We start from the raw sequence: 144,179 nt of genomic DNA on the forward strand, positions 1-144,179 counted from the left end.
TGGAGGAACAAGAGATATTTATTTATTCATTTATTAATGTATAAATTTCTGGATTTTAGGAAGATGCATCTACACTACAGATCGTGAACTTTGATTTTGATGCAATAACTGGATGAGGGTTTGTTTTATCATACTTTGGGAGGGACTGAGTGGGTTCTCAATATGAGGAAAAGGATGACATGGATATCTGGTGGAAAAAATTCAGCTTGTGATAGAGTGCTAGCTGGCCTTTAAATTCATTCTGCCTTTTCACCTTGACAAATAGTTTACTACCTTTTCTGCATTCTCGTGCATTTAGGTGTTGCCATGTGGCTGAGGTTTAGCCAATGGAATATGAACAAAGTGATTGTGCAACTTTCAGGCTGTGACTGGAATGACCATGCTGGGTTATCTTGGAAGCCCACACATTTAAGACTGCAGAATAGACTGAGTCCTTCAACACCTTCATGGAACAGAGCACACACATCACAAGTAGTCCTCATCTTCCTAGATTTGGAATCTACTTAGACTACTATTAGCAGAAAATATGTGACTATTGTGTAGAGCTGTAATATTTGGTGGCTGTTTGTAAAAGCTGTTTAGCTCATATATAATAATAGAGCCTAAGTGTAATAATATATAAAATAATACAATAGTATAGGTTGAACTCAGAATCTCAGAAAATAATCTATATTTTCCCATTACACAGCATTCTATTTATCATAACTTTTAAAATGTAACAATTCCAACACAAATGTTATTATTGACTTGTGCTTTTCTCCATGATGGCATTTATCCCCAGCATGTAGATGAGTGTATATTTCTTGCTTTTTTTGACCCCAAAGAAGATTAATGGCATAACTGATTTCTATTAAACTCTGAGGCTTTGGAAAACAATAAAAAGCTGTTACCTTCAGGTAAGATCAGATGGTTGAAGGACCATATTGGTGAAGCTTAAGCCCAGTCTCCATTCATATGAAGACAGAACCTTCTCCATAATCACATGCTGTGCAAAGAATTTTAGTTATTCACAATATACACATATTACTAGATAGAATGAAAAATTAACTCCTAAATTTTGTCTTATTTAAATAATTTGGAAACTTCTTCAACTAACCAGGTGCTTTAGGGAACTCCACATATATTCTCCAATCCTCTTTTTCCTAATCTGTAAAACAAGGTTGGATTAATAATCAAGTTCCTAGGCATTCCATTGGCAAATGACATCAACATTTCTCATGACATTCAATATGCTGCATCTCTTATTATATGCATTTGTGTGTAGGTTTCTCCTAAATTCAATAAGCAAAGTGCCTATGTCTGTTTCATCTTTACATCTTTACATTTTCCACAGACTCCATTCTATACCTTCTGCAATTGCTTAGTGAGTACTTGTAGAATGAATAAAGAGCTTTCTCTGCTGTCCTTTGCTACAATTCTGAATAGAAATATAAATAAATCAGCATGGATCTAACAACTACCTTAGTTTTGTAACAAATGATGGTAGTGATGAGTTGCCTTTGAGAAACATATTATCTGTCTAGAATAGGTCAAGGCAATTCAGCTAGACTTTATATAAATACTTGCATGGGGCTCTTTCAGATGTACTTTCCTTACATCTTTTTAGTATCTACTTTTCAAGAGGACAATTCCTTTGACATAAGGTAACTGAATACAAATTGTATTTGCATTTTTACACAGAACAAGTAAAATATTCAAGAAGTCAGCTTTAATACAAAATGAAACACCCTTTTAAAAAGTCCTTTTCTATCTAGCCATTGACCCAATAGAGACTTGATTATTCCTAGTCTAGAGAAATGAATGTTTTTGCAGTTAACCTGACTTTTATGGAGTAAGGTTGAGGCTATCCCTAATTACATGTTAATTCAATACATGATGCAAACAAAGAAAGAGACAGTGATAATACTAGCTAACATTAATGAAACACATTCCAGAGATCCTTAGACAATTAAGCACAATAGGACATGAGGATGGTGGAGATTTTGCACAGCAGAGCATGGTAGGGAACGCTTATTCCAACTACCATTAACGTTCCCATTGGAAGTCCTGTCAAATGTTTGGGCTATAGGGCTTGGTAGCAGCCAATGACTTGAGTTTCATTTAGCAGGACATCTATCATTTGGGGTTCTTGTATTCAGAATTCCAATCTAGAACACTATTTACTAATGAAGGCAAGGCAGATTAAATTCAGGAGTGGTGACTAAAATCCAGAAAAAGGAAAAAAACTATGAACTTAATTTAGAAAAAATGTGGAACTATATTGTTATATTTGTTAGTGAAATCACTCACACCTGCAGCTCATTTATACAGCAATATACCCATCACAGAATCTATTGCCAAATTAGAAGTTAACGATTGGATTTTTTAACTCATTTGCCCCCTTTCTGAAAAACAAATTAAAAAAATAAGTCCTATATCCCCCCCTTTTTTTTTTACTAGTGGTGATATAATTGTTTACATTGCTGCCCAATGAAACCCACCTGTATTAAGTAACTATTTCAGTTTAAATTTTGAGTATGTTTAACCTAACTTTTATAAACAGATAGTCATTTTTCTTTACCAAGCTAGTTTACAGTCACAGGATGCAATTGGAAATATAACATTACACTTTGGATTTAAGAGACTTTGGTTCAAATCCAGCACAACAACTGTCTGTAATCTTATGCAAGTTAATTACCCTATTCAGAAACTTGAAGATGCTCTATTCTGTGGCCATATTAGAGAATATATGGCTAGTGCCAAACTTAATAACTAACTTAGAGTTAGCACTTAAACTATTATTAATTTGTATTAATAGTAAAGTTTTCATTCCACAGGCCTTGAACCATCTCTCTGTATGAAATTATGTTAAATACATTTGCTTTTATTTAAATTACCTGGGTTTTGCAAGTTCTGTTCCCCAGGAAGCCAACTTTGAGACAGAGAAGAATATGCTGTAAATTTATTAGGAATTTCTTCAGATCAACAGGTATGGAAAGAAGGGAAGGAAATGGGATTGGATAGAGGCATAAATTTGGCTTCAGTGCCTCAGTTGATCCCATGCAGAGCTCAAAACTGATATAGTCCTTCATAGTTGTTCCCCATTATAGTGAGGAGGCTGAGCACAACACTGGATACCAGTTGCATCTGGGAAGGTAGTATGACCTTGAGTGAAGCAGTTCTTTCAAGCCCAAAGCTTGGCTGGCAAAACCCTCCATAACTAGGGGAATAAATCCTATGTTCCAAAAGAGAAACGTGGCTGGTGTATAACATCAGTTCATTGGGAGATAATACATCATAGTAATTAAAAAGCAAAGATCTGACGTCAAAATATTTGGGTTTAAGTGATAATTCTGATATTTATTATGTACGTGATCTTGAACAAATTGTTAACTATATGCTGAAGAATCTATATAAAGGAAATTAATATTATCTGTCTCACTGGTTACTCTAAGAATTAAATTTTTAAAAATGTTCTCCATTTAGCAACATGCTTGTCAAATAATAAGTCAGTGATATCAGTTATTATATATATAATACACATGTATATAATATTATGATGTCATTTAAGCTTAACATCTTCTGCTTTGTATAATTAGATAATTATGCCTGGGGATTTTAAAAGATATCATTGAAAATTGTGTAACTGGAAAAAATTATAGTTAACTTGCCTCAGTGTAATAGACATACTGAATTTACAGCATCTCTTAGGAACTGAGAACAGACCTCGAAGGTCATATTTAATCGTGTTTTGATTTTCTGGGATGGAAACTTCTGAAAGAAATGCAAATAATCAGAGCCAGAAGCTAATTTCTGACCCCAAACTAGTAATCAATAATTGCTGGGGCCCTGGATTGTGAATGCCATTGTGATTGATGAGGTAATCTGAGTAATACAGGGTATATATGAAGAAGTATATCAGTAAATCAGTCAGCATTCAGTCAGGAAAATAGAAACTATATTTGGTTCTTCAACAGAGAGAATTAAATAAAAGCATTGGGAAAACAGGTGGTAAAGAACTAAAAAAGCAGAAAGGGAACAAGGAGGTAACACAGAGATAATGACTGCAGGAGGTTAGCTACAACCCCAAGGGCTTAGGGAAAAAAGGGGAGCAGTTAAGGGTATTAGAATCTAGACTCTTTGAGAAGAATTGGAACTTAGACCTCAGAGGAGGGTTTGCTGACAAGGAAGTGCTGGTTCCCTAGGAGCCTGGAGAAGGGACCCACAGAGCTGTGTTCCAGAACTCTGAGAAGGATGTAGCACCCAGCCTGGTGCCTGTCCTCAAGAACTCAGAGGGACATCATGGGGTTAAGGCCTGAACACTGCTGGACTGGTTCAGATACGTCCAAGGATGCATAATGAAGCTGCTGCTCAGAGAGCAAGAACAAGCACCCAACTGGAGACTGGAACCAGCTGCCACTGCAGGGATGAAGCATGATTGTTGGAGTCACGTAGACTGGAAGACAAGCAAAGAGAAACAGCAGCAAGTTCCCTTTTCCCCGCGCTCCAATATCCCCCAGTGCAGGGAGTGGCAAACCACAGCCCATGAGCCAATTCCCACCTGCCTCATGTTTTTGTAGTTTGTGAGTTAAGATTTTTTTTTAATTAAAAAAAATTTCGTGACAGGTAAAAATTATATACAATTCACATTTCAGTGTCCATAGAGTTTCACTGTAACAATCCATGCTAATTTGTTTACTTATTTTCTATAGTTACATTCTTGCTACAGAAATGGAGTTAAATAGATGCAACAGAAGGCAAATGGCCCACAAACCTTAAACTATTTACTATCCAGCCATTTCAAGTAAAATTGTGTTGACTCCTTTTCGATTACTCCCTATTGGCAAGGGAGAAATGTTGTTTGTAGAGTTCTGGCCTCAATACTACAAGGCAGGCTGTGAATGCGTGGCTTTGGGGCTGAGCAACAGTAGCTTAGTGCCTCGCAGAGTTGGTTCTCCACACACATTGGGTTTTAAAATAAATGAGTTTCTCTAATAAGTGTTAAAGTGTGTGGCTATGTACCAATAATATAAGACTGCTTCCCTGGTTCCTTTGGTCCCTGCTGTCCCAATTTCAGCCCCTCTCCCCTTTTCTTTCCAGTTCTCTTTCTTGATATTTTTCAAAGTCTAAAAATTTTTGTAGCCCACGCCAATCTTCTTTTTTTGGTCTTTTTATCTTATTCTGGTGTTTTTCTTCCTCTCATTCAAATATTTCCAGATCTCTCATACCTCGGGAACTCTGGAGCTTCTTATCTGACACTTTCTGAACACAAACCAAAACAGATTTTTCCCAAACAGCATGTACCTGAGAAGATATTATTAATAACACCAAGGTCATATTGCTCTCCACACCACCTTACTCTAGGTGGTTTGGCAGAAATCAGCACACAGTTGTAAAATGCCTTAATAGACCTCTGATGGATATTATGGGCCTTGCATATGATGTGGGAAGACTGGGAGTTTTCTGTCTAGTTTCCTCTTTGAATGACCTGTTTATGTGAACATAGAGCATGAAGTAAACAAGTCTTCCAATAATCTCTAAAATTTTAGTTATTAACTTTTTCCCTCTACACAAACTCTTTAAGAACTAATAGATACAGAAATACATTTTTAATATATTTCTCACCTTGACTGAAATTTGAAGCATTTATTAAGGAACACTGAAATAAAAAATAAAGGCTGTAAAGGAACAGAACTGAGTTGTGGGATAGAACGTGCCTGTCCTTGGGGGAGCATGTGAGGGTCAAGCACATGGGTAATGGGGATGGGTCAACCTCTGACAGTAGGAGAAAAAGGCTTGGATTCACTTAAAATGTATATTGGCAAATATGAAAAGGTATTGTCCTGCCCTTAAGGAACTTAAAATTGAATCCAGAAAAGAGAATGTACCAAACAGAACTGAGACTTAGAAATCAACACAGAACTATTTTAAATGAGAAAAAAAAAAAAAAGTGCCCAAACTGTGAGGTTTTCAGTGCTAAGAGAACATGAAAAGGCTATAGGGGCTTAGTTGCATTAATTAACAAATAACAAATCAATGGCTTTCTTAATTAGTAGGAATTATAGCTTTTTATATATTTCTATATATATTTATCTACTACCTTTTACATTTTGGCAGGAGGTGGAATTAATGATATGTTGCATTTATTTCCCTTGAGAATCCTGAGAAGTTCAGCAAAGACTACGTTGACCGATCTCATCAAGTCATGTGCCCAATACTTTCCTCTTAATGTCTATATGCTGGAGGAGAATTCAAATGGGAATTTTACTCTTCACAAAAACAGTTCTTCCTTGAACTCTTGCTCACCAAGCCCGGGACCAGTTGATGTTTTGTGTCAATCCAGTGGAGATTATGTGAGAAAGGAGATTTAAATCAGTCCTTCAGATATTCACTTCTAATGCCATTCAAAAGACTAATATCTAAGGGTCAGAACTTTGAATAAGGAGGATACACTGAATTGGAAACTAGTTTAGAATTCAAGGGAAATCTTTTGGCTTCTGGTTTATCTTTTTCCTTTCTAAGAAATTCACTGAAGTATTGTGTTTCTTAATGACATCAATAACACCTGCCACTTCCATCCCTGATGGAGTGGTTAACATCAGGAAAGACATTTTTATTTGTAGAACTAAACTATATTATAAATTTTAATATGCAACATACTTGTGTTTTTAATAATTTGATAGTTCTTTCATAAAATGTTCATACTTCTTTGTACCGTACTAGAGACTATTGTATTGTTGTTAGTATTCCTTTTTCATTTAGTAAAATTATTTGAGAAAAGTAATTAAAAATGTGGTGAATATTAGCATGTAAAAAGCACTCTTAAAATGAACATGAGCTATCTTAAATCTATCAGTATAAAAATGTACTTTATTAACCTTTCTTTGATTAATTAACTATTGTTTAGTCAAAAATTCAGGAGAGTTTTAAGGCAATGGGAAGTCCTAAACAAGGAGGAGAAGTAGAAAACACAGTCTCTACTCTTAGGGAGTCCAAATTCTAGCCAACTAATATCATAGTTCATAAAGAAATAGAATATAGGAATGTGATTACCTGGGTAAAAAAATTTACATAAGGAGGTTACAGAAGTTGGCCCAAAGACAAGATAAGGAAGTGGGTAGGAGTTAGTACCAAACACAGTCTGGTAGCAGGTAACTTAGTAAATTCAAACAGAACATTAAGAAAAAAAGAATGAATTCCAGTAGTATGCCAATAAGGTATTTAGTACTATAAGCAGGAATAGCAGCAGGATGATGGTGAAAATCTGAGATTCAATACTATTCTGCTGAAAATGCTGGTCCTATTTCTGCAAACTGTATTGCTCCTGTTTAAAGCATGGAAATTTCTGATAATTGATAAGGAGATAAAACAAACAAGAATAAGAGAACATTCTTGATATGTTTAGAATAGAAAGGGTTACATTATGAACATCTGGGTCTAGAGAAAGATGACCTAGCCAACAAAGGCAGTTAAGAAAAAATGGTTTTGCTGAAAAACGTAACAATTAAAATATACCAATATTTAATATTCTTTGTTGAATTTACCATATAGCGATGCTTTAAAAAGGAGTGATTTTGTATCACTAATAGGAAGAAAAAATAGATTTAGATATACTTTTCAGAATTTATGATAGAAAAATATTTTATATTAATATGTGATATTATAGATTATTACCTGCAAATAAGTCATCCCAAGTGGTCAGTGCAAGAGAGAGAAAAATGTAATAAGGACTAAATTAATTTTCTTTTAATTTTTGTCTCTTTTCTTGGCAAAGTATTGATAGATTGTTATCTATCTGCTAGGTTGAATTTAGAGTACCAACAATCACCAGTATATCTTTTGAATTACTTTGTTTGAAGTAATTTGTATATTTAATACTATTTTTTAAATGTTTACAATTGCTAGAAAAACACAATTTGCATTTACTGAATATTGGCCTCTAGAAAGAACTGCAGATTCTCATCATTGTGTCTCCCTTCCTTTATTTCATTTCTGGGTGAGAAATGGTATGTTTCATGGGTTCAAAGTGCTGGTAGTTGGCAGATATAAGAGGGGCATTCTAATCTCCTTTTTTTTCTCTGAAAACAGGAGATTAAAAACTCCCATGTGAAAGATGCCCTTCCTGTACCAGGAGAAAAAAACATTCGATGGTGTCAAAGCCAAGAGAATTCTGTACAAACAGACCTTGCTCAAATAATTCTTATCTTCCTTTAGCCACCTCACATAGTTTACTCTTCCACAATTGCCTCTCTTTAGTCAACCTAATATAAGAACAAGTAGGTTTTTCCATTTGTTTGGGTCTTCATTTCCTTATGAGAGCTCCCATGTCATGCAAAGCATATATAAATTTTTATGCTTTTCTCCTGTTAATATGTTTCATGGTCAGTTTAATTCTGAAACTCAGCCAAAAACCTAAGAGGGTAGAGATAAATGTTTACCTCTCCTATAACTTATATTTCAAATATTCTCCAGCTCAGATAACTAAGAGAATACACTAGGGTTAAGGCCAAAAGCTGTGACTAACAATGTATGGATGGTTCTTTCCAGTCCACTGGGCTTCTATCATAGATGAAGCACTAAGTGATAGTAAGCAGTCTGTAACAATTCAAGGGTGCTGGGTAGTCATATCTTTCTGTCTGCCTCCATCAGATATAGGACTTGATCGTAATATTGAATATTCAACATCTGACAACTCCATCAACTGGCCAGTACAGGATAGAAGATGAAGAATGATTAATTGACTCATTTCTGCATCAAATAGTTCTTTTAGTATCTGTTGCATATCCAGCACTTTTCTATATTTACTGAAAAAAAAATAGGAAGAGGGGACAAAAGTTTAAGGAATTATATTCTACTAAAGATAAATAACTAAAACACTCAAAGAACTGTATTAGCTTGTGCTTGTGAAGATAAGTTTAACAAATAGATATTGTAATGAGGGGCCATTCAGAGTGTGAAATTTTTTTCAAAGAAACAAAGTAGGATTATTAAATTAAGTGATTTTTATATCTTCATTATGTTTCTTATACTCTCTATATAGTATTTTTGTTTTAAGATATCATATTTTGTATTGTAATGACATCTAACAAGACTCAAATGTAACTTGAAAACTCATCAAAGTCCTATTAAAAAGGAGCAGTGCAAAGTTAATATAAGCAATTTAATTAGAATATAATTTTCTTTTGAGAAGAAAATGCATACTATATTTCTCTTATTACCCTCCAGGGTACCTAAAACATTATTCTGTTTATAGTGAGTAAGCTGACTGCCTCTTTAGTACAGAGTGTAACATTTATTTTTTTCTATTCCTAGGGCCTACCCTATATCTGACACAGAAAACATTTAATGATCATGTATAATATTAAGTAAATGAATGAATGAATGAATGGATAAATGAAAGTAAGGATGAATGAATAACTAAATGGGAGAAAAATATGTAACAGCCTTCAGAGTTATGGTTGATTATACCTCATCTAATCTCATCACTCAAAACAACCTAAGTATACACATACATATATATACACATTTATTTATGCATATATGTAGATATATAAATTTGGAGGTTGATATCTATATAAGAATGTTACAAGGTTATTGTGGCTCTAATCTGGCATTTCTTAAATAAAAATTAAGAATTTGCTAAACATTAATTCTGAATGGCTTACTTAACTAGGCTTAAGATAATTTTTTTGAGTTCTTTAAAATCTCTGAGAAGGTATAATTTCAAGTTTGGTTCTGGGAACTGATGATAATCAAGTCTACTCCTAGCATGTGAAATGTTTATCCATATGAAATTAAGCTAGTATTAATGCTAACTTTAAGCCATGTATAAACTGAAACCCAGGCTCTCATGTGATATTTTTGCTATTTGCTTTCAGTGATAGGGTGTCTGCAAGTTTTAAAATTGTTACTTTCATTGTGGCTCACATCTATGTCTCATCTTAGTTTGTAATACAACTCAATAATGAAATATCCTTTTAAGGACATATAGGTCTGTTTATTCCTAAATCCATGTAATTAATTAGTGTATTAAAATAAATCTTGATAATGCTTATATCTCATGATTTGAAGAACCATAATAAAGCTTCTTTGCAGAGTTGTTCCTTTGACTTTGTCAAGTTAAGAGGGAAGAGATATGGGAACACATGTATATGTATAACTGATTCACCTTGTTGTAAAGCAGAAATTAACACACCATTGTAAAGCAATTATACTCCAATAAAGATGTTTAAAAAAAAAGTTTAATGCTAATTCATCATTAGCATATTTAGGTGCCTTAGGGTATTTTCCATGAAGAAAGAATACCTTTTGGCACTTTCTCTTCTCCTTTCTCCAAAATCTCTGTACTGATTTTAGGGTCATGGGGTGAGGCCCATCTGTTTAAGGAGATTTCTGCCTGATAATGCAGGTAGACTGAAAAGTTGAAACTTACCTATACACTCCTTTAAGTATTGTGATTAGCCTCTTATATCTGCTCAGAAGCTAAGTAATGAGCACATTTTAAAATGCAGATAATAGCAGAATGTAAGTTTTGTTTGTTTAAGCTATTTCATAATCCTCACGGGTTGAGTGTCTTCCTTCAGCCAAATTGGATCAGGTTGGTTTAAAATGCCCTAATATATCACTAAAGGATATAAGCCAATTTATCTGCTTAGACGTCAGGAGCTATACTTGAGTCGAACAGAGTCATTGTTCAAAGCCAAACGTATATACATATTTTTTTTTCATTTTTTACTTAATTGTTCTTGTTCAGAGTGAAATGGACATTCTTCTTTAAGAGAAGACTCAAGTACAGTTTTGTTTGTTAATTTTTTTCTTCTTATGATTGTATGTGGTGTAGGGGCACTGCTACATGGATTTTGCCAAAGATAGGCCTTAAAGGGCCCATCTAAAGGCAACGTCTAAAGGCAATGACTGGGTAATATAAATATGAAAAATATTAGAGAATTGTATTTGGGCCTAGGTGGGGTGGGGTGGGAGGGAATAACAAAGAAACTTATATAATAATCCCTTTGAGTTAACATATAGCTTCCTAAGGAATTTTGGAGCAGAAAATCAAGTAAGATCCATGACTAATTAAAAAATATGGGTGGTTAAAATGGGTTGACTGAGAAGAGGGAACTTACTGATTCCTCTAGACCCATGTTGTCCAATGCTCTAGTTGCTAGCTACACGTGGCTATTTAAATTCAAATTGGTTAAAGTTACACTAAATTAAAAATTTAGTTCCTCAGTCACATAGCCAACATTTCAAGTACTCAACAACCACATGTGACTAGTGGCTAACATATTGCGCAGCCCATATGTAGAAAATTTTTAACATTGCAGAAAGTTCTATTGGATTGAACTTCTCCAGAGTATAGACACTAAAGGAAAATTTTCCCTACTGTTTTGTCTCAGTGGGTCACAAATCCAAATAGTAGCTGCCATCATTAAGCTGAAAATTCCTGCCCAGTTGCCCTGAAGCTACCCTTAAAGAAAGTGCTATATTAAAATCACCTTGCTTCATTTTCAAGACTCCTCAATACTGGCTAATCTTACCTTATTTATTTCCTACATCATCATCTAATATTATTTGTTTTAATTGCCCTTGATCATTGATTTTGATCTCATTTTAAAAATAACTAAAGTTAATCATAATGTCCTTTACTATTACTTCACTCATACTTATTTAATTTATCTGATTATTTCCTATCTGACTTTGACACTCCAAATTATTTTTCTCTCTAATGTTTTTCCTGGATTTGAACAGCATTCTTTTCATATTCTTCTGTTCTGAATATCCTCTATTTTAGACATTTTAAACTATTCTTTGATAACTTTTAATTTTGTATTATTATTAAGAAAAATATCAAAAGTATTTCAAAGTAGAGAATATAGTATAATGAGTTCTTATGGGTCCTTCACCCAGTTTTGATGATTACCAAGTCATGATTAAAATTTTCATTTATATCACCACTCACTTCCACCAACTCCCAAGTTTCTGTGAAGTAATTTAAAAACATGGTATTAAGTATGATTCCATTTATATAACATTCTCTAAAGGACAAACCTATAGAGATGGAAAAAAGATTAGTGGTTGCTATGGGAAAGGGTTGGCATGAAGGAGTTCTTTTGTGGTCACAGAACAGTTTAGAAAAGTTGATTGTTGAGGGGTTGCACAACTTATTACATGGAATAAAACTGCTTAGAATTATATACATACACACACATGAATGCAGGTTAAAAACTATGAAAATTGAATAAGGTCTATAGTCAGCAGTGATGTACCAACATCATTTTCTTGGTTTTGATATTGTACTGCAGCTATAATATATCACCATTAGAGGAAGCTTGACACTTGACACTATTTCCAAAATTTTCTGAGTCTATAATTAGTTCAAAATAAAAAGATTAAAAAATTAATTTTAATAAAATTAAGTACTAAAATACTCAAGAACATATTGAACAAAATAAGTGAAAGACCTGTACATGCAAAACTCTAAAATATTTCTGAGAAAAAAAAAAGATATAAATAATTGGAGTGATATACCATGACTATTGATTTGAAGAATCAATACTGTGAAAATGTTAATTCTCCAAAATTAGATTCAAAGTAATCAGAATCAAAACCACAGCAGAGAGCTTCCCTGGTGGTGCAGTGGTTGAGAATCCGCCTGCCAATGCAGGAGACACGGGTTCGTGCCCTGGTCCGGGGAGATCCCACATGCTGCAGAGCAACTAAGCCTGTGAGCCATGGCGGCTAGGCCTGCGCGTCCGGAGCCTGTGCCCCGCAACGGGAGAGGCCACAACAGTGAGAGGCCCGCATACCGCAAAAAAAAAAAAAAAAAAAAAAAACACAGCAGAATTTCTTATAAAAGTTGACATGTTGAATATACAATATATATGGAAATATGAAAACCTAAAAAAGCAAACTATTATAAAATAATAACAATAATGATATATAGTCATACTGGCATGATGATAGAAAAAAGTATCAAAGGCAAAGAATAGACAGTCCAGAAATAGACCCATACATATTTGGTCAATTATTTTTGACAAAGTTGCCAAGGCAATTCAAACAAGTAAGGCTTTTTATCTAATTATATTTAAAATATATCCATATATATTTCAAATATATATTCATATGTGAAAAAAAGAATATCTACCTCTACCTTACACCATGTACAAAATTTTATTTGGGATAGATGCATATCTAAATATAAAAAGCAAAACTATAAATCTTATAAAACATGGGAGAATATCTTCATGACTTGAGAAAAGACAAATATTTCTTACACAAGATACAAAAAAAATGCCTTAAAAATTTAAAGGAGTAAATTGAAAAATAAACATTGTTAAATTTTAAAATGCTGCTTGTCAAAGAACACTGTTAAAAAATCAATAAACAAATCACGACCTGGAAGAAATTGTTTGCAAAACATTTATCTTACAAAAAACAAAATCAAATATATAAAAATCTCCATGTGACAATAAAGTGACAAGCCAATAAATAAAAACGGACAAAAGACTTGAACAGACATGTCACAAAGGGAGATACAAAAACGGGTACAAAAATGCTAAGAAAGTAAACATTATTTGTCATCAAGGAAATTCAGGTTAAAATCACAATGAAATAACACTACAAAACTGTAAGTTTGGCTGAAATTTAAAAGTTTGAGAGCACTGAATGTTGTTAAATAGAGAGAATAACTGGAACACTTACACATTTGTGGTGGGTGTGTAGAACTGCACAATGGAAAATGCTTTGGCAATGTATTATAAAGGTAAACATACAGCTGTCCTAGGACACAGAGATTCCACTTCTAGGTATTTATCCAAGAGAAATGAAAATATATGCTTACAAAAAAATGTCTGTAAGAATGTTCATAGCCACTCTATTCACAATAACTAAACAGTAGAAATAACCCAAATACATATCAATAACAGAACTGATAAACAGATTAGTATATTTATACTTACTCATGAAAAGGAACAAACTACTGAAGCATGCAACAACATGCATGAATCTAGCAGACACTCTGCTGAAAGAAAGAATCCAGGCACAGAAAATTACTACTATACAATGCCATTTGCATGTAGTTTTAGAACAGATATTGATAGGTAAAACTAATATATGGTAAAAAAAAAAAAAAAAGCAAAGTGGTTGCTTTGGGCAGAGGGGTGTTGACTGGGAAGGGAACTTTCTGAGACTACGGTTATGTTCTATGTCTTGCTAAGGTCTGGTTACACAAGCGTACTCATTTTACAAAACTCTAACTGCACATAAGATTTTTACACTGCACTTCATGTATATTTAAACTAAAACAACTATAAAAATATTGAATTTTAGTTTGTTGGTTTCCATTTAACTACTTTAAAGAGAAACACACACTTTGTCATATACATGTGAACACAGAGAGAGAGAATGAATAATGAGTCACTGAAGCCATATTACTCACCAAAAATGACACACCAGATGAAACATACTTAATTTTGTATGGCACATTCTGGAAAGTCTTCCCTAATATAAGCCATTTGTATAAAGCTCTCCTGAAGATTAAGGAATGAGTCAAGCATTAACTTGAACAGAAGGGTATTCTAGATCTGAGGAAAAACCACTTTAAATAGGTGGTATGAAATGAAAAGCCTGATGTGCTAAAAGGTCAGGAAGAAGGTCAGCGTGGAAGGAATATAGTCAACAATAAGTTCACAATGTTAGTAGAGTGCAAAATATTATAAGACCTTGTAGGTCTTTGTAAGGATTATTTTTTTACTCTGAGGTGAATGGGGAGATTTTATGTAGTTTAAAGCAAAGGATTGATATGTGTTGTGAATAGACTGTAGAAAGGCAACAGTGGAAATAATAATCCGTATCAGAGATGATGATAACTTGGTACAGGATGATAACTAAACAGAGGTAGTAAAAGTGGTTGGATTTTAGATTTCAGAAATTTAGATTCATTGATTTTACTTCTATACACTAGATACATAATTTAGGTTTTAGATATTTAGATTTAGGTAGATCACTCACAGGATTTGCTCATTTAGTAGACATCAAATAACCCTATACTGGGGTTAGTATAGGCAGTGAGATGCAAAAATAAGAGACAGCATACAGAACTGGGTTCAGAGTTAAGATTGTGAAGGAGTTGTGGGTTGTAATAACAGGATCAGTAGAATGTCCATGGGATTTTGTGACCCAGTCAAAATGGAAGACAAGTTCATTGGAGGAGAGAAGCTTAAGGTTATCAGAAAGAACTTGCATAGAAATTTAAATTGCAATAATTATAACAGAAGTAGGGCTGGAGAGAAGACCACTAAGCAAGGAGCCAAAATAGGCAATGAGGGAAATGACCCTCTGCACACAAATGTAACTTTCTATTGTCCACATTTAAATAAAATACTTTTTTGTTTTTGCCTTTATTACATTTCTATTTTGGAAAGCTTATATATTTCTATGTTTTTCATTGGCATATTAGTAATTTTATTTTTATTGAAAATAAATTCATTTTCTTGGTAAATTATTTCACTAATATTACTAAACCATGACAAGATGTTTGAAACTACTAACATTCATAAATCAAAAAAATTTAAGGAATTTAAAAATTAAACCTATTTTTATAAGTACATTCTAATCCAATTTTTATAATAAGATGATGGAAATTATTAATTACCTAATTTATTAGTTCAATATTTTCCAGACTTTTAAAAAATGGGATACCAAATACAAGTTCCTCTCAAAGTTCTAAACCAAGAAATATGGAGACTGATCAAGAAAGTTTATGGAGCAAGATTAATTAGATTGCATTTAATTCCAGAAATCTGCATAAATTGTCAGGTAGGTGGTAGATTTTCCATTATGGATATTTGGTATAGAAAGAAATGCTCATTCTTTGTTTACTTCTTTTCTGAATGGTCTTAAAGATAAGAAGCCAGATCAGATAATGAACTGCCAGATCTGTGATCCTTCTGTCAAATAGTTAAGGAGTTATTTACCTTTCTTTCTTATGGCACAGGTCCTCCACATGCAATGTTTCAAGCAGTGTATTGCTTAAAATTGTGGAATTAAGAAGTTGCATTATCTATCGCAATGCAAATCTTATCAAACATGCAGATTTGTATATATAATGGAGCCAACCAATTTTATACCTCTTTAATAATGTATTATTAAAATTGGTTTTAAGTTAAGGACAGCATTTGCTTATTGATCATGATGCATTATCCACACCCTGGAAAGCACTTGGCAGTTTGCATCTTCTCAGTTAATTCTGAATAATTCAGGAGGTTATGTGAGTTGTGTTTATTTTCGTTAATATTTTTCCATATATACCTGACAATGACATATAATTAGCTACACCTAGTTATGAGCATGGTACCACTGTTTATCAGTTTACAAGGTTATCATGCCTTTAAGGCACAGCATATGTAATTTTCTTAGTACACACTTAGAATTCTCTACAGTATTTACATTGTACCTTTTATATCGTACCTTTTATTATATGGTTTGCTACAGAAATCTTTTATGATGAATGTCCTTTTTTACATAAACAATATAAAAATATGCTACTGGGTATAAACTCAACATAAAATAATTTCTGTATAAGTGGCAAAAGATGCATTTCTAGACAAATTAACTTTCCCCCCAATATATCGTATTGTTGTCACTGTTATTTTTAAGGTTTGGAATCAAATTTAAAAATTATCTTGGGACTTCCCTGGTGGTCCGGTGGGTGGGACTCCATGCTCCTAAAGCAGGGGGCCCAGGTTCCATCCCTGGTTGTGGAGCTAGATCCCCCACGCATGCCGCAGCTAAGAGTCCACACGCCACAACTGAGACCCAGCACAGCCAAAATAAATAAGTAAATAAATAAAATAATAATAATTTTAAAAAAAGACTTGTGCTTGCCCATGCTGTTGCCTGTTCATGCCTCTCCCTGGACTGTCTTCTCCCTTTGCCACTGTGTATCTGACCAATTCCTACTTCTCCCTAAAAAAAAAAAAAAAAAAAAAAAAAAAAATTATCTTGACTGAGATTTCAATTAAAAAGTTTTGAAATGAACAGAACTGGAGAGTATTTAAGCATAATTTTATGGAAATAGACAAGGAATGGTATTGTACTTTTTAAAGTAACACACAAAGCCCTAGGTTATTACCTTGGAATTAAGTAGACAAGCAAGGTTAACAAGCCCAAAGGAAAGCACAGATGACCCATTTATGTAGTCAGCAGATTCATACACAGAGTAAGAAAGTGATTGAATTCTGGGCCAAGTGAGTATTTCTTAATTTCTAAAATTAAACATGTATTCAATTCAACGTGGCAAAAATAAATGTTATATAATTCATACAATTTGAAGCTAAGTCTTCTCCAGATAATTCTTACTATACTAGAATAAAAATTACTTTGGTGAAACACACTAAAATAAAAATTTTTTAAAGCTAGCATTTTTGTCATGGTTTGAAATAAGCATATCTATTAATAAACATAAAATGCAGCATTAGGAGTAAGTTTATGTTGTAAACTTGTAATGAAAGAGAACTTTGATGAAGAGCTATATTTTTTATCTTGTATGTCTTCTTTTATTATTTTGGAACAACTTGGCAAAGGTAAAAAGAAAAGTACTGAAACATGTTAGAAATAAATTTGAATTATGATAATTCATATCTTGCTTTTTTATTTGAAGTGATATCTTGAGAGATATTATTTTACTCACTGCTAAATTGCATAAAGTCAAGAGCCTCATTTTTCATTTATTTTTTCTCAGCTAAACAATCAGTTAATATGCCATTGTATAACAATATACTTCAATCATTTTTCTAATTCTTCCATGAAGGGTTTCAAGTTATTTTAATCAAAATCAATTTGTTTTGAATCTGCTCTATGAAAACAAAGCAAAACAAAACAAAATGAAAAGACAAACATCTTCTATAAAATAAAATTGCAAGCTATAAGTTGGAATCATTCTTAAATTACTGTAAAAGACAAAGTATACTTTTATCTATAGACCTTTTCTACCTGCTTCCAACCTATTTATTAACTTCTTTTTTTTTTTTTTTTTTTTTGCAGTATGCGGGCCTCTCACTGCTGTGGCGTCTCCCGTTGCGGAGCACAGGTTCCGGACGCGCAGGCTCAGCGGCCATGGCTCACGGGCCCAGCTGCTCCGCGGCATGTGGGATCTTCCCGGACTGGGGCACGAACCTGCGTCCCCTGCATCGGCAAGCAGACTCCCAACCACTGTGCCACCAGGGAAGCCCTTAACTTCTTACTGTAGTATAGTGTGCACCCAAAATAATGTAAGAAGAAGTATTGAGAAAAATGATCTTTTTCATTATAGGCCTGAAAACTAGTACCTTTCAAGTTTTGTCTGCTAATCCATTAGATTTTTTCCCATGGGTAAAATATGATCTGAGTGATCTGGCTTGCTTGCTTTTGCTTACTTTTTTTTGATAGACTGATGAGCCTGAGACTTCTAGAGCCAAAATTGTAAGGAAACTTAGAATAATCCAAATGCATTAAAATCAACTGATTATTAATCTTTATTTAGATATATCGGATGATATATCTTCAAGTTTCAGATATTTTACATCAATAAATTTTAAGAAGCACTTTTACATATCTTTTGAAGGAGAAATCTTAACAAATTGGAAATAAAGATCAGTCAAAAATGTCTTACCACTATAAAACTTTTGGCTCATTTACATCCATAACTTCAAGATTTTTAGAGGCTTTGTTTCTACTTTTAATTTTAGAAACCTCCACATGGATAATACTTTATGTCTTCAATATATTATTAAGAGCAATGGAAGAAACAGCAATAAATAAAATTTCAGTTAATGACTTACAAATCCTGAGGTCATATTTGAGCCTGCCTTACATATCAGCAGCTTTACTGAAACAAAAACATGGAGAGGTAAAGTGATCTGCCTTAGCTCAGAAAGCTTGTAGATGGTTGAATCAAACTTAAACTGCTGAATTCAGTTTTCTACTGCTTTTTAAAAATCATAATTTTTAATTTAACAATGGATGTTTTGGGTTGTAGTGATATTATATAGTATTTGACAAATGTACAAAATGTTAAACTATACACTTTCTAAGTATAGATATTTAACTTGCAAATTATTTTCTGAATGATAATTAGGAATATTTCCAACTATCAAATAAAAGCTTTTAGAAAATATGAGAAGACTTTAATTACATATATCAAAAGGATACATATATATTTATGCATATTTAAATAAAAATATAACTGCAGGAAGATAAAGATCCTCTTAAAGTATACATGTACCTTGTCATCAAATTCATATACATTGTTATTAAAATGAATCAAAAGATTCTTAAACTATAATGAAAGCAAATCCTATGAAATCTTCTATCTAGCTGTTCATTCTGTTATTAAAAAAATAAAGGACTATTTCATAAGAACTTTACAAAATTAGTGATGGCATCAGTATGTCTATATTCTTATAGCTTGTTTAGACTATGAGTAATATGTATTACCAGCATATGGAAGAAATCAAAGGTAATGATTATTTCCTATTTTTTCTTATGGGAAATATATTATTGTTTTTATACTGCCATGCAGCCATTTATCATATATGTGTAAAATATCACAATAAAAAATTATTAACTTTAGCCCTCAACTATCCAAACTGAATGTTTTAACATGGTGAGATTCAAAATATACTTAGTATTTTTAAAGTAAATTTAAATATTTGTAAATAAAAATAGTTCAAAGAAGTGCTTACTGAGGTATTATTTCAAGCAAGCTTTACAAAATTATAACAGGGTAGTCATTTGGAAGTTCAGCATGGAACTTACTTCCCATTGAGGAGCTTAATTACCAGACATTTTTGCTCACATTGTCTGAAGGCTATAATTAGAACACATTTAAAAACCAGCAGATTCAGATCTAAGTGAACAACAAGGTACATAAGGTGAGGAAAGGTCTCCCATGAAAGCACAGGGCCATAGCCATCAAGTATCTTCTATGAGAGTAAAATCATTTAGAAATCAATGGAAAATCTTTTAGAGTCCATGTTCAGTAAAACACAAATAAAACTGCTCGGAAGGATGAGAGCTTCTGAATTTTGTATGAACTAGAAATTACGTGGAAAATCATAGGGAGGAAAACAACTTGAGTATCCAGACTTGTAACAAACATAGTTGTTTCAATGCTTCAAAGTTGTTAATGAGCATTGCCGCAAACACTATTATTTCTAATATTAAAATTTCAATTTTATGTTATAATAATGGTAATGGTTGCACTTATTGATGAATTGGTAGAAACTGTACAATGACTTTAATTACATATTTAAAAGAGAATATTTTAATTTTAAAGATAACATAGATAGATCTATAGAGATGAATATATCAATAGAACAGAGTCCAGAAATAGACATATACATATAAGAAAAAATGATTTTGAAAAAAGTGTGAAGGCAATTCAGTGGAGAAAGGATAGTCTTTCCAACAATTAGTGCTGGAATAATTGGACATCCATGCATAAATAAAATTTGATACATACCTTTCACTATATACAAATACTAATTTTAAATGGATCATAGATCCAAATGTAAAATCTAATGGTATAAAATTTCTAGAAGAAAACCTTTTGGCCTTGTCTTGGCCAAAGAATTCTTAGCTACGTAATCAAAAACATGACCCATATGAGAAAATTTGATAATTTGACTTCATGAAAATTAAAAATACTGCTCTTCAAAATAAAGATTGGGAAATTATCATTTATAATTATTTATCTTATCAGATAAATTTCTTATCAAACCTTGTATCAAAAATATACAGGGTACTCCCAAAACTCAATAAGAAGAAAACTCAAGTAAAAGTGGTCAAAATATTTGAACAATTTATGAAAGAGCATGTACAGATGGCAAATAAAGCTCAAACTATATTCAATATTGTTAGTCATTAGGAAAATATAAATGAAAATCACAATGGTTAATAGTAAATATCTACTAGATCATCTTTTAAAAGACTGACTATTGCAAGTGTTGGCAAGGCTGAGGAGCAACAGCAATTCTAATACATTGGAGTGGAAATATAAAAATGATACTACCACAGTGGAAAAATCTGGCAGTTTCTTAAATTTTAAACATATATCTCATGTAATCCATGTGATACCATATATAGGTAGTTCTCCAAGACAAATTAAAGCATATGTCTATACAAAGACTTGTACATGATTGTTCACTGCAATGTTACTTGCAATAGCCCCTAACCGGAAACAACCAAAATGCCAATCTATGTGCGATTGGATAATCTAATTGTGATATATCTATTTATCTATCTATCTATATAGATATCACAACAAATATAGCAAAAACTATGAATGAACTATTGATATATGAAACATGGATAAATCTCAAAATAATTATGCTGAGTCAAAGAAGCCAGGCCAAAAAAGAAAAAAGAAGGGACATACTATGTGATTCCATGTATATTAAACTCTAGAAAATGCACACTAATGTACAGTGACAGAAAGCAGATGGGTGGTCACGTAGGGCTGAAAAAGAGGGAGGATAGCAGGAAGGGTGAGAGGGAAAACAAAGGGATATGAGGAAACTTTGGGGAGTAATGGATGTGTTTACTATCTTGATTTGTATTGATGATTTCACAGTGTATACATATTTCAAAACATCAAATTTTACAAATAAAGTATGTGCAGAGAATTTTGTGTTAAATATTATAATCCAATAAAGCTGTTAAACAAAAAGCCACCATGCTCATTAGTTCTGTGAACACAATTTAAATGAAACAAGACACTGAAAAATGTAACAACAACAATAATAATAATGAAGAAAAGAAGAACATTCCACAGCTACTTTTATGCTGCTCCAAACAAGCATAACAAGTAAGCCACCAAATGTCTTAGCATAAAAGAGGTTTCGCCAACCATGAAATTATTTTCTCTGTATCTACTTCTCTACCTTCTGCCACAAATTTTTTTTTTTGGTCTGAGGGACCTAAAACTGTTGGTAAAGGTAGAACATGGGACAATCTGGAGGAACAAATCACTCCCAAGAATTATTTGGGAATGGCTCTTAAGTTACTTTATGTAAAATATCTAAAAGAATACACCCAGGAAGCCAGTGAAATAAATGGCTTTTGCAGAACTGGCTTCCTAGTTTTTCAAGCTTTATATCACATAGGCAACAAAATCTTGATGGAACAAAGTAAAATTAGATAAACTGTGGTTGCCACTTTTGGAGAATAAATATTTTGAATAAATTCACATAGAATTAATTACAATATTAATAATGTACAAACATAGACCACTTTCTCTAAACATCAGTAGACATGTGAAAAAAATAAAAGGTCAAAGGAAGTGTACTATGCTAAGAAAGCAAAGCAACAAATTCCTTCTTGAAACAGAAGGAAAATGTAAAGAAAAAGATAATATTAATTACAAGTTTTGTGATATATTTTCCCAAGTGATCTTGGATTAGAAATGTGCAGTTTCTGGTGAAAGACATAGTGTACAATGCAATAGACAGCAAGTGACACACTGGCTAATATTTGACAGACAAGTCAGTGTTAAAAATTATTTTAGAATTTTGAGGATGGAAAACCAGAAAAATATTAATATACTTAGCAAAGATAAAGCAGATATGGAATTATACAATCCAATATTCATGAAACAGCAATTCTGAGTGAGAAGAGAACAGCCAGAAAAGCAAAAATCAAAGCAATAGAAACAGGAGATTCCTATGCAGAATAAGCATGAGACTTCACAATGAAGGGAAGCAGCAGTACCACTGATATTAATTAAAATCAGAAACATTATTTTGTTAAAAGTTTTCACTTTCCAAAACTTAGATAAACTACAAGCATCCAGATGGAGTAAAAAACAGTTTCCAATGAACAGAAAACAAATACATAAAAAAAAAAATAGGTTAGAATTACAATAGACAAGACAATGCTTATTTGCTTATGAGAATGTGAAAATGAGTGAATTCATTTTCCAAGATGGCTCTCCAGTTCTTCTGTGATGAGATGGAAGTATAATGGGGGCATGAGGGGGGGAATCTGTGTATAAGATTACATAAAATGATTTAAGGTGGCCCATGTTGACTTTGTAAGGCTTCTAGGCTGGTAGTCCCAGATGTCAGATTATAAATAGTACTTAGGATACCATAAAATTATCAAACAATGTGTATAAAGTAGAAATTTTAATATTTTTCTCAAACATTGAAATTTTAATGTATATTTAATCCTTTAATCCATATTAATTTATTCCATTTATTTGGTGCCCATTCTACACCTAACTTGAATTCTTTTAAAATATTTAATAATAAAATTTTGTAGTAGATATTATTATCCCCATTCTAGATAAGGAAAGTGAGACTCTGATGGGTTAATTTGTGTAAAAAGACATTTATAATGCTAAAGCCTGAGCTCTGACACACTTCTAACTGGTCATCCTGCTACTAGTCATTACTCCCTGATGTTGTTTCCACACTGAAGCCTGAGTGATGGTCTCATTGCCTTCAAGATAAAGTCCAAGCTCCACTGTTAGCATGCTATGCCCTTTAGAACCTGGTCTTCCTCATTCTCACGGTATTCTATACCTCTCTCTCCCACAGGAATCCCAACCTCAGATTTCGGCAGCTTTGGATACACTTACACATAGTTCTATCTGCCTTGAAAGCTTGTCTTTTCTCTTATCCCCAGGCTAACTTCTACTCAGAATTCAGCATTTGCAAGGATCATTTCCTCTAAGAAGTGTTCTTACTCTCTCCAATTTCATGTAAATGTCCTGTGTGTTCCCATTTCCACTCTGTTCATATATGTCATCATAATTTTCACATTACTATTTCTACTACTACTTTACGTTTTACTACTATTCTCTATTTTCTCTTTGTTTTCTTTTTTCCATTAATAAATCATAAGATCCTTAAGGCTATGTTCTATCTCCAGTGTCTAGCACATTGCCTAACATAATAGACACTCAATATTAGCTGAATAAACAAATAAAAGCATAAGGAAAAGATTTAGATAAGTTGATAATGCTAGGAAGAAAATTATAAAAGAAATTGGAAAATGCAGAATTAAACTAATGCACCATTATGCAAATGCACATTGGAAACATTATGAAAATATTAAAAATTAAAGGAAAAAAATTAAAGAGAAAATACAAAAATATTTTCACAACTGGACAAATTAAAAATATTATTAGAAAGACATACAAATTGAAATTCTAACATAATAAAAAGAATAGCAAATTATATGAAGACAATCACAGTTAGGAAACTAAAATGGTTAGTAAACAGTATGTATAATATTCAGTTTCATTAAAAATCAGAAGACATAATTTTTATCAATGTAGCAAGTAGTAAAACAAATTTTGTTATAATGTTGCACAATAGCAAGCAGTTCTTTCCATGAACTTACAGAGGGGCTGTAAATAGGAATGGACTTGGTAAAAATACTATGATTATGCATGCAGAGCATAAAACTCCAACAATTTTGAGCCAGCAGTTTTAACTTCATTAATGAATAGTTCTTTTTGTTGTTGTTTTCAAGACATCTTTAACAAATTTTTTAAAAGATGGTATTTAGTTTTTATTTATTATTTTTATACATCTTTATTGGAGTATAATTGCTTCACAATGCTGTGTTCGTTTCTGTTGTACAAAGTGAATCAGCCATATGCATATATATATCCCCATATCCCCTGTCTATTGAGACTCCCTCCCACCCTCCCTATCCCACCCCTCTAGGTCAACACAAAGCACCGAGCTGATCTCCCTGTGCTATGCTGCCGCTTCCCACTAGCTATCTATTTTACATTTGGTAGTGTCTATATGTCAATGCTACTCTCACTTTGATCCAGTTTCCCTTCCACCCCCTGCCCCCATGTCCTCAAGTCCATTCTCTATGTCTGCCTCTTCATTCCTGCCCTGCCACTATGTTCATCAGTACCATTTTTTTTTAGATTTCACATATATGTGTTAGGATATGGTATTTTTCTCTTTCTGACTTACTTCACTCTGTATCACAGACTCTAGGTCCATCTACTTCACTACAAATAACTCAATTTTGTTTCTTTTTATGGCTGAATAACATTCCATTGTATATATGTGCTACATCTTCTTTATCCCTTCATCCGTTGATGGACATTTAGGTTGCTTTCATGACCTGGCTATTATAAATAGTGCTGCAATGAACATTGAGGTACATGTCACTTTTGGAATTACGGTTTTCTTTGGGTATATGCCCAGTAGTGGGATTGCTGGGTCATATATTAGTTCTATTTTTAGTTTTTTAAGGAATCCCCATACTGTTCTCCATAATGGCTGTATCAATTTACATTACCACCAACAGTGTAGGAGGGTTCCATTTTTTCCATACCCTCTCCAGCATTTATTACTTCTAGATTTTTTGATAATGGTCATTCTGACTGGTGTGAGGTGATACCTCATTGCAGTTTTGATTTGCATTTCTTTAATAATTAGTGATGAGCATCTTTTCATGTGCCTCTTGGCCATCTTTATGTCTTCTTTGGTGAAATGTCTGTCTAAGCCTTCCACCCATTTTTTAATTGGGTAGTTTGTTTTTTTGATATTGAGCTCCATGAGCTGTTTTTGTATTTTGGAGATTAATCCTTGTCCATTGTTTCATTTGCAAATATTTTCTCCCATTCTGAGGGTTGTCTTTTTGTCTTTTTTATGGTTTCCTTTGCTGTGCAAAATGTTTTAAGTTTAAAACTTTTTTTATTTTTATTTTCATTATTCTAGGAGGTTTGTCAAAAAAGATCTTGTTGTGGTTTATATAAAAGAGTGTTTTTCCTATGTTTTTCTCTAAGAGTTTTATACTGTCTGGCCTTACATTGAGGTCTTTAATCCATTTGGAGTTTATTTTTGTGTATGGTGTTATGTAGTGATCTCATTTCATTCTTTTACATATAGCTGTCCAGTTTTCCCAACACCACTTATTGAAGAGACTGTCTTTTCTCCATTGTATATTCTTGCCTTCTTTATCAAAGACAAGGTGATTATATGTGTGTGAGTTTATCTCTGGGCTTTCTATTCTGTACCATTGATCTATATTTCTGGTTTGTGCCAGTACCATTCTGTCTTGATTACTGTAGCTTTGTAGTATAGTTTGAAGTTGGGGAGCCTGATTCCTCCAGCTCCACTTTTCTTTCTCAAGATTGCTTTGGCTATTCGGGGTCTTTTGTGTTTCCATACAAATTGTAAACATTGTAAATTTTTTTTTACAAAAATTGTAAAATTTTTGTTCTAATTCTGTGAAGAATGCCATTGGTAGTTTGACAGGGATTGCACTGAATCTCTAGATTGCTTTGGGTAGTACAGTCATTTTCACAATATTGATTCTTCCAATCCAAGAACATGGTATATTTCTCTATCTGTTTATGTCATCTTTGACTTCCTTTATCAGTGTTTTATAGTTTTCTGGTCTTTCTCGCCTCCTTAGGTAGATTTATTCCTAGGTATCTTATTCTTTTTGTTGTGATGGTAAATGGGATTGTTTCCTTAATTTCTATTTCTGAATTTTTTGTTGTTAGTGTATAGGAATGTCAGAGATTTCTGTGCATTGATTTTGTATCCTGCAACCTTACCAAATTCATTGATTAGTTCTAGTAGTTTTCTGGTGGCATCTTTAGGATTTTCTATGTATACTGTCATGTTATCTGCAAACAGTGACATTATTCTTTTCCCATTTGTATTCCTTTTATTTCTTTTTCTTCTCTGATTGCCATGGCTAGGAATTCCAAAACTATATTGAGTAAGAGTGGTGAGAGTGGACATCCTTGTCTTGTTCCAGATCTTAGTGGAAATGCTTTCTGTTTTTCACCATTGAGTATGATGTTTGCTATGGGCTTGTCATATATGGCCTTTATTATGTTGAGGTAGGTTCCCTCTGTGCCCATTTTCTGGAGAGTTTTTATCATAAATGAGTGTTGAATTTTGTCAAAAGCTTTTTTCTGCATCTATTGAGATGATAACTGACACCACAGAAATACAAAGAATTAAAAGAGACTACTACAAACAAGTATATGCCAATAAAATGAACAACCATAAAGAAATGGACAAATTCTTGGAAAGAATTGTACAGTTTTCTAAGACTGAATCAGAAAGAATTAGAAAATATAAACAGACCTATCACAAGTAATGAAATTGAAACTGTAAATAAAAATCTTCCAACAACCAAAAGTCCAGGATCAGATGGCTTCACAGGTGAATTCTAGCAAACATTTAGAGAAGAGCTAACACTGATCCTTCTCGAACTCTTCCAAAAAATTGCAGAGGGAGGAACACTCCCAAATTCATTCTACGAAGCCACCATCAATCTTATACCAAAACCAGAAAAAGATATTACAAAAAAAGAAAATTACAGACCAATATCACTATTGAACATAGGTGCAAAAATCCTGAACAAAATACTAGCAAACAGAATCCAACAACATATTAAAAGGATCATACCATGATCAAGTGAGATTTATGCCAAGAATGCAAGGATTCTTCAATATATGCAAATCCATCAATGTGATACACCATATTAACAATCAAGGAATAAAAACCATATGATAATGAATTTTTTTTAAAGGCAAGCATGCATACCAAGATACAGGGACAAATATGATCATCACAGGCTTATTTATAATAAAATAATTACAAACCACTTATATATTTAATAATAGCAGAATTGCTAATAGATTATATGTATGTGATAAAGTACTGTAATACTGTAATTACTATTATACTAATATCTATATAATAATATGTGTTATATGAAAATATTTAATGACTTCATAAATTCTCTTGTTATGTAAAAACTGCACATATGAAATACATGGAAATTAAAAATATATATGCAAAAAAGGAATACTGAAGTAGTAAGAGGATTATGAATCTTAATTTTTGATTTCATTTTTTCATATTTTTCTTCATTAAGCATATTTAATGTTCAGAAAAACAATAAGCACATCACCTAATTAATATAAGGAGAATATAATTATTAACAGCAGCAAAAGTTAAATGGCATAAATTATGAAACGTCTTCACATTTTAAATACTAATTCATTGAACAAGTTCTATGCTTGCCACTCAGTGAAATATTCCAAATATAAAATCAAACCACTCAGAGCCACTAGTGTTCATGTTTTTAGCATCTAGTTGATTATACATGTTTAGGAGGGAGGAATTATAAGACCACTGAAATAATCAATCAACCTTAAATTCTTTCCAAATGGGTTAATAAAGTCATGTCCATTTTGAAAAAACAATTATAGCTATATCATTTAAATATAAAAACATACACATGAAAAGCTCAGTGATCAAATGAAATATCCACAAAAGTTAGTTATTACCAGCAAGAAAACACCAGGAAATGATTGATACACTCTGCTAATTAAGAGGAAAATATTATTCTAGGTTATGTAAGGTGATCCTACTGTTTGTTCCCAAAGAAGAAAATTCTTCATGGAATACTGTATTATTCTGACAATTGTTTAGCATTTTGATGTGCTCAAAATTTGTTCACATGGAAATGAAATATTAAAGCAGACAGCAATTCAATGTAATAGATGAAACTATTGAAAAAAATGTTTTTCTGTATTTTTAGATAATTGGTTGCCAAGGAATGCACTTAAGATAGTTTCTACCTTCTCTTGTTACTACAGAGGTAAGCATTTAACAAGAAACAGATTTATATACTCGGGCTAAAAGTGTACCTTGTTTGGATTTAGTCTATTAAAAATTAGGGCAAAACCAGGAGCTATGTTCCTGTTTAGTAAATGATGATAAAATATTATGTCTCAAGATTATTGGAGAGTGTTGAGATTCAATTTTCTCTTTTATATAGTGGAGATGAAAAACTGAAAGTATCATTCAACACATTTTGTCATTATTCAAAGAGAACTTATCCTGAAATTTGTAAGTTTCTACAAAACTTTTCCAATTTGTAACATTTCATGCTCTATTAATTGCTACTGGAATATTACTTTCAGTCCGCACTATTTGAAAACACCTGATCAGTCTTGATTATGCTCAAAATGTGATTTTTTAAAACTATTTTGCTGAAATAAAAATGTTACATTGAAGTGATGAAGATGAATGTTCTTAAAAGAAGGAAACCACGCAACATTAAAAGTAGATTACAAGCAGTTGAAATGTGTTTTAACTGAGCTTGGTCCTAATTGTGAGAAGGAAATACCAGCTTCCATTTGGGATATGTATTTGCTCTTTCAGTTCAGTCTATTTAGTAAATGAACTCTTCTGACACAGGAAATGTTACCACAGTGGCTCATAAATGTTAATGTATAGCCACAAATTGGAAGCCCCCCCACCCGATGTCACTTTGCTCCTATAATATCATGCTTAGAGCTCCACCATTCATTCACTTTCCAGGATATAAGAGTAGTTAACTATCTTCATCATGTTTTTTTAGTATAGGCACAAAGAGTTGTTTCCCTTTTATCATGCAAAAGAACTAGATGTGGGGATCTCTTGGGAGGCATACTGTAAAAATTTTGTAGGCAGAAGAATTTTTATTCTATAGTATTTCATTCAACAAACATCTCTGACTCAAACGTATATTACAAAAATGAATTATACTGTATTTGGTATTATTGTTTTCCTTTTTCTTTTGACCTTAATTCGATCCATTGACATTTGCTCATTTTTGAAAATATCTCATGCTGTCTAAAATATAGCAGACCAATGTCATCCCTGTATTTCCTGAGCCTCCGGCTATCTACAATTTGAAAAAGAAACCACAAGGAGATAGTGCAATCTATTCACTTTTGAAAAATGCATATTTTATAAGCTTATAAAATATTCTGCTGGCAAAGTAAAGTGAATAATGCTTATTAAGACTCACAATACAAAAGCTCACATATCAGTACAACCTGGAGCTACTGCTGTCTAATGGAAATACTGCTGAAAATAAGGAGCCCAATTTGCTGTGTAATGAACTGAAACAACCACCAAATACATGCATTTATAGGCAGAATTATTTTTGTTTATTAAAGAGCATATTTTATTTCCCAAGTTCAGTTCTAGAATTTAATTAATGTTAATATGCTCCTTCTGAAAGAGAATTTTAGTGTTTTTAAACTGTAAGATCCCTTATTCTCAGCAAATCTCAGATTAGGAAAAACAAAAACAAAAGAAAAAACTAACTTTAGCTAAGAGTTGTCAGGAAAATAGATCCTTACAAAGTAATTTGCAACCCAAAGAAAATTCTCAATTTTAAAGAGCATTTTTCATAATTTTAATTATACACAGCTTGTATAATTTCTAAAGAATTGGTGGTCATTGAAGTGTTCAAAAATGCATCTTATAATAAAACGATATATATGTGTTGTTTTGCAGTACACAGGGAGACAACATTCTGAAATTTGACCTAGTTTGAAATTCATACCCTCTTTTTCTGAAATATCAGTGGTGATTTTGTATATTTAATTAAAAATTGACATATTTTGTGGCTTTACATTCCATATGACTTTAAGCACCTCAGCAAGATTGCTGGTGTTCTAAAATAAAAATGTGGTATATGGGAAAACCACAAATTATTTATTATTCAAGATTTGAGGTAGACTGCTTGAAATACTATTAAGCTAGATTAAAAATATTGATTTTAAAGATCTGCAAACAACTACACAAAATGCATACATCATACATATTCACTTGGTTTAATTATGAGTGATAATCTAGGCATGCTTTCTTGTAAGTACAATAATTTGTGGTTTAATTTGAAATGCCTTCTCAGGCATTAATATAATTTTACATATACAAGATACATATTAGATTATTAAAACATTCATTATTATGGTCAACTGTGGCTAATAAAACTAAAAAATAGTTCAAGAAATCACATTGCTGTTTTATGGATTTATTTACTGTAGACTCATAACTTTTAAAATATGGGATCTAGCAATGAAGATAAATGTCTTTGTGAAAATACAGTATAATTCAAAATATTTCAATACATTCCTTTTAAAATTTATTTTGTATCTTTCTATAATATACATACTGCTATTAAATACACCATGCAACATGAATATCAACATATTAATTTCCATCTGGCTAATTATGTAAATCAATCACAATTGTATGTTTTACTGTACTAATTTATGTACTACTAATACATTATTTTTTACAAGTTATTTGGTTTTACAAATATTATTTGTGTTCTCTTCCCCAAAAAAAACCTTAAAGACTAATTTGGAGACAGATAGAATATTTAAAAAAAGAGCCCATATCCTTTTTACCTTTAGTTAAAAAATCATGCTAATTCGCGGGGTCAAAGTTTTACCTAACCAAGGCAAAATGGTATTTAGATACACATATTAGTCTAATTTAAATGTACAAAGTTTGAAAATACATTTAACTAGTATTATATTTTTCTTATGAATCAATTTTTAACTGACATTCTCTACATAATATCGTTAAAATACATATATTCATAAATTAACTCAGTTTAGTCTCAAAGTTGATATATTTTTCTTTTCTTGAATTTTCATAAGTACTTAGAATTTCCATTAAAAAAAAAAACAAACCCTTAACACTGATTCTCTGACATTTAACAATGAACTTTTCTCATTTGTAGCAATCAAGGATATTTGTGATTGAGAGAATGTGTCAAACTGTAATTTGTATTGATTCTTAGGCAACAAGCTATTTTCCATAATTACATAAGAAATTTCTCACTTGCTTTGATTACTTGTACAAGTTCATACACTGACATGGATGAAAATTTCTCATCCCTTCAGGAAAAAATTGGAATTCATTTTTTAAATTCAAGTACTCTGGATGAACAACAATAAAAAGTAACACTTTTAAACTGCAAAGGCCATTGAATTTAGCAACTATTTTTCTGTAAGCATTTATGCAGAGACTGGGAGAATTGTGTGTACTGAAAATGCTGGTTTGTTCTGCACATGCAAGAAAACCTTTCTATATCATGAAACCCAGTGTTGGGAGTTAAAAAGTGAAAAGCCGGGGGCTATACCAAGGTTTCCTTGGACTTCTTAAGATATACCCTTATGAATAATATATGAGGGATTATTAATGATCATGATGAGCAATTTATAAGATAATTAGAAATCTTGCAGCTTCCAGACACTTTACAATACTTATAAACTACAGAACGTTCTACCACATGAAATTACTAACTTAGAAAATTAATAATAATAACAAATTATTTGTTTAGGAGATGCTCATATAAGAAATAAATAAAATAGAATTAAAATGAAAAATGTTAGAGTAAAATAAAATCACAGAATTTTTTAAAAAGCACTGAGTTTTGTTTTATAAACTGAAAAATGAATGTGTTTCAAATTTCTTGACTCCAGATTCTGATTCCTCTTCCTACTACTTGCTTGACTTAAAGCAAGTTTTTTTTAACCCTACTGAGCATTTTTTATTCACCTGCCAAGTGAGATAATAATGCCTGTGCCTTACTGATTTGTCATCAGGAATAAATGAGATATACATTTCTTACTCTTAAACACTTTGAAATGTAAGTTACTGAGAGGTTTCTTAAAACTTGTACTGGCATGTGGGAAAATTTATTTACATAAATTAGAATCCTAGTGCTAAAAAAAATTTAATAATTATATAGTCCACTTTTATATTATTATAGATGCCGACAGAGTCAGAAAAACTTAAAGGTTCTGTGACAAAAATGTTACTAAAATTTAGGTGTCGTATGGTAAAGATGAGTAGATACTGCCCAATACAATGCTGTTCTAAGCAAATACAACAAAAGGTTTATGCTGAATGGATATGGATGTGAATACAATTGAATTATTAATTTAACAGAAATAATGGTAATTCATCATGGCAAGAAAAGAAAATAGTTTGACTTACAAGTTTTATGCCACGCCATATGCAATATTTAATTGTAAGGCTAAATGTAGAATTCTATGAATGCTGAATCATTCATTTAAAAAATTAAAGTGATTATTTTATCTATTCATTTGCTTTTGAAACTAAACTGAAAGCCTACTGTTAAGATAGCTCCATTTTTAAAAACACCAATACTTCTATCTGTACCATAATCTTTCTTGTTATAATTATTATACAGATTGATAAACAACTGCTTCCTTATGATGATCTCAAATGCTTTGTGCTATAAATTAATCTTTTCTAGCCCTCAGTGGAAAATGGAACACAGTTGCTTACCATCTTCTTCCTGATATTGATTTGTTTAAGTGATGACTTTGATTACTTTCTTTTGTTAGAGTCTGTCCCAAGAATGTTTCTCCACCACAGACTGGAAGTATAAGAGTACATTTTTGGCTAAGCACTAATTTCTAGAATCCACACTAGGCTACCTGCTCTAAAACCTCTCAATGTTTCCACCAAACTGTTGGAACTAATAGTAAATAAAACATAAATATTATTGTAAACAAAATCAAGATTTTTCTTAGGAAGCATTTCTGAGCATGCCTTAACATACAAAGACATGTGTGATTAAGTTACTCATTTTCTATTGCTGAAACATGGCCAAGCAAAGAGTAATAGTTAGCACCATGACAATTAAAAAATCTGAATAATGAGCTCATGAAATGTCTGATTTTGACTGCAGAAACTTCCCAATGACCTTCTCCAAATATTTTGGTGCAAATAATACACACATGAATTTATTTACAAGAAGTCTGCTCTAATGGGTTAATAGCTACAACCAAACAGAATTTTGAAGGGCAATTGACAAGGTAAGTTTAAAATCAAAATGGTCATTGTTCAACATTTCTTTCTGCCAGTAGTTTAAAAATTATACTAATTTCTGAATAAGACATTTCTGATTAATGAAAATAAGACAGCATTCATTGATCTCTTTAAAGACAAAAATGTGTATTTATACTCTCTGCCAAGTACATTTTTAGATGATGAAGGTACCACCTTAGATAATATATTATAAATCCATGATATTTGCTAAGTAGTGTAATCCCTAAGATAAATGTAAGGGCAGCCTGTTATCTGAGCAGAAAAGATCAACTTTTAACTCAAATCTTGGAGTATGATCATATTCAGTTCAGGGTCTACTGATTAATTTGCCTTAAGCACTTGTTGTAAGAGTAATAATGAGCTAATTAAGTAAAAAGTTGGTGGGAGTGGAACATTTCAGTTTCAAATACATAGAGGTATAAAAATACAGGGAACTTGAATAGAAATAGTAATAAGACTGGAACAAAGAAGAGTAGAGATGGCAAGAATGGAAATTTGGGAAGGCACGAAATCCAGAAGGCAATGAGAAAATGTAAGGTGAATGATAATTGTTTTTTACGAAACCTGAGCAGTTTTGGACAAGTATACAGAAGATCTATATGGAGCTACTCAATAGGCAGTTTGAGCATTTATTTAACATGTAAGAGGTAATTAAAGACATGATGCTTGATGAAGTCCCTCGAGGTGAGATTCTAGAGTAAAAGGAACAGAGAAATAAACATGAACCCCTGAAGAACTACAATACTTAAATGGATGGAGGAAAATGAAAAAGTGAATGAAAATAAACATTCAAAAAGGTAGATGGAAAACCAAGACAATTGTTTTATAATATAGCTCATATTGAGAGTGATAAATTATATCAAATTTTGAAGAGAAATGATATAAATTAACTAAGAACTCAAAAAAAATGTCACTTTAAGGAAAAAGCATTCAAAGTAGGATGTTGAGTTAAAATATAAAAACAATTAGGTATCTACGGGCTACAATTTCAATTTCATAAAATAAAAATATCTGGATATGTAAAGACAAGAAACTGGAAAGAAAATACATCATGTTCATACCAACTATATGTGGGTTATTTTAATTTTTGAAATCTAATAAATTTTCTCCAAAATTGTCTTAAAAATAAAGAGCAAAAACATTCATTGAATTTTTTTTATGTAAGGAGGCAGAATTTTAAAGTGGAAAAAGTTTAGAATCAGACTTGCCTGAGTTCCAGTACCAACTCCTCTGATAATAAATTTTGCTTCACTCAAAGCCAATTGAAAAAAGGCAATTTATGAAATAGTTCCTTTTCACTAAACTGAAATTTCACCTTTATCATAATATAAATCATGAGATACACATGATTTTATTATTTATTTTCTCTATTTTGTTCTATTGCTCCATGAATCTAATTCTGAGAACATAACAGTTAAATTGAAACTAAAGGCAAAATGAGCTAAAGATATTAGAGTAGAATAAATCAGCATCTTAATTACCTCCTCACATTCTATGTATGCTAGCAAAAGTGTACTAGGTATTCACTATTTCTACTATGTCCTCTTTAAACAAAGTCACTATTTTAAAATTCTAGAACAATTGTAGAGGGTGTTACTGGCTTGAATAATCATATTTGCAAATGAGTAAAGATGAAAAACTGGGATCTTGGGACATTAAGAAATTGTGATATGTTCAATTCTTGGCCTAGGGAATGAAAGCCAAAGCCAGTTAACCACAATAGGAGAAAAATCATTACAAATAAGTGATTCCAACAAGGGGCAAAAGGAAAGAATGTAGTTTGATGGAAGTTCTTTGAAACCCACACCTCCATAACCTTCTCCTTTGTTCCTCCCCACCACACCCTTTTTGCCTTCTTTCTTTCTCCTTTCTTTTATCTATGTCCATCTACCAATCTTCTAGTTTTCATCAATTTATATGTCCATCAATTTTGCATCACTTCTCTGGGTCATACAGCTACTTCCAAGGCATCTCTATTAAAAGTATTTACATTTCCTCATGGTCATACATACACATGGCCACACATCTTTCTGGGGAAATGGTCAAAATATGAATTTGACCATTCCTCATCTATGAGTTACTGAGGTTGCATTATATACCACTTAGGCCACTAACTGAAAATGGTACTTGGATCTATCTTAGACTTCCCATTGAACTATGCTATTAAAGAAATGTGTAAAATTTTCTTAACACTTAGGAATGTTGTGGCTTTATACCTTAGGGACATATTTTCTTTCATATTTTGAATCCTAATTTGAACAGTCTGATTCTTGGTGAGGTAGGAAAGATGCTGTGCCAAAAGAGAGACAAAAACACTTGATGTTTTCTGTTATATTATCCCTGAAGATATGGATTTATTCCTTGTGGAAAAACTGAACAAATATACAAGAGAAAAATAAATAAATTCAATACTAAGCACCCATAAATAGACTATAGTTCCCGGAGAGAGGGATAGATGTAGACAAAGAAGCTAGCAAGGAGATAATAAAAGTCAAAATTCAGGGAGAAATCAGACACCAAAGATCACTATCAAATAATAATATAGATTCAGAAACATAGTAATAAGCCTAAATTCACTGAATATTTTTTCATTTAAAGTTATTTTGGGAGAGGCACTTCTGTGCCATGACTTTTCCTTGGTGCACTTTAAAAGGACCATTCAGCTCCCAAATTTATTTTCTTCATGAAAGAATACAACCAACCAATGTGTATGATGATTTGCATGCATTTTTTTTTCAGGATGCTACATACTACAAAGAAATGCCCAATTAGCCTGTTAGCTTTAATACCCCCCTTCTCTCTTTCTCTTTTTCTTTCATATATATGTATGTATGTTTATTATATGTATGTATATCTTTGATGACTACAAAATAAAGATGTTTGATTCACTCTGACTCACTGATGGAAATATTAATCACAAAAATTCTTTAGAGAGTTCTTTATTGTTTCAAAACAATGATAGAAAATATGATTTCAGTTGCACAGTGCTGTGGACTCATAACATATAAAAATATGCAAAGCACATTGGAAAAATAAATTTAGAAAAAGGTAAATAATATATTTTCTTTCCTCTCCATCATTTAGAAGAGATGTTGATTGTAAATACACAATTTTTGGCCGCTCCTTTATAGTTAAGTTTCTATAATCTATTCTAGAACCTTGAATCCAGCTAAATGTATACAGGTACTTATCAAGTTAGGATACCCATTTAACTGCAGGGATTATTTTTGTTGTTCCTGCAATCATTGTGCATTTGAAATCAGCTATGAGAGCTAAATATAACTTGACTGCCCTCAGTCTTTTAAGCTCATTTTGGGCTTTCTTAGGTATAACACAGAATCAGAAAATAATATCTTTTCTAACAAGTTTACACTAATATAATTTTTGAATGTTTATATTTCAAACACTGATATCCTTTAACATTTTGAAACACAAATTCATCATTTATTGGGCCATGCATCCATATAATTACTTATATGATGAAAGTATTTTATTTTAATGATATAGACAAAAGTACTTGAATCAAAAGCAAACCATTTGAGGGCCTACAGTGAAGAGCCTTTGCATTTATTATCTCAATCACACAAGAGCCATGAAAAGTGGTGCAATTATTCTAACTCTGTGGATGACCAGTGATATAAGAAATGCTAATTATACCCGAAGTCACAGAAATGGAATGAGTTATTACGGATTTCAATGTCAGCTTTATCCAGTTCTAAGGCTATGGTTAGAAAGCAAAAGGTATTTGTTTGATGTGCTTTATTTTATGTGGTTGGAATATTCTAAGCTTTAACTGTGGAGAATACTGGTATAACAGTTTTCTTATATGCAAGAACTATATTTAAGAACTTTGGAAAGAGGTTCATGAAAACTACCACTTTTAAAACCAACTTTTTACATTTGTGCTCATAGCTCTCAGTTGAGGGATTACAAATAGGTAACTAACCAGTTAAGACTTCCAGATATTAGGGACTCTGTTATACGTATTGGAAAAAACAAAATCACAAGAATTGAAGTATCGCTCTGGTATGTTTTTGTGACAGAATCTTCCTGTGTTCATTAATGAAAATTGAAAAAGAAATTGAGTTATTTCTGGCAGAAGATTGTCTTGGTATATTTCATAATATAACCTTAGTTGGTCACATTTGAGTCTTCACTTTCTAGGAACAGTTTGCCAAATCCATCAACAAAGGATATAAAAATGCCCACTAGGGGAATACAATTTTAAAGACTCTAAATATTATTTACATGCAAATAAATGATAGATATGATTACTTCACTAAGAATTCCACCTGGATTTAGGTATGATACATAAAGATAATATTTTATTATAAAATAATATATAGTTTACGTGCTTCAGTAATTTATACAATACTAAGAATCTCAACCAGAAGTTTTTTTCAAACTTTTCAGCTCAGTTTTCCTTTTGAAACACAACAAAAGCATTTGTTTTTAAGGAGCTTTCCAAAGGAAACATTTAAAATATAATGTTAATGAACTCAATTCATTTTACAGTAAGTATTTTATAAGATGCTCAGGTTTCATAAGAAACAGGTAAACTTATTGTAACAATGTTATTCTTTCGCAAAAAGGGAAATCTAAAATTCTATACAGTGATTCATTTGAGAAGATGTGATTTTGAAGTTCGATTGTCCCAAAGTAACTGATAGTATTTTAAAGATGTGGGGAAGAAAAGAAATTGAAATATCAAGACAGACTAAGAGATGAAACGTATATACAACGTGTAGAAATGGGAAAGGCTAACAGAATATACATGTAGTTAATTCATTAAAATGTATAAACTTCAAATCAGTTAATATTTTTTTAATTTAAGAAACTGTTTTTAACCTAAAAATCATTAAGTGCAACTTTTATATAATTTCTAAGTAATTCTTTTCATTAGAATCAAAGGTACTATATGAATGCAGATTAGCAAAATTTGACAAGCTCCCTAATTATGTTCTCATTTAGTGTCAAACTAGTATTGATCTGTGTCTTTTAACTAAATTTATTTCATGTACTACAGATATTAAAATGTGTATTTACTACATATTAAACATTAAATAATTTAACAAATATGTGTTGATAATATGATAGGACACCAAAATCAATGATCATAGATAAATATCCTCAGATGTTTCTTCACAGCACATTTTTACCTAATGAAGAAAAATAGCTATATAAAGTCACATTTTCTTCTTATGCAATAGATTTTCCACATTTCTATAAAAAGTTCAGTCTTGAATCTTCACTGCAGATCAGATCTCAAAGTAGAAGAGACAATCATAAAACTTAAATTATTAATAATGGTAGGGATGATGGAACCTCAAAAGAATCCAGGTCAGGTGAAGAGTCAGAGCTGCCAGAAGCCATGGGCCACAATGACCATAACGGCTGAAAATGCTAGAGGGATAGTCCAAAAAATATTGACTTTCAGAGATTTATGAAGATGCCTAATAGAACATGGTGACCCTGAGGACCAAAAGAGATACACTTAATGAGGGTACAACATAATATCTATAATAATAGAAGACATTAATGGAGAAGCAAGAGAATGAGGGGCTGGCTTCAATGAAAAGACATGATTCCTTCCTCCATTTCCAAATATGAGCCAATATTCAGTTCCAGGTGCCACTGATTCAAGAAGTGGCTGGGTTCCCAGGACAAAAGACTCTGTGACACCACATCAAGTATATAGTATAATTCTGCAGCCCTCTCCCAAAGAATCGTCTTGCTATTAACTAGGAGAAAAAGAATATATGAATATTTTGAGGACTATTGGGACACAGTGTCTGAGTTGACACTGGTAAATATAGGCATAAAATAGGACTACAACTCCTCTGTTAGTGTGAGTATATACATGGCTGGTTGATAAATGGAATGCTGGTTAAATTTCAGCTTATAGTAAGTCCACTGAATCTGCAGACTCATGTATCTGTACTGTTACCAAGTGTGTAGTTGGGATTGACATAACTGGAAGTTGGAATAACATGCACATCAGGCCCTTGGCCTCTGAGTAAGGAGTGGCATAAGGGGGAAGGCCAAGTGAAATCCTTGAAACTTTTCTCTCCCTGACCAGGAATGTAAATCAAAACCAATATTTTATCTCGGGGGAAATATAACAATTAGTACCACTCTTAAGGATCTAAAGGTGGTATTGCCTATCATATTTCTGCTTCAATAGTCTGACACATGCAAAACCTGGACGGGTCCTAGAGAATGACTAGAAACTGCTAGTTCATCAAAGTAGTAGCCCTGATCAAAACTGTGATGTTTTGATTATAATGTTACTTGAAGGTTCAATAAGGACTCATGTATATGGCATGTGATCACTGATTTAGTAAATGTATTCATTTCTATACTGATCTAACCTCATCCTCATTAAGCTACTAGCTATGTAGGAAATGCTACCCATCAAAACACACTAACACTTTCCACAGGATCCTTGGAATATGTTTGCATTCAAGAAGTCTGTCCAGATGCAGTCTTATGTAAACCATAATATGTTTCTAGGCTGATGAGACACCACTTATTCTCCTGTATGTAGGACTTAGTCATGACAGGAACAGATGGCTTTAAGGTGAGCGAGTCAGAGTTTTCATTTCTTGTGGTGGTTTTAAATATTTCAAGAATTAAAAAAAAACATTAGTTTTGAAAATTCTTGTCACACATTTATAATATTCACAAACCACAGAGAAAGAAAAAAAAGATTTTATAGGGAATAATGTTAGATAGAAAAGAACAAAATGAGACTTCAGTCATTTAATTATCCTTAAATGCCAGAAGCAATATATTGCAAGTTATATAGGAAAAATAAGTCACATTCACTGTAGAATTCTATTCCAACAAAATTTCAAGGATGAATGAGGTTTACTCACATAGGTATGGTTCTTGAGATGGGAAGAATTAATCCAAGATAGAGTATGAATATTGAATTAAAGAAATTGGAAGGCATGGAGTACAATTCACATAAGGAAAATGAAGCCAGAAAGAAATGAAAAGAGGATTTGTTAGACTAAATATCTGGAGATTCCCAATTTAATGGTAAACCTGAATTGTCTAAAGGTTGATTTTTAAAATATGATTCTAGTAACACTATGTACCAGAGAATTTAATATTTACATAAGCACAAATGTTAAAACCCAGTTCTTTAAAAATATTCATACAGACAAAACTTAGAGGACTTATACAATATACTTTTCATTGCAACTTTGTAGTGTGAATGCCATATGCCCTAATTTTTTAATATTTCATGGTAGATGATAAAGAATAACATTTTTTAAGTTGGTAAATAAAGACAAAACTCATTAATTTATTCAATTCATGCAGTCACTAAAGTAAGAAGTTATAAGTGAGAAATAATCATATTGTAAAATGGGAAATGAAGTCAGAGACTAGTTTAAGTGTATAAGATTCTCAGATATAAACATAGACCATTTCTAATGAAAAAGAAATGATAACTCACAGTCTGAAGCCACAATGCCAGAAGAATGAATACAAAAGCCACATAGATTCACTCTCAGGGAGTAGGTAAAGCCTTAATCCAGAAAATGGAGACGTGTGCCAGGCTGTAGTAAAGAACTTCAATGGCCCAGTGACCAATATATCCATCAATTTTTACCCTTTTTGAATGGACATCATTTCAAGTCCTTGCCTAAAAACTGTATGCTTGATATAGAAGAATACGGACCAGAAATTCTGTCTCTTAGTTAACATATCTTCAAATCAAGAGGAGCTGTAACTGAGGAACCTCATCTGTACCTGGTCATAATTTAGATGATAAGACCCAGGAATTTAAGCCTGAGCCTGATGTCATAATGTCCTGAGTACTTTGGGAATCTTGGGGAGGTTGAGTATATTTTGCATATGAGAAGAATGTAAATAATTTGTGATCAGTGGTTAGATTGTGTACGAGTGAAAAATGGCCACATTTTCTTTGTCACTTACCCCATTTAGACATGGTGTTTATTTGTCCATTTAGACATGGTGTTTATTTAGACATGGTGTTTATTTGTCCATACTTGTGAATCTGGTCTGGCCTTGAGACTGGCTTTGACTACTCAAGCATAGATATTTTACTTTAAAGCAGTTTTGCAAAGAATAAAACTTAAAAGAAATCAAAGAAACATTCATTTCACAGACATAGAAAACAATCTTGTGGTTACTAAAGCAGAAAGGGGGGCAGTGAGGAATAAATTAGGAGTTTGGAATTAACAGATACACACTAGTATATATAAAACAGATAAACAACAAGGACCTACTGTATAGCACAGGGAACTATATTCAGTATCCTGTTATAACCTACAATGGAAAAGAATCTGAAAAAGAATATATATATATATATATATATATATATATATATATATATAAACTGAATCACTTTGCTGTACATCTGAAGCACATTTTAAATCAACTATACTTCAATAAAAAATTGAAAAAAAGAAACATTCATTATTTATATTACTAACAATTTTAAATTGTATTTATATTGACCCTGTGTATTTAAAATAACCATAAAAGAATCAATTAAAAACAAACAAAAAAAACAAATGAAAAGTATTCATTTGTGCAGAATCCTACATAAAATAATTCATTTTCAGGAGGTGTTTGAATTAATTTATTTTAAAATAAAGAATCTTATGAGAATAATATCAGTTTAAAGAATTAACTTTTGGAAAAGTATTTTACAAAAAGTAAAAAATATTAAAAGTTTGTATTACCAGCTTGTCTCATACTATCTATCTATATATACATACACATACATACATAAATTTATTTAATCTAGTTTAAGTTTATTAGACATGAAAAAGATGGGATTCTCTGGAGGAATATAGATCCTTGAAGCATTTTTATATGATAGTAGATATACTAATATATAAGGAAATATTAAAAACGAGTGGAATAATCAATAAATATGTAACACTATAGGGCTTTGTGTCATGTGGGTTTAAAGAAAGGAGAAAGTAGAAAATATTTTATTGAAAAAGATCTAGAATAATCAAAGAATTTTAAAGTTGGAGATAGGGAAATGAAGCTTTACTGTACAAAATGAACAATAAATGTTTAGAATATTTAGAAAATAGTGTGTAGTCTATATTAAGTGGAACGTAGTGTCTATACAGATGAAGTTCAAAAATTGGGGCTATGCTGTAGAAAAGTTTTAACAGAATGAGGAATTTATTCTTAACTGATCAACATAATCAGAGCTGTTCTCCAAAAATTAATCTGCTAACATTGCTGAAGGTTGATGGGAAGAAAGAAATACAAAAGGGTGAAAGGTGTGGTACATGGTTACTATAATGGTGCAGGTGAGAGTTAAAAAGGATTTGAAACAGAGGTGTGTCTATGGGAATGCACTACAGTCAAAGAACATGGGAAATACAAAATTTGTTCAACCTGGAATTGGTCAGAAAAGTAGTTTCTATTAATAGGGAAAGAAAAAGTGCTCTTTTTATGCTAATTATAAATTAAATTAAAATACTATGTTGCTATTTTAATGTTTCTGAAAAGTACATTTATTTTTATTTCTACAATGAAAAATATTTTCACTGTATATTTTATGATCTTCATAGTTATTCACTGAGTGCCATGATGAGAAAATATCCTACTGATGACTTATATCAGTAAAATGAGCTGAGTATATGAAGCTTTAGGAGTAATGCAGAAAAACCTATTTGGGATAGAGCAGTAGTTGATGGCTACCTCTATGTTTTCTCTTCTAAATCAAAAGCAATTCAATTACCTTGTATAAAAAATGTTCTCAGTACAATAAGCCTCTTTCTAAATCACTAACTATATTTAAACGTATCTTTGAATGGGCTCATCAACTTGTATTCAATTATATACTTAGATTTGACTTTGGTCTCTCTTCCACACTGTTGTAACTTAAACAGAAGATATCGTGCAGAACTATTCCTTTGATTCAACTTGTCAGCTTTACATTTATGAAGCGGATCACAAATGCAATCTTACCTCACTCTACATTTTTAAACTTATTCATTCATATTCAATTATTCTGCTATCTGTATTTTTCCAATACCTTCTAGAGAAGGGTCCCATCCTTCAAATTCTTCACTGGTTAAAAAAGTGAGACATAATACTATTCTATTGTGCATTTCAAATATATTCCCAGTTCACTTGTTATATGAATTCACATTCACAACTTGTATTTTCAAAAGGGAAGAAAAAAAGTGTTTTAGTAAAGTAGCATACTTCACATAACCCTGTACAGCTGATCAGTATTATGTTATAAATATAATACATAGTTAAAATCTGTGTTTTGTATTTCATTGTAGTATATATCAAAAGCAGTATTAAATCATTTTCCATGTGCTTCCAGCAGTATGGGTCAAGGGATTAGAGACTATTTCCTTATACAAATGAATAATGGAAAGGAACTGACAGGTCTTTTTGAGGGTTTAAGGAGTAAGTCCTTAATAGTGGCTCTCACAGGTTTGAGAGTGACAAGGGATAATAAATTGGAGTCACTGTCTTATGAATTTTGCTTTGTAAAAATGTCTCTCCCTTCCCCAAACATTCTGCCACAAACCTCTCCACACAGCATTTCTCTGCCAGTTGAAATGTTATCTACATAAAAATTGCATTGGTGACAAATAATTTCACAATGTATACATATCTAATTATCACATTGTATACTTTAAACCTATATATGCATTTTCTTCTAGATGGTCCAATTTGTTGGTGTATAGCTATTCATATTATTTTATACTCCTTCATGCTCATGGATTGGAAGAATTAACATTGCTAAAATGTCCATATTACCTAAATCAATCTACAGATTTAATGCAATCTCTATCAAAATTCCAATGACTTTTTTTTTTTTTTTTTTTTTTTTTTTTTTTTTTTTTGCGGTACGCAGGCCTCTCACTGTTGTGGCCTCTCCCATTGTGGAGTGCAGGCTCCAGACAAGCAGGCTCAGTGGCTATGGCTCATGGGCCGAGCCACTCTGAGGCATGTGGCATCTTCCCGGACCGGGGCACGGATCCGTGTCTCCTGCATCAGCAGGCAGACTCTCAACCACTGTGCCACCAGGGAAGCCCTCAATGACATTTTTCATACAAATAGAACACAAAATGCTAAAATTTATAGGAAACCACAAAAGGCCCTGAATAACCAAAGCAATCCTGAGAAAAAAGAACAAAGCTGGAGGTATAACACTATCAGATTTCAAATTATATTACAAAGCTATAGTAATAAAAATAGCACAGTATTGGCAGAAAAAAAAAGACACATAGATCAATGGAAAAGAATTGAGAGCCCAGAAATAGAGACATATGTGGAAAATTAATTTACAGCTCAGGAACAAAGAACATACAATGAAGAAAGAATAGTCTTTTGAAAAAATGGTGTTAGGAAAACCACACAACCACATGCAAAAGAATGAAATTAGACCACTATCTCACACCATACACAAAAATCAACACAAAATATATTAAGGAATTGAATGAAATACCTGAAACCATAAAACCCATAGAAAAAAAACATAGGCACTATGCTCTTTGACATTGTTCTTAGCAATATCTTTCTGGATATGTATACTCAGGCAAGGAAAACAAAAGCAAAAATAAACAAAATGGGACTACATAAAACTAAAAAGCTTCTTCATAGCAAAGGAAACCACCAACAAAAGAAAAAGACAATACACAGAATGGGAGAAAACATTTGCAAACCATGTATCCAGAAAGAGGTTAATATCCAAAATATATAAAAACTCATACAACTCAGCAACAAAAAACAAACAACCCAACTGAAAAATGAGCAGAGGATCTGAATAGACATTTTTCTAAAGAAGACAGACAGATGGCCAACAGGGACATAAAAAGTTGTTCAACATTACTAATTATTAGGGAAATATAAATCAAAACCACAATGAGCTCTTACCTCACACCCGTTAGAATGGACATTATCAAAAAGGCAACAAATAACAAGTATTGGAGAGGATATGGAGAAAAGGGAACCCTCATACACTGTTGGTGGAAATGTAAACTGGTGTAGCCAATCTGGAAAACAGTATAGATATTCCTCAAAAAATCAAAAACAGAACTACCATATGATCCAGTTGTCTACTTCTGGGTATTTACCAAAGGATAGGAAACTAAAAGATATATATCCCTATGTTCCTTGAAACACTATTTACAATAGCCTATATATGGAAACAACTTAAGTGCCTACCAATGGACAAAGAAGAGGTGGGATACACACACACACACACACAGAGATATATATGTATACATACACACACTCATAAAACACTACTCAGAATAACAAAACATGAAAGCTCACCATCTGCAACAACATGAATGGACCTTGAGAGTATTATGCTAACTGAAATAAGTCAGAAGGAGAAAGACAAATACTGTATGATTTCACTCATCTAGAATATGAAATTTTTAAAAAATTTTTCAATAAATGAAGAAACCAAACCAAACAAAAACAAACACATAGATAGAGAAAACAGTATGGTTACCAGAGGGGAAGGGGATTTGGGAGACGGTGAAATGGGGAAAGGAGATGAATTGTATGTTGACGGATAGAAAATAAACTGTTGGTGGTGAGCAAGCTCTAGTGTATACAGAAGTCCAAATATAATGTTGTACATGTGAAACATATAATGCTATAAACTAAAGTTAACTCAATAAATAATTTTTTTAACTTTATTGGAATATAGTTGCTTTAAAATGGTGTGTCAGTTTCTGCTGTATAACAAAGTGAATCAGCTATACATATACATAAATCCCCATATCTCCTCCCTCTTGCATCTCCCTCCCACACTCCCTATCCCACCCCTCTAGCACCGAGCTGATCTCCCTCTGCTATGCAGCCGTTTCCCACTACCTATCTAGTTTACATTTGGTAATGTATATATGTCCATGCCACTCTCTCACTTTGTCCAAGCTTACCAATCCCCCGTGTCCTCAAGTCCATTCTCAATGTCTGTATCTTTATTCCTGTCCTGTCCCTAGGTTCTTCAGAATCTTTTTTTTTTTTTTTTTAGATTCCATATGTATGTGTTAGTATATGGTATTTCTTTTCCTCTTACTGACTTACTTCACTCTGTATGACAGACTCTAGGTCCATCCACATTGCTACAAATAACTCAATTTCGTTTCTTTTTATGGTTCAGTAATATTCCATTGTATATATGTACCAAGTTTTCCTTATCGATTCATCTGTCCATGGACACTTAGGTTGCTTCAACCTAAGTTGAAGCAGGTAAGCTAAGTTACCTGGCTATTGTAAATAGAGCTACAGTGAACACTGTGGTACCTGACTCTTTTTGAATTATGGTTTTCTCAGGGTATATGCCCAGAAGTGGGATTGATGGGTCATATGGTAGTTCTATTTTTAGTTTTTGGAGGGACCTCCATATGGATCATCATAGTGACTATATCAATTTACATTCTCACCAACAGTGCAAGAGGGTCCCTTTTCCCCATACCCTCTACAGCATTTATTGTTTGTAGGTTTTTGATTATGGCCATTCTGACTGGTGTGAGGTGACACCTCATTGTAGTTTTGATTTGCATTTCTCTAATGATTAGTGATGTTGAGCATCCTTGCATATGTTTGTTGGTGATCTGTATATCTTCTTTGGAGAAATGTCTATTTAGGTCTTCTGTCCATTTTTGGATTGGGTTGTTTTTTTGATATTGAGTTGCATGAGCTGCTTGTATATTAAGTAGATTAATCCCTTCTCAGTGGCTTTGCTTGCAAATAACTTCTCCCATTCTGAGGGTTCTCTTTTCATCTTCTTCTTTTTTTTTTTTTTTTTTGTGGTTTTTGTGGTATGCGGGCCTCTCACTGTTGTGGCCTCTCCCTTTGCGGGGCACAGGCTCCGGATGCGCAGGCTCAGCGGCCATGGCTCACGGGCCCAGCCGCTCCGCGGCACGTGGGATCTTCCCAGACCGGGGCACGAACCCGTATCCCCTGCATCGTCAGGCGGATTCTCAACCACTGTGCCACCAGGGAAGCCCTCTTTTCATCTTCTTTATAGCTTCCTTTGTGGTGCAAAAGCATTCAAGTTTCATTAGGTCCCATTTGTTTATTTTTGTTTTTATTTCCACTTCCCTAGGAAGTGGGTCAAAGAGGATCTTGCTGTGATTTATGTCGTACAGTGTTCTATGCTTCCTCTAAGAGTTTTGTAGTGTCTCGCCTTACATTTAGGCCTTTAATCTGTTTGGAGTTTATTTTTGTGTATGGTGTTAAGAAAGGTCCTAATTTCATTCTTTTACATGTAGCTGTCCAGTTCTCCCAGCACCACTTACTGAAGAGGGCGTCTATTCTCCATTGTATATAGTCTTACCTCCTTTATCAAAGATAAGGTGACGTATATGTGTGGGTTTATCTTTGGGCTTTCTACCCTGTTCCATTGATCTATATTTCTGTTTTTGTGCCAGTACAATACTGTCTTGATTACTGTAGTTTTGTAGTATAGTCTGAAGTCAGGGAACCTGATTCCTCCAGCTCCATATTCCTTTCTCAAGATTGCTTTGGCTATTTTGGGACTTTTGAGTTTCCATACAAATTGTGAAATATTTTGTTCTACTTCTGTGAAAAATGCCCTTGGTAGTTTGATAGGACTTGCATTGAATATGTAGATTGCTTTGGGTAGTAGAGTCATTTTCACAATGTTGATTCTTTCAATCCAAAACATGGTATATCTCTCCATCTGTTGGTATCATCTTTGATTTCTTTCATCAGTGTGTTATAGTTTTCTGCACACAGGTCTTTTGTCTCCTTAGGTAGTTTTATTCCTAGTATTTTATTCTCTATGTTACAACTGTAAATGTGAGTATTTCCTTAATTTCTCTTTCAAATTTTTCATCATTAGTGTATGGAATGCAAGAGATTTCAGTGCATTAATTTTGTATCCCGCTACTTTACCAAATTCATTGATTAGCTCTAGTTTTCTGGTAACATCTTTAGGATTTCCTACGTATAGTATCATGTCATCTGCAAACAGTGACAGTTTTACTTCTCTTTTCCAATTTGGATTCCTTTTATTTCTTTTTCTTCTCTGACTGCTGTGGCTAAAAAATTCCAAAACTATGTTGACTAATAGTGGTGAGAGTGGGCAACCTTGTCTTGTTCCTGATCTTAGAGGAAATGGTTTCAGTTTTTAACCATTGAGAATGTTGTTGGCTGTCAGTTTGTCATATATCGCCTTTATGATGTTGAGGTAAGTTCCCTCTATGCCTACTTTTTGGAGGGTTTTTTATCATAAATGGGTGTTGACTTTTGTCAAAAGATTTTTCTGCATCTATTGAGAGGATCATATGGTTTTACTACTTCAGATTTTTTTTTTTTTTTTTTTTTTTTTTTTTTTTTTTTTTTTTTTTTTTTTTCGGTATGCGGGCCTCTCACTGTTGTGGCCTCTCCCGTTGCGGAGCACAGGCTCCGGTCGCACAGGCTCAGCGGCCATGGCTCACGGGCTTAGTTGCTCCGCGGCATGTGGGATCTTCCCGGACCAGGGCACGAACCCGTGTCTCCTGCATCGGCAGGCGGATTCTCAACCACTGCGCCACCAGGGAAGCCCTCTACTTCAGATTTTTAATATGGTGTATCACATTAATTGATTTGCATATATTGTAGAATCCTTGCATTGCTGGGATAAACCCCACTTGATCATACTGTATGATCCTCTTAATGTGCTGTTGGATTCTGTTTGCTATTATTTTGTTGAGTATTTTTGCATCTATGTTTATCAGTGATATTGGCCTGTAGTTTTATTTTTTTGTGACATCTTTGTCTGGTTTTGGTGTCAGGGTGATGGTGGACTCATAGAGTGAGTCTGGGAGTGTTCCCACCTCTGCTGTATTTTGGAAGAGTTTGAGGATAGGTGTTACCTCTTCTCTAAATGTTTGATAGAAGTCACCTGTGAAGCCATCTGTTCCTGTGCTTTTGTTTGTTACAAAATTTTAAATCACAGTCTTAATTTCAGTGCTTGTGATTGGTCTGTTTATATTTTCTATTTTTTCTTGGTTCAGTCTCCGAAGGTTGTGCTTTACTAAGAATTTGTCCATTTCTTCCAGGTTGTCCATTTTATTGGCATAGAGTTGCTTGTAGTAATCTCTCATGATCCTTTGTATTTCTGCAGTGTCAGTTGTTACGTCTCCTTTTCTCCTTTTTCATTTCTAGTTCCATTGATTTCAGTCTTCTCCTTTTTTTTTTTTTTTTTTTTTTTTTTGATGAGTCTGGCTAATGGTTTGTCAATTTTCCTTATCTTCTCAAAGAACAAGCTTTTAGTTTTATTGTTCTTTGCTATTGTTTCCTTCATTTCTTTTTCAATTATTTCTGATGTGATCTTCATGATTTCTTTCCTTCTGCTAACTTTGGGGTTTTTTGTTCTTCTCTCTCTGATTGCTTTAGATGTAAGGTTTGGTTGCTTATTTGAGATGTTTCTTATATCTTAAGGTAGGATTGTATTGCTATAAACTTCCCTCTTAGAACTGTTTTTGCTGCATCCCATAGGTTTTTGGTCATCATGTTTTCATTGTCATTTGTTTCTAGGGATTTTTTGACTTCCTCTTTGCTTTCTTCAGTGATACCTTGGTTATTAAGTAGTATACTGTTTCACCTCCATGTGTTTGTATTTTTTACAGATTTATTCCTATAATAGATATCTAGTCTCATAGCATTGTGGTCAGAATGGATACTTGGTATGATTTCAATTTTCTTAAATTTCTTAAATTTCAATTTTCTTACATTTCTTATTCCTATAATTGATATCTAGTCTCATAGCATTGTGGTCAGAATGGATATTTGGTATGATTTCAATTTTCTTTAAATTCTTAAATTTTCTTAAATTTCTTAATTTTTTTTTATAGATGCATTTTTGTTTATTAAGGATTTAGTTATCTTCCTTTGCACCTGTTGCTAGTTTTTAGAGATGTTCCAGTGGATGTGTTAAGTGTCCACTGATTTTTTTTCAGTTGTTCAAATATCCAATTAGAACCTCTCAGGCTTCCATTCTGTGGCTCTCATTTCAGGACTGTACACTTATGAAACTTACTTCCATTGTCTTCCTGAATTGGATTCCTGTTTCCTGGAATTAAGTTAATTTTTGCTAATTTTTCATTTCTGCTCAAGTTCTTTTTCCAACATGATCTATCCTGGAGAATGTTCCATGAAGACTTGAGAAGAAAGTGTATTCTGTTGTTTTGGGATGAAATGTCCTATAAATATCAATTAAGTCCATCTTGTTTAATGTGTCATTTAAAGCTTGGGTTTCCTTATTTATTTTAATTTTGGATGAGCTGTCCACTGGTGAAAGTGGGGTGATAAAGTCCCCTACTATGATTGTGTTACTGTTGATTTTCCTTTTATGGCTGTTAGCACTTGTCTTATGTATTGTGGTGCTCCTATATTGGGTGCATAAATATTTACAATTTTTATATCTTCTTCTTGGATTGATCCCTTGATCATTATGTAGTGTTGTCTCTTGTAATAGTCTTTAAAGCCTATTTTGTCTGATATGAGAATTGCTACTCCAGCTTTCTTTTGATTTCCATTTGCATGCAATATCTTTTTGCATCCCCTCACTTTCAGTCTGTATGTGTCCCTAGGTCTGAAGTGGGTCCCTTATAGACAGCATATGTATTGGTCTTGTTTTTGTATCCATTCAGCCTATGTCTTTTGGTTGGAGTATTTAATCCATTTACATTTAAAGTAGTTATCGGTATGTATGTTCCTATTACCATTTTCTTAATTGTTTTGGGTTTGTTATTGTAACTCTTTTCCTTCTCTTGTGTTTCCTGCCTGGAGAAATTCCTTTAGCATTTGTTGTATAGCTGGTTTGGTGGTGCTGAATTCTCTTAGCTTTTGCTTATCTGTAAAGGTTTTAATTTCTCCATTGAATCTGAATGAGATCCTTGTGGGTAATCTTGGTTGTAGGTTTTTCCCTTTCATCACTTTAAATGTCCTGCCACTCCCTTCTGGCTTAAAGAGTTTCTGCTGAAAGATTAGCTGTTAACCTTATGGGGATTCCCTTGTATGTTAATTGTTGTTTTCCCTTGCTTCTTTTAATATTTTGTCTTTAATTTTTGATATTTTGATTAGTATGTGTCTTGGCGTGTTTCTCCTTGGATTTATCCTGTATGAGACTCTTTGCAATTCCTGGACTTGATTGACTATTTCCTTATCCACATTAGGGAAGTTTTCAACTATAATCTCTTCAAATATTTTCTCAGTCCCTTTTTTTTTTTCCTCTTCTTCTTCTGGGACCCCTATAAGTCAAATGTTGGTGCATTTAATGTTGCCCCAGAGGTCTCTGAGATTTTCCTCAATTCTTTTCATTATTTTTTCTTTATTCTGCTCTGCAGTAGTTATTTCCACTATTTTATCATCCAGGTCATTTATCCGTTCTTTTGCATCAGTTATTTTGCTATTGATTCCTTCTAGAGAATATTTAATTTCATTTATTGTGTTGTTCATCAATGTTTGTTTTCTCTTTAATTCTTCTAGGTTCTTGTTAAAAGTTTCTTGTATTTTCTCCATTTTCTTTCCAAGATTTTGGATCATCTTTGCTATCATTACTCTGAATTCTTTTCCAGGTAGACTGCATATTTCTCTTCATTTGTTGGTCTAGTGGATTTTTACCTTGCTCCTTCATCTGCTGTGTGTTTCTCTGTCTTCTCATTTTTCTTAACTTACTGTGTTTGGGGTCTCCTTTTCGCAGGCTGCAGGTTCATAGTTCCCATTGTTTTTGGTGTCTGCTTCCAGTGGGTAAGGCTGGTTCAGTGGGTTGTGTAGGCTTCCTGGTCGAGGGGTCTAATGTTTTTGTTCTGGTGGATGAAGCTGGATATTGTCTTTCTGGTGGGCAGGTCCATGTCTGGTGGTGTGTTTTGGGACTTCTATGAAATTATTATAATTTTAGGCAGCCTCTTTTACAATGTGTGTGTCTGTGTTCCTGTCTTGCTAATTGTTTGGCATAGGGTGTCCAGCACTGTAGCTTGCTGGTCACTGAGTTGAGTTGGGTAGTGTTGAGATGGACATCTCTAGGGGCGCTTTTCCCATTTAATATTTTGTGTGGCCAGGAGGTCTCTGGTGGACCAATGCCCCGAACTCGGCTCTCCTACCTCAGAGGCTCAGGCCTGACACTCAGCCAGAGCACCAAGACCCTGTCAGCCACTTGACTCAGAGGAAAAGGGAGAAAACAAAAGAAAGGAAGAAAAAATAAAATAAATTAATAAATAAAATAAAATAATTAAAATAGAAAAAAATTATTAAAAATAAAAATTTAAAGAGAAAGAAGAGAGCAATCAAACCACCAATGATAACAAGCGCTGAAAACTATACTAAAAATGAAAAAAGAAAAACAAAAATGGACAGTTAGAACCCTAGAAAGCAAAGCTATACAGACAAAATCATATAAAGAAGCATACACATACACACTCACAAAGAGAAAAAAGAAAAAAAAAGAAATATATATATATACATATATATATATATATATATATATGAGGAAGAGAGCAAATCAATAAACGATTCTACCAATGATAATAAGCTCTAAATACTAAACTAAAATAAACATAAAACCAGAAACAAATTAGATGCAGAAAGCAAACTCCAAGTCTACATTTGCTCCCAAACTCCACTGCCTCAATTTTGGGATGATTCATTGTCTATTCAGGTATTCCACAGATGCAGCGTACATCAAGTTGATTGTGGAGATTTAATCTGCTGCTCCTGAGGCTGCTTGGAGAGATTTCCCTTTCTCTTCTTTGTTTGCACAGTGTCTGGGGTTCAGTTTGGATTTGGCCCCACCTCGGCGTGTAGGCCATCTGAGGGCATCTTTTGGGAAGTCTGAGGTCTTCTGCCAGCATTCAGTAGGTGTTCTATAGGAGTTGTTCCACATGTAGATGAAGTTTTGATGTGTCTGTTGGGAGGGAGGTGATCTCCACGTCTTACTCCTCCACCATCTTGAAGGCTCCCCCTCAATAATTTAATTAAATTTAAAATATTTCTACTAGCTGATTGACAGTTATTTTCTGGAAGAGATGAGAAATTACTGCTAAGCTTGCTGCTGAACAATATGACAGAAGTTTTCTATGGCATTTGAAGGCTTTAGCTGTAAGGTGAAAGTAAACATACTTAACACTGTATTTTTTAAAGTTACTATATAAATCATTTTACTCTGTGTTAAATTTGAGAACCTAATACTTGATAAAAATTTAAGAAATACTTATCATGCAAAATTACCTTTTTCATAAAGTCAGATCTTTCTGAACTTGATAATTTACCTTTCCATAAGCTTCTAAATGAGATTTACTCAAATACATCAATATTTTTTCTGAACAATGGGAAAAGGTAATTTAGCACAATTTGATACCTAATCAAACAATGTTATCTTTTTTAAAACGGCAAAATACTGTGCCCAACTCATAACTAACTAATTTACTGTCCTAATTTTATGGGTTATTAGCTTACTGTCCTAATTTTATGGATTAGGCATGATTTTTGGTATCTTATCAAGACTTAGATATTAAGAGAGATAAAGATTGAGATCTCCTGATGTTTCCAATATTACTTTATTTCTTGTTATTCTCTGTGTTCATTCATGGCAATGACAAGACAGTAATGAGCATATTTCTGAAAAATTAGGATTCCAGTTTGTTTCATAGCAAACTTCCATTTATGCCTATTTCTCTACATTAGAAAAAAATCTGATGTCTATTAACATTTTATTATATTTCATTAACTATTTTGCACAGGTCCACCCCAATTTAATGATCTATAACTTTTACAGAGTAAAGTAAAATAAAATTGTAATAATAAACTAAATGGCACTGTAGCATCTGTCCTTTCTTACGTAGAATGGTATTTGGGTGGCTCTGTAATTGCAGTATGAGTCCTATGTAACCCAGAGTGAAGTGGGTATTTCTGATATAATGGTTTTCTTTTTTATCTCATTTTTTCTTTTCTTATATCCTCTTCTTTTTCCTTCCTTCCTCCTTCTCTTCTTCTCTACTTCTAACAAGAGGTCTTTACAGAATCTTCAAAGCATGTCAGATGCTGCTACATTGTCAACCTGTGTACAGTGTCAAATGAGCAACCTAAATTCAAAATTTAGCTGATATCCATTCTCAGAAAAACATTGAGAAATACTCAGACTCGCCTAGAGTTAACACAGTTAAAGGCAGCAATGTCCTACCTTTCAGTTATAGGACTGACATCCACTTAAGCTTAGTTGACAAACAGAGCTTGTATATTTATTTTTCCCCCTAATTGAACATTATTCAAATTCTCTGAAGATGATTAGCTGCAAAACATATATGTCTTATATCACAGTCAATACTAGAAATCTAGAATTTTATTAATTTATTTTGACATTCAAGGAAAGGTGATTTTTCTCCACAGCCAATCACCACAGTAAAATAAAATAATATCTGTGTTATTTTGAAGGGAACTTACACTCACTTCAAGTGAAAGATAATGTACAGCTGTCCTAATTTATCATGTTTCTCCATTTCTTATTCATTCATAAATAAGTAAACACACTGGATGATGTCTTCACATCCTCATACATATGTATGCTCTTGCTTCGACTTCTCCCATAGAACATTTACCTTAGAAAAGTGTCTACCTTCCTTTCTTATCAGAAAGCTATGTGGGAAAACTAAAATATACAAATAGTAGAGTTTACACAGAAAACAGATGTGAAAGACAATTAGACCTATGTTTTAATTTTTTCAGCTATACCAGTTATCAGAAATGTTATGTTACTTACAGTGTCTTTTACTTGCTCTTTCCTAAAGGGTGATATCAATATAAATTTTACATGATTGTTGAGAGAAACAAATGTAATGACATCTGAAAATGTCTGGTACAGAGTGAAGGTTCAATAAATAATATTCTGCACATCTTCCGCTTTTAGGATGCAAGTGTTGTGGTCATTATCTTCAACAGTAAGAAAAAAAATGGAGTTCTTCAAAACTATGTCCTCATTACTGAATTTCCTCTCTCTTTATATCTGAGAAGAGGAAGGGTTTTCAGTGTCTTGCAGAGAAACCAAGTTACCTTCCTTCTCTTCCTCCAGCTAGTCCTCATCATCTTCCTTCTTCTTTATTAGTTTGAATATATATGAGCTATGCACTTAGTTTTTGATTTATATACACCCACTTCTGGATCCTGGTAACTACCCATAATCAAGAAAATAGAAGTGATATTTTCCAACACAACTCAATGGATGCAGCACTCTATTAGCATAAGTTACAGAAGAAATTTTATTATGAGGTTAATATCACTGCAAATGATCAGATTATTATTTGGATGCTTCATCCTTAGACTAGACTTCTTAAAGTCTTCCTTTCCAGTCTTAATAAGGTCCAAATGACAATCTCTCTTGTGCTGAGAACTAAGAAAGCAAATCTTGTAGGTTGGGCCATTAATATTAACAAAGGAGAAACAAAATATAAAAGAGGGTGTCCAGGGGTAGTGGCTGCTACTTCCAGTTTTAGAAAGTGGACAGAAAGCACATTCAAAGAGCCAAGGACCAAGGCCTCACATCTGCAGACAGAGTTAGGGGAACAAGTTGAACTGGTTGGAAAAACCAAGTCCCCAAATTCTAATATTTGAATATTTATGGGGTGAAATAAAACACATAATCCTGAATATAAGGAGATAGAAAACCAGAGTAAAATAATTAGAAAAATCATTTGGGGGACAGATAAGAAGGATACTGCCTCTTATCCAATCTCATTTATCCATACAAACAGCCTATACATTAGTGATTATTATCATTATCATCCTTCAAATTAGAAAACTGACTTTTAGAAAGTTCCATAACCTCACATAAGAATCCTTGCTTATAAATATTAGAGCCCAGATTTTAAATCAAGGCTTTTTAACAGCAAAGGTCAAGCTTTTTATGTATGTATAATTTTTTTAATATATTAAGAACACAACATGAGATATACTCTTTTAACATATTAAGTGTATAGTATTGTTAACTATAGGAGAAAATTTATACAGCAAATCTTTATAACTTATTCATCTTGCATTAGTGAAACTTTATACCCATTCATTACCAGTTTCCTATTTCTCCATTCTCTTTGTTCTTAGCAATCACTGTTCTGCTCTCTGCTTCTGTAAGCCTGACTATTTTAGATACCTCACTTAAGTGGAGTCATGCAATATTTGTCCTTCAGTGACTGGCTTATTTCACTTAGCATGATATCCTCAAAGTTCATCAGTGCTATTGCATATTGCAGGATTTCTATTTTAAGGCTGCATATTATTCCATTTTATGTAAGTACCACATTTTCTTTATTCATTCATTTGTTGATGGACACTTAGGCTATTTCCATGTCTCAGCTATTGTGAATAGTTCTGAAATAAACATGGGAATGCTAATATCTATTTAAGATCCTGATTTCAATTCTTTTGGATAAATATCCGGAAGTGGGATGGCTGGATCACATGGTAGTTCTATTTTTAATATTTTGAGGAACGTCTATACCATTTTCCATAGTGGCTGAACCATTTTGCATTCCCACCAACAATGTACAAAGTTGCAATTTCTCCATATCTTCACCAATACTTTGTGTCTTTTGCTTTTTTTTCCTTTGGTAAGAGCGATCATATCAAGTGTGATGTGACAGCTCACTGTGGTTTTGATTTGCATTTCTCTCACGTAAGTGATGTTGAGCAACTTTCCATACAATTACTGGCTATTTCTATGTCTTCTTTAGAGAAATGTCTATTCATATCTTTAGCTCATTTTTTAATTAGGTTGTTAGTTAGATTGTGTTTTTTTGCTGTTTAATTTTAGGAGTTTCTTATATATTGGGTGGGCCAAAAAGTGCCTTCAGTTTTTTAAGTAAAAATAAAAGACACATTTTTCATTTTCACCAAGAACTTTATTGAACAATGTATTCACCCTTTTGTTCCACTCCCTTCTGTGATTTTTCAGGTAACTTCATAATTCTATCTTCCCAAACCTTTCATTTTTTTTGAGCAAAGAACTATTCCAGGTGCCTTTTACAGTCTTCCAGGTAGTTGAATTATTTTCCATTAAGAGAATTTTGTAAAGAACAAAATAATTGGAAATCCAAAGGTGCAATGTCTGGTGAATATGGCAAATGAATCAGAACTTCCCAGACAAGCTCTAAGAGTTTTTGTCTGGTCATCAAAGAAACATACAGTCTTGTGTTATCCTGATGGAAGATTATGTGTTTTTCGTTGACTAATTCTGGATGCTTTTCAGTGAGTGCTGCTTTCAGTTGATCTAACTGGGAGCAGTACTTGTTGGAATTAGTCGTTTGGTTTTCTGGAACAAACTCATAATAGAGGACTACCTTCCAATCCCACCATATACCCAACATCACCTTCTCTGGATGAAGACTGGCCTTTGGTGTGGTTGGTGGTGGTTTATTTCGCTTGCCCCATGATCTCTTCCATTCCATATCGTTATACAGTATCCACTTTTCATCACCCATCACAATTTGTTTTAAAAATGGAATGTTTTCATTATATTTCAGTAGAGAATTGCATGTGGAAATATTGTCAAGAAGGCTTTTATTGCTTAACTTATGTGGAACCCGAACATCAAAGCAATTCACATAACCAAGGAGGTGCAAATGATTTTCAATGCTTGATTTGGATATTTTGAGTATGTCGGCTATCTCCTGCTTGGTATAACATTGATTGTTCTCAATTATTATTTTGATTTGATCGCTATCAACTTCAACTGGTCTACCCGACCATGGAGCATCGTCCAGTGAGAAATCTCCAGCACGAAACTTAGCAAACCACTTTTGACATGTTCGATCAGTCACAGCACCTTCTCCATACACTGCACAAATCTTTTTCTGTGCTTCAGTTGAATTTTTACCTTTCTTGAAATAATAAAGCATAATATGCAGAAAACGTTGTTTTCTTCCATCTTCAATATTAAAATGGCTACACAAAAATTCACCAATTTTGATGTCTTTTTAAAAATGTATGCTGATATGACAGCTGTCACATACAATCTAACAAAATTGTTTCAAATGAAGTTAAAGACAACTAAGTGCTACTAGAGTCATCTTATGGAAAAAACGGAACGAACCTTCTGGGCCACCCAATATTTTGGAAAGTAACCCCTTATCTGATATAAGGTTTGCAAATATCTTCTCCCATTCTGTAGGTTGCCTTTACATTCTGTTGATTCTTTTTCTTTGTTGTGCAGCTTTTATTAGTTTGATACAGTCTCACTTGTTTATTTTTGATTTAGTGGCTTGTGCTTTTGGTGTTGTATCTATGAAATAATTGCCAAGACCAATGTCATGAAGGATTTTCCCGTTTTCCTTCAGGAGTTTTACAGGTTGGAATTTTATGTTTAAGTCTTTAATTCATTTTTGAGTTGATTTTTGTGTATGGTGCAAGATAAGGGACTAATTCCATCCTTTTGCACGTAGATACCCAATTTTATCTTCACCATTTGTTGAAGAGACTATCTTCATTGTGTATTCTTGGCATCGTTATGGAAAATCAGTTGACTGCATATGTATGGATTTATTTCTGGGCTCTTTAGTCTGTTCCATTGGTCTATATGTCTGTCTTTATATCAATACTATTCCATTTTTATTACTGCAGCTTTGTAATAATACATTTTGAAATCATGAAGTGTGATGCCTTCAGCTTTGTTCTTCCTTCTCAAGATTGTTTTGGCTACTTGTGGTCTTTTGTAATTACATATGAATTTTCGAATTGGACAGGCTTTTAATCATTAAGTTACATTTTCTTTAAGGTTCAAGTCATGTAAGCATAGAAAATGATCAGGAGAAGTGTCTGATGCTGTTGCACTAAAGGTTTTTGGTTGAACATAGATATGAATATCTAGTTTAGAAATACAATATAGAATTTGGTGATCATTTTATGGTAAACTTTACAAATTCTTCCTGTAGGTTTTTGCTTATTGTTTTCTTTTTGTGAATATAGTCTTACCCTTATACTTCTTTCTGCACACATGTCATTTACAGAAGCTTAACATTTTCATTTCTATTTGACAGTATAAAATATAATCATATACATTTGATATCAATGACTTTCAAAATATTAGAAATAATACAAGTATGTAGATTGGGATCTCATGCTCATTCTCAGTATTGTTACTAATCTCTACTTTTTTCCTTTCCTTGCTTTCTCCTTTCCTCACACTTTCTCTCTCTTTCTCCTTGCCCTGTTTCCTTCTCTCTATCTTCTTTTTCCTTCTGGATCAAGGTGAAGGAAGGATTCAGTAATGCTGATTTATTATAAAGCATTCTTTTCTAAGTGTGTGTCTGTGTATCTCTAATGTGTGAGTATATCCATATATTTTCTTTTTAGAGCCTGCATATCAAATGCCTTCTTGAAAAATTAAAGTACTCGAACTAAAGTAATTATTTTCCTTCATCATACAGAAAAGAAAGAAGCCTACAAATAACTTTTTCTTTATTTTCTGGTAGCCTGCCACAGATGAAGTTTACACTAATTAGAAACCGTCTGGAGGCATAAGAACAGATTGAGCCTTCGGCTGGAAGTGCTTCCTGACAGGTGGTTCACCACAAAGCAATATTACAATTACCTAACATACTGTTTGATTTGTGTAAACCTCATTACTACTCACATTATTTAATGAACTATGAGCATTCCTTCAGCTCCCTGCAGATTGCAGTGCTCCATTTCCATTTCAATTCAGGAATGAAGATTGCATGGTTTAAACCCATTTGCTTTTTTAAGGCAAATATTGCCTGGAATTTATAATTCTGAGTTTGAAAAGAAGTTTTAAAACATCTACCTAAAACCAATAATGAAACAGGCAGGCAAAGTTTGTTCATAATATTAATAATATTAAGATTTAACCTCTTGGGTTATATTTCCCCCATGAATAAAAGAGAAAAACTGACCTTTCCAAATATGTAAGAATGTATATGGTCAGTATGTGTTTCCACATGTAGTGAGGTGCAAAATTAAAGCAATTATCCAGATAATTCAAGCCTCAAACCACAAAACTGCCTCAATTCTTAAGTTTTCTTGTACGTTCCACTTGAATAAAACCAAAATGTTGTATTTTCTTCTAAAAAAGTATAAATTTCTTTGTATCTACCTTAGCCTAATATCTCATGTTCTACTATCTCATGAATTTTCTATTCTTAAAACAGAACAATAGGTTATTTACAGTTTCCTGGAGAAGTGATTCTGGCTAAAAGAATCTGATAACAATAGATATAGTTTTCTATAATTTATTCTATCAAAATTGTTTTTCCTAGCTTGCCTATATGTGCCTAGCATTGTTTTACATCCTCATAATAAATAGACTCAAGAGTTTTTATTGGCTGGAGCTAAAGTTCCATCTGTTTTCAAGTTGAGCAAAATTTCACCTACCTCAACATACTTTTCAGGTCTTTATCACTATTACCTACTTCCAGAAGTTTCTATTCCTAACAAATGGTTTAATTAATGTCCCCTAGACACTCCCCTATTCTAGCAATGCCTTTCTAAAGGCATCCTCTATTTTCCTCTTCCCATGCTTACTCATCAGCAAGGAAGCAACTGAGTCCAGTTCTGCCTGACTTCAAGGACTGACCCTTCAACACGTCTAACTGACATTCCGGACCCAGGAAAAATACTCTCTATAAGTCCTGAAGACCTAATCATTCTGTTGCTCACTTGTGGTTCATTTCCAATATCAGTTTCTAGACAATCTGTTCATTCATTGGAGACACTCAGAAATATAGTCAAATGGAAGCTTCCTCTACACCTGTATGTCCATTATCACAGGAGTGGGATAATTAGAATGTGATGAATCATGCAATAACTCTGTGGTAGATTAAAAATAATTGAGATTTTTATTCCTACTTTTTTATTAAGTCATGGTGTTTAATTCCTGTCCTATAAATCTGGCCTTGCTTTAGTGACTTGTCTGATACACAGAACATGGTAAAAGTGACAATGTGTGAGTTCCAAGTCTAAGTTAAAAGATGCCCTTAAGCTTTATGTTTTAGGGAGCTCTGAGATATCACCCTTTCAGCCATCCCTACCAAAGAGCCAGACATGTAAATGAAACCATTTTGCAGAACAGACCAGACCCACCACCACCAACTGAAAATTACTAACTGATCTCAGAAGAATCTACCAACTCATCCCTGTTTGAATTCCTGGGAGTTATAATAAAATGTGTGAAGGTGCTACATTTTGGAGTGGTTTATTATACAGCAATAAATAAACAGAGCAAAGTCTTAAAGCTTTCATTCAGTGACACATGTTCCTTTCTTATGATTAATTGGCAAAAGAAATGCCGAACGGGCAGAGGATTACCAAATTCAATAACTATAACACTTTTGATTATAACAAATACTACTTTTTCTTAAAGCAATCTTTCCCTCCTGAATCTTTTATAAAGTATTTAATTGGCAATTACTTGTGTGCTTCTGTTAATATATTTGCTATTATTTTGAATTGTTATTTTAATATTTTCCTTTGACATTTTCTTATTGATTTCTTGTAGAATGTGTTCTAATCCTTGAAACATAAAGATACTAGAAAAAAATTAAAAAGAAAAAACTCAAATAGAGTAGCAGTATGAGCCAAGTCAACAAGGCAGGAATGGCCACTGTGGGTAAATGTAATAGTGACTAGATTTAGAACAGAAATTGAAAATTAGAACGATTAGAGGAAAGTTAGCAGAGGAAGTAGGCTGGCACTAAATAATAACGGATCTGGAAAACCAGATAGATGGTTTGTGTATATTTGATACAATACTCATTTCAATATTAGAAGATCATAATGAATATGGATTTGAGGCACAGCTTTCTTTGGCAAAGATGAACAGTTTCATTGAGTCTGAAGAGGCTGGAACTAGAGAGTGCTGCTAGGATATGTTTTGTGATTCATATGTTACAGATGAAGGAAGCCAGGATATCACCTCAAAATATACCTCTTTGACTTAAAAATTATCTTGAGCTGAAGGCAATTAAGAAGGAGCAAGCCCAGAAAAAGCTTCCCCTTTTAAAAATGCCTAAAGGCAGGATATAAATTCTCCTTATATTGGACAGATTCTTAGCCTAAATACCATACCAGGGGGATATGCAAACAAAACATTCCATTTGTTTCTTTCCATGTATTTTCTTTCCACAGTATTGCTTCGAAGCCTAAAACTACTTTCCTTTGTCCTATCATTTCTCTGTACATTTATTGTTCTGTGTTGAAGATGCTATGTAAGCTGCAATCCTAAACCACCACTTTGAGTTACTTTTCTGTTAGGTTTCTCCTATGTCATATACACCATATACGTTAGTAAAAAGGTTTTATTTTTCTCTTCTTTTTGTTAAAGAGCCAGCTGAAAAGCTAAGATGGGTAGAGCTAAAGTTGCCTTAACTACATAGACAGTAGTAGTGATGGTAATAGAAAGAAAAAAGGCAATCTGAAAAAAGTTTCAAAATGCCAGGAGTTGGGCTTCACTGGTGGCGCAGTGGTTGAGAGTCCGCCTGCTAATGCAGGCGACACGGGTTTGTGCCCCGGTCCGGGAAGATCCCACATCTGTGGAGCGGCTAGCCCCGTGAGCCAAGGCCGCTGAGCCTGCGCGTCCGGAGCCTGTGTTCTGCAATGGGAGAGGCCATAACAGTGAGGGGCCCGCGTACCGAAAAAAAAAAAAAAAAAAAAATGCCATAAGTCTATAAAGCTTATAAGACTTCTAAATGAATACAATAACTTGGCTGGGAAACTGGAAGGATAAATTGCACTGCCACAATAAAATGGAAGTTTAGAAGGCAAGCTGATTTAGAAAGTGAAATCAATTTGTAGATTTATCTTGCATGAATTTGGGTACTTATCCTAAGACAAGTAGATTAAGAAAATATAAAACAAGATAGAAAATACAATATTCAGGTAAAAATGAAAGCATTAAATATTTAAAAATTTAAAAGTACTTATTTTTCCTAGAGTTCATGTGCATTCTTAGTCTCCAGTTAAACAATTCACTAATGTCCATCATTTGAAAAAATATCAGAAATTCAATTCCCAGGGTCTAAAAGAAAATAATAATCAACTATTTACCATATAAGTGTGAAATATATCCTCTCTGAGTACCTACACACAATAAAAACTACACATAATAAACTTCTAACAAAAACTTACACACAGTAAAAATACTTGACAACATACTAAATCACACATGTACAAAGCTGAAATACTTATGTACGTGGTATGAAGAAAGATAAACAGTCTTAGATTCTGTTTAAATTCCACTGTATTAGCTGAAAAAAGGAAAAAGGTGATCAGTTGGAATAAAGCCTTTAAGAAACTTCCAGTGCAACGTTATATTATCCCATGCCTAATTTTTAGTGGGACTGTGCAAGAAGTTTGGTGTGGGGCAGGTTTTAAAGGAATAAGAAAAATTTTACCCAGTAACTGAATGCAAAGATTGCACAGGTTCAAATAACTGAAAATGTTCACAAGCCACACTCACATGAGGCTTTTAACAAAACGTAAATAAAACAACACAGCAGGAGACAGAGAGTGCAAGCAAGCGCTGAGGCTGCATGGGTGGTGTCTGAGAGACAACCAAGTCCAAGCTCTGCACCATCCTTTTAATTCACCTAAGGTCACCCTTAGTCTCTGGGATGTTTCTGGAAAGCTTAGGCAAAAGTGTCCAGTGTTGTCTTCTATTCCCATCCAGTTATGCAGCCAAGCAGTCAAGCTGCCTAATTTTTCACATCATGAAATTTCCCATGTCATTATATATTTTTCAAAAACATGATTTTTAAATAGTTATATAACATTTCATCATATGGATCTACCTTCATTTAAAACATTGTTAAAAATGTAGATGGTTTCTGAGTTTTTAATAATTCTTAGTAATAATTCTTGATAATTTTTCATAATTTTTAACAATTATTGTATAACATGTCACAATTATAAATAATCCTGCAATTTAAAAAGAAAAAAATGCCAGGTGAAAGCCATAAACAAAGTGGCCCTGGATGCTGCAGAGGGGGATTTTGTTATTTACCTAATTAGAAAGGCTTCCTCGCTCATCTTGACCAAGAGTCAAAGCCAGATTTTCAGGAGCCCTCAGAGGTAAGAATAGAGTTGTCTTCCTCCACTTGCAAAATACCTCTATCCTACGTACTGGAATAGTAAGTAAAAATCCTAAGTGACTATCTGTGTTTTTTTTTTAATACGTTTTTAAATCAACTTTAGAAATGTATGTATTCTTTGAATAATGGCACACTGAAATTGTTTATGGAAATGTAATGAAAAACTTAACTGACATGAAGTAAACTGAATTTTTCCATAAGACCTATAAGTTGTCTCATTTGTATTGAAAATTTCATTTTCTTTCACGTGTGAAATAATGCTTTTCTTTTCAATTGCATTTTAGAATACAATAATGAAAACATGTAAAACTAAGGAGAATTCCAGAGCACTGGAAGAATATACTCTTTGTTTTCTAAGAATTTGGCCAAATGATTTAAAAATATCTTTTGCAGGTAGACCTTGGGGAAAATTGTGTACACTAAATTTGCCCATGGTGGTTTAACTTTTCCATTTATCTTCTTTTCCTTCCTGCACAAGCTCTTTTCAGTATTATCTCCCCTAAATTCCAAGCTTAATAATTGGGAAGAATAAAAGCAGTTTTCCAGTAATTTCTATCTCACCTGATTACTGAGGGAACATTGCCAAGGGAAGAAAAGAAAGCAGGTGACCCAAGCTAATGTCTTTGTCAACATGGTCTTCTGGGTAAACAAATAACATTAACATTCTTTACAGGGAGATTCTATTGCTATGGAATGTTCTCAAAAGTTGCTCCTGGTAAAGGATCACTTATGATAAGGAAATCTAGAATCTATGGATTTTTGATGGATGGCTCTTTGAAGAATGTCACATAAGCTATACAACTCTTTGGGCATAAAATGGGTTGTGTACTTTGGGCCAGAGAGTGTTTGTCTGACAGGAGAAAGGAGGACAGGGAGGGCTGGCTGCAGTGTGTGTGTGTGTGCTTATGTTGTGGACCTTTCTCTACTTTGTCTGAACCTCTTGATTTCCTAGATCCTTGAAATTTCTAACATGTGTGAGTCTGATTTAGCAAACTAATCCATTGTAATAACTCAGTTACTCATAATATTATGTACTTTCCCATAGCTAACATAATTATCCTAAGGGATACTTGCATATGGAAAGATAACAAATGCTTTAAATACGTAACATTTCTAATTCTAGAATGCCATTCATTTGCAAAGACAGCATAATAGATGGATTAAGCAAAAGGCCTGTTGTGTTTTATTTTAGTTTTTTTTTTCTGTTTTATTTTAATGAGAAGGTCTGAGTTACCAGCACTTCTAAATTTTGATTTTACTTTCCCCTCTGACTTGTGATCCCACATTGTTTTCCTTTGCAATTTTCTAGGCTTCATCATCACTATGGGATCTTTTTTTTGGAATAGTATTTGTGTGTACAGTGTCAAATATTTTGTATGTTGCATACTATCTAAATTAAATTATTTAGGATCAGGTCATACCTGATATTACTTTATACTAAGCACAATGCTAGGCCAATAATACATTCACATTATAAATATGAATAAAAATAATAAAAATGAAAGTAGTTTTAGGAGTGTAGTCCTAAAACTTTATGTTCTTTAAAATAACACTGGCATGTAGTCATAGCCATATATAAGGGCCATCCTTTCTGTGTGTAGGGAGTGTGAATAACACAACACCAAAAGAAATATATAGAGAATGTAATTTTTACATGTATATTAAAATAGAATATAAAATTGTTTGTAAAATACACAATGTAACCAAGCAGGCAAAGGGAGCCCTTATAGAGTTAATGAAAACTTAATTGCACTAAAAGTTATTTTTCAAAGACACAAAAATCCTGTAGGGGAGTGTAAGTGGAGTTATATTTATAAATGTTCATAATTTTTGTTACAAATGTATCATTAATCATCCAGAAGGAAAAAATTTATAAGAATTTAAACAATTGGTAAAAGTATTTTTAATGAGGTATATTAATATGAACAAAATGTATTGTAAATACCCATGAATAATTTATTAGAATGAAAGCAGAAACAACATATAGAAGAATTTATTCCAATATTTAATCACATTACATTGTAGATGGGAAAATTTGAAAATTACTTGGGGTAGGAACCCACAAAAGATGTAGGAAAATAACAATAATTAATACTAACAGGAAAGCCTCAATTTATTAAATTTTCTCCTATACTTTAAGGATTAAAAAGTATTTTAAAATGATGTAGTGAAAGGAAGTGACTTTCAGAATATGCTGTTGGTAATTATAATCATTTCAATGCTTTATACCTACAGGTGTATAATCATGATTAATATTCAAGGTGGTCTTCTTGAGGCAATTCATTATTTTTTAAAAAGACTAAATTACATTTCATATCATGGTCAGAAAGTTAACTCATAACATACAGAAATGTTTTTAGCAATGTTTTAAATAAAATAAGTTTATACTGGCAAATTTATTTTCATTAACTTATAAGTTCAAAGATTTGAATGTAAAGGGAAAAAGTCAATATGGTCCAAGAACATACAAATCGTAAAGAACATGGAAACTACTTAACTGGGATATTTAAAATAAATTCTAAGATACAAGTTATCATTTCCTTAAATTATAACACTTTATAATACTAAAATCTGAGATACAGACAGTGGCATTACATGAGGGGATCTACACTGCCTTACAAAATGTGATGGCTTTATAGCATGTTCAGAAATTCTTTGACATTCCTCCCTTCAAAAGGTGAAGCCTAATTCCTCTCCTTTTGAAGGTGGGTCAGGTTTAGTGACTAGCAGCTAATGAACAGAATATGTCAGAAGTAAAACTATGTGACTTTTAAGATTAGTTTATAATAGGTGTAGTTTTCACTTGGCTCTAGTTCTCTGATGGAGGGTTGCCAGGCCATGAGGACACTCAAGCAGTCTATGGAGAGACCCATGTTGCAAGGAAATGAAGCCTCCCACTAACAACCAGCACCAACTTGTCAACCATGTGAGTGAGCCACCTTGGTAAAAATCCTCTGGTCCCAGTAAAGCTTTCAGTTGACTGGCTTTGAGTCATTAAATTTGTGGTGATGTGTTATAGCAGCATCAGGAAATTAATACATTATCTGTATGACTTCTCAACTGTCTCATATACAGATAGTCCAACCTTGACTCTTCCCCAATTCCTTTGCATTCCAAAATTTCACCTAAAATTTTGAAAGGTCACTGTAACTGGAAATCAAATTAATAGTTGTATCAGCAAAGATCAACATACAAAATCCTAACAAAGGGGAAAAAGTAAAACTATGACATAAAATTAAAGGCTTTAAAGGGGACTAATTTATTCTGAAATAAGGTAGACCAGTTTATCTGAAATAAAGATACTTAAGTATACATGAAGCAGTCAATAAGAATGTTAGCAACTAGGTTAAGAAAGCAGTCGTTCAAACTCAACTACATTAGGTTTATGAATAGAGAAGCTTTATCTGGCCTGTTACTTGTGTATTTCATACTTAGCACATGATTTGCCTATAATACATTGGCCCATAATTATTCATCAAATACATTTCATCTAAAAATTGAAGGATAAATGATTCAACATAAAGATGTATTCTAGGTAATATAAATCTTGTTTTCAAGTAGAAAAAATACTGTTAAAACTTCCAAAATATTTTAATGCAAAAATTTTCATTGTTAATAAAATTTAAATATGCTAAATGTTTTCTGATATAGATTGCTGTTATCATCAATGAACCATTAGGTTCATTTTATGAACCATTAAGTCAGCCAATGTTCCAATTATAGTGGAATAAGAGCCTTATAAAATCTGGGGGCCAAAAGGGAATTGATAATTTTTAAAAGGCGGTGATAACTGAGAAGCAGAAAGCATGGATAACACCAAAATGTAGTCAGAACAGCAAAAGAGGAGTTAAAGAATGATCTGCATTAGATAATAATTTAATATAGCAGGGGACATTAAATCCAAGACGGTCTAAGGAAAGAAAACCATCAAGCAAATTTTAAGTCCAAATTCAAGTGATTATTAAATGGAATACAGCTGGTTTAATTCACACGGATCTTTGATCTAAGATGAACTACAGGGACTCAGAACACACTGTGATATGTTCTGTGTATTTTGCTGGCATGTGAAATCTGCAAGGTAATCAGTGATTCTAAAATAAGTTGTGAATCATAGATCCAGATCAACTTTTATGGACATTTTTGAAATTACAATGACCTGTTTCCAGAATCATAAAAGTACAGGCTTCATAAAGCTTAATTTCAACAAAAGTGCCCAAAACAGATGTGTTATACTAAGATGTTAGATAGGTTCATAAATTATATCTTTAAAATACCTCATACTTTTGTATCCTGCCATTCCCATCTTAGGCATCATAATCTAGATTACCTATCATCCTACACATCTGTTTTTAAAACTTTGGAGTAATACTGGAAAGTAAATTTACAGGCAATTTAGCTATGACATTTTCTGAAGTGGCATAATACCCTGCATGTTTATACATATGTGTGTGTATATATATGTATATACACATTATATATATAATATATAGTGTTTGTATATATATGTATATACACATTATATATAATATTTGTATATATATGTATATACACATTATATATATAATATATAATATTTGTATATATATATTCTATTGTAACAAAATTCAAGTCGAGGGAATAGTATAATCCATAACCCATCTTCTACTATTATCAACCCATGACCAGTCTTGCTTTATTTATACTCTCTTGTCTACAGTTCTCATCTTCGGATTACTTTGAAGCAATCCCAGGAATTGTATTATTTCATCCCAAATATTTTCTTTATATGTTTCTAAAAGATGCTTTTTTGTTGTTATTTATCCCATCTTTTTTATATCTATAATTTGTATTTTATGTCTTCCTTCTATTAATTTGCTAGTTATATACTTTTTTTTTTTTTTTTTTTTTTTTTTTGCGGTATGCGGGCCTCTCACTGTTGTGGCCTCTCCCGCTGCGGAGCACAGGCTCCGGACGCGCAGGCCTAGCGGCCATGGCTCACGGGCTTAGTTGCTCCACGGCATGTGGGATCTTCCCGGACCAGGGCACGAACCCGTGTCTCCTACATCGGCAGGCGGATTCTCAACCACTGCGCCACCAGGGAAGCCCTAGTTATATACTTTTTACTATTCTTTTAGTGTTTCCTGTATGCATCTTTAACATTATCACCTAATAAAAGTTCTTAGTTTTACCAATTCTGAGAGAGTTGTAGAACTTCAGATTCTTTAAAATTTGTTTTCCCCTCAATCAGATTTTTCCTTTTTTGGCATGCATTGCTTTTCCTAATATAATCTGAACAGTATAAGTCATTATAATTATTGTGTTCTTCAGTTGGTATTTATTTAATTGACCTACATATTTACCTTCTGTGATGGTCTTCATTTCCCCTGAATAGTCATGTTTGCGTCTGGAAATTTTTCCTCTTCTACCAGAAGAACTGTGTTTAATTTTTTAAGTGCAGGCCTGCTGGTGACAAACTTCCTTGGTCACTGTTTGCTTAGAAAAGTGTTTACTTCGTTTTCTCTTTTGAAGGATATTTTCACTGGGCAAATATTTCTAGATGCGTTTACTTCCTTTTATCACTTTATATACATCTTTCATTGCTTTCTGGCTTTCAGTGTTTCTGTTGAGTAGTCAGTCACCTATCTATCATATTGTTGGCCCTTTGAAAGTAATGTGTCTTTTTTTCTGACTGCTTTTAAACCTTTTTTCTAAGATTAACAACAGGTTTACCTTATATGCATGGGTGTGGTTTTCTTTGGTTTAGAGGTTTGCTAACTTCCTGAATCTGAGGGTTGATATATCTCATCAGTTCAGAAAATTCTCAGCCATTATCAATTCAAATATTTTTTCTACCATATTATCTCTTTTGTTTCCTTTTGAGATTCCACTAGCACACAAGTTAGACCTTTTGCATATAACCCACGTGTCTTTTTATTTATTTATACTTTCTGTATTTTATTAGAGTATTTTTTATTGACCTGTCTTTGAGTTCAGTGATCCTCTATTTTCTGTAAAAGCCATCCAGTGAGCTCTTAATTTTATTTTTCAACTCTAGAATGTTCATTTTATTCCTTTTAAAATTTAAGATTCCAATTATTTTTTGAAAATCCTTATTCTGCTTTTTTCTCATTTTAAAAATTTTGTTTAATAAATTTATCATAGTTATTTCAAAGACTGTGTCTGCTAATTCCAGTAACTATGTCTGCTAATTCCAGTAACTGTGTAGTCCACATATATTGTCTGATATTTCCCTTGATTATCAGCCATTGCTTTTGTCTCTCACATGCTTCATCATTTTTGTTATTATATGCTGAAAATTGTGTACCAAAAAAAGAAAAAAAAAGAATCCAGATGATCTTTCACCAGTCATGGGTCGCTCTTTACCTTATTAAGTAATATAATCAGGAGTTAATCTGGGTCAGGCTAGACTGCAATTTTAGTAAAAAGCAGTCCATCTTAATTTCACCCTTGTTTTTAAGGCATGGCCCTTCCAGTATAATGAGGCTCTCTCCTTTGCCTTGATGTACCGTGGGAGATCAAGCTCTGTCCTTCAGATATTCCAAATCAAGCTTTTTCTTGTTCATTTCCAAGTAGTTCAAAATTGAGTAGTATCTTAAGGGGAATAAAATTGTTGTGCCTAAGGTAAATATCCTTCCAACAAGTCTTTTTTTTTTTTCCCCCTAAGCACTATAAGATGTGGGAGATTGGTCTGCCTTTTATAAACTTTCAACCTAGTTCCCCAGTCTCTTAAACAGCATCAGAACTCAACAAACGTCCAATGATACAAACTATGAGTTTCTTTCTCTCTAGTTTCCAATTGTTCCCATCAGCGTCACATGACCACTACATTTTAGGTTAATTTCTCTTTCTCCTAACAGATGTTTTTTGGTCTAGAAAAATCCCAATATTTAGCCCATTCCAAGAATTAATGAACTCCCAGAGGAGAGCATTAGCTTCTGTTAGAAAAGTTCTTTTCTTTGTGGAATATTTGCTTGTCTAATCCTCATGGCACCACAAATCTCTGATACCATTACAATATTATCTTGTAATTTAGGCAAGCATTTTTTTGTTGAGCCATATGAAATTTCCAGTATTTTTTAGGTCAGAAACAAATTGCCCCAAGAGACTTAGCCAGCCTTGACCTATCATGTTTTATTCATAAGCAGAATTTTTATATAAAAAGACTTTTTACAATATATATTTAGAGCATTTGCAGCCTGGAAAACAATCTTTATGTTTTAAATCCAATAAAATGATTAATTTATTTACACAACAAAGAGCTAATACATGCCTTTTATTATTCTCAGACTTAGTGTTACACGCTGAACACGCAATAACTGGCAAAACAGACTCAGTTCCTACCTAGATGAGCTGAAATCTTTAATCAGGGAGACATCTTTGCCCACAAATTCACACAAATACATAATCTAAAAAAGTATTTAGATGAAAAATTCTGTTGAGCTATAAAAATATTTATAAAGTGGATCTGATCTAGTCTGAGGAGTTTAGATAAGTTTTCTATAAGAAGTGGCTCTTAAATTCATAGCTGAAGAATACATTAAGTAACACAAAGCTAGGATTTAACACATAGATAAGTACAGTACTAAATAAATGTAGATAAATGGAAGTATATTTGCCAAAAATGAGGGTACCTTAGTGAAATAACAACTCATAATTCTATAATAAAATAGGACACATGATGTTATGTGAACACTTGAGTGTCATTTAATCTGGCTTTGGTGGTCCAGAGTATGTGCCTATAGAATTTTCCATCTAAGCTCACACAGGAAAGGTGAGTTGATGTCACCCATGAAAACATAGGGAAATCTTATATTTTAGACAAAGGGAATTACAGAGAAAAACATGACAGTCCTTTAAGATGTTTGAAAATAACATAAAGGATAAAGATAAACAGCTATTCAAGGATTTTCATCAGGGAGCTGACATGACCTGTTTAGCATTTTATAAACTTTACTCTGAATTCAATGTGCTGAAAGATCTGGAGAGAAAACGCCTATAATCAAGAGGTGACTATTCCAGGATGGAAATGAGTAATCAAAATCCCAGAGAGCATTGTGAACAGTGCCTATTTTGAGAAATTTTAGAAGACTGATGAGTCAGGGCTTTTCATTTGATTTGATCTGGGGGTTTAAGACAGAAGAAAGATAATATAGGGAGTAAGGAAAGAGAGCAGCAAGCTTGTCATCTGAGGGAGATAAATTGGAATTCGATATTGATGAAGTCAATTTTTAATGAGACTGAAATTTAAAACATAGTCTATGTAGGCATTTGGTTGTAGTTATGCTGAAATAAAGGTCATTAGTGTTTAGAAAGCTAAAACAACTAAGAGGCTAGGATATATAAGATTAAGCAAAGTGGATATTGAAGTCAATCAAGTGGATAGTAACTGGAAAGATCTCTAGGTAGAATGACATTGAGAAGGTTTAGAGGGTGTAAAACTTTTAATACAGATGAGAATGTTGAAGATGGGAGAATACATGAATTATCCTAGGTCAGAAGTTGACATCAGACATCACTTTTACCATGTTAATTCCACTTAACCTTATTTATGTTTTGTTTTAGTTATAAAATCATGTATATTCTGACACTTTTGTTTTGATATTGGTATAAAGTAAGAAAATGTGCCAGCCATGAAAGTAAATCACAAGAGCACAGGGTAGTAATTCATTTGGAAAATAGGGTTAGCTGTGGTAGCAATATGATATTATCCTGAAGAGTAAATTTTAACTTATATAAATATAGCAAATTGCTCTTCTGAAACAGAGTTCAGTACAACCATGAAGAAAAGAATAAGACTCTTTCATTTTACCTGGGGGAAGTAAATGGATACCAATACTGACAAGGATGTTCATTCCTCTGCTTATATTTTTACTAAGGAAGTCAGATGGACAACTGCTATATTCAAGAAACCTGGACTTTGAAAATGGCACAGAAAAGCAAAGAAGGATATATAGGGCAATCCTGACAATATTTAAATCAGTCCTAACCCATAATGCATATCAGGAGAAGATATTCTTGTAAAGTTATCTTATCTCTGTTCAAAGTTCAAATAAAATCTTTGTACTTTTGTAAAAATAATAATTTTCTAAAAGAGTATTCTCCAAAATAAAAGATGTAAAGATTTGCTATTTTTTGCTTACCTGCTCTTGTGAAAATCTTATTCAGATACACAACTCAGGAAAAAATATCCATGAGTGTATAAGCAGCTAAGGAAACAGTGACATCTACAGCAGCAATAGTTAACATAACATTTATAAGTGATATCCATCACAAACCAAATATATCTATTTCATATTCAGTCTGGAGAGTGGGAGCCAAGTGACAGCTCATGTGTGTATATGCAATCTAAATGATGAGAGGTGAATCATTCAAATCCTCTTTACTGTGATAAGAATGGAGAAACCTGCTGTAACTAGCTCAGAAAAAAAATGACCATCTATCACTCAAGTAATGTTTAAAATGTAGATTGTGTAAAGTGGTTTCTTTTGTGAGGTCATGAAGGAAGGTCTACACATCTGTGTGTAGAATATAATTTTGGAATACTGTGTGACAAAACAAATCAGAACCAAGGGGCCATACACATACACACACACACACACACACACACACACACACACACACACACATCCATCTACACAGAGAATATAAGTCAGAAAAGAAAAAAATAGAAATGTAATCTGAAGTCTTGTTTCCTCCTAGCAAGTAAATCTCTATGTAATTTTCTATATATGACTCATTATTAAGTTCCACCTCTGTCTTGTACATGTCATTACTTTCTTTCTGCCTACTGAATATCTATCTACTTTTCCTCCAAATCTGATTATTTCCCAATTACCTTCAAGAGGTAGGTTCATGGTCACCCTTTTCAAAAAGCATCTCTGTGTTCATGTTCTAGACCTAGATGAGGGTCAAACTGATATTAGGAACTAGTATTAGTAGTTGTTGAAGTTATGCTAAACACACAATGGGAAAGACAGATTGCATAGGGTATAATTCAGGTCAGGCCAGACATGGAACACTCCCAAAACCAAGGTATTCAAAATAAGAAAGGCAAAGTTCAAAGGCAGAAAGTATAATAAAGACTACACAAAGTCTCTGATCCCCTGAGTCAGACAAAGGGAAACTTTACTTCTCTGGCCAGCTCTGTGAAAAAGTAAATGAAATTGACAAATTCTCAGTTTGGACTAAAAAATTCTATTCTCTTTCAACCAAGGCTTCACAAACTTCTTCTACTGATCTGTAAATAAGCTTTCACTGGTTTGCAAGAGAAAAAAACTGTGAAAAATGAGCATTAATGTAATTAGTTCTTTATACAGCAACATTTATTAAAATTAAGACTGTCCTGTGTTTAGAGATTATGTCCTTCCTACACTTTTGGTGGTAATAAATGATCATTTGAATTATTTGTTTTGCTTGTTTCCAGATCTTCATTCTGTAAATTAAATATCAGAAATTATACTTTAGTTACTGATTTATCCCCCAGCCACGGTCTATTAAAAAAATAAAATCAAAGGGATCTACTGTCACTTAGTTACTCTCTAGATAAAATTCTTTTTGAAAAGTGGATATCAAAGAATTTTGTAACTCTGAAAAACGTTCTCAATTCTTCAGGAGATTTTTAAATCTCCATTCTTTCATTCATTCCCTCAAAAAACATTACTATCACCTAGGATATATGTGAAAATGCCAGACAAGTTTCCTTCTCTAACGGAGCTTAAATTCTACTTCAGGGATAAAAACAATAAGCAAATAAATTGATTAATTTATAGATGCATAGCTCACATTAAAACACAGAATGTATAGTATGTATAAAATTAAAATACAACTATGTGATAGTGACTGAGTAGTTATTTATATTTGGAAGATCATCATGGAAAATCCTTCTGAGATGTAACATTTAAGCCAAGATCAGATTGACAGAAGCCAGTCAAGGAAAGCCTCTTTCAGGAAGATAGAAGAGCAGCTGGAAAAAAAGGCCTGAAGGCATATTCTGTGGAGAGTGACTGATGCCCCCTGGAGCTGAACAGTGCAAGAGGGCTAATTCCAAAACAGAAAGAAGGCAGGTATGCTGAAAAATATTAGGCAAGATTAAGGAAAAGGAGTAGGTTATGGTCAGAGAGATAATGAGAATTATGAAATCAATTACAAAACACTGTCTCCTCAAAGTTAATCTTTCATTCAATAATAACTCATATCTTTTGGATGTTCAATATAGTTCATATGTGCAATTTCTCATTTCTCGAAATAAGGCTTCAATGTTTACCTTTTAGACCTCCATTGTATAAAGGCAAAACTGAAGTACAGTAATCTGTGCTCCATCATACAGATAATAAATGAGAAGTAGTATTTGAGTGCATGCAATCTAACTCTAAACTCTTAAGTAGGATGTTACACTTACTGATATGTTCCTTGCAGTTACTTCATGACCATGCCATAAAAAGATAGATGTCCTTATGAAATTTAAATTCTATTTGAAGATAATGTATTTGGTTAAAAATTCTAAAATGACTTGAGAATCGAAATATGTTTACCAACGTAAGTGCTTTGGACTAGAATTTCAATGAATGAGGATATTTTGTTTGCCACAACTGGGAGGGGTGGGGAGAGGCTACTGGCATCAAATGGGTAGACACCAGAGATGCTGCTCAACATTCTACAATACACAGGATAGATCCCATAATAAAGAATCAGGAACAATCATCGACAGGAAGACACTGGAACTCACCAAAAAACATATGCAACATCCAAAGACAAAGGAGAAGCCACAATGAAATGGTAGGAGGGGAGCAATCACAATAAAATCAAATCCCATAACTGATGGGTGGGTTATTTAAAAACTGGAGAACATTTATACCACAGAAGTCCACCCAGTGGAGTGAAGGTTCTGAGCCCCACATCAGGCTTCCAAACCTCGGGGTATGGCAACGAGAGGAGGAATTCCTAGAGAATCAGACTTTAAAGGCTAGTGGGATTTGATTATAGGACTTCGACAGGACTGGGGGAAACAGAGATTCCACTCTTGGAGGGCACACACAAAGTAGTGTGCACATCAGGACCCAGGCAAAGGAGCAGTGACCCCATAGAGACTGAACCAGACCTATCTGCTAGTGTTGGAGGGTCTCCTGCAGAGGCAGGGGGTGGCTCTGTCTCACCATGAGGACAAGGACACTGGCAGCAGAAGTTCTGGTAAGTACTCCTTGGCGTGAGCCCTCCCAGAGTCCACCATTAGCCCCAACAAAGAGCCTGGGTAGGCTCCAGTGTTGGGTCGCCTCAGGCCAAACAACCAACAGGGAGAGGACCCAGCCCCACCCATCAGCAGAGAAGTGGATTAAAGTTTTACTGAGCTCTGCCCACCAGCGCAACAGCCAGCTCTACCCATCACCAGTCCCTCCCATCAGGAAACTTGCACAAGCCTCTTAGATAGCCTCATCTGCCAGAGGGCAGACAGCAGAAGCAAGAAGAACTTCAATCCTGCAGCCTGTGGACAAAAACCACATTCACGAAAGACAGACAAGATGAAAAGACAGAGGGCTATGTACCAGATGAAGGAACAAGATAAAACCCCAGAAAAACAACTAAATGAAGTGGAGATAGGCAACCTTCCAGAAAAGGAATTCAGAATAATGATAGTGAAAATGATCCAGGACCTCGGAAAAAGAATGGAGGCAAAGATCGAAAGATGCAAGAAATGTTTGACAAAGATCTAGAAGAATTAAAGAACAAACGGAGGTTAACAATGCAATGGCTGAAATGAAAAATATACTAGAAGGAATCAATAGCCGAATAACTGAGGCAGAAAAACGGATAAGTGACCTGGAAGACAGAATGGTGGAATGTACTGCTGTGGAGCAGAATAAAAAAAAAAAAGAATGAAAAAACATGAAGACAGCCTAAGAGACCTCTGGGGCAACATTAAATGCAACAACATTCGCATTATATGGGTCCCAGAAGGAGAAGAGAGAAAGGACCCAAGAAATTATTTGAAGAGATTATAGTCAAAAACTTCCTTAAAATGGGAAAAGAAATAGCCACCCAAGTCCAGAAAGTGCAGAGAGTCCCATACCGGATAAACCCAAGGAGAAACATGTCGAGACACATAGTAATCAAATTGGCAAAACTTAAAGACAAAGAAAAATTATTGAAAGCAGCAAGGGAAAAATGACAAATAACATACCAGGGAATTCCCATAAGGTTAACAGATGATTTCTCAACAGAAACTCTACAAGCCAGAAGGGAGGGGTGTGATATACTTAAAGTGATGAAAGGGAAGAACCTACAACCAAGATTACTCTATCCAGCAAGGATCTCATTCAGATTCGATGGAGAAATCAAAAGCTTTACAGAGAAGCAAAAGCTAAGAGAATTCAGCACCACCAAACCAACTCTACAACAAATGCTAAAGGAACTTCTTTAAGTGGGAAACACAAGAGAAGAAAAGGACCTGCAAAAACAAACCCAAAACAATTTTTAAAATGGTAATAGGAACATACATATGAATAATTACCTTAAACATGAATGGATTAAATGCTCCAACCAAAAGATACATGAATGGATATAAAAACAAGCCCCCCCCCAAAAAAAAAAAAAAAAAACAAGACCCATATATGCGCTGTCTATAACAGACCCACTTCAGACCAAGGGACACATTCAGACTGAAAGTGAGGGGATGGAAAAAGATATTCCATGCAAATGGAAATCAAAAGAAAGCTCGAGTAGCAATACTCATATCAGATAAAATAGACTTTAAAATAAGGAATGTTACAAGAGACAAGGAAAGACACTACATAATGATCACAGGATCAATCTAAGACGGAGATATAACAATTGTAAATATATATGCACCCAACATAGGAGCACCTCAATACATAATGCAAATGCTAACTGCCATAAAAGGGGAAATTGACAGTAACACAATAATGATGGGGGACTTTAATACCTCACTTACACCAATGGACAGATCATCCAGACAGAAAATTAATAAGGAAACACAAGTGTTAAATGATACAATAGACCAGATACATTTAATTGATATTTATAGGGCATTCCATCCAAAAAGAGCAGATTACACTTTCTTCTCAAGTGCACACGGAACAGGATAGATCACATCTTGGGCCACTAATCAAGCCTCAGTAAATTTAAGAAAATTGAAATCATAACAAGCATCTTTTGACCACAACGCTATGAGATTAGAAATCAATTACGGGGGAAAAAACACAAACACATGGAAGTTAAACAACATGTTACTAAATAACCAAGAGATCACGGAAGAAATCAAAGAGGAAATAAAAAAAATACCTAGAGACAAATGATAATGAAAACACGACGATCCAAAACCTATGGAATGCAGCAAAAGCAGTTTGAAAAGGGAAGTTTATAGCTATACAAGCCTACAGCAAGAAACAAGAAAAATCTCAAATAAACAATCTAATGTTACACCTAAAGGATCTAGAGAAAGAAGAACAAACAGAACCCAGAGTTGGCAGAAGGAAAGAAATCATAAAGAACAGAGCAGAAATAAATGCAATAGAAACAAAGAAAACAATAGCAAAGATCAATAAAACTAAAAGCTGGTTCTTTGAGAAGATAAACAAAATTGATAAACCATTAGCCAGCCTCATCAAGAGAAAGAGGGAGAGGACTCAAATCAATAAAATTAGAAATGAAAAAGGAGAAGTTACAACAGACACTGCAGAAATACAAAGCATCCTAAGAGACTACTACAAGCAACTCTGTCATTGTTTGCAGATGACATGATACTATACATAGAGAATCCTAAAGATGCCACCAGAAAACTACTAGAGCTAATCAATGAATTTGGTAAAGTTGCAGGATACAAAATTTATGCACAGAAATCTCTTGCATTCCTAAACACTAATGATGAAAAATCTGAAAGAGAAATTAAGGAAAAACTCCCAGTTACCACTGCAACAAAAAGAATAAAATACCTAGGAATAAACCTACCTAGGGAGACAAAAGACCTGTATGCCAAAAACTATAAGACACTGATGAAAGAAATTAAAGATGATACCATCAGATGGAGAGATATACCAATTTCTTGGATTGGAAGAATCAATTTTGTGAAAATGACTATACTCCCCAAAGCAATCTACAGATTCAATGAAATCCCTATCAAATTACCAATGGCATTTTTTATGGAACTAGAACAAAAAATCTTAAAATTTGTATGGAGACACAAAAGACCCTGAATAGCCAAAGCAGTCTTGAGAGAAAAAAACGGAACTGGAGGAATCACACTCCCTGACTTCAGACTGTACTACAATGCTACAGTAATAAAGACAATATGGTACTGGCACAAAAACAGAAATATAGATCCATGGAAAAAGATAGAAAGGCCAGAGATAAACCCACACACCTATGGTCAACTAACCTATGACAAAGAAGGCAGGATATACAATGGAGAAAAGACAGCCTCTTCAATAAATGGTGCTGGGAATACTGGACAGCTACATGTAAAAGAATGAAATTAGAACACTCCTTAACACCATACACAAAAATAAACTCAAAATGGATTCGAGACCTAAATGTTAAGACCAAATACTACAAAACTCTTAGAGGAAAACATAGGAAGATCACTCTTTGACATAAATCACAGCAAGATCTTTTTAATCCACCTCCTAGAGTAATGGAAATAAAAACAAAAATAAACAAATGGGACCTAATGAAACTTAAAAGCTGTTGCACAGCAAAGGAAACCATAAACAAGACGAAAAGACAACTCTCAAAATGGGAGAAAATATTTGCAAATGAATCAACGGACAAAGGATTAATCTCTAAAATATATAAACAGCTCATGCAGCTCAATATTAAAAAAACAAACAACCCAATCCAAAAATGGGCAGAAGACCTAAATAGACATTTCTCCAAAGAAGACATACAGATGGCCAAGAAGCACATGAAAAGCTGCTCAACATCACTAATTATTAGAAAATGCAAATCAAAACTACAATGAGGTATCACCTCACACCAGTTAGAATGGGCATCATTAGAAAATCTACAAACAACAAATGCTGGAGAGGGTGTGGAGAAAAGGGAACCCTCTTGCACTGTTGGTGGGAATGTAAATTGATACAGCCACTATGGAGAACAGTAAGGAGGTTCCTTAAAATACGAAAAATAGAATTACCATATGACCCAACAATCCTACTACTGGGCATATACCCAGAGAAAACCATAATTCAAAAAGACATATGCACCCCAATATTCACTGCAGCACTACTTACAATAGCCAGGTCATGGAAGCAACCTAAATGCCCATCAACAGATGAATGGATAAAGAAGATGTGGTACATATATACAATGGAATACTACTCAGCCATGAAAAGGAACCAAATTGAGTCATTTGTAGAGACGTGGATGGATCTAGAGACTGTCATACAGAGTCAAATAAGTCAGAAAGAGAAAAACAAATATCATATATTAATGCATAAATGTGGAACCTAGAAAAATGGTACAGATGAACCGGTTTGCAGGGCAGAAATTGAGACACAGATGTAGAGAACAAACAAATGGACACCAACGGAGGACAGCGGTGGGGGGTGGTGGTGGTGGTGTGATGTATTGGGAGATTGCGATTGACATGTATACACTGATGTGTATAAAATGGATGACTAATAAGAACCTGCTGTATAAAAATAAATAAATAAAATAAAATTCAAAAGAAAAACACTTAACAACAAAAAAACCAACAACCTGATTCAAAATGAGCAAAAGACGTGAGTAGATATTTCTCTGAAGAAGAGATACAAATGGCCAAAAAGCACATGAAAAGATGCTCAACATCCCCAATCATTAGGGAAATGCAAATCAAAACTGCAACGAGATACCACCTGACACCCATTAGGATGGCTCCTATCAAAAAAATAGAATATGAGTGTTTGAAAGAACATGGAGAAACTGGGACCCTGGTGTACTACTGGTGGAAATCGGTACAGTCACTATGGAAAACAGTGTGGTGTTTCCTCAAGTAATTAAAGACAAAATTGCTATATGACCCAGCAAATCCACTTCTGCGCATATACCCCAAAGAACTGAAAGTAGGATCTCAAAGAGATATTTGTACACCCATGTTCATAGCAGCATTATTCGTAATAACTAAACCATGGAAGCAACTCAAGTGTCCATCAGTGGATGAACAGATAAGTAAAATGTGGATATACATACAGTGGAATATTGTTTAGTCTTAAAAAGGAAGGAGATTATGCAGTATGTTTACAACATGGATACCTTGGGGATATTATGCTAAATGAAAGTAGCCAGTCAGAAAAAGATACATACTGTATGATCCCACTTATATGAGGTACTTATAAGAGTCAAAATCATAAAGACAGAAAGTAGACTGGTGATTACCAGGGGCTGGGGGCAGGGAATAATGGGGAGTTATTGTTTAATGAGTATAGAGCTTCAGTTTCACAAGATGAAAACAGTTATGGGGATGGACAGAGGAGATTTTTGCACAATGTTGTGAACATATTTGATAGTGCTGAACTGTACACTTAAAAAATGGTTAAGATGGGAAAAAATTGTTTATCATGACATATATCAAATACAAAGTATAAATAAAATACATATGTATAATTTATGTGGCACATATATACAATGGAATATTACTCAGCCATAAAAAGGAACAAAACTGAGTTATTTGTAGTGAGGTGGATGGACCTAGAGTCTGTCATACAGAATGAAGTCAGAAAGAGAAAAACAAATACCATCTGCTAACACATACATATGGAATCTAGAAAAATGGTACTGATGAACCTCCTGACAGGGCAGGAATAAAGACACAGATGTAGAGAATGGACTTAACGACACAGCGGGGGGAGGGGAGACAGGGACGTAGTGAGAGAGTAGCACTGACACTATCTGGTAAGCTGCCGCATAGCACAGGGAGATCACTCGGTGCTTTGTGTCCCCCTAGAAGGGTGGGATAGGGAGGGTGGGATGGAGGCTCAAGAGGCAGGGATATGGGGAATATATGTACACATATAGCTGATTCACTTTGTTGTAAAGCAGAAACTAACACAATGTTATAAAGAAATTATACTGCAATAAACATGTATTTTTTAAAAAAAACAATCAGCTGACCCAAAATGTCAATAGTGCTGAGATTGGGAAACTTTGCTTTATAGACACAAACACATAAAACAATATATCCTATGGCAGTTAATTTCTTTCTTCTTGAAAATCTACTGCCCACACTATGAATAAAGCTTATAGTAAATGCTTTCTTTCTCTCCCTCTCCCTCTCTTTTACTTTGGTTACCCAGTATCTGAAAACCTTTTCTATGTTTGGGAAGAATCCCACATTATTATTCTCAGTGAAAGCCTCCAATCATAGGAGGTAAAAATGTTACCAATTACATTTTCCTTGCAACTAGTACACAGTCATGTGGCATTGGCTCAACAGTAAAATAATCCACCCAGATCTTGAATTAGGACTTGGTGATGCAAGCAAATGGGGATGGCCAAAATCTACCTCTGACAACAGCTACAGGAAAGCCAGCTTCCTGGAGTGATGGAGCAGCAGTGATAAGAGCTGGTTATGTTGGCAATTCAAGCTGCTCTTGGTGCTTGGAAGCTGCAAGGTTTCCTTCACCAAATCTGCTCTACAGGGTGATTTGGGAGGTTGTTCCTGGATTTACAACCTGATGCTGTGGCCCATCCAGCAATTATGAGAATTTCCCAGGGTCCTTTAATAAATTTTTTTCCTATTTTATTCAGCCAGAATGGGATTCTGTTGATTTCAAGTAAAAAACTCTGATAAAGAGCTACTTTTTGCTCTTGCTCTCTGGGTATTTTAATATGTATATCTTGTAACTACATATATCTTGAGAAGACATACAGCATTGTATATATTCAATCTGATTTTCCCTTTAACTTTCTATTTATTATAATTATATACAACAGCATATAAAATATGGGTATAGTTTTTTTTAAGGTAGCAAATCAAACCCATGTACCATCACCCAGCTTATAAATGAAGAAAAACAAAAACAAACAGGGAATGAGGTGTTTTCTGTGTTCCTCTACATATTTGCCCCATCTCTCTCCACAAAGAGGCAACCCCACACTGAATACATATAATATACACATATATATGGATATATATCATAATATTCTGGTGTATATATATTTATATATTCTGATGTATACACATATATGTCTATATATATATTTGATATATAGCCTGATACATATTCTTATATATATACTGATTCTTAGTATATCTGAAAGATGTACTAATGACTTTTGAAAGTTAACACAGAGAGATAAAACTTCGTAACTGCCATTAATAATAAAAATGGATTTGGATATTACAATTATGTTCAATTTTGAGAACTAATTATCTGTTTTAGTGTTAAAATGCAGATTCCTCAAGTACAATCCAGAAGTTGTAAACCGGAATCTCTGTTATTGGGAACTGGCATTTCTTGTTACATGCCTTTCTGTGCCTTCCATGGTTGAGTCTCAGGGAGCCAGAAACATCTGGTGAGTGGGGATGTAAATATCACTGTGTGACCCAATGCCCTCACCGGTCCAGTCCGCAAAGCCTGGCACAGGTGGTGTCAAATCTGCCTCGCCTCCTTTCCTCCTCTTCTTCTGGGGCCCCTGGCTGCTCCAGTTCCCTCTCTCCTCCAATCCAGTGGAACCACTCATCAGGCAGCCCTCCTCCTGACCCTCATATACAGTTACAGGTGAAGCAGGCAGCAACAGCAATGAGCGTGGGTGGGAAGGTCACAGCTGTGTCGTTTCCCTTCCAAAGGCTACACCAGTGGCTCTTAACAAGATGCCCTGCCCTACCCACTGTGACCAGGGCTAGCAAACAGCCCAGATTAAACCCTCACCACATCTGGGATGCTCCTGTCTCACCTGCAAAAGGTTTTCATCAACCGTGGGAGCAGTGGGTACTCTGACCTCCATACCTACGCTCCTGGGAACAACATGCCTCCAGCCTGGGCCACCCACCGAGCCAACCCTGATGTCCCGGGTGGTGGGGTACCTAGTGGTGGTGGTGGCTGACACCCCCAGGGTGGCCTATGTTGACCCTAAAAATGGCATCCCAGACAGCCACAGCCTGCATGGCCAAGGGGTACCAGTCCCCCCTTTACAGTAAGCCATGACGCAATCCCTGGGGGTCCCTTCCAGTTGTAGGAGGCTTGCAAGGCTACAGAAAGCGGCCACCAGGACCTGGAGACCCACCCCTCTGAAGGGGCCCAGCAGCCACACCACAGCCTTGCACACACCCCGTACGACCTTGCCAACTGTGGCACAGGAGTCAGCAAAGGGCGTGGTACTCTCAGCAGGCGCCCAGCCACCAGAGCGTGATGTCCAGGCCCACCTCCGCCGAGATGGCCAAGACGTGGTGTTCGGCGCTGGTGGCAGAGAGCATCACTCCCGCTGGGTAGTCCAAGATGGGCCCCCTTGTTTCACAGAGGCGGCCAGGGCTGGGCCCGCTGGGGTAATGGGGTGCGCTGCCGTCCCCCGAAATTGGGCTCGCCTTCCCCACCTCCCCTTCTTCTACTTCACTGTCCTGGCGCGGCGGCTGCGGGTGCTGCCATCCGGCAAGGCCTGGGCAACCCTGAGGAGAGAGAAGCATGGGCCCGGCAACTATGGAAGGCTGCCTGACTCACACAGTCCGGCTCCCCTCGACCCCGATCCGCGCGCCATTTCCTCTGGAGACGCCCAAAGTACAGGAGATAGAAAGTTACAGTGCACCCACCCAATGCCATTTTGTAGACTCACACGCCTTCTCTCTCAACTTCGAAAATGTAAAGTCAGCTGGAAGAAGACACCATGGCTCTGAGCCTTAGGAGCGGAGACGAGCAGGAGGAGAAATCTTTCTGGCGAAGCGGAAGCGTTAACCGAGGCACGAAAGATGGAACTGCGCAGGCGCACAGCAGCTTTCAAAGCGAGCAGCTGGGAGGGTGTGTCCAGAAAACGTGGTCTCAGGACGAGACCTGTTTTTCTCTCCTCTGTGTTTTATCAATAGATATTGTCATATCTACAGTCAGTGTATGAAGAAACTGAGGCACAGAGAGGTTAAGTAACTTGCCTGGTGTTACAATGCCAGTGAGTAGCTGAACTAGGATCTGAACCTAGAAACTCTAATTCCAAAATTTGCCTTCTGCATAAATGAATTTATACGTACACCTGTTCTCAACTCCAAGTTCTCATAAAAGTGACCAAAATATTTTTTAAAAGATGAAATATTTGGGCTTCCCTGGTGGCGCAGTGGTTGAGAGCCCACTTGCGGATGCAGGGGACACGGGTTCGTACCCCGGTTCGGGAAGATCCCACATGCCGCGGAGCGGCTGGGCCCGTGAGCCATGACCACTGAGCCTGTGCGTCCGGAGCTTGTCCTCCACAACGAGCGGGGCCACAACAGTGAGAGGCCCGCGTACTACAAAAAAAAAAGATGAAATACTTAAGGAAGTTGGAGTGTCCATCAGTGAAATAATAATTTTAATGTGTTTGTAGAGGATAGAAGGTTGATGTGATTGAAGGGTAAAATGTCAACTGTAGATAAAATATAGGAAATTTTATTTCATGAGAAAGCAGAAGAGACTCCAAATCCTTTAAATTGTAGTGGCAAATATGCTACAAAAATTAAAATTAATTAATTAAAAAATAAGACCCTTGTCAGCTAGAGCATTGAGATTCACACCGCTTCAATACATGATTGACTTGCGGCCATGACTCTCTTGCTCCCTCACCCCCACCACGCCAAGTAAAGCCTAAGAACTACCTTTGAGCCAAAGTATGTAATTTACCACCAAGGACCTTCTAGTAAGGACAGTGGGGTCTTAGTGAGATGCAGAGCTGTCTGCAGAACTGAAACACCTTACCCTTAAAATTAGGCTCTCCCACTTGGTCTTTGCTTGTACTCCATCGCTTGATCACTGTACAAATTGCCATCTCATATCCACCCAACATCCCCTCATGTAGTCTAGATTAACATAGATTCCTTGACTTGCCTTTATTCTGCCTGCTAGGTGCACCTTTCTTCATCTTACTGGAATGTTCTTACTTTTCAAAATCAATCCTTGTTCTTTATTATAATCTATGTGAAATTCTAACTCACTTTTTAAATATCTTAATCATCACCATCATCATCACCACCACCACCATCATCATCATCATCATTACTGCCATTAAAGCATGCATTCATAACTGCATGTTAAACACTCCATACGCATTATATTACTATGCTAATGTTATCTGAGTTGAAAAATCTGAGGGTTAAAAGATTAAGTAACTTACCTAATATTACAAAGTTAGGATGTAGTAAAAACAGCATGAAATTCATTCTTTTTCTTATTTCACAGTCTGTCATACTGCCTTGATCTATAATACCCTTTGTGCACTTTCCATGTGCATTTATAATTACATATACCACATAATGTATTTATTTGTTTACATGTGTATCTTTCCTCTGTTATTCATCCAGGAATGAATATTCCCTGACAATATAGATTTTAAGTGATTTGTGAATATATCTATATCTGTATATCTATATATCTAACACCTGGTGAAGTTTCTGATACTCTATAGCTATATCATATATAAGTATAAAACATAGAAAATAGGAACAAAAATTACAAATGTATGGGGCACATATATGCATATGAAAAACATTATAAATAAATCAGTATCTTCAAAATTAATTCCAGTTCCAATCAATTTTAATAAAATAGTTTTGGGATGTTCTTTTAACTTGACAAACAGTAGAAACTTTATATAGAAAAAAAAATTGAGAGTAATCCCAAAAACATTAATAGAGAATAAATAGATGTTATTCCTATAGATATTAGAACATGTTATTATAAAAAAGAATAAACAAAATGACATAATACTAATAAAAATAGATAAGAGAAATGGAAAAATCACCATATATAGTCACTATTATATAATATAATGTATAATTACATATATAAGAATTTATATGTGTAATTTCTTTCTTGAACTCATGAAGAAGTACTTTTAAAAACTGATTTGGGGAATACTGATTATTAATTTTAAAAACATTAATATCCTTACTTCATGCCATATGCATCATATTACAATGTAATAAAAATAAAATGCTTTAGAATAAGAGACAAAGGTGAAATTTAAATATTGAAGCAATTCAAATATAGTAAAAACATATACAATTTTGCTAAATAAAAATTTAAAGTTAATGTATATTAAAAATAATAAAATAAAAATGCCAAGTAATTTTGGAGAGAAATAGCAAAGAATGTGACAACAAATAGGTTGATATTTTTATTTTACATAAAATTTATGAGTGATGATATGAAAATACTACAGATCCTATGACCAGACATATCTGAATATAGAAGTAAACTAGCTGATAAACAATTTTCAACATATCTCAGAATAAAAAAATCAAATTAACACAGCAAAAAGCCATTCATCCCGTAAAATATTGGAAAAATGAATTTGAAACATTCCAATGTTTGCTTAGTGTCCTAGTACACTGGCAAAGATGTAATTTGGTGAAGTTCTTCTGAAAGACAAATTAATATCATATGTCTAGAACCTTAATTTATATATTTTGACCCATTATTTCCCTTTCTTAAATTTATTGCAGTGAAATAATTGTAATGGTAGGCAAAAGTTCATATGTTTATATGTGCAAATGTCTCAGAATTATTCATGATAAATAATCAGAAAAATATTAAATTTTCAACAATGTATACCTTTAAAAGATTTCATCTTAATAAATAAAAATGATCTGATCATTAAAATATGGCTTTAAAAGATAAATATCATGATTATAAGCTTATGATATAGAATTGAACCAACAATAAGGCAGATTACAAAATCATATTATTTGATGTTTATTAAATTATATTGTTTTCATTCATATACCAAATTTAATAGTTACTGACCTAAGTTTAGACATTTTTAGTAATTTTGTTTACATCTTTATATTTCTCTAAGTTTTTAAATGATCATATAGTATTTTTGTTTTCATTACTAGAATGCACAAAAATTTTCTTTTCAAAAAATATTTATCTCTTTAAAAATACTCAGAGTCTAATAAGTAGGATAAAAAGAACTGCATAAAATTTTACAAATATGCTAATGCAACTTTTAAAAATAAAATTTAAACTCTTTAAATATATTCAACAAATGCCACAATGTCCTTGCTAATTTGATGTGGTTTTCACATATTGTTCTACTTTCCAAATGCTTTATTTATAACCTAAATAAAATGTTAATAGTGTATCTTTACATTAAACTTCATAAACATTTCCAAAGATGATGTGTCCTAGTTAGTTGTTCAGGCTACTGTAACAAATTACCATAGACTGGGTGGTTTAAACAACAAACATTTATTTCTCACCAGATCTGAAGGCTGGGAAGTCAAAGAGCAAGGTGACAGCAAACTTGGTGTTTGGTTAAGGCCCTCTTTCTGGTTTGCATATGGCTGCCTTCTCAATTTATCTTCACATGGCAGAGTGGAAACAGATCTTTCTGGGATACTTTTTATAAGAGCACTAATCCCATCCATGAGAACTTCACCCTCATGACCTAATTACCTCTCAATGGCCATACCTCCTAATACCATCACATTGGGAGTTAGAATTTCAACATAAGAATTTGGGGGAGACACACATTTTCAGTCCATAATAATATGCAAAATAACAATCAAAACAAAAACATTCCAAAAAAACTTTTAATGTTACACATGATTAAACGTTTTCAAGATATTTTTTCTATAAACATGGACTTATTCAATAATTACATAATGATGTTTTTAAATGTGCAAGAGGTGCCTTAGTAATACATAACATGTTGTTTTAACAATCAGGCTCCTACAAATTCAAATTAAATAACTCTCAAAAACTAATACTTGATGTAGAGAGACATGGAAATTTGAGAATTCATTATTTGATTCCTAAAAACTTAAAAATAAAGGTGAAAGAATTAACACTTTTCCCAATCTTACCCAAAATCTCAATATATTTAACAATGACAAATACATCTGTTACAGATGATTCGAACCATGTTGTGTATTGTAGCCTTGGTTTGGAATCTAGTCCTTTTTGCCATGTACATGAGTTCAAAGAATAATCTCAGAGAGGAAATGTCTAAGAAGTATAAGAGGACCTTTTACTGGGAATGAAATCTTTTGGTGGGAGCCCAAGGTAAAGATGGGGATGTGCAGTTCTGTGGGAAGTGATAGCCCTATGCTAAGCATTTTCACAGTTGTCAACCTATCCCAAAATACAAGAGTTGGACTTAAGAAAAAATGATAAGTGTAATCTTAAGTAATTCATGTAGCCACTGGAGGAAGCTGGTGTACTCTTACAAAAAACAAGGATAATTAAAAGTTTTGAATGGCTGGGGAACTTGAAGATTGTCAATATTTTACAATGTGCAATGTCCAAATTTTATAAATAAGTGCATTTGGTACCTATACAATGTTCATACTTTCATACAGAATAAACATTTATTTCTCCAATCATTTTAAGTTAATTTAAAAATATGGAAAACTCTTTCTTATGTAGAAAGTGATTCTAAAATATAATTTATTAATATTTCAAAATAAGTAAAAACAATACATAGTCTTCTCAGATATCTACAACAGCTTGGTATGATAAATACATTTTACCAGAAACTGAATTTTAACTCACAGAATCAGTTACTGAGGACATCTGTTACTATTTTCTTCATCTTTCTCAGTGTTCAACTGAAATGCATCTTTAAACTTAATTGCAATTTAAAAATAATTTTTAGTCCATATTTCTAATTTTAAATGTAGATGATTAGACTGGCAACTGTCCACATGTCTAAAGTATTTGTTCTTTTATCAGTACCATGATTGTTTGTATTTAAAGTGCTGAATAGAAGAAATAATCTTGCCTGTACCTGATTATATTGTTAGAAATTGAATGAAGAAATTGCAAAATGGAGGAAAATAAAATTTAGCTAAATAAACATTAGAACAACTACAGTTACCAGAAATATTTTCAAAAATCAGCTTCTCCATATCAACTGATTTTGGCTCTCACATCTCTCCTTTTTGGTTTGGGAATAATAATTTTATAATATTGGATATGTTCACAGACCTAGCATACTGCAGCTGTAACCACCATTCAAATTCTTATGCTGATTATACTCACTAATTACAACTGGAATGCAAAACAGATTTCATATTAAACTACATTGTAATGGAAGAAATTTTAACAGACTTATTTTTTAGAAGTATATTCTTTCGGAGACTGCAGATTTTAAGGAAGCATTAGCCAATTAAAAACACCAGGCTAGTTCTTGAATAAAGGATTAAAGCAAAAGATTACTTTCACACTTGGGTGGTGTATGTCAAAACAAACATTTTGCCTGATGGCTACCCTGGTGGCAAATGAAATGAAAAGCTATACTATACAATAAAAGATGACCATTTGTACAGTTCCATATTAAATAATGCATTTTGAGAAGCCTTTTCTATTTCTTGGTAGGCTGTCTAATTTGAATTCAGTCTTCATTTCAACAAGACATATTTCACTTATTTACCCTTGTATATTCGTCAGGTGTGTTTCTAGTGCAAGTGTTCTCTCCATGACTAACCTTATCCTTTCAGGAATGAGCCTGCTGGATTGTGACATACACAACGCCATGTAATTTAAAAATCTCATATAAGTGTGGATCCAATATTCCTTTCTCAGGACACAGTATTGTTTACAAATGAAAGAAAACAAACCACTCTGGCATTAGGTTCTGAAACTATATGCTGGGTAAAAGTAATTTGTCTGCTCTGAAAGTAATTCCAGACCTGATAGGACTATTGGATAAAGGTTTAGCACTGAATTTGAGATGAGCAAACATGGGGTAGAATGATTCAATCAGACTTTTGCACTTGTTTTTTTACTGTTTCAGTAACATACTGAGCTAACTTTTACCTCCATGCCTTTGCTTATACTGTTCTGTACCTAGAATGCCTATCTTTCTAATTCCCAGTATCTAGATTATATCTACTTTTTAAAGCTTAAGTCAAGTTGCATGTATTTGTTGAAGTCTTTTCTGCCATATCAGTAAGTAAATAACCTTACTTTCTTCTGAACCTTCTATACTATTTTTTTCTTTCTACACAATGAATTAAGTGATATTTAGGAAAGAGAACACACGTTATAGTTAGATGACAGTCTGAATTTTATCTCTGCCATTTACTAGCTGATGTCATTATCTTCCCTTAAAGAGGAATAATAGTGGTACATTAGGAGATGATGAGGATCAAATATCTTAAAGCAAAAGGAAGTATGTGGTAAACCAAAAAAGAAAAGCTTTTATATTTTAAAATGTACTTTTGTTTCATCATGTACTTTGCTTTTTTATGTAATTGTTCTTTATGTGCTTTCCAATATTGTTTCGATTATAAATCCCTGGAGAGCAGGGATTAAGGCATGCATATGCACAAAAGTTTTACATTTTGGAGATTTTTGGTACATTTATACAATAAATGAATATCCATTTAGTTAGCTATCTACCTACCTATCTATCAACTATTTGGAACCAGAATGGATAGAAGGCTCAAGACATTTTAGAGACCAGTATAAAGGGAAATAATTAAATAATTGAACTTACATTGATACAGGTTAAAATATTTAATATACTAAGAGAGTAGATCTTAAAAGTTCTCATCACAAGAAAAAAATCTGTAACTATGGGTGGTAATGGATATTAACTAAACTTATTGTGGTAGTCATTTCACAATATGTATATCAATACATACATCATATCTTTATCTTGTACACCAAAAACTGATCTAATGTTATGTGTCAATTATATCTGAATAAAAAATAAACATTTAATATGTATCAAACTGTACCACCGTGACAGAAAATGTCCTATAGAGCAGGTAAACTTTTATTTGTTTAAGAAAGAAAAAAGTTGAACTGACAAGCAAATATACAAAATTGCATAAGGAGAAACAATAAGAATAAACTGCTCCCAAGTTAGAGCAACTAGCAGAGGACTAGAAAATAGCTGATAGTAAATACATGATTTTTCAAATTTTAAAAATTTAGTTAACAGAGAATAAACATCAGGAAAAGCTGAAATAAGAGGTGACCTAATAATCATGAATAAGCAAATGCTGAAAGTTCTTTTTATCTTCAAATACTGTAATATCTTTACAAGTTTGCCATAGGCTCTCCTTTCTGTCCTGGCATTCTTATATTTAGAGATCACTAGTGGTCAAAAGTGAGGCCAATATGTATTTATAAACCACCTGATACAGAAAAAAAACAAACCAAAAAATGATTAGGAGAGGTAAAATATCCAAAGTGGACAACCTGAAAGATTACATTATCTATTTCATATGAATAAACATTGTCCTGGGCATTGTAAGAGAAAATTAAGATGAAAAAGTTTTGGTTACTGCTCTGAGAGTTATAATTTGTAAACAAAATAAGTAAACAATGTAACAATAATATAATATACTATGCCTAATGTAAAAGTATTTTTTAAGATACTAGTTACTGTCTTTTATTCCCAGAAGCCCTCCTCTTTTAAATATTCTCAGTCTACCACTCAGATTCCTAGAATCAACTGCAGTTTTAACTTCCGTCTGTCAAATGTATTTGACTTAAGCAGGAGGAAGTTAGTTAACTTTTACCTAGCACTCAGGATGCAGCTGTCAGTGTACGCAGCTAGAATTATTCTGACTTAGGGTCTCACTTTTAACATTTGGGTTTTCACTTTTTCCACTTTCCCAATTTTACTCTTACTTTTAGAAGATAGAAGTTCCTCTACTACAGTCGCTATTTTGATTGGCTGACAGTAACCCAGTTCCTCTGGAAATTTCAACTTCCTCTAAACAATTTCCTTAATCATGGACCACACTGTGATCCATAGACCCTACTAAGAGCACATAAACAACTGCTTGTCTGTTCTGTTTGAATCTCTTAATGTTTTTGGTCTTGACTTCTGAATTCCACACTCTGATTTTTGTAAAGACACACAGTTTCTCTCAGTAGGACCTCCTGACATTGCCTTCTGGAACAGACATGCCAGCAATGTCTTGTTATATGGTGAGTATCATATTTTCCTACCAGACCTTCCTATAACTTACTGGCTCATGCCGACCCTTAGTTTTGTCTCTATTTTTGACTCTTGTTTCTCTACAAAACATTCCTATTCCTAACCTGGAAATGCCTATCTGTGTGTGCTAAGATGTATCAAAGCAATATTATAAAATGAATGATTGTTATTATATCCCAAATCTCATCAGGCTCTGGAAGTGTTTTCATAAGAAGTATACCTAGGTCAAAGACCTGCCAAGGAAGAGAATCAGGTTAGTTTCTTCCAAGACATGTACAGTGCACAGCAGGGACAGCTAAAGCAGTCAACTAGTTATCAACTTGATCACATTATTAATGAAAGCAGAATAAACAAAACAAATCAAAACTTTTCCTGAAAGATTGTTTAATTTACAACTATGGTAGGCAAAATAATGGATCCCTAAATGTGTCCATGTCCTTATCCCAGAACCCTTTGTATATGTTATGTTACATGGCAAGGGAGAATTAAGGTTGACAATGGAATTAAATTTTCTAATCAGGTAACTTTACAATAAGGAGAGTATCCTGAATTATCCAGGTTGGAATAATGTATTTGTAAGGGTTTTTTTTTTTTTTTTTTTTTTTTTTGGCTGTAAGATTTGGGGTGGTTTATTACACAGCAAGGCTGTCTAATACATGTTGCAAAGAATAGTCTTGCACATACAAGTTTAAGAGTAGAAGTTCCCACATAAGGTGAGAGCTGGAGTGAGGCTTAGTAATGGGATCCTTATGAATGGGATGGAGTTTAGAGATGGAGTAAGGAGAAGGGGCTCAGGAATGGGATAGAATCATAGATGGGATGAGAGTTTAAGATGGAGATGGGAAGCTCAAGAATAAGTGAGGATGTCTGTGTGCATTTACTTGGTAATTTTCAAAATCTGAATATTTACTGGTGTATTATGCTGCACCAAAATGTCATCTACCGGAGAGTGCATATTTCACCACATACTCACCAACAACATGTATTATTGTTTTTCTTCTTGGCCAGTATGATAAGCGAGACTGATATCTGCTTGCTTTGATTTTGCACCCTGTGGTTACTGGTGGAGTTGAATTTCTTTTCACAGAGTTACTCCATTTTTCTTTTTCCTGTTCATGCCCTTGATTCACTTTACACTGGATGTTCCTCTTATTCTTATTAATCTTCAAACCTTTTGTCACAGAGGTTGCAAATATTTTCCTAGTTTATAGTTTGCCTTTTAATTATTTTTACAAGGCTTTTAAAAAGTCAACTTGTGGGCTTCCCTGGTGGCGCAGTGGTTGAGAATCCGCCTACAGATGTAGGGGACGCGGGTTCGTGCCCTGATCCGGGAAGATCCCACATGCCGCGGAGTGGCTGGGCCCGTGAGCCATGGCTGCTGAACCTGTGCGTCTGGAGCCTGTGCTCCGCAACGGGAGAGGCCACAACAGTCAGAGGCCCGCGTACTGCAAAAAAAAAAAAAAAAAAAAAAAAAGTCAACTTGTTTGAGATATAATTTACATTAATAAAATGAAGTTATTTAAAGTGTAAAGTCTGATGAATTTTGACAAATGTATATACCTGTGTAACTGCCACCACAACCAAAATTTAGAACTTTTTCATCACCCCTAAAAATTCTTTCATGCTCCTTTCCAGCCAATTTCCATTTCTACCCTGGCCCCAGGCAACCACTGATCTACTTCTTCTATCATTATAGATTAAAACTGTCAAGGCTTTTTGATATGCAAAATGTATTTTAAGCTTTTTATTAGTCAAACCTAACTCTTTTCCTTTAAATATGTTGTGTTTTTGCTTTTTTTTTTTTTGTTTTTGTTTGAGTGGAGTGCCCTGTGCTATACAGCAGGTTCTCATTAGTTGTCTATTTTATACATATTAGTGTATATATGTCAATCCCAATCTCCCAATTCATCCCTCCGCCCGCCTTTCCCCCCTTGGTGTCCATACTTGGTTTGTTTTCTACATCTGTGTTTCTATTTCTGTCTTGCAAAGCAGTTCATCTGTACGATATTTCTAGATTCCACAAAAATGTGTTAATATACGATATTTGTTTTTCTCTTTCTGACTTACTTCACTCTGTATGGCAGTCTCTAGATCCATCCACATCTCTACAAATGACCCAATTTCGTTCCTTTCTATGACTGAGTAATATTCCATTGTATATATGTACCACATATTCTTTATCCATTCATCTGTTGATGGACAATTAGGTTGCTTCCATGACCTGGCTATTGTAAATAGTGCTGCAATGAACATTGGGGTACATGTGTCTTTTTGAATATGGTTTTCTCTGGGTATACACCCTGTAGTGGGATTGCCGGGTCATATGGTAATTCTATTTTTATTTTTTTAAGGAACCTCCATACTGTTCTCCATAGTGGCTGTACAGGTATACATTCCCACCAACAGCACAAGAGGGTTCCCTTTTTTCCATACCCTCTCCAGCATTTATTGTTTGTAGATTTTTTGCTGATGGCCATTCTGACCAGTGTGTGGTGATACCTCATTGTGGTTTTGATTTGCATTTCTCTAGTAATTAGTGATGTGGAGGATCTTTTCATGTACCTCTTGGCCATCTCTGTGTCTTCTGTGGAGAAATGTCTGTTTAGGTCTTCTGCCCTTTTTTGATTGGGTTGTTTCTTTTTTTGACATTGAACTGCATGAGCTTTTTGTATGTTTTGTAAATTAATTCCTTGTCTACTGCTTCATTTGCAAATATTTTCTCCCATTCTGAGGGTTGTATTTTCATCTTGTTTATGGTTTCCTTTGCTGTGCAAAAACTTTTACGTTTCATTAGGTCCCATTTGTTTATTTTTGTTTTTATTCATTAATATAGGAGTTGGGTCATGAAAGATCTTGCTGTTGTTTATGTCAAAGAGTGCTTTTCCTATGTTTTCCTCTAAGAGTTCTATAATGTCCGGTCTTACATTTAGGTCTTTAATCCATTTTGAGTTTATTTTCTAAGTTCATTCTTTTACATGCAGCTGTCCTGTTTTCCCAGCATCACATATGTCAATGGAATGAATTTTATAACAAAAAATTTTGTCCAACATCTATCTGTTGAGAATATTATCTGAATCTTCTTCAGAAACATTAAAATTTTACTGAAACTGTGAAGAAGCAGTATTGTGACTGGCACGGATTCTAGTTCCTACAGAGTTCAGTATGTTCTTAAATATTCTGATGCTTTATGAGAAAATGTTAAATTTAATTAGAGCAGCAGCTCAAAACAAATAGAATTAGAACATTAATATAATGCTTAAACATTTTTCTATAAAGACATTTCAAAACTTTTATTACTTTATATTAATGTTTTTATTAGCTGATATTCCTGAGCAGGATATATGTTAGTGTCTTCACAAATCAAAAAGTTATCTTTGTACTGAAACATATAAAGTATCATGTTAAAGCTAACATTTTTATGAGTTTGGGCTTAGGAAATCTTTGCATGATATCATTTATGAAAGGACAAAAAAGGTTCATTAAATACCTTTAAAAATCACTCCAGGCTATACATTGCTTTTATCAAAGATTTTAATTTGTATCTGAGAAAACAGATTAGAAATGCTGCATCACTGTCATTTTGATCACCTGTTTATAGTTCTTGAATTATATTCTTTCATGGAGTTACATATATTTAAGTAATCAATTGTGAGGTAAGAATAAATGTTTCTATTTATTAGAATAATATTCAATGCATAATTTCACTAGAAGATAATTTCTCTTAGATTTTGTGTGTGTGTGTGTGTGTGTGTGTGTGCATGTGAATGAGAGAGAAAAGAGAGAAAAAGAAAATTTCACAGCTACTGGTTTATATATATAACAGTCAATATTGTCAACAATTAGAAGTTTACAAATCATCCAAATAATTGGCACTCCAGCTGGTTTTTGAATCAACTGAATATTAGATAATTTTTTAGTAATGATTCAATTATAATAACTAGCAGTTATCAATTGATTGCTCTGTGCAAGGTAATGAATTAAGTGCCCTGAAGGCACTTTATCATTTACTGCTCATGACAATGTCATGTTATAGTTATGACAATTATCTGTATTTAAGCTAAGGAAACTGAAACTTTAAGAAATTAGACAAATCCTGTGGTGAGCATATCATACAAACCAGTACATGTTTGAGAGGGAAAGAAAAGTTATTAATAATTATCTATCTGGCTTTATGGATGTACACCAGAATTGTCCCAGGTAAACCAAGATACATGATTACCTTACACTTATAGTAATTAGCAGAAGTAAGAGTCAGCCCTAAGGAACCCAGGTAATTTTCCAAATGTACAATTTAACTACTACATGGTGAATCTGCATGATGCAGACAGAGTAGAATTTTAAATGTTCCATGAGTGGTTTGGCATCATGAGCCAATGTCTTAATCAAATTAAACATTTCTTCTTGTCACCCATAGGTCTCTTTTCACTTTTATTTAACCAATATGAAAGCCAATTCATACATCTCTGAAGTAGTAACACGATATTTCACGTAAGTATCTCTGCATATTTTCCCTTCATCTCCAAACGTCAAATTTTTACCAATATATACACTATTCCTAATTTGATGCTCAGATGCAAAGTTCCTCCTCAAAGATTCCTTTCCAGATTCACACCTGGAAATTTCAAAACATGTTATTGGTATTGTTGTTATGGTGATTATTACACTATTTATCATATTCACATAATTTTGTGTATAATTTGTCTCCCCTAAATAAAACCTCAACTCTTACTCATGATTGAAAGTTTATAATATGATTAATAATATGCATATACATGAGTCATCTGCATTTCTAAAATTTTGTTTCTCTTCAGAATTAACAAATTCTTAAACTTGAAGAAAGATATTTACTCTTTAGTTTACTCTGGACATGAGGGTATAAATATGTAACATAAGAAAACAAATTGTGTGAAGCTTTTTCTATTCATAACCTAGAGAGGGATTGTGGAGCAATAAATTTTGGCTACAAATATAAGTTTTTATAAATATTTGATATAAATGTATTATAAATTTCAATATGACTTTAGATTTTTATTTCACTCAGAGTTTCTCATTTTAAAACTCTCTCAGATTATCTAATTTTGTCTAATAAATACATATGTTTAAATTTATTAAGCTGTGCAAGCCATGATCTTTCTATCAGAAACTTTCTATCTTGCATATATTCATCTCATTAATACTTTTGTAAGTGAATATCATGTAGGAAAATCACTTTGCAACATGATTTTGCTTGTAAAGATGCACACTAATCTACCTTTACTCTGACTGGTGTTTTAAATTGAAAGGTATAGTGGAAGTTATTTATATATCGTTGTAACTATTTTTTTTTAACACAAGAGTTTCTTCTGAATGCCACTGACAGAGAGAAACTATTTAATTCATTCCACAAGGGTGAAATTTAGAGCCTGTATAAGCCAGAATGATAGCTGTCCATGTGCTATATTTTTAGGAACCTTAAAAGAATCACTCAGCCTAAATAATCTGCCTCACTATATTTCCACAGTGCCTAAATTTTTGTCAATTAATGTCACTCCTTAAGGGTGTTGCCAAGAAAATGGACTTTTAATTCATTACCTTAGAGGGGAAGCACATTGGTACAGATTTATCTTTATTGCAACTAGGCTGTAGCAAATAGCAGGATCCAGCTGTTATAAGACAGTAAATGAGTGCATTTCAATTTAGAAGTAAGCAGGAAAAAGTTCTAAACTGACACTTCCTCGCCAAGGGCATAAATTCCCAATGACCTAAGTTTTTATAAACACAGATACCCCGGTCTTACCAGTAAATGGTTTTAAGTGTCAGCAAATTTGCAGTGAACCCCAAATAATCTTATTGTGCATTGGAATTGAAGACAGTGCTACTGAGGGAAATTATTCAGTGTTGTTCTGTGCCTCAGGGAGGACCTTGAGAACTGAAGAAAGCTTCCCCCAAACCCCCCAACCACTCCCACCCCAGCTCCCAAGGGTACTGAAGCAATAAAGAGGGCAGAAAGGAAATAGAAAATTTGAACTCAATCTCAAGTTCATCTGAGTCCTGGGTTAAGTATTTCCCATGTTCACTCTGAGCACCTTTGTTCACTTTCACATGTTAATTCTGAGTTCCTCTGTTGAATTCTAGGGAATATTTTCATTTTCAGAGAGTAATCCAGAACAAGGCATCTAGATTGTCTGTATAGAAAGTAAGTCATCAGACTTTCTGCCTTATCAGAGCTTAGTTGGATTTTAAACAATACATATCTAGTTAGGTAATAAGGTATTGTGGAAAGAGAATTTCATTACCTCTATATAGAAGGTGAGGAGATGTATCTTCCCAGCAATTAGTCTCAGGAGGAATTTCCTGTAAAGTGATCAGATTTGGATTTAATAACTAACACTGCTGAACCCTGATGAGGAAAATACTGCAGTGTTGCCACTGTGGGTCATGATGAAATGAAACCTGAAGGTCAAAATAAAGAGGAAACGAAGCCAAAAATGATATTGCAATAACAAGAGAAAAATAGACACCTGTTCAGCCTGGTAAAAATGATTGTCTTTACTTACCAAACAAAAGTTTTTAGTACTTTTCAAAATAGTCTAATCAAGACTCAGTTATACATCATAATCTTCATATATATTTTAGGACATCCATATAGTCTTTTACATAGAAGGTATTATTTATTTATTATGTTCCCTTCTTCTATATTAAAAATTTAACTAATAAGTTAACTTGCTTTTTAAATCACTAGAGGCATATATCACCCTACACTCTAACCTAAATATAAAGCTAGCACTCCGTTAACAATCAATTTTTTTTTCTTTTTGCTCAATCATCTCAAATTCCTTCCTTACGTCTTCAGACTCTCTCTCTCTTTCTCTATCTCTCTCTCTCAATCTCTGTCACACACACACACACACAAATACTCTTTCTTTTTTTCTCCTTTTTCTTTGTTTTGGTATTTTATTTTCTGTTTTTATTCACAAATTCCTTTCCTCCATAACTTTATTCTTCTTTGATTAACATGTAGGGTACAGAAGTGAAAGGAAAATACTTTGCTGATGAAAGAAATTAGTTTCTGGAACCAGAGTCTCTTTTCCTACAGCCATTGAAGTTTGGTAGTAAAGAAGATTTTTAAGTCCTTATTAGGATGTACTTTATTTTATTCAAATATATACTCTGGGGCCTAGCAAAATCATGAATAGGCCTAGCACTCAGTTGCTTTCTTTAATGAAGGAAAATGAGAAGAGGGCACTGCCATAGTATTAAAATATCCTGCAAGCAATTCTTCCCTTTTTCTGTTAAATCAAGATGGAGAAAATAATGGAATAAAATTCACACATTTTAAGTGTATAATGAAATTAATTTTAATAAAGGTATTATAACTACTGTCATAATATTTTCATCACACCAAAGAGTTCCCTCATGTTATTTTGCAATCAATTCCATTCCTTCACCACTGGTCCTGCTAACCACTGATCTGCTTTCTGTCACTCTAATTTTGCAAAAAAAACAGTATGTGGCCTTTGTGTATTGCTTCTTGAGGCAGTAGTGATGTTCCCAGTGGCAGGACAGTGTTTTCTGCCTTCTGGTTAGGCATTAACTACACAGTGCATATAATTTCCATGTATTTTTGTAGCACAATATATTTGATGAGATTTCTTTCACATGAAAATTTAAAAACAATATTTCTAATTTTAAAAGGTATTGAGTAGAAACTTGCATAAGCCACTTAGATACCCTCATCCACCAGAGGGCAGACAGCAGAAGCAAGAAGAATTACAATCCTGCAGCCTGTGGAACAAAAACCACCTTCACAGAAAGATAGACAAGATGAAAAGGCAGAGGGCTATGTATAAGATGAAGGAAAAAGATAAAATCCCAGGAAAACAACTAAATGAAGTGGAGATAGGCAACCTTCCAGAAGAAGGATTCAGAATAATGGTAGTGAAGATGATCCAGGACCTCAGAAAAAGAATGGAGGCAAAGATTGAGAAGAGGCAAGAAATGTTTAACAAAGACCTAGAAGAATTAAAGAACAAACAAACAGATATGAACAATACAATAACTGAAGTGAAAACTATATTAGAAGGAATCAATAGCAGAATAACTGAGGCACAAGAATGGATAAGTGACCTGGAAGGCACAATGGTGGAATTCACTGCTGCAGAACAGAATAAAGAAAAAAGAATGAAAAGAAATGAAGACAGCCTAAGAGACCTCTGGGACAAAATTAAAAGCAACAACATTCACATTATAGGAGTCTCAGAAGGAGAAGAGAGAGAAAACGGACCCAAGAAAATATTTGAAGAGATTATAATCGAAAACTTCCCTAGCATGGGAGAAGAAATAGCTACCCAAGTCTAGGAAGCACAGAGAGTCCCATACAGGACAAACCCAAGGAGAAACACATCGAGACACATAGTAATCAAATTGGCAAAAATTAAACACAAAGAAAAATGATTTAAAGCAGCAAGGGAAAAATGGCAAATAACATACAAGGGAACTCCCATAAGGTTAACAGCTGATTTCTCAGCAGAAACTCTACAAGCCAGAAGGGAGTGGCATGATATACTTAAAGGGATGAAAGGGAAGAACCTACAACCAAGATTACTCTACATGGCAAAGATCTCATTCAGATTCTATGGAGAAATCAAAAACTTTACAGAGAAGCAAAAGCTAAGAGAATTCAGCACCAAAAACCAGCTCTACAACAAATGCTAAAGGAACTCCTCTAAGTGGGAAACACAATAGAAGAAAATGACCTACAAAATCAAACTCAAAACAATTAAGAAAATGGTCATAGGAACATATATATTGATAATTACCTTAAACGTGAATGGATTAAACTCTCCAACCAAAAGGCATAGGTTTACTCAAAGGATACAAAAACAAGACCCATATATATGCTGTATACAAGAGACCCACTTCAGACCAAGGGACAAATTCAGACTGAATGTGAGAGGATGGAAAAAGATATTCCATGCAAATGGAAATCAAAAGAAAGCTCGAGTAGCAATACTCATATCAGATAAAATAGACTTTAAAATAAAAAATGTTACAAGACACAAGGAAGGGCACTACATAATGATCTGGGGATCAATCCAAGAAGAAGATATAACAATTATAAATATATATGCACCCAACATAGGAGCACCTCAATACGTAAGGCAACTGCTAATGGCTCTAAAAGAGGTAATCGACAGTAACACAATAATAGTGGGGGACTTTATTTTTTTTTTTTTTTTTTTTTTTTTTTTTTTTTTTTGCGGTATGCGGGCCTCTCACTGTTGTGGCCTCTCCCGTTGCGGAGCACAGGCTCCGGACGCACAGGCCTAGCGGCCATGGCTCACGGGCTTAGTTGCTCCGCGGCATGTGGGATCTTCCCGGACCAGGGCACGAACCCGTGTCTCCTGCATCGGCAGGCGGATTCTCAACCACTGCGCCACCAGGGAAGCCCAAGTGGGGGACTTTAATACCTCACTTACACCAATGGACAGATCATCCAGACAGAAAATTAATAAGGAAACACAAGTGTTAAATGACACAATAGACCACATACATTTAATTGATATTTATAGGGCATTCCATCTAAAAACAGCAGATTACACTTTCTTCTCAAGTGCACACAGAACAGGATAGATCACATCTTGGGCCACTAATCAAGCCTCAGTAAATTTAAGAAAATTGAAATCATAACAAGCATCTTTTCTGACCACAATGCTATGAAAATAGAAATCAATTACAGAGAATAAAATTAAAAAACACAAACACATGGAGGTTAAACAACACGTTACTAAATAACCAAGAGATCATGGAAGAAATCAAAGAGGAAATCAAAAAATACCTAGAGACAAATAACAATGAAAACATGATGATCCATAACCTATGGAATGCAGAAAAAGCAGTTCTAAGAGGAAAGGTTATAGCTATACAAGCATACCTCAAGAAACAAGAAAAATCTTAAGTAAACAATCTACCTTTACACCTGAAGGAACTAGAGAAAGAATAACAAACAAAACCCAAAGTTAGCAAAAGGAAAGAAATAATAAAGATCAGATCAGAAATAAATGAAACAGAAACAAAGAAAACAATAACAAAAATCAATAAAACTAAAACATGGTTCTTTGAGAAGATAAACAAAATTGATAAACCATTAGCCAGCCTCATCAAGAGAAAGAGGGAGAGGACTCAAATCAATAAAATTAGAAATGAAAAAGGAGAAGTTACAACAGACACTGCAGAAATACAAAGCATCCTAAGAGAATACTACAAGCAACTCTATGCCAATAAAATGGACAACCTGGAAGAAATGGACCAATTCTTAGACAGGTATAACCTTCCAAGACTGAACCAGGAAGAAATAGAAAATATGAACAGACCAATCACAAGCAATGAAGTTGAAACTGTGATTTAAAAACTTCCAATAAGCAAAAGTCCAGGACCAGATGGCTTCACAGGTGAATTCTATCAAACATTTAGATAAAAGCTAACACCATCCTCCTCAAACTCTCCCAAAAATTTGCAGAGGAAGGAACACTCCCAAACTCATTCTAAGAGGCCACAATAACCCTATGCCAAAACCAGACAAACATACTACAAAAAAAGAAAATTACACCAATATCACTGATGAATATAGATGCAAAAATCATCAACAAAATACTCCCAAACAGAATCCAGCAACACATGAAAAGAATCATACACCATGATCAAGTGGGATTTATCCCAGGGATGCAAGGATTCTTCAATATATGCAAATCAATCAATGTGATACACCATATTAACAAATTGAAGAATAAAAACCATACGATCATCTCAATAGATGTCGAAAAAGCTTTCAACAAAATTCAACACCAATTTATGATAAAAACTCTCCAGAAAGTGGGCATAGAGGTAACCTACCTCAACATAATGAAGGCCATATACGACAAACCCAGAGCCAACATCATTCTCAATGTTGAAAAACTGAAAGCGTTTCCTCTAAGATCAGGAAAAAGACAAGGATATCCACACTCACCACTATTATTCAACATAGTTTTTGAAGTCCTAGCCACGGCAATCAGAGAAGAAAAAGAAATAAAAAGAATACAAATTGGAAAAGAAGAAGTAAAACTGTCTCTGTTTGCAGATGACATGATACTATACATAGAGAATCCTAAAGATGCCACCAGAAAACTACTAGAGCTAATCAATGAATTTGGTAAAGTTGCAGGATACAAAATTTATGCACAGAAATCTCTTGCATTCCTATACAGGAAAGATGAAAAATCTGAAAGAGAAATTAAGGAAACAACCCCAGTTACCACTGCAACAAAAAGAATAAAATACCTAGGAATAAACCTACCTAGGGAGACAAAAGACCTGTATGCCAAAAACTATAAGACACTGATGAAAGAAATTAAAGATGATACCAACAGATGGAGAGATATACCATGTTCTTGGGTTGGCAGAATCAATATTGTGAAAATGACTATACTCCCCAAAGCAATCTACAGATTCAATGCAATCCCTATCAAATTACCAATGGCATTTTTTATGGAACTAGAACAAAAAAATCTTAAAATTTTTATGGAGACACAAAAGATCCCGAATATCAAAAGCAGCCTTGAGGGAAAAAAACGGAGCTGGAGGAATCAAACTCCCTGACTTCAGACTACACTATAAATCTACAGTAATCAAGACAATATGGTACTGGCACAAAAACAGAAACATAGATCAATGGAACAAGATAGAATGCCCAGAGGTAAACCCATGCACATATGGTCAAGTAATCTATGACAAAGGAGGCAAGGATATACAATGGAGAAGAGACAGCCTCTTCAATAAGTGGTGCTGGGAATACTTGACAGCTACATGTAAAAGAATGAAATTAGAGCACTCCCTAACACCATGCACAAAAATAAACTCAAAATGGATTAGAGACCTAAATGTTAAGACCGAACACTATAAAACTCTTAGAGGAAAACATAGGAAGAACACTCTTTGACATAAATCACCACAAGGTCTTTTTTGATCCACCTCCTAGTGTAATGGAAATAGAAACAAAAATAAACAAATGGGACTTAATGAAATTTAAAAGCTGTTGCACAGCAAAGGAAACCATAAACAAGATGAAAAGACCACCCTCGGAATGGGAGAAAATTTGCAAACGAATCAACAGACAAAGGATTAATCTCCAAAATATATAAACAGCTCATGTAGCTCAATATTTAAAAAAACAAACAACACAGTCAAAAAATGGGCAGAAGATCTAAATAGACATTTCTCCAGAGGACATACAGGTGGCCAAGAAGCACATGAAAAGCTGCTCAACATCACTAATTATTAGAGAAATGCAAATCAAAACTACAATGAGGCATCACCTCACACCAGTTAGAATGGGCATCATTAGAAAATCTACAAACAACAAATGCTGGAGAGAGTGTGGAGAAAAGGGAACCCTCTTGCACTGTTGGTGGGAATGTAAATTGATACAGTCACTATGGAGAAACAGTATGGAGCTTCCTTAAAAAACTACAAATAGAACTACCGTATGATCCAGCAATCCCACTATTGGGCATATACCCAGAGAAAACCATATTCAAAAAGACACATGCACCCCAATGTGCATTGCAGCACTATTTACAATAGCCAGGTCATGGAAGCAACCTAAATGCCCATCAACAGACGAATGGATAAAGATGTGGTACATATATACAGTGGAATATTAGCTATAAAAGAGGAAAAAAATGGGTCATTTGTTGAGACCTGAATGGATCTAGAGACTGTCATACAGAGTGAAGTAAGTCTGAAAGTGAAAAACATATATCGTATATTAACGCTTATATGTGGAACCTAGAAAAATGGTACCGATGAACTGGTTTGCAGGGCAGAAATTGAGACACAGATGTAGAGAACAAACATATGGACACCAAGTGGGGAAAGCAGCGAGGTGGTAGGGGTGGTGGTGGGATGAATTGGGAGATTGGAATTGACATGTATATGCTGATGTGTATAAAATTGATGACTAATAAGAACCTGCTGTATAAAAAATAAATAAAATAAAAGTTAAAATTTTTTTAAAAAGGTGTTGAGTAAATGGGGAAATACAAATGTACACTGCAGAATTTCTTAAAAAAATATATAATGCAAATACTACATTCTTGCTTCTATGGCATGCATTTAAATAGTGAGCAGGAGAAAAAGAATGACTGTACAAAGAAACAGAACCCATATGATATGAATGTATATAAATGGGTGGAGGGAGGTATCTGTTGTAAAGAATGGGCTTATGAGATTGTAGATGCTAGCAAATCTAAAATCTGCAAGGTATACCAGCAGATTGGCGATCCAGAGAAGAGGTGATAGTGCAGCTTGAATCCCAAGGGAGTCAGCTGGCAGAAATTACTCTTCCTCCAGATAGATCAGTTTTGTTTGTTTGCTTGCTTTCTATTTATTTTGTTCTATTAAAGCCTTCAGTTGATAGGATGAGACCTAATCACATTACAGAGGTTAATCTGCTTTACTCAAAACCTACTGAGTTAAATGTTAATCTCATCCAAAAAAACTCCTCCACAGAAACACCTAGAATAATATTTGACCAAATATCTAGAAACCATGGCATAGTCTAATTGACATAAAAAATTAATCAGCTCAATTTGTGTCAATTAAAAAAATTTAATACCCAGCAAGACAAGGAGTAAGCTAAGAAAATCACAAGGAATAAATGACAAAGATAAAAGTAAAAATTGAAGAGATAGAGAAAATAAAAACAATAGGTCTAGTTAGTGTCTGAATAAATTAGAAATATTTTTGAATAAATTTATAAAATTGATAAACCACAGGTAATTATTTCAAACCACCATAATATTTGAAAACAGTTTATACTGATGTAATCCATGTTATATTTTTAAATGAGATATTTAGATTTTGGAAACTGGGTTTGCATTATTAATAGTTTATTTCATTTTCTAGCTTTATTGAGGTGTATGAAAATCTTAAAATATATATATTTAAGGTGTACAACCTGATGATTTGATATATGTATACACTAAAATAATCAACATACTCAAGCTACTTAACATACCGATCACCTCATATAGTTACCGTTTTCTTTTCTCTTTGTGTGTGTGTGTGTGTGTGTGTGTGTGTGTGTGTGTGTGTGTGTGTGTTTGTGTGTGTGGTGAGAACACTCAAGATTTACTCTCTTAGCAAATTTCAAGTATACAATACAGAATTGTTAACTATAGTCTTATTGTTGCACGTTAGAGCTCTGGAACTTACGTATCTTGTATAAGAAAGTTTGTACCCCTTAATCAACATCTCCCTATTTTCTCCTCTCTCAAGTCCCTGATAACCACCATTCAACTTTCTGCTTCTATGATTTGACTCTTTCAGATTCCACATGTACCAGTGATCATGCACTATTTGTCTTTCTACCTTTGGCTTATTTACTTAGCCTGATGTTCTCCAGGTTTATCCATGTGCTCACAATTGGCAGTATTTCTGTCATTTTTAAGGCTGAATAATATTCCATTGCATATATATATATCACATTCTCTTTATCCATTTGTTCATCAAGGGACATTTAGTTTGTTTCCGTATATAGACTATTGTGAATAATGCTGAAATAAACATGGGAGTGCAGATATCTCTTCAAGATCCTGATTTCATTTCCTCTGTATATACACCCAGAGAAGTGATTACTGGATCATAAAAATAGTTTTATTTTTAATTTTGTGAAGAGCCTTCATACTCTTTTCCATATGGCTGTACCAAATAACCTGATTTTAAAATGAGCAAAGTACCTGAATAGGCATTTCCTAAAAGAGGCATATAAATGACCAACAGGCATATGAAAAAGTGGTCAACTTCACCAATCATCAGGAAAATGCAAATCAAAACCACAATGTGATATCACCTACACCTTTTAGAATGACTTTTATAAGAAAAAGGTAACAAGAGCTTATAAGTAAATCAAAACCACAACGTGATATCACCTACACCCTTTAGAATGGCTCTTATAAGAAAGACAAAAGATAACAAGAGCTTATAAGCAAATCAAAACCACGGTGAGATATTAGCTATACCCTTTAAAATGGCTCTCATAAAAGATAACAAGAGTTTGTGAGGATGTGGAGAAAAAGAATACCCTTGTACACTGTTGGTGGGAATATAAATTGGTACAGGATTATTACTAATTTTTAAAAAGGTGAAACTATGGGCCTTCCCTGCTGGTGCAGTGGTTGAGAGTCCGCCTGCCAATGCAGGGGACGCGGGTTCGTGCCCCGGTCCAGGAGGATCCCACATGCCACGGAGTGGCTGGGCCCGTGAGCCATGGCCGCTGGCCCTGCGCGTCCGGAGCCTGTGCTTCGCAGTGGGAGAGGCCACAGCAGTGAGAGGCCCGCGTACCACAAAAAAAAAAAAAAAAAAAATTCAAATAAAATAAATAGAAAGGTGAAACTAGCATAATGAACAAATAATATCATTGCAACAATAACTAAAACCTTATTTCACACATTAGGTTATGGGTTAATGTGTTCTAAATGCAGTAGGAATCAAAATGCTTCATCTTTTTTTATAATAAAGAATATAATGTTGGATCAAATCTATAAAGCTACTTGATATGGAACAGAATGTAAAATAAGTTCATGAGTTTATGAAATACCAAGTAACAAAAAATAAGAAAGATTGTTATGAAGAGTTTTGAAGTTTGAAGTTTTTCCTTTTCCTTTTTTAGTTTTGCTTTAAAACTTTCAAAACTAAATAAATGTAATGTCTATGCTATTTACATATATAAAAAGAGTCAAGTTGAAGCTATCACTGAATCACATGGCCTTTTACCACATTGGTGGATGAAGTGACTATTAGAAAACTGAAAAAAAAGAATAAGTAATGATGTCAATAAGAAATCAAGTTTACAAAAAATGAACTCTAAAAAAGCTTCAGTACAGACTAACCTAATTTAAGATGACTGATATTAAATCAATATGGTTGTCACAATTCATTTTTTAAATATTGCATCATTGTCACCTAGGCACCATATGTTGTATCAAATGACAAGGTAAAAGAGTCCATCAGTATAAAAGTAAAGACTGCCATCATTAAATCAACTCCATTACAGAAGAAAGGAGAAATAAAAATATGATTTTAGGATAGCAAACCAGATGTTCTTTCATGAGTTCATGAAATTAAGAACCATATAAACCTGCAATGTAATTAAATGTATCATCAGGTCTTAGAGAATCTAAAATTAAGTTTGATTTAAGGAGATGTTCCCAGAATTTTGACTCAGAGTATGTTTCTCTCCTTTATTCTGAAGATAATGTCAATTCTGCTGATAGTTTAACGGTGAATCAGAGTAGATATCTGGTTTACAAACAGCTTAAATGAAAAGCTACCCTTAGGTATTTTGAAAGAAAAATCTTAAATGCACTGACTGACATTATTTTATCTCCTAAGACACTGCAGATAGATATGTTTTTAAAAATTGTACATTAATTCTAAAGTAGATCTAAATAAGTATAAGTAGAGCAAGAGTTATCATTTTCAAGTTACACTTAGTTGATATCAATATGTATAAATATTCACAATGAATTGAACTGATGCAAATTGATCAGAGAGGAAGCTTTATTTTCAAGAATTTTAATACTATTTATTCTCTAAGACAAGGTATTGAAAACTGACTGAAAAATGTAAAAAAATTAAACTCTTTACTTCCCATGTATAAAACCTGATTCTACCAAGAAATTAGATATTTTAATTGTCTAAAAATATTTAGTGTTGAAGCACTATATTTAAGAAAATATTTAGGTTTAAACAAGCTTTAGCCTTGTTCTTGGAATGTTGTAGGAGTGGTTAATTTTAACACACCAAGATTTTATGGTGCATATATTGTCCTGAATATGTGTATTTGTAAGTATGTAAGAAATTGCATTCATAAAAAAGTTGCAGCATTTATTTTTAATTTATATGCAGATGATGTGGATAGTACAGAACACAAAGAAAAATATTTTTAGGCTGATTCACAAAATTAGATTTTTTATCACATGATATCATCATATTTGCAAAATAAAATTTAAGGAAACTTCTTTTCCATCTTTCATATAGTTCAACACTGTGGATTAAATTCCCACAGTCAAGACTTCAAATAAAATATTTCTCTTGGACTATACTTCAGAAATTAGTGGATTGAACAGAATTATATGTATACATTAAAAGGCCTGGTGCAATCCTCCAGGTCATATTTTGTTGGATGCAAGATATTATAAAATTGAATAATGGATACTTTAACTTCTTTCACTGAGAGAAAACCTATATGAGGAGATTTAAAATTCCTGTGTGGATTATAAATCATTTACTAAGGAGTGGTTTTAAAAAAAAATCCATGCATTACTTTTTTTTTTTTCAATTTCTTCAAGTCTCAAAAGTTGCAAGAAAGTTTTTCACTTCAGTGTACTTCACTTTAATCAACTAATAATTTGAAATAAAATTATGTATATTTTGTAAAATGCTCTAGTTAGAGTATCTATGAACACATAAATTTTTAAAAACAGTGCCTTTAAAAGGTACAATAATTTAAGCCAGTTAGACATAATAATGTTTTAAAAGTTATGAATTGTCTTTAAATAAAAAAGAAATATGAATCCAATTTTGGCCTATTTACCAGGAAAAAATAGTGTGTGACCACTCTCTGTTAATCTTAACCTCCCGCCATTCTCCCACCAGCCTCAGTAAACCAACCTACAGTTTCAAGTGCAAGAAGTTCCTGAGATAAATCTGATGAAGATGGGCAAATTATTAGGAGCCAAGCATCACCAGTTTTCCAGGTCTAGCATTTTGTATGAAGCCCAAAACGTGGTATCTGTAGAGAGAAAGTTACACCGTTCTTCTTTCATATCTAATCTGTCAACCAATGCTGTGGGCTCTAATTGCAATTATGTGCAGAATTTGAACATTCATATCAGTTTTATCTTATCCAAATCATCATCATTTCTTGCCTCCTAGCAGGTGTCTTTTCTTCTGCCTGTAGCCCCACTAGAGTATCTTTACCACAGAGTAAACCAATTCATCCCTACACATATAACTCATATTATTCTCATATCATTCACCATGTGCTCAAAGCCAAGAATCCTCTTCTGCCTTTATGTTAGGATAGAGCTTTTGGTAAGTAAGGGAATTAACCCTAACATTCTTCTTACACTATGTCTTTCTTTCTGGATTTTCTACTAGGGTCTTGACTTTGGATTGCTTTAAATCATTGACATTTTAAAATTATTTTTTTATTCTTCTCTTTCTGCATCTCCTTTTATTTTCATGAGATTGCTTTTTTCTTTCAGTATTCTTATGTGAATGGTGAAATATATTGGGGTGGGGGAGTGACCCATGTTTCCTGATGGGTTCTCTCTGATGTTTGGATAGGTCATGCTGCTCATGACTGCTGGAAAAGAATCAAGGAATGCCACTGTTCAAAACAAGAATATAATAATTTTCCATACCACTAAGGGGAAAATTAAAGGCTCCATTAATATAGCTTTTGCTTACCTCAACTGAATCTCATTTGCTCTGCCTTGTTTACTCCCTTCCACCACTCTGGCCTTATTGATATTCTTTAAGCACATCAAGTCTGTCACGGCCTCAGGCCTTTTATATTTGCTGTTTTCTATGCCAGGAATGCTCTTCAGATTGCCACATAGCTTTCCACATGTCATTGAAGCCTTTACTCAAAAATCAGATTATCTGAGAAGACTTCTGAGAATATCCTACCTCGTCTCCTGCCACACTCCATTCCCTTACACAGTTTGGGTTTTCTTCCTAGCATCTATTAACTGTGGTTACTCAGCTCAATGTTCGGTAATAACCTAAATGGGAAGAGAATTTGAAAAAGAATGGATACTTCTATCGGTATAACTGAATCACTTTTCTGTACACCTGCAACTAACACATCATTGATAATCAACTATGTTCCAATATAACATAAAAATTTTAAAAAACAAAATGAAATAGGTAAACAGCAAGGATATATTATACAGCTCAGGAAAATATAGCCATTATCTTGTAATAACTTTTAATGGAGTATAATCTGTAAAAATACTGAACCACCATGCTGTACACCTGAAACTAATATAATAGTGTAAATCAACTATACTTCAATAAAAAAATACTATATTGTACACTTAAAAATGTAGTTAGAAAAGTATCTACAAATAATTAAGCACTAAACAAAATCAGTAAAGTAGGTTGCCCTCATCAATGTGGGTGGGCATCATCTAATCTCTTCAGAGCATGAATAGAGCGAAAAGCAGAGGAAGAGAGAGTTTGTTCCCTTCTCAAATAGTCCCTGCCTGTTTGTACTAGAATCTTAGTTTTCTTCTGCCCTTAGGCTGAGATTTACACCATCAGCTCCCCTGGTTCTGAGGTATTTAAACTCAGACTAGAAAAACACTGAAGGTTTTCCTGGGTCTCCAACTTGCAGTCTGGTAGTATTTCTTTTAGTCTCTGAATGTTGGTATGTTGGGAGCTACTTAATAAACAAACCATCACTTAGGTTTCAAATTTATGTCATTGCACATATAATGCATTTTAACCTGGGCAATAATAATATGTGACATATTTTAAATTTCTTTTAGTTTTAATCACCATTCTGATCATCTCAGGAAACTATAATGTCAATTAAAACTGTATTGTTAACTTCCAATATTATGAGGATAACATTAGCTTGTAATCGTTGAATAGGTAAATGACAGATACTCATAAATGAATTGACTTAAAAAAAAAACCAAAACACCATGTGAAAGTATGTTTCCTAGAGCAGGAGAGAGATGTTACCCAAAAGATGGTAGTTTCACTAAAAATTTTGCTCTTATATTGAGATAACTTAAAGAATGTTTCTACTACAGTGGTAGAAATGAACAGTTTTCCAGGTATGAATATTTGGGGTATTTTAATTTTTTTCTTAAAGTGTCTAAAAGTGTTTCTGTTTCAAAACTTTTAAGTGGTGCTCTTAATAGATAGAACTTATGGTTGACCATTATAATAAGAAAAATAAGATGTCAAAAAACTGTTAATAGATTATAAAATATATTTTACTTTAAATAGAGAAAAACATCTAAAATATATGTTGAATAAATACTAAGTTCTCTACTAAATATTTTTTTGATGATGACCATCTCTGGTCAGTTTTGATATTGTTGTCAACTATGAAGTTACTTGAGAGTATCAGCATATTGTGATTAAAGCTGTCATTATTGATCCAGTACTTGTACCTTTAAAAAACTAAAATTCAGATAATAGGAATCTGTCAATTCTCATTTATGAGTTTTCTATTTATGATAGCATGGCTTTTCTTTAGTTATACATCTCATCTCTATATATAATCAGAAAGTCTGAATGGAATTCTTTTAGCTGAAAACTCTACACAGCTTAAAAAATTAATTGGATACCCTTGTGTCATTAAGTTTAATCACATGAATTAAGAGATTAGATTTTAAAATTTTTTACAATGAGACTATAAATACATGGAGAGATTAGTTTTCTAGCCTCCCCTATTACTAATGCTTAGGCTAGTGTTTATAGTTGTAGGGAGTAAATCACAATTTATAGTTGAGAGCATACTGAAGTAGTATTTTTCTGGTCAATGATATTTTTCTTTATATTTTTGTATGACACCCACAACTTTTATACTCCTTAAGGAATAAAAAAATAACTTTATTTCTTCATGGTTCAACAGTTGGCCATTGTGATGGTTAATTTTGTGTGTCAATGTGACTGGGCCACAAGGTACCCAGATACTCAGTTAAACAGTATTTCCTGGTGTAATGTGAGCTTGTTCCTGGATGAGATTAGCAGAAGAATCAGTAGACTGAGTAAAGCAGATTGTCCTCCTCCATATGAGTGAACATAATCCAATCTGTTGAGGACCTGAATAGAACAAGAAGGCTGAAGAAGAGAGAATTTACTCTCTTTCCCTGACTGATGAACTGGAACATCAGTCTTCTCCAGCCCTCAGACAGACATAAACTATCAGCTCTCCTGGTACTCAGGCCTTTGGACTAGGACTGGAACTGAACCACCAGCTCTCTTGTGTCTCCAGCTTACAGATGGCAGATGGAGGAATTCTCAGCGTCCACAACCAAAGTGAGTCAATTCCTTATAATAAATCTTTCTCTCTCCCATCTCTGTACCTATCTCTTTCTTTATCTCTATCCCATCTCTACCTCTGCTTATATATTTTCTGTTAGTTCTGTTTCTTTGGATAGCCATGATTAATAAGTAGTTAAACATTCAGTAATGTACAAATGTTGAAAAATGCATAGGTTCTGCTGTCAGACAGACTTGGATGAATTCTGCTTTTCACAGTTGCTGCTATGGAATCTTAGGTAAGATGCATAACTTTTTAGTTTTGTTCATCTGAAAAATGGAGATAATATTACTATCTCAGAGATTCCCCCCCAGGGGATTGAATGAAACATTTTGTAAATTGTAAAACTGAGAAATATACATAAAGCTCGCTGAAAAGTATCCGGCATATATTAGGAGTTCAATAGCTATTATTGTTAGGCTTCTAAATCTTTCTTTCTACAAAAATGGTCTTTGTAATCTTTATTCCCCAATCTCTTTTCCAACTGTTTTTTAGAAATTTTGTGTCTCAGTTTTCAGTTAAATAGCATTCACGAGTATTGTGAATTTTTGAAGAACTAAGTGACAATTGAATCTCCTGAAAAATATTCTCTATAGATCATATATTCGAACTATTTTCTTTATATATCAAACAGTTTAGTCTGATAATGAATGATAAATGCAATTATAGTATGTAGATGTGTATAATAGAACCTTTCTATTGATGTTACTGTTCAAAAATATTGATCAAATATAAGTAGATAATCATTATGTACAAGCTTCTATTCTATTGATCTAACACACGGTCTGTATCTTGAGATTTATAAAACATTGAATAACTATCATTTTCTTCGGCATATAATTGAAATATCTTTTGTGATGGCTCTAAAACATGAGCCATGGCACTTCATCAAAATAACATGAAAGCCAAGAACAACATAAAGTAATAATTAAAGAAAAATAGAGCCACCACACACAGGGAGTTTATTTATATAAACTGCAAATATGATAAGAGTAGATAATCTTTTCTTAGCCATATTTGGCTTTTTTAGAAACTTTAAGCTTTATTCCCAGAGGGAACACTATCAAAGAGACAATTACCTCTTCAGAGAGGAAAATTTAAAAAAGGAAATTTCAATGTGTAACTGTGTAACTGTGTTCTTCCTGGGACTAGGACTTTACTCTTTCCTCCCACAGTAAGGACATTTCCATTCTTGAATTTTTGCTTTGAATTCATGTTGTTCTGCTATCCCCTTGAAGGTTCTCTTGATTATAAGAGTGCAGATAACAGTTCCCAAAAGCAGTTTTCACTACTGTTTTCAAGAAAATGTTTCATATATTTAAAATCTATGAAAGCATAGAAACATTTACATGTCATATTACTTTTTGGATATATAGAAATGGTATCAAATTTAAATGAAATATATATTAGTTACAGGAATCATCGTATTCAATTAAGTGGATGAGTTGCTAAATTGCTAAAACTGCCTCCACTAATAATTGGCAATTTTCATGGGGCAAAATGAGATGATTCTCAAGTTTATGAATTTCTGCATGAAATGTAAATCTTGTTATATTGTCAGTGGTTTATTCCTAGGAATGATCACTTAAAGATAGTTTAGTATTTACTTGAATGACCTTTTGAACTTCAAAAACAGTATCACACCAAAATAAACTCACTATCTGAGAAGTAAATACAAGTGAGGCATGTACAACTTAAGTTGAATATTTTTCAAAATGTAGCCATACATGATTAATATATAAGGTTATTCTGGAAAAATAGGTGTTTTACCATTGAACCATGCCCTAAGCGTATATATGACTCATGCTTAAAGTACATGTTTTGCTTTATTTTAGATAAAAATACTATCTCATTGAGTATGTGAAGCCCTCACACATTTGTGAATAAATTGGATTATGAACTTCAGTATGAATTAATTTTTATAGCCAACATAATTGCCAACAAATTCTATGAAAAGAAAAGGAAAATATTGCAAACTAGATACAAAAATGATGAAAACAGATAGCACAAAATAAATTCATAAATTATATTTAGGTAAAAGCACAGTATTTTATCAGTTTTTCCTTACTGAACAAGTAAAACATAAATGTTTGACAAAGGTCCAAAAATTAATAAGTGAAACCTGGAAGGTATTTGGTTGTAGAATTGTAAAGGTTTGATTTAATATTGTGTTTGGACTTTATTTGCTACTACTTTCTCTGCTACTTGTCAGGCTGCACCAATCTGTCATTAATTTGTAAATCACAGGTTACTGGTTACAAATGTTGACTCCTATAAAAGATAAATCTCTAGGAGTTTTACTTTGTGCTATTTTCTTTGACTTTTAGTGACTGCAGTAAGTAATATTTACTCATAGTACTATGAACTTATTATAAATATAGAAAATATTTAGCAGTATATTGAATTTGAATTGTTGATAAACACAGCAGGTCTCTACATACCATAAAATAAGTTACTTTTATTTTATAATGAATGTTAATGAGAAGCCTACCATGCTAATTCTTAGAATTATTTTCCCATTGATGTATTTTTGGCAAATACTTCTTTAATAAATTTCCCTGTAATCTATTACTTGCAGATTTAGAAAAACTTACACTCGAAAGTTTTCATTAAAATATATACTCACATTTTTCTTTGGGAAACAAAAACTTACCCAAGTTTATTCATTGGAACACTATTAGTAATAGCTAAAGATATGACTAGAAATAGATTGAATAACCTAGAGCAAATGTAGCAAAATATGAACAACTTCTAAATCTACAGGGTATGGGTAAATGTATAGGAGTGCACATTATTCTTTAAACATTTCTAATTTTGACATTTTGTGTAACAGATTTGGAAAATAGATTAGGAAAAACTCATTCAGCTCTAGAAGGCTTCATCACTCATATTACTTTTCAAGTTTATAAATTTCCAAAATACTTTAAGAAATTCATAATTGTAGCTATGGAAAAAATATGGTGGTTTAACACCAGAAAGATCAGTCAGTGAACCCTGATATAATTAAATGTCTTTGTCACTTTGACCTATAGAAAAACATTAGCAAATAAATACACTACTATATATGCTTAAGCAAAATAAATAAATAAACAAATGGAAATTTTTACAGTTTATGGATGAAGTGTTCATATCATGTAGTGAGAAATATTAGGATTTCATTTCTTTTTATGCATAAAATATATTTAGTATATTTTATTATATTTTAACATTTAAATAGCCATTTGTTTAGATATATTCTTTCAGGGAAAAACTTTTTTTCATAAAGTAAAAATGATATATATTAAAATATCTTTAAAATATTGATATCAAATATAATAAAGTATAAGTTATAGTAATTTAATGTTGTTCCAGGTATGTGAATATTTCTTGCACAAATATTCATTATACAGTGGAAAAGCACTCACTCAAATTTGCTTCTCTTTTTCATTAAAGAACTTAGAAATACCAGCATAGGCTCTGTTAGCATTTTCAGAAGCACTGTACTTTGTGATTCAATGATACTTGAGTATATGATTGAAAAATATTCACAAGCTTTTGTTTTAGAGGGCTTTCTTTTTTGTGTATGTTTTTCAGAGACATACCATCATTGATGTTTTGGTTACCTATATAATTGTATTTCACTGCTTATGAAAGGTTTTATTATTTCTGAAATACAGAGTCCAGAGTTAGATTTTAACCTCTGTCTGTTCTAAATTCAAGATCTATAGTCCTAACTGTGTATGAAGATTGTAGAGTCAGCTTAGTTTAAATGCTGACTCATTCTGAAATAAATTTTATAATTTATTTGAGTAATTATTTAAGCTTTTACAATAAAATTTTTAAATGTCAAACTACATGTCACTAGAATAACATATCTCAAAGGCAGTCCTTTTTCAATCTGGGCTTCAGAATGAGAAGATACAGTCTGGAGAAGAGCCACAGTCAACCTATAGCCTATATGTGAACAAGAAATAGATGTTTACTGTTGTAAACCCACTGGGATTTTAGGAGTGATACATAATACAGCATAACTCAGTAAAAGGTAAATATTGCTAATGCCCACAAGCACTGTTGCTATTTCCACCGGATGCTTCTGCTTCCATTTTGCACTCTTGAGAAATATTCCCTCTTCTAGTAGGTAGCACTACATCTTTCAGGCACCATAGATTCCTATCATCCACTTCCATATTCCATTAGGTAATGGCATTATTTCAACAAGATTTTCTCATTCCTTAATAAAAACAAACAGTGCACGACTTCCAATTCCACTGGGCAAGTAACGTCTGATTGGCAGCATCATCATTTGTAATAAATTTCATCAAGTTATTCAATACCAGAATCTCAACTGTACCTTCTATAGCACAAATTCTATTTCATAGGCTAAATGATCTGTGAATATCGCAGTATATGAAAGCTCTATCAATTGCTTTGCAGAATTGGAGTCATGTAGTGACACTGTGCAGGGCAGGGAGAGAGGGGGAAGAGTGGTTCCCCCACACCACCAACAAGCAATTCTAAGACATCATCTGTGTGTCCTATAATTCAACTCAATTCTGACACTATCTGCTTGGAGATAGCATCAGATTCCACAAGTTAATTGTTCAGTTCCATAAGACTACCCTTCCACCACCACTTCAGATGCCAGTTGCAAGCCTAGGTTGTTACCTACCTGTACTTCTGAACTACTGCCTATAAATCAGAGGTTCACAACATCCTCTCATTGGTTCAATTAATTGGTAGAGTGGCTCACAGAACTCAGAGAACATCTTACTTATTAGATAACCAGTTTATTGTAAAAGGACATAATAAAGTTTACAGATGAACATCCATATGGAAGAGATGGGTAAGGCAGGGTATGGAGAAAGGGCATGGGAATTCCATACTCTCTCAGAGCAGACCATCTCCCCAAATCTCCCTGTGTTCACCATCCTGGAAGTTCTCCCTCTGACTGCAGTCCTTTTGGGATTTTATGGAAGCTTCATTACATAGACATGATTGATTAAATCATTAGTTATTAACAATTAATTCACACTCCAGCTCCTCTCTTGTCCCCTGAGGTAGGGGAAATGGGACTAAAAGTTCCTAATCACATGGTTGATTCTCCTGGCAGCCAGCCTCTATCATTAGGTGGGGTCTAATAGTCTCCACATTAACATAAGAGACAATTTTATTACCATAATCACTTAGGAAATTCAAAGAGTTTCAGATCTGTGCCAGAAATGGGAATGAAGGCCAAATATACATATTTCTTATTATAAATCACAATATCACATATGTCTTTTTCCACAGGTATTCACTTTGAGACATTCAGTTCCATCTAGTTTTATAGACACTTTCATTATTAAATACTTCTACTCCCTCTCCAGAGGAATTATAACTCATACCCAGATGGTAAAACATCATTCTGTGCTCAGAATTTTCCCCAAACCACTGTAACTGACCGGCTATATATGTAATCTAAATCAGGGATCTTAGTTCCCAACCAGGGATTGAACACTGCCCTGGCAGTGAAAGCATTGAGTCCTAATCACTGGACCAGCAGGGAAGTCCCGTAAATCTGTCATCTTTCATAGCATATAATTACTAATTATTTCCTAAATGTTGATGAATTAAAAAATTAATATACAAATTTAATGTTATGTTTTTAATCATATAAACATACAGAAGTGTTTATTGAGAAAATTATGAAATAATTACCCTTTTTGCTTCCCATTAATAATAGTTATTTTAAAAAATAATACATTTTTAAAAGAGTGACTGATACTTCCTAAAAATTGCCTTCATCCTGACTCACCAGGCATAAAAGAATTCCAAGGGGAGTCACAGGTTAGGTTAAAATTAGGACCCTGATCATAGTAAAATTTATCTCTATGACGTCTAACATGGAATGTCCAACCCCAAGTATAAAATATTTTATAATTTATATTACCCTAAATTTTCTTTTTTGCATAAAATTATATGAGAATTCTAATGCACACAAACATACGCAATTGTGATATGTATAATCAAACTCTGACATTTTGGTTCAAATAAATTATATTACATTTCTGTCAAGATTAATTACACCAAAAATGGAATTCAGAAATAAATCAAATGAAAGTAAATTGGGTTACAATATATAAATAGAACAATTTTTGTTCTGTTTTACAATAAAAACTTTAAAATACAGAGGAGACTAAGAAAAAGTGACTATAGAACTTATTATATATAATAAGTTGATGGCATGTGCTTGATCCTGAAGTTACTGAGAGTAATCTTTTAGCCATATATTGTTTTTTAGTGGGTAAATGGATTTAAAAATAACTAAGTAGACTAAATAAAGATTACCTTCTCACCACTGCCTCTCCACTGGGGGGACAAAAAAGATATTGAAACCCTTATATTTCTCTGTTCTGGATAGGTCCAAGAAAAAAGGATTTTAAAAATACCTGAAATATAAAAATATTTTGAACATATGATTAGAGATAAAGAAAAAAATATTTTGTCATATATTATTATAAGCACCACCAACAAACGTTTGTAAATGTTTTGATTATTTTTGGTTTAATATATATTGGCTAGGGCTTCCCTGGTGGCACAGTGGTTAAAAATCTGCCTGCCAATGCAGGGGACATGGATTTGACCCCTGGTCCGGGAAGATCTCACATGCTGCGGAGCAACTAAGCCTGTGCACCACAACTACCGAGCCTGTGCTCTAGAGCCTGTGAGCCACAACTACTGGACCCACGTGACACAACTACTGAAGCCTGTGTGCCTAGGGCCCATGCTCTGCAACAAAAGAAGCCACCGCAAAGAAGAGTAGCCCCTGCTCACCGCAACTAGATAAAGCCTGCGTGCAGCAACAAAGACCCAATGCAGCCAAAAATAAATAAATAAAATAAATAAATTTATTAAAAAAACAAATAACTAAAATAAAATACATTGGCTAGGTAGATAGTAAAAACATTTTACAAGAAAATTATAGCAGATAAAAATTGATTATACAATACCTATTATCATTAATTTATGACATTACAAAAGTTAACTTAATAACTTATTTCTATAATTTCAGTCCTTACTGCTTCATTTTCAATAGTATAAGAATAACTAGTTTGTGAGAGATTTTACAAGTAATCACAATTATTTTTTTGGATGAGCAAAGCGTAATATATATCCATAGTTTAATTTTTTTGTTTGTTTGTGTCTTTGTTTTAATTATTAATTTTAAATATTAGTTAGATTTGGAATATGTTCTCTCCTTCTATTAATTTTGTCTTTTTATGATGTGTTACAAGTTTGATGCTTATTTTTTAGACTCTAATAAATTATTTATATTTTAATCAATCTAATAAATTGTTTATATTTTAATCACATGAATACAAGCCATGAGGGTGAAAAATATTGACCATTTTATTTCTTAAAACAAATCTGAAAGTTTCCAGTGAAATGAAATAGAAGAGAATAACAAGGAACTTCCTACACTAGCTTGTTCATGTTTTAATAAACATCTTTGGTTTTCTTCTTACTATTAGAGATGAAAAGAAGTGACATCATCTCATATTCTCCATGACTCAATGCATTTTGCAGCCACTGTAGCATAACACATTGGAAAGAGCACAGGCTTTATTGACAGAAAAACTTGAATTTTAATTCTAACTCTACCAATTACTTGCTATGGGATGTTGGGTGAGGTACTTAATTTTTATAAGCCTGAGGATCCTCTTTAATAAAATAGTGATGGTCATATCTAACTCAACATACTGTGAGGATTAAAGGAAAAATAGCCTGTAGAAGAGATTAGCCCTGAAAACAGTAATAAATGGTAGCTGTTGCATTTAAATTATTATCATTATTATTACTGCTATTAGAGAAGTGATCGGTGGCCCCCAAACAGTTCTGGGGTTAGAAATGGCACCTCTTCTCAAGGCACTTCTCCCAAGATTCAGAATTAGTTAAAAGAAATAGCAAGAAAGAACATTTGGCTGCATAGTATTAAACCTGCCACTACCTACTCTACTTCTTCCTCTTGTCTGGGAATTTCAACAGTCATACCATGGAGGAAATGGATTGCCCTCAAAACAGATCCCTGAAGAGTGGGGAAGAACTGTGCCCTGACTTAAGAACAGTAGCTGACACAATTATTGTTCCTCATATACTATGGAGAGTTTAAAGTATGTGTTCAATTATGCATAGCTATCATATTTGAGTATTAAGTTCCATAGTTATCAATTTTTTATTGTACAGGTGACTGACACACATTTAAAATGAGATTCTGAAATGCCATTTAATTTGCATATTGTGAGGCGTTTTAAAAATACTATTCTAGCATAACCACCTGTTAAAATAGCCATAGTCACCTATATTATTATACTTTTCCTAACATAACTTATTTCTGAAAATTCCTCCCTTCTCCTTTTTTATAATGCTTAAAGTTTTGTAAACTAATTGGAACCTTATCAGCACTTTGATCTGTGTAACTCAAAAACAAAAGAATATTTGTTGAGTGCTTAATATGTGCTGATGTACTATTTTATTTTAAAAACTTTGTGACACAGTATTATTATTTTCATTTTACAGTCAAGAAAACTAAGATTGTTAAAATTGTTACTATAATGATTTCTATAACAAAAATGTTAAAGTAATAGTTTATTGAGAAATCTCTGAAGGCAATTAACTCTCAGGTATATTTTCAGTTCCTAAAATGTGAATTTTTGCTTTTGTTAGTGTCTTCTTGTTCTGTTGTCTCTTTAAACAGCTCACAACTCTTTTTGGAATGCTAGAGATCAGTTTATTAGAGAAGGTGATAACATGTCAAGCATGTATTACACACTTCCTCATTTAAACATCTTAAAACCACTTTACATAAATCAGTAATATTACCTGTTTAAAAGCAGAACACAACTTCCCAGTTTCTCACATACATTATCCCATGCTTCCTTTATTTTACTTATAGATGATATCTAAAATAATAGCAATTCGAAGTGAGTTCACATTTTTAGGTATAAAGAAATTATCTCATCTCTTCACATCTGGATTGTTCCTATTCCTCCTTTCTTCCTTCACTTTCTTCTACATTCCACCTTGAACCATTTGTTAACAGTGGGTGATATGTTTAACAAGTTAATGTTAAGTGCAACAGTGATTGTGATAACATAATTTATTAACAAATCAAACTACCAAAGCTTTTAGTGAATATTTATAAAGTTGGATATTACTGGATATATTGAATTTATTTGTAATGGTTAATTAGGGAAGACAATAGAAGAAGGTAAGGGAAAGATTACAAGGCTAGTGTCTGAACAGGAATTTGCATGGAGATATATATATATATATATATATATATATATATATATATATATATATATATATACATGTATATGTATGTCCCCACCACACCCATTGCCTACTCTGGTAACTTCCAGTTTTTCTTACACATAGAATGTGGACAATATAATGATAGAAATAATTTGTTAATAGAATACCTATTGATAGAATCGATTTGAAATTGAATCATAATCATAGAATTGAATTATTGTCTTGAAATTGAATCATAGATAATCTTTCTCAATCCACCCCAACTCCTTTCTCTGATTATATGTTTTTATGTTTGTAAGGACACTGAGGTGAAGTGAGAATGAAAAAATAAGCTTTTATTTTGCACATTTTCCATTGTCAACCAGTGATTTACAGAATGACTTTATTCTTAACTTTTCTTATTTGGAGACAAAACAAAACAAACAAAAAACCCTGACTACTGTTAGCCTACTAAACTGGTTATGTTTATAAGGAAGACAATAAAATGAGGCAGTAGACAGATTTCAAATCCTCTATATGCTACCCTCCAGCTAGAAGGGAAAGTTCCTAAATGTTTACTATTGCAGTAAATAACCTCTGCCCACTCTGTTGAATATTATTGGAGCTCACTAGGGAATATTTCTAGAGAGGCACCATATGCTTCTCTCCTTTATATTTCATGCTAAGGCATACAAACAATATATTCTATTCTGTTAAAGAATATATGAAGATTTATTGGAGTAGAATTCACTGCATCATTTGGTTTAAATCAAATTCATGAGATTTGCCAACCTTGTTAATTACTTTGGAAAATATGAGAAAAAAGATCCTCATTTTTTATTCTGGAGAGGTCAACCTATTCCGGCTTGAGATATTTCTCAGCTTTTTCTCAGGAACAGGGACTTGATGTTCCATTAGCATAATTGCATGTATCCTTCAAGCCTCAAGGAGGACTTCCAACACACTGAAATTTTAACTGTGGCTGATTCCTCATTAAAAACAAAAAAAGTAATTTCTCAGAAAAAATCCTACAGGATCAACAAAGTTATGTGTCATACTGAGGATTAAGGACATTGAAAATGTCTGTTCTGTGGTAATAAATTTCTTCACTCTTTTAAAATGGAAACCTCAGAGGAAGTGATTTTGAAATGAGAAATTAAGGCTTAGAAACAAGAGGTCATTCATAGTTAACCTCTATTATCACCAACAACTCACAAACCATATTAATCTTGAGAACAATCAGATAAAATTTAGAAAATTACATGAATATTGGATAAGAAAGATAATATCCTTTGTTAATATAAATTGAAACTGAACTGCATTTTAACACACATTTTCTTTTCTGCATTAATGCATGTTGTTTTAGATGTTTATGTGAGAGAAATCATATTTTTAAAAACAGCAAAAATAATCACTAAATTGGCAAATCTGGAAATATCACTGCCTTACAGACAAAATGTTGGGCTATAATTTTTAACTCTATTTGCTGCCTTGATGGAAATAATTCATTGAGTTTTGTTCTTTCCTTTTTTTTTTTTAAAGAGTTTTTTGATGTGGACCATTTTTAAAGTCTTTATTGAATTTGTTACAATATTGCCTCTGTTTTATGTTTTGGATTTTTGGCCTCGAGGCTTGTGGGATCTTAGCTCCCTGACCAGAGATCGAAACTGTACCGTCTACATTGGAAGGCAAAGTCTTAACCACTGGACTGCCAGGGAAGCCCCAAGTTTTGTTCTTTCTTAAAAAAATTAAGAATATGGAAAAAATGAATTTCAAAAATTCTTTACTGTTTGCAACCCTTGATTTTAAATTATAGGTATTGATACATGTTACTTTTGATACAACTAATAACTAAAACTCCAATGGAGAATATTTTTCCAAATCCATGTCAAAGGATGTTGGGAAAAAAAGGTATTAACTTTAAGTAAATATCTAAATAGCATAGTAATGTGGAAAATCAGATGTGACACATAATTGGAGATGAGTGTAAAATATTGTTATATATTTGAGCACAGTAAACAATATATTTGTTAAATGAATGCATAATCAAGAATAAAATAAAGAAAAAGAAAGAGGAAATGTGAACACATATAGGTAGAAAAAGTTTAAAAGAGATTTTAAGCTGTAGGGAGAAAAATGTACTTAAGATGGAAAAAGCAGGAATGAGATAGAAAATAGAAATTTGTGTATAAAAAAGGGTAGACTCTGTGCCAAATACTGTGCTTGGAGCTTTTAGATGATATCTCATTGAATCTTCATGAAAACACCTCAAAGTGCATATCGATTTCACCATTTCTCTCAAGGACAACTGAGAATTTGTCAATATGAAGGCCCTTTTAGGTATGTTTAGAACAGTGTGGAACAAGAAAGGGATATGCTTGCTTTTGGATCCAGACTGATATATGTAATAACCTGGAGGAAGAAATTCTTTTCAACTTCCATTGTACCTCCTTCTTCTCTTTCCATGAAAATTTCCCTCTGAAAAGACAATTTGAAAAACAATAGTAAAGGAAAGCAGACACACAGATAAGTTGAGGCATTTAAGAGAGAGCTCATGTTCTTTAAATCAATTAACAAACATTGATTCACTCCTCCAGGGTACATAGTGACCCAGTGTTCTGGTCCAAGTTGCTGTGTAACCAACACCAGTACCTTCCTATGGATGGAAAGTGAAGATCATCTACATCAGGGCTTGGCAAACTATGGACAATGGGCCAAAGCCAGTCCACCATCTGTTATTTAAATAAGTTTTATTAGAACGCAATTACACCCACTGTCAATGGCTGCTTTTGCATCACAAAGGCAGAGTTGACTAGTTACAGCAGAGACCATAGGGCCAACATAGATGAAAATATGTACTATCTGGCCCCTTACAGAGAAAGTTTGCCAATTCTGCTGTAGATAGTTACCTGAAAAGTGTAGATCTCCAGGTTGTTCATTTTCTCTGTTTATCTACCCATTAAGGTTCACAACAATGTCATTGTGGAAGCACATGATCATTACTTTCTTAAAATAATTTTTTAATCTTGGAGAAATACCTTTGAAAGTTAATTATTTTAAGAAAATTAATTTTAACACTTTTTTCTCACTTATTGTTCTTATAGTGCAGCAAACAACACACCTTTTATGAGAAAGTAGTAACTCCAACAAAAATATTTTACTGATCTTAGAATCATCTCAAAGAAAAACATGAGAAGCTATAAATATTTTCCTTGAGAAATGTTCATGTATACTTCCATAACAGTGTAACAATAAAAGCCCATATCACCATAGGATTGTGGGGTTTTTTTTCTGCTTTGTGCACGTGTGTGTGTGCGTGTGTGTGTTATAACATCTTTATTGGAGTATAATTGCTTTACAATGCTGTATTAGTTTCTGCTTTATAACAAAGTGAATCAGCTATACGTATACATATATCCCCACATCTCCTCCCTCTTACGTCTCCCTCCCACCCTCCCTATCCCAGCCCTCTAGGTGGTCACAAAGCACCTAGCTGATCTCCCTGTGCTATGTGGCTGCTTCCCACTAGCTATCTATTTTACATTTGGTAGTGTATATATGTCCATGCCACTCTTTCACATTGTCCCAACTTACCTTCCCCCTCCCCACATCCTCAACTCCATCCTCTACGTCCTCGTCTTTATTCCTGTCCTTCCCCTAGGTTCTTCAGAGCCATTTGTTGTTGTTGTTTTTGTAGATTCCATGTATAAGTGTTAGCATACAGTATTTGTTTTTCTCTTTCTGACTTACTTCACTCTGTATGACAGATTTTAGGGCCATCCACCTCACTACAAATAACTCAATTTCATTTCTTTTTATGGCTGAGTAATATTCCATTGTATATATGTGCCACATCTTCTTTATCCAGTCATCTGTCGATGGACACTTAGGTTGCTTCCATGTCCTGGCTATTGTAAATAGAGCTGTAATGAACATTGTGGTACATGACTCCTTTTGAATTATGGTTTTCTCAGGGTATGTACCCAGTAGTGGGATGACTGGGTCATATGGTAGTTCTATTTGCAGTTTTTGAAGGACCTCCGTACTGTTCTCCGTAGTAGCTGTATCAATTTACATTCCCACCAATAGTGCAAGAAGGTTCCCTTTTCTCCATACCCTCTCCAGCATTTATTGTTTGTAGACTTTTTGATGATGGCCATTCTTACTGGTGTGAGGTGATACCTCATCGTAATTTTGATTTGCATTTCTCTAATGATTAGTGATGTTGAGCATCCTTTCATGTGTTTGTTGGCAATCTGTATATTTTCTTTGGAGAAATGTCTACTTAGGTCTTCTGCCCATTTTTGGATTGGGTTGTTTGTTTTTTTGATATTGAGCTGCATGAGCTGCTTGTATATTTTGGAGATTAATCCTTTGTCAGTTGCTTCATTTACAAATATTTTCTCCCATTCGTAGGGTTGTCTTTTCGTCTTTTGTTTATGGTTTCCTTTGCTGTGCAAAAGCTTTTAAGTTTCATTAAGTCCCATTTGCTTATTTTTGTTTTTATTTCCATTTCTTTAGGAGGTGGGTCAAAAAGGATCTTGCTGTGATTTATGTCATAGAGTGTTCTACCTATGTTTTCCTCTAAGAATTTTACAGTGTCTGGACTTACATTTAGGTCTGTAATCCATTTTGAGTTTATTTTTTTTGTACGATGTTAGGGAGTGTTCTACTTTCATTCTTTTACATGTAGCTGTCCAGTTTCCCCAGCACCACTTATTGAAGAGGCTGTCTTTTCTCTACTATATATTCTTGCCTCCTTTATCAAAGATAAGGTGACTATATGTGTATGGGTTTACCTCTGGGCTTTCTATCCTCTTCTATTCATCTATATTTCTGTTTTTGTGCCAATACCATACTGTCTTGATTACTCTAACTTTATAGTATAGTCTCAAGCCTGGGAGCCTGATTCCCCCAGCTCCATTTTTGTTTCTCACAATTTCTTTGGCTATTCAGGGTCTTTTGTGTTTCTGTACAAATTGTGAAATTTTTTGTTCTAGTTCTGTAAAAAATGCCAGTGGTAGTTTGATAGGGATTGCATTGAATCTGTAGATTGCTATGGGCAGTATAGTCATTTTCACAATGTTGATTCTTCCAATCCAAGAACATGGTATATCTCTCCATCTGTTTGTTTCATCTTTAATTTCTTTCATCAGTGTCTTATAGTTTTCTGCATACAGGTCTTTTGTCTCCTTAGGTAGGTTTATTCCTAGGTATTTTATTTTTTTTGTTGCAGTGGTAACTGGGAGTATTTCCTTAATTTCTCTTTCATATTTTTCATCATTAGTGTATAGGAATGCAAGAGATTTCTGTGCATAAATTTTGTATCCTACTACTTTACCAAATTCATTGACTAGCTCTAATAGTTTTCTGATAGCATGTATAGGATTCTCTATGTATAGTATCATGTCATCTGCAAACAGTGACAGCTTTACTTCTTTTTTTCCAGTTTGGATTCCTTTTCTTTCTTTTTCTTCTCTGATTGCTGTGGCTAAAAATTCCAAAACTATGTTGAATAATAGTGGTGAGAGTGGACAACCTTGTCTTGTTCCTGATCTTAGAGGAAATGGTTTCAGTTTTTCACCATTGAGAATGATGTTGGCTGTGGGTTTATCATATAAGGCCTTTATTATGTTGAGGTAAGTTCCCTCTATGCCTGCTTTCTGGAGGGTTTGGTGTTGAATTTTGTCAAAAGCTGTTTCTGCATCTATTGAGATGATCATATGGTTTTTCTCCTTCAGTTTTTTAATATGGTTTATCACTGATTGATTTGTATATATTGAATAATCCTTGCATTCCTGGGATAAACCCCACTTGATCATGATCTATGATCCTTTTAATGTGCTGTTGGATTCTGTTTGCTAGTATTTTGTTGAGGATTTTTGCATCTATGTTTATCAGTGATATTGTCCTGTAGTTTTCTTTCTTTGTGACATCTTTGTCTGGTTTTGGTATCAGGGTGATGTTGGCTCTATAGAATGTGTTTGGGAGTGTTCCTCCTGCTATATTTTGGAAGAGTTTGAGAAGCATAGGTGTTAGCTCTTCCCTAAATGTTTGATAAAATTCACCTGTGAAGCCATCTTCACCATAGGGTTTTGATTCCACACTGTGAGTAAAATAAATTCACTTATGCTGTACATTAGAGAGCTTCCAGAGAGGATAATCAATGCAAATACATATAAAGATGGGTCTGAAATACAGAATCCTTCTGATGATGGAGAAGACATGATGACTTTTGAAAGTGCTAAAGGTGAAAGTTGGAACTCTGTGTTGTATATATTTTATTTATTTTTATTTTTTATTTTTTATTTTTTTTTGTGGTACATGGGCCTCTCACTGTTGTGCCCTCTCCCAGTGCGGAGCACAGGATCCGGACGCGCAGGCTCAGCGGCCATGGCTCACGGGCCTAGCCGCTCCGCGGCATGTGCGATCCTCCTGGACCGGGGCACGAACCCGTGTCCCCGGCATCGTCAGGCAGATTCTCAACCACTGTGCCACCAGGGAAGCCCTGTTGTATATATTTTAAACTAGAGTCATTATCAAAGCAAACAAAGAAACAATATTATTAGTAGTAATGTTATCACTGTTATTAATATCACAAATGGAAGTGGTGAAAGCATTTGAGGATCTTGTTTAACCAAATTCTAATTGATATTCTATGTTGATATCGGGTCTGAGATGCAATTTGTTGTCATTGGTGGGTGTCTGATATCACTAAAATAAATTTATATTTTGAAATCAAAATCAATCCAACATTGGACTTAGTTTTTCCTTTAACATTTAAGAACAATGGCTCAGCAACTTTTTTCATCACCATTCACATATTCAGTTAAAATTATTACAGCCAATACATATCAGTATCTGACAATTGTGTTGATGAAGATCATATCAATGTTCAAATTGTATGTGCTAAGTCAATGACGAACTGTAAAGTGTTCAACTCTATAGATTCCATATAACTCGTCTTTGGAGCCAGGTCAACTGGTAAATGAATCATATTTTATTCCCACTTACTGAATCTGTGAATTGGGTGAGGTATTTAACATGTCTGGGCTTCAAATATTATGTTTTTTGAAAAACACTTTATTGAATTATAACCACAAAAACAGTACTCTATACTCCAGTCTTTGAAAACTTAAGCATGACTGGTAATTAAATCACTGTTATTTTCATTTATTAATTCTGGGTATTAGGTGAGGAATTTAATGTATCTGAGACTTATATAGCTCATCTCCAAAACTGGGATGCCAATATCTAATTAATAAGAACAAGTGTAGTTTAGATGGCATATAAATTGTTCTTAGCACATGGTGCCTTAAAAGAAACACTCAGCATAATCATCATCACCACTGTCAACATCATCAGAAATAAAAATTGAGATAGATGTTAGAAAATACTAATAAGCAAGAGTTATTCAAATTTTCTTCATAGGAAGATGATGAAGAGTATGATTTTCTTGGGCTGAACAAACATAAGCTCACCATCCTTCTCCCTTGCTTTTTTTTTTTTTAACATCTTTATTTGAGTATAACTGTTTTACAATAGTGTGTTAGTTTCTCCTTTACAACAAAGTGAATCAGTTATACATATACATATGTTTTCCATATCTCTTCCCTCTTGCGTCACCCTCCCTCCCACCCTCCCTATCCCACCCTTTTAGGTGGTCACAAAGCACAGGGGTCATCTCCCTGTGCTATGAGGCAGCTTCCCACTAGCTATCTAATTTACCTTTGGTAGTATGTATATGTCCCTGCCACTCTCTCACTTCGTCACAGCCCACCTTCCCCCTCCCCATATCCTCAAGTCCATTCCCTTGCTATCTTTACAACAGAGACTGGAGGATGGAAAATTCACATTCCCTGCCTCCTTTACATGTGTAGACCATCATTTCATACAGTTCAGATGGAGGAAATTAGAATTATGCAGTATTTATCCTTTTTTAGCCATCCTAATTAAAGGAACACATATGCTGGCACCTCGCCTTCCCATTCTTTGTTTTAGAATTTCAATATTATGCCTGGAGCTTCAGCTATCATCTTAAAACTATAATGTAAAAAATATAAAGGAAAGACCAAGAGAATTTTTGTGTACCAAGCCAAATTTTGTATATTTGTGAGCATACACACAAATTTCTATGCAATTTTTTTGTGGTTATGATTAAGTGAATAGGTTAATAAGTAACATTTATGTGTAACACATTTGCATACCAATTAGAGACAAAAAAGAAATGAGTAGATCCATGTATAGATTATTTAGTAATGTTCAATGTATATTTTTAAATAAAAGTATACAAAGTTGCAGATTTGTGAGATTTTATTTAAGCAATAATAAATCATGTAACCAGCTACACACAAAAAACCTTAAATATTATATTTGAGCTAGGATAAATAGATGAGGCTGTGTGCATTCACAGAATTATATATACCAAATTATTAAAATTTTATATTTGATGTAAGGCTGCAGGAGAGGGCAAAGATGGAAGAGCAACACAGAAATTACTAGCTTTCTTATATGTATTCATATTTTTATACTTGCTAAAATGTGAATATTTGGACTGTTATATGAATAACTCATCAGCTCTTAAGGATTATGTTGAATATCATATTAAGTAAACATATTGAGAACTTACAAATAAAACTATATGAGAGAGACGTAAGTGTTCATTCACTAAATCCAATTTAATTGAGTTTAGGAAAAGTCCTGGAGTCTTAATGACACTCAATTCAATATATCACCAGCTAATTATGTTTTATAACTTTTACTTATATTTTGTTGTTTATTGAAAGTACCATGACAAATACGAATTTTTAAATTGTAAAGCTAAAAAATAAGATACAGATGAAGTTTCCAGTTCTCTGTTTAAATTGATCCTTTGAGTAGAAATTGTCAGTTTAAAATTGAATTAATGGATAATTTGGTGCAATAAACTAGCCAAGAGAGCATCTCTAAGTTTTGTAAATGAAGTTGATTTCAATATCTGAATCTTCCTGACTTCAGATATGACAGTAAATCTCATTACATAAACTGATCTCTTAATTCTATTGAGTTTATGGCAATGCTCCTGAATAAGATGTTCAAAACATGATTTTTTACTTATATATTTTTCATCTGTGTCCATCAAAAGAAAGCATTTTTTAAAAATCAAATCTTTTAAAGTTATTTTGTTGGAGTGTTTTTGAACTGAGACCAAACAATATTGATAAGTTTGAGTTATAGTCTTGGAAAATATAGTTACAAAGGAGAATACTTATGCCTTTTTAGATATTAAAGAAATGTCTAGCTTTTTAAAAAACTTTGATTCAGTTGTGCTATGAAAATAAACAAAAAGTTTTATATAATCCTGAATTACCTTTGTTTTTAATATTTAACGTGTTCAATATATGCACATCACAATCCTTTTACTTAAAGGCCATATGACTTGATGACATTTAGAAAATAGAAAAGTAAGATTTTTGTCATTAAGTATTGGTGTAATGTTTAATAATGAGGTGTCGGTTTTAATTGTAAAAGTAACTTTAAACTTCAAATGATGTTTAATATGCAGAAGGATGTTATAGACCTTTTCCTCTCTGGAATAAACAAACAAACAAACAACCATTCAACCATATTCTCTACAGTACTACTGAAGATTGGTGGACAGAAGGGAGCCTTAATGCTAGACTTTCCTAATTAAGTGGAAAGTTATAGTAGCAAAAGCTGAGGAAATACATATTTAGGATGTAGATAGGTTGAGAAGTGTGTCTGCAATTGGAAAGGGGACTTGCATAAAGAGAAATCAAGAGACTATAATAACTGTGGACATTTAGGGAAAATTGAAATCTAATAGTGCCTTGGACATAAGATAATATCATTAAAATTCCAAATTTTTTTTGTCCTTTTCAACTCAGGAATTTACAAAATAATTGGAATTCAAGGAAGAGGTAAAGATAGAAGAATTTATTCAATCTTCACATTATCACATGATTATGGTGCTTGGTTTCTTGGACCCTTCCAGAGGTGCAGCCAAAGAGGATCAGACTGCCACTTCAACATGTGGGTTATTTTAAGCTGAAGGCAATCAACACCCAGCAGATTCAAAGAAAAATGTTTACCTCTCCCTTGAGAATTTAGATAGGTGGCCTGGCTTGGAGTTATCAGGCCTGGCCTGATAGTTATGACTGATGAGTTTCTCTTTCTATTCTGAAAATTTTGAAACCAGCTTGTTGCATTCAAACCCCATCCGCCTAACACCTCATGAATGCAAACTGATCATATCCATGAGGGTTTCTAGTGATTTGTTTCCAAACTCATGCTGCTTTGATATTACTTTGATTTGGTTCCACAATTTTAGTTGCATAATTCAATCATTATCCATTCTTGTATTGAATTAATTTAGTTTCTCTATCTCAACTCCTGGCTTCTTCAGAGACTTTCCCTATTTTAGGTCAGTTTAGGTAATCCTTTGTGGGAAATGGGGAGGCAGACTGCTGTGAGAAACCTTAATGAGAGAGTAATAAAATTGGACCAACTACTGTCAACTTATATTCCTTCATTTACTGGAAATGTTTGGGAATTAGGGGAAAAAAAGGAAAAGATTAAAGAAATGTATAGAAGTGGCAATTAGTTGAGATATTCTTGGTCTTAAGGTCTACTGATTGACAAGTTAAAGAAAACTGTAATCTTTTTTAAGCAAAGGTAATATTTTTACTTATACAGGGAGAAAAATATTATCTGGAAAGATAAGAATAATTATTTAAAAGCACAGCAGTTAAGACAAATAAATATTTGAAAATATTAACTATACTACTTAAAAGGGTAATTTTTAAAAAAGAAGGCAATTATTTTCTCCTATCAAGTTGACAGCTGTTTTATTTTAGCAGTAATACAACTGTTGGCAAAGATTTAGTCAAGTGTACAGATGCCCATGTTGTTGTTGGAGTGTAAATTTGTATAACCATTCTGAAAGGCACTTTAGAGCAATGTGCCTTCAAATTTTTATAAAACACTCATAATATTTGATCCACAAATTCCACTTCTAAGAATCGTAATTTAGGGAATAATCATAGAGGTGGACGCATATCTGTGTAAGAGGATGTCCATTAGTGATTTGTGGAGCAGTGAATCATAAGAAACTACTGATATATCTATAAAGAACTAATAGTTAAGACAATAATACCATAAGTTTATAATGAAACACTTTGTAGTCATTAGAGCCTTTAATTTTGTTTTGACGAGCATTCATTACATAAAGTGTTGTTCGTGATAAAATAGTAAACAATATCTAGGTATAACACTGATGTATTTTGTTAAAATAGGAGAAAAAAGACTAAAAGTCAATACTTTGAAAATAAAGAATAGTCATTTTATATTTTTTCCATATTTTTCAAACTTTACCTTAATTCACTTGTCAATTGCCTGTTATAACCTGTATCCTTTCCTTATCACTTCTGTATGAATTTTAGCTCTGCACATTGTCTTCCAGCAAGAGACAAACATTTCTCAGCTTTGATGTGATCAACTGGGCCTAAATTTATCTAAGAGATTGTTAGCCCATGTTTCTAATTGGAAACGCATGTGTGTACACCAAGCTTTTTTCCCTTTCAACTGGCTGGGAGTAAAAAGATCCAGAGCAGCTATCTTAGATTCAGGAAACATTGTACTAACAGTGTGGACCATCCTACTTACTTCTGGACTGTTAAAGAGAAAAATAAATGTTTATTTCGTTAAAGCCCCCATATTTTGAGCCTATCCATTATAGCATAAAGCATGTGACATAATTAATAAATATGTACATTTTTATAAAGAAAATTTTATAATAAAAGAACCAAGTAAGTCAACAGGGTAAATAACTAATCTTATTGTATAAAATGCATTATAGTATGTGGAAGCCATGAGCTACCTCTAGAAGACTGTTGAGCTTATAGTTTCCTCAAGTGCTGATATTTAAAATTTGCAAGGGGTTCATACAAAACATACAAGTTTTAAGAACATGACAATGGGACACAACTCTTGATCTACTGTGAATTTTTTCAACTTCAGCACTATTGACATTTTGAAGTAGAGAATTCTTTGTTGTGATGGGCTGTCCTGTGCATTGTAGGATGTTTAATGGCATCCTTGGCCTCTACCCACTAGGTGCCAGTAGCACTCTCCCAGTTGCGATAACAAAAAATAATCCAGATATTGCCAAATGTTCACTAGGCACAAAATTGTCCCCTATTGAGAACCACTGACCTACAGTAACCTCTCATAATTATGGGGAATAAGGTGGATAATAAAATCATTGAAAGCAAATTAATAAAGTGCCATGGCTCTGACAAAAATTCTCTCCTTGACCAAACTCTAGTGAGGTCCCTCTGAATCCTATTCCTAACTAGGTCTCAACCTTCAGCCTTTGTGTTTGTCTTTACATTGCCTGATTTTAGCCAAAGTCCTGCTAGTCTGTTTAGCCAAAATCTCCTACCTGGATATCTGATCAATATTTAATCAAATTTTTCATCTTCCACCATCTCCCAGGTGATAGCTAATCACTCTGGCCTGCCTTCAGCAAGAATCCTATTACATCATTTTAGGCAGAAATTTTCCCTCCACTGACCACCCAAAATACTCTTTGGCCATATATCCCCACTTTGTCTTGTTGTATTCAGAATTGAGCCGAGTTCTATACTGAAGTCTTTTTTCCCCTATTTCAATAATTCCTGAGTAAAATTTGTTTTTACCACTTTAACTACTGTCCAGCTCTGAATTTCTTTGACAGGTCCACAGGGAAGTTATATCTGTTGGAAGAAATCAGAAAATCCTGTTAACTGGAGATTCCAGAGCAATTGAGCTAAGATTCAAGACACAGTAGGATTTGGGGGATGTATTAGTTCAGTTTGAGGTGCATTGTGTATCAGATACCTAAATATATGCATTTATCCTAAGTTTCTTAAATTATTTGTTAAATTCACGCCATATGTCAAGCATTTAGGTAGCCATCTCCTGAAGAAAAAAGAGTGGACCTCACTCCAGCCAGAAGAGTCAAGTAATTTCTTATGCAACTATTTTTAATGTTAAAAAGAGAGAAACCAAAGATCACAGGACACATTCACACTAAGTTCCGAGTAGAATAAATATCAGTAATGAGAAAAAAGCTTCTATTTTGGAAAATGCCTCATTATCTGTCTTCCTGTAATGTGAATATGATGTACAATACATAATAAACGTCCATTAATAAAGTGCTATTTTAACTACAATTTAGAACTGATTTGTTGTTATAGGCTCATATCCTCATAGGTGATGTTAAGTATTAAAGAGATAAAAGAAAGGAAAATTTGCGACAATAGTCATTTTCTCTAAAAAATGAAATAATCTAATCATTAACAATATTTATTTTTATTTTTTTAACAATATTTATTTTGATTCACCTGAAATACTTATTCTTATAACTCAATCTATTTGCAAATATATGGTTATGACTTACTTCATACAATTTTGTGTTAATACTTTTTAGTGAAGAAACAGCATATTTTATTATTATTAAAATATTCTAATTTAAAGCAAAATTAAAAATTTTAGAGATAATCTTTTTTAAATAGTGGGGTTCAATGAAAAGAAAGAGATAAAAAGAACAATCATTGATAGATATTTATTGTCTTTATAACTGGTTATAAAGTAAGGCTTTCTTTTATTTTAACAAGAATAAAATTAAGATATATTTTAATTAAATATATAATGCTATATAAAATTATAATACATGTTATAATGTCATATATTACCATATATTATATACTGTATCACATTGTTATTATATACTTATATTACATATTTATATAATATATAATTAGAGTACATCTGCTTAATCACTGGAAATGTAAAATGCCAAAGAACATTAACTATGTAGGTGATTTTGTAAGAATAAAACCTTAATCTGAAGTCAATTGATAGATATTATTTAAATATAGTGATTTATATGAATAATCTAAGACATACCTGGAGTTTTATTGTATACGAATATTATTTATGTCCATATTTAGGTCATCATCCCCAGAGGAAAATTCAATTGTTATTCTGCAGAATTCACAAAGTCTCTAGTGCTCTCCTAAATAATGGTTAGTAAACTTTCCCCAGAATACAACCAGTTTTGGAAAAATGCAAATTGTTCTGTTTCTGTTGACATCTTCTGGTGTGGAAGAGATTTCCAAGTAGGTGGGGCTCTTTGGTTGGGTCAGAATTCATTTCACTAGTACCACCTTAGCATGGTGGTGGATAATCATACCACAAGTATGATTATCAAACAAATGATTATCCTGATCATTGTTCTTATTTGATGCTATACCTCACAGGCTAACTTTGCTTCAAAGACTAATTTAAAATATGGTGTTTTTGTTTTTGTTTTTTTTGCTGTACGCGGGCCTCTCACTGCTGTGGCCTCTCCCGTTGCAGAGCACAGGCTCCAGACGCGCAGGCCCAGCAGCCATGGCTCACGGTCCCAGCCGCTCCGCGGCATGTGAGATCTTCCCGGACCGGGGCACGAACCCGTGTCCCCTGCATCGGCAGGCGGACTCTCAAACACTGCGCCACCAGGGAAGCCCAAAATATGTAATTTTAATTCATTTTAATATCAAAGACATAAAGTAGTGGTGAGACATATGATAAAATAATACAGAAATACCTCTTTTATGGTGCTTTCTTTTATTGCGCTTAGCAGTTACTGTGTATTTTACAAATTGAAGGTTTGTGGCAACCCTGCATTGAGCAAGTCTATCAACACCATTTTTCCAAAAGCATTTGCTAAGTTTGTGTTTCTGTCACATTTTGGTAATTCTTTCACTATTTCAAATTTTTTCATTATTATTATATTTGATATGGTGATCTGTGCTCAGTAATCTTTGATGTTACTATTATAATTGTTTTGGGCACCATGAACCATGCCCATATAAGACAGCAAACTTAATTGATAAATATTGTGTATGTTCTGATTGCTCCAACTATAGGCTGTTTCCCTGTCTTTCTTTCTCTCCTGGGGCCTCCCTATTACCTGAAACATAATAATATTAAAATAAAGCTAATTAATAATCCTATAATGTCCTCTAATTATTCAAGTGAAAGGAAGAGTCCCACATCTCTCACTTTAAATCAGAAGCTAGAAATTATGCCTTTAGTGAGGAAGGCATGTGGAAATCTGAGATAAGCTGAAAGCTAGGCCTCTTGTGCCAGTTAGCCAAGCTGTGAATGCAAAGGAAAAGTTCTTGGATGGAATTAAAAGTGCTACTAAAGGCAACACACAAATGGTATGAAAGCAAAACAGCCTTATTGCTGATACATAGAAAGTTTTAGTGGTCTGGTTAGAAAATCAAACCAGCCAAAACATTCCCTTAAGCCAAAACCTAATCCAGAGCAAGGTCCTAACTCTCTCCAATTCTTTGAAAGTGGAGAGGGTTTTCAGCTTTGAAGCTGCATGAGAAAAGTCCAAAGCTAGCGGAGGTTGGTTTGTGAGGTTGAAGGAAAGAGGTGATCTCCATAACGTAAAAGTGATGGGTGAAGCATCAAGAGCTGATGTAGAAGCTGCCGCAAATTATCCGGAAGATCTAGCTAAGATTATTAATGAAGGTTTCTACACTAAGCAACAGATTTTCAACATAGATGAAATATCCTTTTTATTGGGAGGAGATGCCAGCCAGGACTTTCATAGTTAGAGAGGAAAAGTCTGTGCCTGGCTTCCAAGCTTCAAAGGACAGGCTGACTCTCTTGTTAGGGGCTAATGCAGCTGGTGATTTTAAGTTGAAGCCAATGCTCATTCACTATCCTGAAAATTCTGCTTAAGAATTATGCTCAGTCTACTCTGCCTATGCTCTGTAAATAGAACAACAAAGCCTGGATATCAGCACGTCTGTTTGCAACATGGTTTGCTGAATATTGTTAAGCCTACTGGTAGGACCCACTGCTAGAAAAAAAGATTCCTTTCAAAATATGACTACTCATTCACAAATAAACTTTTATGAAACAGAAACAGACTCACAGACATAGAGAACAAACTTGTGGTTGCCAAGGGGGAAGGGGGACGGGAAAGGGATGGAATGGGAGTTTGGGGTTAGCAGATACAAATTATTATATATAGAATGTATAAACAACAAGGTCCTACAGTATAGCACAGGGAACTATATTCAATATTCTGTGGTAAACCATAATGGAAAAGAATGTTAAAAAATTTATGTACATATATAACTGAATCACTTTGCTGTACAGCAGAAACTAACACAACATTGTAAATCAACTATATTTTAATTAAAATTTTTTAAAAATATGACTGCACATTGACAATGCACCTGGTCATCCAAGAGCTCTGGTGGAGATGTACAATGAGATTAAAATACCAAGAAAACTAGAGTTACAAGTGGAGTCTGAAGATGTGACTGAATTACTACAATCTCATGATGAAACTTTTAACAGATGAGGAGCTGCTTCTTACGAAGGAGTTAAGAATGTGGTTTCTTGAGATGGAATCTCCTCCTAGTGAAGGTGTTGTGAAGCCTGTTGAAATGACAACAAAAAATGTAGACTATTACATAAACTTAGTTGATAAAGCAGTGCCAAGTTTTGAGAGAATTGACTCCAATTTTGAAAGAAGTTCTACTGTGGGTAAAATGCTATCAAATAGCATTGCCATGCTATAGCGAATTTGTTTGTGAAAGAATCAATGCATGTGGCAAACTTCATTGTTGCCTTATTTTAAGAAACTGCCACAGCCACCCCACCCTTCAGCAGCCACAACCCTGATCAGTCAGCAGCCATCAGCATCGGGGCTAGATCCTCCACCAGCAAAAAGATTCGAATCACTGAAGGGTCAGATGATGATTCACATTTTTTAGCAAGAAAATATTTTAAAATTAAGGTATATACACTGTTTTTTAGAACTAATGCTATTTCACATTTAAAAGATTACAATATAATAAAAACATAACTTTTGTATGCACTGAGAAACCAAAAAAATCACGTAACTTGCTTTATTGTGATATTTGCTTTATTGCTGTGGTCTGCAACGAAACCTGAAATATCTCTGATGCTTGTATAATAGGGATAATTTCTATCCTAGATTGTGTCCTTTGACTGTGTTTATTTGTACATTTTGGACTGCTTAAAGCCACAAAATCATTGTATCATCAGAAAAAGTCAAACAATAACCCAGACAGATATTATGTTACCATTTTTCCTAAATAAACCAAAGTCACCCTAAATAAATCAATCAAAACTCTTGAAATGTTTTTATATGGAGTCACTGAAGCAAAGTTCTTTGTAGTAAACAAAATTGTCGGAGTCTTTTGGCTAACAACTGTTAAATACTTAATGACTCTTAAAAGCTTGAGTCTCCAACTTTGGTTTATTCTTAAGTATCCAAAACTTTGTTTGACCTTGAATCCACATTCTTAACGGACTCAGATCTGGTTGTTTTGTCTTCCTTTGTACTACTTTAGATGTTAGCTCTTCAAAGTGTATAAACACATGATATCACAATTAAGAACTTAAGAAATATAATCTCAGAACCTCACCACAAATGTTTACCTTTAATAATAAAAATAAATTAATCTGTATGTCATTTTAGGTTTAAATGATGACTTGGCAATAGATAATGGGCACTAAATCTTCATGATCTTGTAGAAAGACATCAAAACATTAAAGTACTGCAGAGTATTTTTGCTATTATTTTGCTATTATTTAAATAAACATTATGTTCACTAAAATCTCTATAATTCCTTATATTTACTGTTATACTGAATTCCAGTGATACAATGAAATAACAGTAATTAGGCAGCAATGTATTATTTTCAAGCTTAAATGATAACCTGTCCTTTTTCATTCTCTTAAATTTTCAGTCACCATTTTACTTTATGGAGAAAAGTTTTCGTAAATTCTCAATTTGCTTTCTGAAACTTTTATTATTTTAGGTTGTAAATGGGATGCTATGCAGAAAACCTAAAATATAACCCAAAGGTTATTCCCAGAGTATCATTTCTCATCCAATCTGAATTATAAACCTTTTACAAATCTCTTCTAGAATATATAAAGATCTATGGATTTGCTTTAAGTGTTGGCTGTAACAATTAAAAAAAAATTTGTGTGACAAGAAAAAAATGTCTCAGGCATATCTGTATCACAAATTACTCTAAATTTCATTAATTTGAAGACAACATTTTAATATCAGGCTAGATGTATATTCAAATACCATGGTTATAATGATTAAGTGTACAATTATTAAGCTTTATAAAAGATACCATAATTTAAAAATATATAGCATGTGTTTTAATAATGAACCTAAAGAGGAAGCTAATATTTACAATATTTCAGAATGTCCATAACTCAACAAGCATGAAGTTAAATTATATTTATATCAGGCCCAAAGTGATTTTACTTTTACACCTTACACCTTACAAGAGATAAAAGCTTGTCTCTTACCCATATGTTGTGGATAGAAAAGGACTAGAACTTATAAACCATACGATGTGATTGCTGTTGAAATAAAAATAGTGCATGGATCTCCTGACTTCTAGATCAACATGACATAACAAACACTGCACATCCTTCCTTGCATATAAGAAACAAGCAGAATCAGACATAGAAATAACAGCTGAAAAAAAAGAAGTACAAATAAGAGTAGATACAGATATAGCTGTTTTTAGGGGAACAAAACTTGCCATACCAAATTGTGCCTCTTTGGCTTGAGGATTATTTGTGGCTGATTGTTTTTAAGAAACAAAAAGCTCAGAAAGAGCTTTTACCTCCTCCCCTTAACTGCCTAAAATAATTTACACAAAGGGCCTGTTCCAAGAAGAACTATCACCATAGATAACTAAAGTATACTATGAACTAGCTGTAGCAGACTGGGGAAACTTAGTAAGGCCCACCTTGACCAATGTCTACTCTGTGTCCCATTGTCTCTGCATAGCATGGCAAACATTTTTACCAAACATTTGTTTTTCCATCTCCATGTGAATTGCCTTCCTCTCCTTTGAAGCCCCAAACCCCTACCTGATCTCCTTGTCTCTGTTACCATACAAGCTTCAATTGCCTAACCTGTCCTTGGGCCTCATATTCTTATGGAGAAACTGTTAGGTATGTAATAAAATTTGGTTTGTCTCCTGTTAGCCAGTCTAATGTCAATTTAATTCTTAGACTGCCAAAAGAATCTAGAAAGGGTACAGGAAAAGTTTTGTTTCTCTCCCATGCTATGTATAATTCTAGATAGTTAGATAATCTCTAGCTATAATCTATTATATGTATTCATACATTTAATTATATATTATTTATTTGCATTCTTACATAAGTTAGCAGAATTCCACCCTAAAATATGTCTCTGGCATGAGCATTGTTTTCAGATGTTTATTTTGAGAAATTGCAGACACAGAGGAAGCTTAAAAACAGAGTAGAAGGTAAGCTGTGGTACCAAGAAAAGAGCTGTTACCAGAGCTAACTTTTTTTTGTTTTTTTTTTAAATAACATTTTTATTTTTTATACAGTTTTGAAGGGTTACTTTCCTGTACAATTATGACAAAATATTGGTTATATTACCAGTGTTATATAATACATCCTTGAGCCTATCTTAAACCCAATAGTTTGTACCTCTCACTCCCCAACCCCTATATTTCCCCACTCTCCCCACTGGTAACCACTAGCTTGTTCTCTATATCTGTAAATCTCCTTCTTTTTAAAATTATATTCACTGTTTGATGTATTTTTTAGACTCCACATATAAGTCATATCATACAGGATTTGTCTTTCTCTGACTTATTTCATTTAGCATAATGCCTTCCAAGTCCGTCCATGTTGCTGCAAATGGCAAAATTTGGTTCTTTTTAAATGGCTGAGTAGTATTCCATTATATATATATACCACATCTTCTTTATCCATTCATTTGTTGATGGACACTTAGGTTGTTTCCATAAATTGGCAATTGTAAATAATGTGGCTATAAACATTGGGATGCATGTATATTTTCAAATTATCATTTTTGGTTTTTATTTTTGGATATATACCCAGAAGTGGAATTGCTGGGTCATATGGTAG

The sequence above is a fragment of the Kogia breviceps genome, chromosome 5 (assembly GCF_026419965.1).
Source record: "Kogia breviceps isolate mKogBre1 chromosome 5, mKogBre1 haplotype 1, whole genome shotgun sequence".
NCBI lineage: Eukaryota > Metazoa > Chordata > Mammalia > Artiodactyla > Physeteridae > Kogia > Kogia breviceps.